The sequence below is a fragment of the Oncorhynchus mykiss genome, chromosome 13 (assembly GCF_057628025.1).
Source record: "Oncorhynchus mykiss isolate SJ-2025 chromosome 13, ASM5762802v1, whole genome shotgun sequence".
Lineage (NCBI taxonomy): Eukaryota > Metazoa > Chordata > Actinopteri > Salmoniformes > Salmonidae > Oncorhynchus > Oncorhynchus mykiss.
In genome coordinates, this window is record NC_143034.1 from 21744779 (window position 1) to 21868268 (window position 123490).

General features: G+C 43.5%; 7 protein-coding genes across 17 annotated transcripts in view; 3 read left to right on the forward strand and 4 right to left on the reverse strand.

Moving 5' to 3' along the window:
• The window catches only part of LOC118938213 (uncharacterized), a 10619-nt gene extending 3098 nt beyond the window's left edge, over positions 1 to 7521 (forward strand). For both annotated transcript variants that reach the window (XM_036940304.2, XM_036940303.2), the window contains exon 2: positions 3827 to 7521. In XM_036940304.2, coding sequence (XP_036796199.2) covers positions 4120 to 5775 — 1656 coding nt within the window. In that variant the 5' untranslated portion in view covers positions 3827 to 4119 and the 3' untranslated portion in view covers positions 5776 to 7521. The remainder of the gene's footprint in view (positions 1 to 3826) is intronic.
• Positions 7522 to 37550: 30029 nt separating this feature from the next.
• LOC110485678 (ral guanine nucleotide dissociation stimulator-like 1) lies at positions 37551 to 55987 on the reverse strand. 5 transcript variants are annotated; one of them, XM_090195719.1, is made up of 18 exons: positions 55911 to 55987; positions 53539 to 53749; positions 48348 to 48518; positions 48016 to 48164; positions 46719 to 46763; positions 46460 to 46629; positions 46094 to 46248; positions 45715 to 46002; positions 45446 to 45549; positions 45163 to 45247; positions 43708 to 43776; positions 42678 to 42764; positions 42447 to 42479; positions 42124 to 42341; positions 41386 to 41494; positions 40832 to 41104; positions 40517 to 40631; positions 37551 to 40286 (listed from the first exon to the last, which is right to left on the reverse strand). In XM_090195719.1, the coding sequence occupies exons 2-18, from the start codon at positions 53716 to 53718 to the stop codon at positions 40132 to 40134; spliced, it is 2406 nt and encodes an 801-aa protein (XP_090051845.1). In that variant the 5' UTR covers positions 53719 to 53749; positions 55911 to 55987; the 3' UTR covers positions 37551 to 40131. The 5 variants fall into 5 exon arrangements, with proteins under 5 accessions (XP_090051845.1, XP_090051846.1, XP_090051844.1 ...); XM_090195720.1 differs by lacking the exon at positions 55911 to 55987 and adding an exon at positions 55320 to 55466 and having other exon boundaries at positions 41386 to 41491; XM_090195718.1 differs by lacking the exon at positions 55911 to 55987 and adding an exon at positions 55320 to 55466.
• A 7405-nt stretch (positions 55988 to 63392) lies between these two features.
• On the reverse strand, positions 63393 to 72173 carry LOC110485679 (outer dynein arm-docking complex subunit 3). Of its 2 annotated transcripts, XM_090195726.1 has the most exons (14): positions 71887 to 72173; positions 71221 to 71342; positions 70939 to 71016; positions 70626 to 70805; positions 70410 to 70445; positions 70161 to 70262; positions 69758 to 69883; positions 67398 to 67520; positions 66534 to 66680; positions 65908 to 66068; positions 65460 to 65616; positions 65163 to 65312; positions 64069 to 64153; positions 63393 to 63974 (listed from the first exon to the last, which is right to left on the reverse strand). In XM_090195726.1, the coding sequence occupies exons 1-14, from the start codon at positions 71963 to 71965 to the stop codon at positions 63844 to 63846; spliced, it is 1677 nt and encodes a 558-aa protein (XP_090051852.1). In that variant the 5' UTR covers positions 71966 to 72173; the 3' UTR covers positions 63393 to 63843. The 2 variants fall into 2 exon arrangements, with proteins under 2 accessions (XP_090051852.1, XP_090051853.1); XM_090195727.1 differs by lacking the exon at positions 70410 to 70445 and having other exon boundaries at positions 71887 to 72131.
• Positions 72174 to 72269: 96 nt separating this feature from the next.
• On the reverse strand, positions 72270 to 96649 carry LOC110485676 (choline transporter-like protein 2). Of its 4 annotated transcripts, none has more exons than XM_090195725.1 (20): positions 96097 to 96649; positions 88033 to 88081; positions 87826 to 87899; positions 87349 to 87433; positions 85177 to 85378; positions 85026 to 85086; positions 84765 to 84891; positions 83026 to 83109; positions 80823 to 80935; positions 80288 to 80419; positions 79499 to 79691; positions 79067 to 79151; positions 78620 to 78882; positions 78308 to 78402; positions 78006 to 78109; positions 77489 to 77562; positions 77208 to 77278; positions 76993 to 77081; positions 76664 to 76748; positions 72270 to 74120 (listed from the first exon to the last, which is right to left on the reverse strand). In XM_090195725.1, the coding sequence occupies exons 1-20, from the start codon at positions 96137 to 96139 to the stop codon at positions 74008 to 74010; spliced, it is 2142 nt and encodes a 713-aa protein (XP_090051851.1). In that variant the 5' UTR covers positions 96140 to 96649; the 3' UTR covers positions 72270 to 74007. The 4 variants fall into 4 exon arrangements, with proteins under 4 accessions (XP_090051851.1, XP_090051849.1, XP_036805235.1 ...); XM_090195723.1 differs by having other exon boundaries at positions 72270 to 76414; XM_036949340.2 differs by lacking the exon at positions 96097 to 96649 and adding an exon at positions 89401 to 89661.
• On the forward strand, positions 95027 to 110157 carry LOC149978771 (glutaryl-CoA dehydrogenase, mitochondrial-like). Its single transcript, XM_090195728.1, has 13 exons — positions 95027 to 95216; positions 104406 to 104568; positions 105046 to 105164; positions 105297 to 105332; positions 105550 to 105690; positions 106084 to 106146; positions 106268 to 106438; positions 107051 to 107180; positions 107819 to 108035; positions 108264 to 108367; positions 108588 to 108713; positions 108918 to 109078; positions 109569 to 110157. Exons 3-13 carry the CDS (start codon positions 105056 to 105058, stop codon positions 109640 to 109642), a joined length of 1332 nt encoding a protein of 443 aa, XP_090051854.1. The 5' UTR covers positions 95027 to 95216; positions 104406 to 104568; positions 105046 to 105055; the 3' UTR covers positions 109643 to 110157.
• A 225-nt stretch (positions 110158 to 110382) lies between these two features.
• On the reverse strand, positions 110383 to 112860 carry LOC149978772 (synaptonemal complex central element protein 2-like). The gene is made up of 4 exons (XM_090195731.1): positions 112171 to 112860; positions 111936 to 112057; positions 111613 to 111727; positions 110383 to 110996 (listed from the first exon to the last, which is right to left on the reverse strand). Exons 1-4 carry the CDS (start codon positions 112243 to 112245, stop codon positions 110799 to 110801), a joined length of 510 nt encoding a protein of 169 aa, XP_090051857.1. The 5' UTR covers positions 112246 to 112860; the 3' UTR covers positions 110383 to 110798.
• Positions 112373 to 119020, forward strand: LOC149978773 (uncharacterized). Of its 2 annotated transcripts, XM_090195729.1 has the most exons (3): positions 115221 to 115567; positions 115755 to 116123; positions 117283 to 119020. In XM_090195729.1, exons 2-3 carry the CDS (start codon positions 115898 to 115900, stop codon positions 117573 to 117575), a joined length of 519 nt encoding a protein of 172 aa, XP_090051855.1. In that variant the 5' UTR covers positions 115221 to 115567; positions 115755 to 115897; the 3' UTR covers positions 117576 to 119020. The 2 variants fall into 2 exon arrangements, with proteins under 2 accessions (XP_090051856.1, XP_090051855.1); XM_090195730.1 differs by lacking the exons at positions 115221 to 115567; positions 115755 to 116123 and adding an exon at positions 112373 to 112527.
• Positions 119021 to 123490: the final 4470 nt, after the last annotated feature.

Here is a 123490-nt window from a genome sequence, read left to right on the forward strand (position 1 = left end):
GTGGTGAAATCCTAGCTGTGAGTGAGTCATTCTTACATCTTGATAATTGTGTGGGAAGCAAGGGAGATTCTGGCTTTTGAAAATCTTCAATGCTTTTTTCTTTGTATTATCCCTTTGGAATGATAATTTGGCTATAGCATCCAGTATTTACCTCAATATTACAGAGAGAATTCAACCTCTAAAATGTACTCACTCTGACCTCCAGTGTGTGACCTGTAGGTGTGGCTAATATTTCAGCATTAGGCAAGCTCTGCTTTGTAAACTTGTCACAGTGACATTCAGAACAGTAGCACATCAGCCCGGTCCTCACAGCTCTATGAAATATGTTATGTCTGATTTTGACATGGAACATGGGTGTGTGCCTTCTGACGTCAATGCTTTTTTTTAAAGTCTCTAATGCATGCTATTTATCGTCTGCATAGAGATAGAGTAGCATAGAGACCTCTCCCGGTGTCAAATAGAGTATCCAGGAATTCGTGTTGCGTATCAATCACCAGGGGTTTTATAATCCGATTTTGCGCTGCTGACGTAGGCTATTCAAGTTTTAAAAAAAATGTTTTTTACAACGTACCGCAGTGTCTGTAAAATTCCTTTAATGTCGTGTCCACCAATTGAATTCATCTAAGCCCTTCTCGTCAGCCTTCCTCCCCAATACCCCTTCTCTATCACTCTATTTTTAGAGCGCTCTGTAATCCCTCCCCCCTATCCATTTTCCTCCCTCTCCAGCTCTATTTACCTATTTTATGGCACGCAGTCAAAGGCAGAGAGCAAGCTCTTTTTAAATCAAATCACATTCATTTGTCACGTGCGCCGGATAGAACTTTACCATGAAATGCTTACTTATGAGCCATTTCCCAACGATGCAGAGTAATAAAAAAACACAAGGAATCAAATACACAAGAATGAAGCTATATACAGGGAGTACCAGTACCATATCAATGAGGTAGAGGAAAATGCGCAGCGCTCCGTTTTTAGGTCAGTGGGACACGCAATGGCGCTCTCTCTCTCTCTCCCTTCTTTTGATCGATGAGTGGAAACATTGTGACATTCCTGACATTCTAGTTTTCTGTTTTCCCGCGCTACTTTGTTTCTAAAACATACTACACCCTCTAGTATTGTGTCTGGGCGAAAACCAAAACCGAGACAGAGAAAGAGATGGCTCATGTGGTGGCTGTGGTGATTCTTTGGGGGAAAGAAAGACAGCAGAGCAAAATAGGAGGGAATTCCTATTTGGCTGTCTCCCACTGTGAAAAAAAGACAGAGAAAAGTGTCCTGGAAGGTGTAACCACAAAAAATATTATGCAAATGAAGAAAGGAGGAAGGGAGCTGCCACTGTGAGAAAGATATACTGTAAACTAGTATTATTATGTCATAAAATGGTCATACTCTAGATTGTTATGATGAGGTTGAAGCTAGGTCAAGTTGTTATGATGAGGTTGAGACTAGATCTATATTGTTATGAAGTTGAGACTAGGTCAGGTTGTTATGACAAGGTTGATACCAGGTCAGGTTGTTATGATGAGGTTGATACTAGGTCAGGTTGTTATGATGAGGTTGATACTAGGTCAGGTTGTTATGAGGAGGTTGACACTTGGTCTAGGTTGTTATGACGAGGTTGAGACTAGGTCAGGTTGTTATGATGAGGTTGATACTAGGTCAGGTTGTTATGACGAGGTTGATACTAGGTCAGGTTGTTATGATGAGGTTGATACTAGGTCAGGTTGTTATGACAAGGTTGAGACTAGGTCAGGTTGTGTAACAAAGACAAGCTCTATAGCCAAATGAAGTGGCTAGAAAGTACTCTACTTGGGCTGAGTTCAGTTAGTGTGTCAGTGACAGACGGAGTAGAGACAGCTTTAGATCAGATCCCAAAAATAAAACCAGACCTTATTTAGTCTTACTTGAGCTATTGTTAGATATAGTGGTGGTAGCCTGATAGTGGTAGCAAAGACCAGAAATTAACAGATTAAATACCTAACATTAGAAACAATTTTGAATCTATAGAAAAAGAGATAAGATAACAATATCTGACCAAAAGCTTCTGTTACTGATCTACAGGTTTTCCTGTTTGACTAAAATTTGAATCAATAAGACAGCAACCAATCAGAACAGGCCATCATGATTACCTCAGCGCTCTGTTTGATCTGTTATCAGAATCACAAACGGCAACGGACTCTGTCAATGTTTTGACTGATGCAGTCTTGTTGGCTCAGGGAGTTGCTTCAGAAAAAATAATGAACTAGTAATTGTAACACAGTAATGACCTGGATAGATTATTACGTTGAATCCTCGCAGATCTGTTTTTCTAGTGGAGAAATAGAACATCTAGATAGGACACACTGCCCTGTTAAGTGATGCATAATTAATGTCTCTGAATCGTCAGCGCAACAGATCTAGAATTAGCGCATTTACGTTATGTAACATCTCGATGAGTCAACTGAACTGCTTATTTAGCAACACCACCGACCGATGTTGGTGACTTGTGAGAAAAGGGGATGTTGAGCAATGTTTCCCGTCGGTAGGGGCACAGAATGCACTCGATACATACTAACTAACTGTGGTTGTGTAATACCTGGCAGGCTCTCTAGCTGGCATTTTATAAAGGAAAAGAGACCTTGGCTCTCTCCTCTGGTGCCGTTGGGGAATCACAGCCAGTTGAATAACAAGTCATATGTCAGCTTCAGGACATCAGCCCACTGTTATGACACAGCAATAAGTCACAAGTTAGTGATTCTTTGAGTTGACCTCTTTGATGGATTATTGTAGACAATTGTGCCATAAGAGACCAGTGTGACCTCATAGCTACATTTAAAAAATATCCCGCCTGGCAACTGATAAAGGTTATAGAGGGACATTATTAGAGGTTGATACATAGATGGTTTGCGCTCCTTCCCTTTCTCCCTCCCTGAATGCCCGTCGCTCAGTAACCGCAGCCCTGGCACTAGGTCAGACTGGCCCTCTTATGTGACTGTCTGGTGCAGCGCTGTTACACAACACTGTACAGAGAGCACTTTAGACACTGCAGCTCAGAACCTCCCTTACCCACACAACCCGCCTATTTGTTTTATTTTATTTAACCTTTATTTAACTTGGCAAGTCAGTTAAGAACAAATTCTTACTTGCAATGACGGTCTACCAGGTTAACAGTGGGTTCAGAGGCAGAACGACAGATTTTTACCTTGTTAGCTCTGGGATTCAATCCAGCAACCTTTCGGTTACTGGCCCAATGCTCTAACCACTAGGCTACCTGCCGCCTAGCAGCCTCTAAGCAGAGTTGACCTATATCCCTGTGAGTGGAGTGGAAAGGGTACCGGTCGTGCTGCTCCCTTACTCACCCTCCCTCTCTGTATACCCCCAGGCTGGCCCACCTCAATACCCCGCCTTCTCCTCCACAGAACTCCAATAAGGGTTACGTCTAGCAAAGGAAAGTCCTTTTGAGTATGAGGGATTGTGAAAGGTGATCAAAAGGAATGTTCAGATTCAAATCCAAGATGAAACATTTTCTTACATAATGTTATGATTATGTCATAGTAGCTCGTATACTTTCTGGGCACAAGCAAATGGTGACATGCCAGTGTATGAGTGATGGCAGATCCATTGCAGTTTGGATCAAGTGTCAGATTCGCAGTTATGAAGTCATGTGAACTCAAGAATACCCTGAACTAATCACATTATGAGTTTCTAGGACTGTATGTTCTGTCTCGATCATCACCACTGTACAGTAACATTGAAATACATTGAATGCCTAATGTATGTCACAGTGGGAAGGCATAGTATTTATGGTAACTAATGAATGTTCTCTCTCTTATTCTCTCTCTTTCTATAGTGTGTTTCCTCGTGAGCGATCCCAGCCTACAAGAAAAAGTCTTCCAGTAGACCAACTGACCTACTTCACTTCTGCATCCTAGAGACTTCAAGGATTACAGAAGAACCTACTTTGAAACTCACATTTCACAAAACTTTGTCACGTAATTTAACCAATGAGGTTCAGCCTTAGAGAAGCACAAATACCTCACCCTGAGTTTTTCACAGATCCTGCGACTTAAAAGAGAAAGTTAATACAAATAAGTTCTCTCTCCAGCGAACTTTCGTCCTCTCCCTTACCCCCATTTGGCCTTAATGCCAGATCACCAATCTGGTCAAAAGGACTCAACAATGGAAAGCCTGAATCTTCACTTTGCATCTCCCAACAACAACAACGACCTGGACATAGACACATACTCTAACTACAGCGAAAGCCTCCCGCCACTGTCTCCCAGACCCGGTGACGATGATGTCCCGCGCCGCCAGACCAAAGGCGGCTCAAAGAACAGCATGTCCAGCCGTCGCAAACGGGAGTTCATCTCCGACGAAAAGAAGGACGCCTCCTACTGGGAGAAGCGGCGCAAGAACAACGAGGCGGCCAAGCGTTCCAGAGAGAAGAGGAGGATGAACGACATGGTGCTGGAGAACCGTGTGATGGCGCTGAATGATGAGAACAGCCGTCTGAAGACGGAACTCCTGCAGCTGAAGCTTCGCTTCGGCCTCATCAGCACTGCTTCCTACATGGAGAAGAGCCAGCAGCTCTCCAACAGCGGAAACGGACAGTCCAGTGCTGGTAACCCCTACTTCTCCAGTAGCGGGTACTCCAGTGCCTGTGGTAACACTTTGCTGAACTCCGACTCGTCCGAAGCAGAACAGTCCACCAGAGGGGAACGCCACACCCCACTCCCAAAATACTCCCCAAGAGGATCCCTCTCCGACGGGTGCATGTCTGACGACTCTTCCAGCCCTGAGCCCATGGGCTATGAGATCAAGATGGAGTCCAACGACACTGACATGGATGCTGGTCTCCCCACTGGGATCTCCTTCAACGGTGGCCACCAACACAGGTCCCAAGAGGCCGACTGTGCCATGGACTTCCACCACAACCACCAGAACAACTACCGCCAGGAGTCTGCCAGCCCAGCACCCCAGCAGGTAGCGGCCCCAGCCCAGAGGAGTGTGATCCAGATGTACCGCTCCCCCAGCTCCTCCTATATGGAGAGCCAGAACCAGAGGCAAGCAGAGGACATGGAACAACAACAGTCCCAGGTCCAACAAAGCAGACAGTCCGAGAACACAGAGACCATCACAGAGGAAGTCCAAAGGTACCGAGCCCGTGAGGAGCAGCAAAGACATCAGGAGACACAGAGAAGCCAGTACAGCCCTTATCAGACCCAAGATGGCGGCCACAAGGAAGGAATCGCCCCAGAGCTCCTCCACCACAGTAGAGAAGAAGGCAACAAGTCAAGCCACTCCTCCAACCAGCACCACATCAACAACGCCTATCTCAGTACCCTGGATGAGGAGGAGCCCCCAGTGCTCACTTACGAGGGCGGCCCCAGGGCCGGAGAGGGCTTCTACACAGAGTCCCACTCTGGGAAAGACACTTCGTCCAGTGATGGTGATCAAAGGAGCTCAGACAAAGAAGGTGGTTCCACTAGCGATGACGAGTCACCGTCATCTTCCTCTTCCGAGGTCGGAAGCTACAACCAGAGGGCGACATCACAGATGTCGGTGCCACAGAGTCAGAGTGGAGGCGATCAGGCCACCTACCTGCCCCACAAGCTCCGCCTGAAATACAGAGCGCTGTCCAATCAGGGGGAGGTGCCAAACAGAAGCCCCGCCTCCTCCACATCCCCCCCGCCCTCTCATCCCCAGCATCCCTACCTGGCCCTGCCTAGCAACCACCAACATGGCGGCCATAGCAATGGGGAAAACAAAGAGGCAGGGAACGAGTCAGAATTCTGCTAGCAGAGGGAAGCAAGAGAAAGAGAGGAGGTGTGGAAGGAATGCAAAAAGGGATCCAGCGCAGGGAGGAAGAATAAGAGGTGTGAATAAGGGAGCACCAAAGACTCTTTGAGATACTGCGACCAACAAACAACCTCAGTTTTGCTTCATCATCAGGTGTCTCGCTCCTTTTCACCTACCACTATGCCAACAGACACTCCTCTTCGATGATGATGATAATAATAACAAGGACAGTCAAAGTGATGTTCACAATCACCACTGACAGATTCAAAAGACTTGGTTCACTGTGTCACCATGTTTTTATATGGACCCTTCCCTTACTCCATCCATTTATCCAATCCATGAACAATGATAATAATAGATAACTTATTGGTTCAGCAAATGTGGTGGAGTGAAAAGAATGAGGGGAATGGAATGGATGGAACTCACATTTTCTTTCCTTCGGGAAAAGACAAACATCACATCACAATGGAAGGTTAGAATGAACGTTAAAATGGAAGGCTGTTTTCAGGCTCTGGTTTGAACTCTCAAGTGGCCAATTGCTTTGTGGGTGGTAAGGCATTCTGGGAACATTCCCATGACCAAAGAAACACGTCCAACCCCCCTGACAATGAGTTCCATTCTTCCTCCCCCCCAACAAAACAGCTGTACCAGTTTCCGTTACTTCATAAACACCTATCCCTGCTTTATGCAGAATAGGAAACCCAATCATTTTTCAAGCACTTGGATTGTAAATAACTGTGATATAGAAAATGTACATATATTTAAATATATTTTACAAAGAAAAAAATGAAAAACAACAAAAAATAACAAGGAGAAATGGAAGTGGAAAAAGAAAAGCTATCAGTTTGTCCTTGTGAGAAAGTTTTTGTACAGTCCGTTCTCAATGTCAATGAAATGCCTCAAGTTGTTTTCTTAAAAAATGTCTGTATGAACCACCGCTGCAAGAAACTCTTTCTTTTAGATTCCATGTCACTAGGAAATGCCTGGAGCAACCTACCGTCAATTGACCTTTTACTGACCTCTTACACACACACACACGCACACACACACACACACACACACACACAGAAAGCCCCTGTTAAGGCCAGTTACGAACATATCACAAGACTACACACTACACTTTTTGAACGGTAAAACCATGAATACAAAAGCACATTGCAATCCAGAGCTCAACAAATTCTCAATTCATTAGACTTACTGATCATAGGAATCAAGTAGTAATTGCACTTGAGAAGCAATGGGGGAAACGACTCTCTTCTCACTCAAAGGTGCCTCTACTTTTCATAGGTCAAAAGAACCAATCCCCAATCTTGGCCTTTACATTGAGTTGCTTTATCAGCTGTGGATCATACAGGCTGTACTAGTTAAACGTCTCACATCCACGTGCCTGCCTACTGGCCGTTCTGTATAAATGTATAGTTCTCTATCTCTCTTGGATACTGTTATTATTATTATTTTATTATTATTTTCTATTTGATTCAGTTCTTTTGGGGGGTTATTGTGTGTTTTTTCCGTCCCCTTGTATCTTCCTGATTGTGATGCTGTAATGTATGTATTTTACCCATGTCCCGATCCCTTGACATTTGTACTCTGTGATATTGTTCAACGTTTGTGGTTTCCCGGATGGTTAAGGAAAATGATTTTCCAGAAATGGGTAATGCAATGGTTATAATGACAACAACTCATTCTGATTGTTGAAAGATTGAAAACGAAAAATAAAAGGATGTTGAAAAAAACATAAATTAACAGTATTGTTTCGTGTGATTTTCTTTAACTTTTGTTGCGCTCTTTCTGGTCTAATGGTGAAACATAATTCACACACATGATAAAATGGTCATAAATGGAACACCGGTGAAATTGAGGGGGAAAAATATATTTCAATCAAGTTGGCAGATGACTTATGCAGTTTAAAAGTAGACATACATTATATGACATATAAAACATAAACATGTAGAAAACTCCCCAAAATATGATCTATTACAGGACACATCTTAGCACAGAACACACTGATCATTACGACTCTGTCCTGTACTCCTATAAACACAGCTACAACTCTGCAACATAAATATCTTCAGTATTTTAGTGTTCCTCCCCTCTTCTCCTCTGTCCCTTCCTCCCTTCGTCCAGTACTGTACCGAACAAAACTTTTAAAACGAGGACGTCAAAATCTACACAGATACAAACACAAATAGCTCCAGTATTCTAGTGTTCCCCATCTCCTCTCCTTCTTTCCTCTCCTTCCTCCCTCCCAACTTTCCTGGCAAAGAGGATTAATAGTAATGTGAGGAGCATCAGTGTGACACACAAGCACACTGTGTCCCAACGGCCAGAAATACACAAACACACACACAAACACACACACACACGCACGCACGCACGCACGCACGCACGCACACACACACACACACACACACACACACACACACACACACACACACACACACACACACACACACACACACACACACACACACACACACACACACACACACATACACACACGCACACTGTGTCCCAACGGCCATGCCAGTTAGGGCACCGGAATCTAACATCCATGACGTAACCGTGGTGACCTACTTAATCATGTCATAAACTCTAAACTCCACCAACGGACACACACACACAAGCCGCCGGGCAGCAGAGTCCTGAGTACAACAAATAAACACACACAAAGCTACTACACACTCTCACACTCTAGTCAGTAATCACATAATGGGTGAGAGGCTTTTGCTCCTCAACATTTTGCGGAAAACTTTTGGGTTCAGTTTATATAATAGTGTGGCTACAGTGTGTCATCTGTCTCTTGATAAACTAATATGCCTAACACAGTTAGAATGTTATACACTATAGGCCCAGGCTTCCTGTTATGGAAATATCCATGTTAACTAATTTGGAAATAGTATAAATCTCGTCTCTAAATAGATGAACCTTTTACTGCAGTGGGTTAAATCAGGGTCACACATGGTGTTTCTTTTCTTGAAACAAAAGTACACACCTCACACACATGGTTATGGGCTCAAAAACAAGAAGACATCTGTACCATGTCAGACACACAGTTGAAATGTATTACATTTGGAGTTTGCATCCCAATATTACACATCACAGAAGACTGAAACATAACAAAAACCGTTTGACATAGAAACACCGGATTTTCGGCTGCGTTTAAAAAAGAATGTTTATGAATTATGAAAAATATTAATAACATTCCACCCATGACGCCATTAAGGTCATTTGACTGCAGGAAAGGGCTACTACATGTAATTCACACATCTTACAAAGTTACATAATATATATTTTTACAGTAGGTTTAGGCTGTTATGGAAATGTCCACACAATCAATCTCATGAGAGAATAAACTAATTTGTCACAGTTTATATTTATAATCACTGCATCAGCTATAATATAAAGCTGTGTCTCTTTGTAAAGAAATACATCTACAGAATGAGACTGTCCACAGAGCCCTGTAATCAGGAGTTATTACTGTAAACTCATTGGTCTCAGGTCAGGTTGTACAAGGTATGTCTCTTGATAAAAACTAATATGTCTAGTAAAGTCCTATATATCTACACCTACTTATACACATACACCCTATATAATGTACTGCATACATACATATGTGGTGTATGTGGTATATGTCGTGTATATACTGTACAGTATATAGGGTAGGTGTAGATTTTTTGCCCCCTGTTACATCATGATTAGATTTGTTGTATACGATCGTTAAGGGTCACTAGCTCTGAAACAGTAACGGCTTTTACGTGACCGACTGGGATCCGTCCCAGAATGCATCCCACCACGACGCGGATAACAAATTATATAACAGCTTGGAAGAAAAAAAATGCCTCTAGAGGAATTTGAGTCGGTTGGCACCTCAGTTGGAACATGCTGTCGATGTAAGAAATAGCACAAGCGCTTCCTTTCACTGGGATGTCAGGAACAAGATGATATTTCACAGCATGGTTACGTGATAATCGTTATAAATAGACTGTTAGCAATTATGAGTAAGTCATCAGTAAATGATGTACAATAATATCAATCAAACATTCTCAAAAGCCACAAGTCACTTTGTTGCGGTGGTAATATTTCAAAGTATTCTTACATGATGAGAATAACAGTGACCAGCTCGTATTTATAGGTTCTGTTGTTCATCATTCATTACCTGAAATAATATAAATGAAACAGTCCAAGTGCCATTCACAAGTCAATTTAGAATCAATCTATTGGGAATATGGTAATATATACCCTAAAAGGTGTATTACATATTACATTCTATAACAAGCCTTGAACATAATTACAATAATCAAATCATTACGTAATAAGCAAACATGTAAATGCAAGTCATTGACTAACCACCACAATCATTAACCATTCATTTCCTGTAATAAAAAGAATAACATCCCTCCGTCTTCCTCCATCTTCTATCAGTGAATCTATAGATATAGTAGAGAGATTAAGACATAATGGTGTTCTGTGCATCAGTTCAGGAACACAGACACCCTGTTGCTGGTGATTAGTTACCAGACAGCTATGGGCTCCATCCTAGCTTGTACATTTCCCCTCTGGCTGGGCTTATAGACGTTGCCACGGCAGCCAGTCAGTCATAGCAAGGCTTTGTCCCAAATGGTATCATATTCCATATATAGTCCATATATTTCTGGTCAAAAGGAGTGCACTATATAGGAAATAGAGTGCCGTTTGGGACGTGCTCATGGTGACATTCCGTAGAAAACCGCAGTGCTTTGTGTATGTAAGTATAGATAGACTCTACCGGTTCACTTCCCTTCTCTCTCCCTCTTTCCCCCCCATCGCTCCCCCTCTTTTTTTCAACCCTTTTTTTTCTAAAGCTGTAGTATGCAGAAGCTTGCGAAAGCAGCTCAATGGAAAAGTAGGTCATTAGGGAGGGGCAGAGAGGAGGATGAGGGTTGAGGGAAGAGAAGGGGAATTCAGAGGGAGTGGAGAGGGAGGGAGGGAGGTTACGTCACATGCCTCTGCAGTGTCAACTCGGACAAACTCATCAACGCACCCGCACGCGCACGCACGCGCGCACACGTACGCGCACATGCACGCACACGCACACGCACACACATCAGTGACTCAACCCCTATTAAACGCAGCCTCCTCACATTGTACATAGACAAATCACTATGGGTGAAACTACCTAATGCTAGAGGCCACAGACCTTGTTGACTTCCTGCTATTGTTACTGACGTAACTTCAGCTGAAGTAAAAGCAAAACAAAATGTCTTTGATGTTCACACTGATACCATCTGATAAGCTTGTGCATGTTTTGTGTGCACATTTTGATTAGGCTTGAAGGAAAGACATTTGAGCGGTTTGAGGCTAGGGGCAAAAGGTTGTAAGGAGTGCCACCATTTTGGTGCAAAGACATGTCATCATTGTAGAACAGGCAGGTTGACGTTTATTGTCGTGAGTCTTGTCCTGGAGTAAGAACCGAGCAATTTCCCATTAGATAGACAATTTTGACTTTGCAACTGATTATTTTTTGCTTTTTGGTCTTAATTTAAAGTTAGGGTTAGGCATTAGGGTTAACAGTGTGGTTACGGTTAGATTTAAAATCAGATTTTGTGGCTGTGCCAGCTAGTGACCACTCTGCAGAGCTGCCTCCAGAACAAGATTCATGGCAAAAAACAGTAACCTGTGTAGAACAGCCACAGGTGGGATTTGAAATGTTTGCCATGACCAGTAGCAGGAAATAAGGTAATAGGCCTACCAGTGTCCCGCCCTGTTACCCTGGGATACGCAGCACTAGAACACTGTTTTCTTTCATCAAGGAAGATTCTATTCTGCTATTCTCTTATACTCTCTCTCTCACACACACACACACACACACACACACACACACACACACACACACACACACACACACACACACACACACACACACACACACACACACACACACACACACAGGTGTACAATAGCCTATAATATAGCATTAGTGGCCCTGGTGTGGTTTCTGGGCTCCCGGTCTACCCAACTTCCTGTCTGGAAATACAGTTTAATACCGTAGAACACAGCGCAGCTGACTGTAGGTTGTGTGTGTGTGTGTGTGTGTGTGTGTGTGTGTGTGTGTGTGTGTGTGTGTGTGTGTGTGTGTGTGTGTGTGTGTGTGTGTGTGTGTGTGTGTGTGTGTGTGTGTGTGTGTGTGTGTGTGACTGCAGAGTGTATAGAGATCCACCCCTCGGCGAAGTGAAGCCAATGCAATGGGTCTGGGTCTGGGTCTGAGCCTGTGGTGAATAACACAACCCAGAGTTACATAACCACCACTCTGATGCTGGATGTAGGTCAGAGGGGAGGGAGGGATGGAATGAGGAGGGAGGGAGGGAGGCAGGGAGGAAAAACACAGTGTTAACACTTTATGTTGGTGAGTGAGTGAGTGAGTATGGAGGGGGTGAGGGAGTTCGTGAGTGCATATGCATTTTGGGTTTCTACATGTTGTCTGGGTGTGACTCAATGCAGTAAAGTAAATCAACCACAAGTAAATTCTGTACTCTGTTCTATCTCTCATATTTCCCTCCTTCTAATCTAAACCAAAGCGTGTTCTCTCAAATCAACAATCTTTGCCACTGCCTCATCTTACATGTGACGGGTGTATGTTACGCAATAGTTACTTCTTTCCACAAACAACCTTTTCCACTCTCATCTGGCTGTCAGGTCATTAGGCTGTCAGGTCATCAGGCTGTCAGGTCATCAATTAATCAATCAATCAATCAATCAATCAAATGTATTTATAAAGCCCTTTTTGCATCAGCAGATGTCACAAAGTGCTTATACAGAAACCCAGCCTAAAACCCCAAAGAGCAAGCAATGCAGATGTAGAAAACTCCCTAGAAATGCAGGAACCTAGGAAGAAACCTAGAGAGGAACCAGGCTCTGAGGGGTGACCAGTCCTCTTCTGGCTGTGCCGGGTGGAGATTATAAGAGTACAACCAGTAATAATCATAGTGGTTATAGAGGGTGCAACAGGTCAGCACCTCAGGAGGAAATGTCAGGTGGATTTTCATAGCCAAGCATTCAGAGGTCGAGACAGCAGGTGCGGTAGGGAGGGACAGAGGGGGTTCAAAAACAGCAGTTCCGGGACAAGGTAGCACGTCTGGTAAACAGGTCAGGGTTCCATAGCTGCAGGCAGAACAGCAGAAACTGGGTTAGCAGCACGACTACTAACTGGGGACGGTGACAGCCAAGAGGACTGGGGACGGGGACAGCCAAGAGGACTGGGGACGGGGACAGCCAAGAGTCGTCAGGCCAGGCATGGTCCTAGGGCTCAGGTCCTCCAGGAGGGGAGAGAGAGAGAGAGATGGGAGAAGTAGAGGGAGCATAATTAAATTCACACAGGACACCAGATAAGACAGGAGAATTACATCTGATAGGACAGACTGACCTTAGCCCCCCAGCACATAGACTATCGCAGCAGAGGCTGAGGCGGGGGACATGTTGCTAGTCATTTCCTCCTGGGTCCTAATGGTTCTACTGGTTAGAGAGAGGGACATGTCAACATGACTCAATTATTCAATCAAACGGATAGGAAACAAACTTTACAGTGATAGGAGAGGAACACTGTGGAACTGTTTTGTACACTGAGCCAGAATGAGTGAATTCATTTGTAGAACCATTCCTTGCTAGCAAACGTTCAACTTTTATAAATTGTATGATTTACAACAAGTTAAAACATCCCGAAACCCTTAGTTGCTTAGTTTCACATCCTGCTAATTTCCAATCTACTAACTTTTGTAAAAGCTTTATTTTCTAATTGTAGCACATACGCTTCAGTATTAAAACATCAGGTCCTGGTCAAAAGTAGTGTATTGGAAAGGGAATCGGGGGGCATTTGGGACAAACTCTTGGTGTAGTGTAGATGTGGGTCAGGGAGGGTTGGGGTTGTTGTTGTGTAGAAATAGAGACATGCCTCTCTAACATGCTTGGCTACATGCCTGACTGCTGAGCAGTTCAGCTTACCCCTGTCTGCTGCCTAGCACCACCCATCTCCCCAAACAGTTCTCTGTAACAGTTAGGTTAGATGGCTACACTCTTAGAAAGAAGGTGCTACCTAGAACCTAAAAATGGTTCTTAGGCTATCCCGTAGGATAACCCTTTGAAGAACCATTTTTGGTTCCATGTAGAAGCCTTTACACAGAGGGTTGGAACCAAAGCGGGTTCTAACTGGAACCAAAAAGGGTTCTCCTATTAGCTGACAAACCCTTTTGTAACCCTTTTTTCTAAGAGTGTAGGTGTGTGTCTGGGGGTGTTTGTGTAAGTAGATGTATGAAAACAGCCAGTATAAGCCTTACCACAACCAATACTGATAGAAAGGAGGAGAGAGAGAGAGAGACAGAGAAGGAGAAACAGAAAGAGAGAATGAAGGAAACTAAGGGAGAGAGGGAGATGGAAAGGGAGATAGAGAGAGGGAGAGAGAGGAAGAGAGAGGGGTAGAGAGGTACAGTAGAGGAAGAGAGAGAGAGAGAAAGAGAGGTAGCGGTAAGTCGAGGGACAGAGAGAGATAGGGAAAGAGAGAGGAAGCGGGAGAGAGAGAGAGGGAGAGAGAGGGAGAGAGAGGGGTAGAGAGATAGCGTCTCATAAAAGCATTAAGGAGGGTAAGGCCTTGGGGGAGGGAGGGGCAAGGGGATATGAAGGGAGAGGGAGGAGGAGGGGGGGATCGAAGTGCTCAGTGAAATGTAGGTCAATCTTGGCCCTTCACAAACAAACACTCCTTCAGATCCTAAATTGACCTTACAGTCGACAGATCTCCACGGATGTCTATTACATTAAGGGAAAGAAAGGGGGAAGAGGGGGAGAAAAGAGGGAGGAGTAGGGAGGGAAGAAAGACCTTAACCAGGCAACCCTCATCAGGCCTTACATTTTATCGGAGATGGAGAGGAAATAATTTGCTGTGACACTATGGACATAATGTGGAAACACTAAAAGCAGCACGCCAGACTAAAAAGCATTTTGACTCTAACACTTTCAACTTAATGTGGGAGTGGGATCAAAAAGGACAGCAGGTGGCAGAACCAGAGTCTGCAAAAATAGAACTAGGGGAATAGGAAGTAGGCCACTGGGCTAACTGCTGGGCTCTGTGTGTGTGTGTGTGTGTGTGTGTGTGTGTGTGTGTGTGTGTGTGTGTGTGTGTGTGTGTGTGTGTGTGTGTGTGTGTGTGTGTGTGTGTGTGTGTGGGTGTGTGTGTAGTATGTCATGGAGAGGCACTAACACCATCCTAGGTATGTTGGCATTTACAGATCCAACACATGATACTCACACTATGCCCATTCCATGCCTACTGCCTCTAGGACTGCCAATCAACTGTATGTTCTACTCTGTCACTACAGCAGGAAAGTGTATAGAGAATGACCCAGCTATCTCATTCCAAACATTGATCTGTGTTTTTACGTTTTTGGAACATATTACTATTATATGTTTGTACCATATCCGTTGGCCTATACCAGGTTCTCCAATCCTGTTCCTGGAGAGTTAACCTCCTGTAGGTTCTCTTCAACCCCAGTTGTAACTAACCTGATTCAGCTTTTCAACCAGCTAATTATTATAATCATGTGTGCTAGATTTGGGTTGGAGTGAAAACCTACAGGATGGTAGCTCTCCAGGAACAGGGTTGGAGAGCCCTGGCATATACACTGAGTGTACAAAACAGTAAGAACACCAGTCTCAACGTCAACAGTGAAGAGGCGACTCCGGGATCCTGGCCTTCTAGGCAGAGTTCCTCTGTCCAGTGTCTGTGTTCTTTTGCCCATCTAAGTATTTTCTTTTTATTGGCCAGTCTGAGATATGGCTTTTTCTTTGCATCTGCCTAGAAAGCCAGCATCCTGGAGTTTCCTCTTCACTGTTGACGGTGAGACTGGTGTTCTGCGGGTACTATTTAATGAAGCTGCCAGTTGAGGACTTGTGAAGCGTCTGTTTCTCAAATTAGACATTCTATTGTACTTGTCCCCTTGCTCAGTTGTGCACCGGGGCCTCCCACTCCCCTTTCTATTCTGGTTAGAGCCTGTTTGCGCTGTTCTGTGAAGGGAGTAGTACACAGCGTTGTACGAGATCTTCAGTTTCTTGGCAAATTCTCCTATGGAATAGCCTTCATTTCACAGAACAAGAATAGACTGACGAGTTTCAGAAGAAAGTTATTTGTTTTTGGCCATTTTGAGCCTGTAATCAAACCCACAAATGCTAATGCTTCAGATACTCAACTAGTCTAACGAAGGCCAGTTTTATTGCTTCTTTAATCAGAACAACAATTTTCAGCTGTGCTAACATAATTGCAAAAGGGTTTTCTAATGATCAATTAGCCTTTTAAAATGATAAACTTGGATCAGCTAACACAACGTACCATTGGAACACAGGAGTGATGGTTGCTGATAATGGCCGTCTGTACGCCTATGTAGATATTCCATTAATGTGCTTTTCTGTTAAAAACAAGGACATTTCTAAGTGACGCCAAACTTTTGAATGGTAGTGTATATGTTTACATTACTTATTTGATTGATTTCCCACCATTTTATAAGTCAGAACACAGCAATCCATACCTTCCAAGGACCATGTAAACGTCCCCTGTCTAATAAACTTGTATTTGCCTCCCTCTGGTGGCCGACTACATCATTACATCCATTTATATCACTTCACTGCAATGTTACTTCAAAGGGGTGATCCTTAGATAAACATTTATCCAGCTTGACAGCACAGACATGGCAGAGCAGTCTTTCATAGCTCTACGAGAAACAATGCCACCTGCGAACTTCCTTAAACTTAAAATAAGTAAATAAGTAATTTTGTGTGGAAGTCAAACAATTGCTTTATGTCGGCGGCAGAACGACAAAATCGAGACATTTACATAGCCCTTCTCCTCTTGTCTATAGGAGGAAAGAACGTTGTTTAAATGGCCCAAATGTTGATTTTCACAAATTTGATAGAATTTGACTATCACTAATGTGATATGTGTTTGGTAAAGTAATAAACAAGGTAGATGTAGATGTTTTAAAACAGATTAGAACTATATATGGACATATTATAAAGGATGAAAAGGCTTATTCATTCACAATGTTTTTCTAATATCATATCATCATATTTCTATGCTTTATGGTACTTTTATTGTGTACTAGATCATATGGGTTGAAAAGTGTTTTTTTTCTGAGACAAACAATCCCAGTTGAAAGCCAAGGGGGGACACTAATTCTTTAATAAAATATTGCCCTCTTGCTAGATTGATGACTAAAACCATAGCGAAACAGTGCAAAAGGGCTGGTTTCCCCCCCTTCATCTACACTGATTGAAGTGGATTTAACAAGTGACATCAATGAGCTTTCTCCTGGATTCACCTGGTCAGTCTATGTCATGCTCTTAATGTTTTGTACAGTCACTATATATGCCTATATGACTCAATCTGCTGTATATTGTCAATAATACCCCACATATCTGCTGTAGTTATGTATTACACAATTGTAATGTGTAGATATAAATATGTATTTAGGTCTGTAATGTATTGCATTTCCATTGGCCTATATACAGTATATTTGTATGTACAGTAACAGTACGACCCCATTCCAATATCTACACTAGCATATTCATTTGAATGAAGCAATGTATTGGGCATGCTGCTGCATGCATTTTAAGTGGCATGCTAGTGTGAAGACAGGAACATACTGTAACTTCTGAAATTGAAGCGTGTTAACCCTCACAACGTCGCCGGCCAGATGGCGTCCCAAGCCGCATCCTCAGAGCATGTGCAGACCAGCTCGCTGGAGTGTTGCGGACATATTCAATCTCTCCCTATCCCAATCAGTTGTCCCTACCTGCTTCAAGATGTCCACCATTGTTCCTGTATCCAAGAAAGCAAAAGTAACTGAACTAAATGACTATCGTCCCATAGTACTCACTTCGGTCATCATGAAGTGCTTTAAGAGGCTAGTTAAGGATCATATCACCTCCACATTACCCTACACCCTAGACCTACTACAATTTTCATGCCGCCCAAACAGATCCCAAGGATGATGCCATCGCACTGCCCTATTCAATAGGAATACCTACAGTGTGCAAGAATGCTGTTCAATGACTACAGCTCAGCGTTCAACACCATAGTCCCCTTCAAGCTCATCCCTAAGCTCAGGGCCCTGGGTCTGAACCCCGCCCTATCTCACTGGGACCTGGACTTCGAGGTGGTGAAGGTAGGAAACAACACCTCCGCTATGCTGATCCTCAACACGGGGGCCCCACAAGGGTGTGTGCTCAGCCCCCTCCTGTACTCCCTGTTCACCCATGACTGCGTGGCCATGCACGTCTCCAACTCAATCATCAAGTTTGCAGATGACATTACAGTGGTACGTCTGATTACCACAACGACAAGAAAGCCTACAGGGAGGAGGTGAGGGACAGGAAAATAACCTTTCCCTAAAAGTAAACACAACTAAAAGAGCTGAACATGGATTACAAGAGACAGCAGAGAAAGTACACCCTATCCACATTGACAGGGCCGCAGTGGAGGGTGAAAAGCTTCAAGTTCCTCAGTGTGCACATCACTGACAACCTGAAATTGTCCATCCACACAGGCAGTGTGGTAAGAGGAACTGTTGCGCCTTCTTTACCACACTGTCTAGGACCCCCTAGGAAACTCACAAACTTCTACAGATGCACCATTGAGAGCATCCTGTCGGGCTGTAGCACCGCCTGGTATGCCAATTTGGCAGTCCGCAACCGCAGAGCTCTCCAGAGGGAGGTGCGGTCAGCCCAACATGTAACCAGGGGAACACTAGCTTCAGGATATCTACAGCAGTGGTTCCCAAACTGTCAGCCATTGCATACCATAGAGAGCTATTTATAACTTGTCAGAAATGTCCAGATCAACTAGCCCAAGTCAGCTATCATGTTTTAGCTAGATTTTTTATCCCACAAATTTTGTTGTAATGTTTGAGTCACACAAACATGGCGAAATGTATAGAATTGCAAAAAAAATAGCTTATAAACGGCAAAAAAAATTGTGCGCCCCACAACAAAATGTGTAGAATTGCAGGAAATAAGCTATAAACCTGCAGAATGTTATTTCTACCAATGAGAGGGTTGTGAACAGTTTGTGTCATGAACAGTGCTTGTGCCGATAGAAATGCACGTGCGCAGAGGCGGGATGTTCCCCAATGCTGGAAGGGGGACCTGAGTGAAACAGTTTGGGAACCCCCAATCTACAGCACCTGTTGTCACAGGGAGGCCAAGAAGATCATCAAGGACCTCAGCCACCCAAACCACTGCCTGTTCACCCTGCACAACCTAGAAGGCGGAGACAGTACAGGTGCATCAAAGCTGGGAGAGAGAGACTGAAAAACAGCTTCTATCTCCAGGCCTGTTAAATAGTCACCACTAGCCGGCCTCTGCCCAGTAACCTGCCCTGAACTTACTCAGCAACCACCCAGTACTCCACCCTGCACCTTAGAGACATGCTGCCTCATGCTTGGCATTGCGCATTTCGATCTTAGGTTTGTGTGCGACTACTCGGCCATGGAAACCCATTTCATGAAGCTCCTGATGAACAGTTATTATGCCGATGTTGCTTCCAGGGCTGTTTGGAACTCTGTAGTTAGTGTTGCAAGCGAGGACCATTTCTAGACGCTACACGCTACACGCTTCAGCACTCAGCGGGCCCATTCTGCGAGCTTGTGTGGCCTACCATGTCGCGGCTGAGCTTTTGTTGCTCCTAGACATTTCCACTTCACATTAACAGCACTTACAGTTGACCGGGGCAGCTCTAGCAGGGCAGAAATGTGACGAACGGACTTGTTGGAAAAGGTGGCATCCTATGGCAGTGCCACATTGAAATTCGCTGAACTCTTCAGTAAGGCCATTCTACTACCAATGTTTGTCTTTGGAGATTGCATGGCTGTGTGCTTGATTTTATACACCTGTCAGCAATGGGAGTGGCTGAAATAGCCGAATCCACTAATTTGACGAGGCGCCCACATAATTTTGGTGATTTACTGTAGTTTCAAGCATAGTGTTGGCTGCATCATGTTATGAGTATGCTTGTAATCGTTAAGGACTGAGGAGTTTTTCTGGATTTTTTTTTTTAACAGAATGTTAGTAAGCACAGGCATAAACCTGGATCAGTCTGCTTTCCACCAGACACTGGGAGAATAATTCACCTTACAGCAGGGCAATCGCCTAAAACACAAGACCAAATCTTGACTGGAGTTGGTTACCAAGAAGACAGTGATTGTTCCTGAGTGGCCGAGATACAGTTTTGACTTAAATCTGCAATGAAAATCTATGGCAAGACCTGAAAATGGTTGTCTAGCAATGACCAACAACCACTTTGACAGAGTTTGAAGAATTTTGAAAATAATAAAAAGGCAAATGTTGCACAATCCAGGTGTGTAAAAATCTTAGAGACTTACCCGGAAAGACTCACAGCTGTAATCACTGCCAAAGGTGATTTTAACATGTATTGACACAGGGGGTTGAATACTTGTCTAACCAAGATACACTATATCAGTGTTTTATTGTTCACCTTTTATTTTACAAATGTTAGAATTTTACTTCGACTTTGACAGAGTATTGTGTGTAAATCGTTGACGAAAAAATGTAAATGAAATCCATTTTAATCCCACTTTGTAACACAACAAAATATGGAAAAAGAGTGTGAATACTTTCTGAAGGCACTGCAGTCATTAACACTGGTCACTTTAATAAGGTTTACCCACTGGCTTACACACTGATTTCTATACTGTATTCTAGTGAAGGCTCATCCTATATAACTAATGCTGTACACATATTTTCTATTCATATACTGTCCATACAGTATATACACACCGGCATTTATTCTGGACTCTGATATATTCTGGACTCTGATATATTCTGGACTCTGATATATTCTGGACTCTGATATATTCTGGACTCTGATATATTCTGGACTCTGATATATTGCTCATTCTGATATTTCTTCATTTTGATTTGGGTAATTTGTGTGTATTGTATTGTTTGGTATTTACTTCACTGTTGGAGCTAGAAACATAAGCATTTCGCTGCACTGGGGATAACATCTGCAAAATATGTTTAAGCGGCAAATCAAATTGGATTTGGCTCCATCTATTAGCCAACGGTAACCTACAGTAAGACCAGTCAGTGTAAGTGGGTGCTAATAGTCATGTGTCTAAGTAGTGTCAGCCTGTTGACAGTGATGGACTCCATGAGGTTATGCAATGTTATCTCCAAAAGCCTAAGTACATGTAGGCCTTCAGTATAAGTCAGCCTATTAGCCAGCAGAAGCTTATGTCTTATGTGTTGAAGTTCTAGTAGTAACCAGGGCTGGACTAACGTATTTGGGGCCCCGGGCATCTACCGCTAGAGGGCCCCCCAACTCCCAAAACTTCCTGCATTTCAACACATTTTGCCATTGGGCAGAGTGAGAAATTTGCGGTTATATACTGCTATTCTACAAATTTTTCCATGAAGCTGAGAGAAAATGGTGCTGTTTTACAGCCAATTTCCTGCAAATCTACACATTTTGTCAGGAGGCGGAGAGAAAAAGTTGCAGTTTTAAGCTAATTTCCTACAATTCTACACATTTTGGCATTATGCTTATGACGTGTTCATATGCTATCTGGGTGGCCCCCAACCATCAACTAAAAACCCTGCTTGGCCTTTCGGTAATCCAGCGCTGGTAGTAACCAGCCAGCGTGTTGACAGTCAGTGATGGAATCCATGATGTTCGCTGAATTCTCTATAAGCCTAAGTAGGCCTACAGTACATTTGTATGTACAGTATATGTCTCAACCTACTTGCCAGCAGTACACAGTATATTCCATGGTTAAGTAGTAGCCAGCCTGAACACAGTCAGTGATGGACTATATTTGTATGCACAGTACAAGTCAACTTAATAGCCCGCGGTAGCTTATGTGTTGAAGTAGTAACCAGCGTGTTGACAGTCAGTGATGGATACCATGGTGGGTCTATAACCAGATTATCTGTTTAGATTAGTCTCAGCCTTCTACTCCATCTGGCTGTTACACACACACACGTCATGAAAAGACACATCCACAGGCCCCAACCACCCGCTGTTACGGGACATAACAGGCGCTTACAACAGGCGTTTTGCTCTCGCCCCATATCTGCATCATGCAACTAAACAAGCACACACACACACCATCAGCAGACACGTGTATCCAGCCACACATGCACCCAGGCATACAAAGATGTACATGAAAGGGACACACACACACGTAAACGCACCACCCACTCGCACACACACACAGGCCTACAGACACACAGGCCTACAGACACACAGGCCTACAAACACACATGGACAGACACATAGACAGAAACACACACACGCACACAGGCCTACAGACACACACACACACAGGCCTACAGACACACACACACACACATAGACTGATCTCTGATTAAGACTGGTCCTGAGTTTTCAATCATGGTTGAATAAATTAGAGACATTATAAATACAGATCTACTTTAAATAAAGGTCAGCGCCCCAAACACCACTCTATTCCCTATATATACATATACAAAACATATATACAGTATACAAAACATTTAGAGTATAGAGTATACAAAACATTTAGGACACCTGCTCTTTCCATGACATACAGTGCATTCAGAACCCTTCCCTTTTTCCACATTTTGTTACATTACAGCCTTGCTTGTAGTGTCATACCCAAGAGGCTGTAATCGCTGCCAAAGCTGCTTCAACAAAATAAGTAAAAGGTCTGAAAACTCTTTTACTTGTAATGAACGTGCAAACATTTCTAAAAAAACTTTCCTTTGTCATTATGAGGTACTGTGTGTAATTGATGAGGGGAAAAAAACATGTTATACATTTTATAATAAGGCCGGTAACGTAACAAAATGTAGAGAAATTCAATGGGTCTGCATACTTTACGAATGCACGGTAGACTGACCAGGTGACAGCTATGACCCCTTATTGACATCACTTGTTAAATCCACTTCAATCAGTGTAGATGAAGGGGAGGAGACAAGTTAGAGAATGATTTTTAAACCTTGAGACATGGATTGTGTCTGTGTGCCGTTACAGAGGGTCAATGGGCAAGACAAGAGATTTAAGTGCTTTTGAACGGGGTACTGTATGGTAGTAGGTGCCAGGCGCACCGGTTTGTTTCAACAACTGCAACACGGCTGGGTTTTTCACACTCAACAGTTTCCTGTGTGTATCAAGAATGGTCCACCAGCCAAAGGACATCCAGTCAACTTGATACAACTGTGTGAAGGACTGGAGTCAACATGGGCCAGCATCCCTGTGGAACGCTTTCGACACCTTGTAGAGTCAACATGGGCCAGCATCCCTGTGGAACGCTTTCGACACCTTGTAGAGTCAACATGGGCCAGCATCCCTGTGGAACGCTTTCGACACCTTGTAGAGTACGTCTCGACGAATTGAGGCTGTTTTGAGGGCAAAAGGGGGTGCAACTCAATATTAGGAAAGTGTTCCTAATGTTTGGTATACTTTTGACAATGGCCCTGGTAAAAAAAAAAGTTGTGCACTATATTGGGAATAGGGTGCCATTTGGGACACAAGCATGATCAGTGTGTTAGGGTCCAACTGGCTGGAATAAGTGACGCACGACTCTGGACCACAGCTGTCAGTCTGTCTCTATGGACAGAAATAGAGCACTGGGGCACAAAGGCAGGCGCGCGTGTGTGTGTGATGGACACACACACTCTCTCTCCCAGTAATGGAAGCAGCCTAACTGGGTTAGAGCAGGCATGTTCACGTGGAGCGAGGAGGAGGCCAGTCAGTCATTATGTCAGTGGGGCAGCCTGACACGGATCCACGTACAGGTAATAAGGTAAAGTTACACAGTGGGAAGGATAAAGGAGGTTACATACACAGATTACACACACCAGTGGTGTAGCGGAGGGTAAATGCATGTATATGCCTCTTACGCACCTTTTGTATTGAGCATCACTGTTTACCCTCCAACCGTGGAAAAATGCTATGAAAACAGAAGGATGGTTACTTTATTCACCATGAAAACCGCAAACGGCCAGAAGCGCTTACCCACCTATTTTTATTTTTACTGATATACACACACACACTCACGACCACACACACACACACTAAAAGTCAGTCAGTGGGGCAGCCTGATACTGATCTGTAAAATGACACACTGGGAGCTCTAAAATAGGCTACATAAATACACACAGACTCCCACACAATCAGACGGAACAGAACTACTCCTACAAAGGCCCAGGTAGTCAGTCAGTCAGTGGGGCAGCCTGATACTGATCTGTAAAATGACACACTGGTAGCTTTAAAAGAGGCTACATAAACACACACAGACTCCCACACAATCAGACGGAACATAACTACTCCTACAAAGGCCCAGGTAGTCAGTCAGTCAGTGGGGCAGCCTGATACTGATCTGTAAAATGACACACTGGTAGCTTTAAAATAGGCTACATAAATACACACAGACTCCCACACAATCAGACGGAACAGAACTACTCCTACAAAGGCCCAGGTAGTCAGTCAGTCAGTGGGGCAGCCTGATACTGATCTGTAAAATGACACACTGTTAGCTTTAAAATAGGCTACATAAACACACACAGACTCCCACACAATCAGACGGAACATAACTACTCCTACAAAGGCCCAGGTAGTCAGTCAGTCAGTGGCTCAGTGTCAGTAGGGCAGCTTCACACCGATCCACAGGTAGTCATATAAAGTCACACTCTCCATAGAGGCTACATATGACCCACAAACTCTCTCTAACACACACGTTCAAACCTCACAGAAATACACAATACAAAAGCACAACACAAATACAAACCACATACAGAATATTATCCTATCAATTATCTTCCAATGTAATTTTTCCTTTTTTCCAAATCTTACCCAAACAAGCTTGAACACCTGCCTACAGACTGTTCATAAGCCCACACACCGAGTTTAAATAGAAAGATGAAGGTAGAAGGGGAGTGGGGATAGGGGAAAGGTTAGAGGGAGACAGAGAGCAGGTTGGGTTAGAGAGGGGGTAGAGAGAGGGATAGGGGAAAGGTTGGAGGGAGACAGAGAGCAGGCTGGGTTAGAGGGGGGTAGAGAGAGGGATAGGGGAAAGGTTGGAGGGAGACAGAGAGCAGGCTGGGTTAGAGGGGGGTAGAGAGAGGGATAGGGGAAAGGTTAGAGAGGGATAGAGAGAGGGATAGGGGAAAGGTTGAGGGGACAGAGAGCGGGCTGGGTTAGAGAGGGGTAGAGAGAGGGATAGGGGAAAGGTTGGAGGGAGACAGAGAGCGGGCTGGGTTAGAGGGGGATAGAGAGAGGGATAGGGGAAAGGTTGGAGGGAGACAGCGAGTGGGCTGGGTTAGAGGGGGATAGAGAGAGGGATAGGGGAAAGGTTAGAGAGGGATAGGGGAAAGGTTAGAGAGGGATAGAGAGCGGGCTGGGTTAGAGGGGGGTAGAGAGAGGGATAGGGGAAAGGTTAGAGGGGGACAGAGAGCGGGCTGGGTTAGAGGGGGATAGAGAGAGGGATAGGGGAAAGGTTAGAGAGGGATAGAGAGAGGGATAGGGGAAAGGTTGGAGGGAGACAGAGAGAGGGCAGGGTTAGAGAGGGGTAGAGAGAGGGATAGGGGAAAGGTTGGAGGGAGACAGAGAGCGGGCTGGGTTAGAGGGGGATAGAGAGAGGGATAGGGGAAAGGTTGGAGGGAGACAGAGAGCGGGCTGGGTTAGAGGGGGATAGAGAGAGGGATAGGGGAAAGGTTAGAGAGGAATAGGGGAAAGGTTAGAGAGGGATAGAGAGCGGGCTGGGTTAGAGGGGGGTAGAGAGAGGGATAGGGGAAAAGTTAGAGGGGGACAGAGAGCGGGCTGGGTTAGAGGGGGGTAGAGAGAGGGATAGGGGAAAGGTTAGAGGGGGACAGAGAGCGGGCTGGGTTAGAGGGGAATAGAGAGAGGGATAGGGGAAAGGTTAGAGAGGGATAGAGAGCGGGCTGGGTTAGAGGGGGGTAGAGAGAGGGATGGGGGAAAGGTTAGAGGGGGACAGGGAGCGGGCTGGGTTAGAGGGGGATAGAGAGAGGGATAGGGGAAAGGTTAGAGGGGGACAGAGAGCGGGCTGGGTTAGAGGGGGATAGAGAGAGGGATAGGGGAAAGGTTAGAGAGGGATAGGGGAAAGGTTAGACAGCGAAGGGGAAAGGTTAGAGGGGGACAGAGAGGGCTGGGTTAGAGGGGGGTAGAGAGAGGGATAGGGGAAAGGTTAGAGAGGGAAGGGGAAAGGTTAGAGAGGGATAGGGGAAAGGTTGGAGAGGGATAGGGGAAAGGTTAGAGGGGGACAGAGAGCGGGCTGGGTTAGAGGGGGGTAGAGAGAGGGATAGGGGAAAGGTTAGAGAGGGATAGGGGAAAGGTTGGAGAGGGATAGAGAGGGGGAAAGGTTTGAGGGGGATAGAGAGAGGGATAGGGGAAAGGTTAAAGAGGGATAGGGGAAAGGTTAGAGAGGGAAGGGGAAAGGTTAGAGAGGGATAGGGGAAAGGTTGGAGAGGGATAGGGGAAAGGTTAGAGAGGGACAGAGAGCGGGCTGGGTTAGAGGGGGGTAGAGAGAGGTATAGGGGAAAGGTTAGAGAGGGATAGGGGAAAGGTTGGAGAGGGATAGAGAGAGGGAAAGGTTTGAGGGGGATAGAGAGAAGGATAGGGGAAAGGTTAGAGAGGGATAGGGGAAAGGTTAGAGAGGGACAGAGAGCGGGCTGGGTTAGAGGGGGGTAGAGAGAGGGATAGGGGAAAGGTTAGAGAGGGATAGGGGAAAGGTTGGAGAGGGATAGAGAGAGGGAAAGGTTTGAGGGGGATAGAGAGAAGGATAGGGGAAAGGTTAGAGAGGGATAGGGGAAAGGTTAGAGAGGGATAGGGGAAAGGTTGGAGAGGGATAGAGAGAGGGATATGGGAAAGGTTGGAGAGGGATAGAGAGAGGGATAGGGGAAAGGTTTGAGAGGGATAGAGAGAGGGATAGGGGAAAGGTTGGAGAGGGATAGAGAGAGAGGGATAGGGGAAAGGTTAGAGGGGGGAGAAGAAACATGAGGTCAAAGTCTGTTTTAGGTGGGCGCCAATGTGCCGAGGGTGAGTGTGAGGCAAGTGTTTACAGTAAAGAGGCAAGTACTTTGCATCAGGGTTGTGTAAACCCCTCCCACTCACCCTCACAAACTGCACACATACTGCCTCCCTCCATTCACTCCAAAAAGTGAATTCAATTCCATTTTTATTTTTACAACTTCAAAATCAAACAGCATTCTTCACACTAATCTGCAACCCCAACCCTAACCCTGACCTAAACCCATGTTTTACATCCATACACAACCCAACCCTAAACCTGACCTAAAACCATGTTTTACATTCATACACAACCCAACCCTAACCCTGACCTAAACCAATGTTTTACATCCATACACAACCCAACCCTAAACCTGACCTAAACCCATGTTTTACATCCATACACAACCCAACCCCAACCCTAACCCTGACCTAAACCCAAGTTTTACATTCATACACAACCCAACCCTAACCCTGACCTAAACCAATGTTTTACATCCATACACACCCCAACCCTAAACCTGACCTAAACCCATGTTTTACATCCATACACAACCCCAACCCTAAACCTGACCTAAACCCATGTTTTACATCCATACACAACCCTAACCCTAAACCTGACCTAAAACCATTTTTTACATCCATACACAACCTTACCCTAACCCTAAACCTGACCTAAACCCATGTTTTACATCCATACACAACCTCAACCCTAAACCTGACCTAAACCCATGTTTTACATCCATACACAACCCAACCCTAACCCTGACCTAAACCCATGTTTTACATTCATACACAACCCAACCCTAACCCTGACCTAAACCAATGTTTTACATCCATAAACAACCCAACCCTAAACCTGACCTAAACCCATGTTTTACATCCATACACAACCCAACCCCAACCCTAACCCTGACCTAAACCCATGTTTTACATTCATACACAACCCAACCCTAACCCTGACCTAAACCAATGTTTTACATCCATACACACCCCAACCCTAAACCTGACCTAAACCCATGTTTTACATCCATACACAACCCCAACCCTAAACCTGACCTAAACCCATGTTTTACATCCATACACAACCCTAACCCTAAACCTGACCTAAAACCATTTTTTACATCCATACACAACCTTACCCTAACCCTAAACCTGACCTAAATTCATGTTTTACATCCATACACAACCTCAACCCTAAACCTGACCTAAACCCATGTTTTACATCCATACACAACCCAACCCTAAACCTGACCTAAAACCATGTTTTACATTCATACACAACCCCAACCCTAAACCTGACCTAAACCCATGTTTTACATTCATACACAACCCCAACCCTAAACCTGACCTAAACCAATGTTTTACATCCATACACAACCCCAACCCTAACCCTGACCTAAACCAATGTTTTACATCCATACACAACCCAACCCTAACCCTGACCTAAACCCATGTTTTACATCCATACACAACCCCAACCCTGACCTAAACCAATGTTTTACATCCATACACAACCCCAACCTCAACCCTAAACCTGACCTAAACCCATGTTTTACATCCATACACAACCCAACCCAACCCTGACCTAAACCAATGTTTTACATCCATACACAACCCAACCCTAACCCTGACCTAAACCCATGTTTTACAGCCATACACAACCCCAACCCTAACCCTGACCTAAACCCATGTTTTACATCCATACACAACCCAACCCTAAACCTGACCTAAACCAATGTTTTACATCCATACACAACCCCAACCTCAACCCTAAACCTGACCTAAACCCATGTTTTACATCCATACACAACCCAACCCAACCCTGACCTAAACCAATGTTTTACATCCATACACAACCCTAACCCTAAACCTGACCTAAACCCATGTTTTACATCCACACACAACCCCAACCCTAAACCTGACCTAAACCAATGTTTTACATCCATACACAACCCCAACCCTAAACCTGACCTAAACCCATGTTTTACATCCATACACAACCCCAACCCTAAACCTGACCTAAACCCATGTTTTACATCCATACACAACCCAACCCTAAACCCTGACCTAAACCAATGTTTTACATCCATACACAACCCAACCCTAAACCTGACCTAAACCCATGTTTTACATCCATACACAACCCCAACCCTAAACCTGACCTAAACCAATGTTTTACATCCAAACACAACCCTAACCCTAAACCTAGCTAACCTAAACCCATGTTTTACATCCATACACAACCCCAACCCTGACCTAAACCAATGTTTTACATCCATACACAACCCTAACCCTAAACCTGACCTAAACCCATGTTTTACATTCATACACAACCCCAACCCTAACCCTGACCTAAACCAATGTTTTACATCCATACACAACCCCAACCTCAACCCTAAACCTGACCTAAACCCATGTTTTACATCCATACACAACCCCAACCCTAAACCTGACCTAAACCCATGTTTTACATCCATACACAACCCTAACCCTAAACCTAGCTAACCTAAACCCATGTTTTACATCCATACACAACCCCAACCCTAACCCTGACCTAAACCCATGTTTTACATCCATACACAACCCAACCCTAAACCTGACCTAAAACCATGTTTTACATTCATACACAACCCCAACCCTAAACCTGACCTAAACCCATGTTTTACATTCATACACAACCCCAACCCTAAACCTGACCTAAACCAATGTTTTACATCCATACACAACCCCAACCCTAACCCTGACCTAAACCAATGTTTTACATCCATACACAACCCAACCCTAACCCTGACCTAAACCCATGTTTTACATCCATACACAACCCCAACCCTGACCTAAACCAATGTTTTACATCCATACACAACCCCAACCTCAAACCTAAACCTGACCTAAACCCATGTTTTACATCCATACACAACCCAACCCTAACCCTGACCTAAACCCATGTTTTACATCCATACACAACCCCAACCCTAACCCTGACCTAAACCCATGTTTTACATCCATACACAACCCAACCCTAAACCTGACCTAAACCAATGTTTTACATCCATACACAACCCCAACCTCAACCCTAAACCTGACCTAAACCCATGTTTTACATCCATACACAACCCAACCCTAAACCTGACCTAAACCCATGTTTTACATTCATACACAACCCCAACCCTAAACCTGACCTAAACCAATGTTTTACATCCATACACAACCCCAACCCTAACCCTGACCTAAACCAATGTTTTACATCCATACACAACCCAACCCTAACCCTGACCTAAACCCATGTTTTACATCCATACACAACCCCAACCCTGACCTAAACCAATGTTTTACATCCATACACAACCCCAACCTCAACCCTAAACCTGACCTAAACCCATGTTTTACATCCATACACAACCCAACCCAACCCTGACCTAAACCAATGTTTTACATCCATACACAACCCAACCCTAACCCTGACCTAAACCCATGTTTTACAGCCATACACAACCCCAACCCTAACCCTGACCTAAACCCATGTTTTACATCCATACACAACCCAACCCTAAACCTGACCTAAACCAATGTTTTACATCCATACACAACCCCAACCTCAACCCTAAACCTGACCTAAACCCATGTTTTACATCCATACACAACCCAAGCCAACCCTGACCTAAACCAATGTTTTACATCCATACACAACCCTAACCCTAAACCTGACCTAAACCCATGTTTTACATCCACACACAACCCCAACCCTAAACCTGACCTAAACCAATGTTTTACATCCATACACAACCCCAACCCTAAACCTGACCTAAACCCATGTTTTACATCCATACACAACCCAACCCTAAACCCTGACCTAAACCAATGTTTTACATCCATACAAAACCCAACCCTAAACCTGACCTAAACCCATGTTTTACATCCATACACAACCCAACCCTAAACCTGACCTAAACCCATGTTTTACATCCATACACAACCCTAACCCTAAACCTGATCTAAACCCATGTTTTACATCCATACACAACCCAACCCTAAACCTGACCTAAACCCATGTTTTACATCCATACACAACCCCAACCCTAAACCTGACCTAAACCAATGTTTTACATCCAAACACAACCCTAACCCTAAACCTAGCTAACCTAAACCCATGTTTTACATCCATACACAACCCCAACCCTGACCTAAACCAATGTTTTACATCCATACACAACCCAACCCTAAACCTGACCTAAACCCATGTTTTACATTCATACACAACCCCAACCCTAAACCTGACCTAAACCAATGTTTTACATCCATACACAACCCCAACCCTAACCCTGACCTAAACCAATGTTTTACATCCATACACAACCCAACCCTAACCCTGACCTAAACCCATGTTTTACATCCATACACAACCCCAACCCTGACCTAAACCAATGTTTTACATCCATACACAACCCCAACCTCAACCCTAAACCTGACCTAAACCCATGTTTTACATCCATACACAACCCAACCCTGACCTAAACCAATGTTTTACATCCATACACAACCCAACCCTAACCCTGACCTAAACCCATGTTTTACAGCCATACACAACCCCAACCCTAACCCTGACCTAAACCCATGTTTTACATCCATACACAACCCAACCCTAAACCTGACCTAAACCAATGTTTTACATCCATACACAACCCCAACCTCAACCCTAAACCTGACCTAAACCCATGTTTTACATCCATACACAACCCAACCCAACCCTGACCTAAACCAATGTTTTACATCCATACACAACCCTAACCCTAAACCTGACCTAAACCCATGTTTTACATCCACACACAACCCCAACCCTAAACCTGACCTAAACCAATGTTTTACATCCATACACAACCCCAACCCTAAACCTGACCTAAACCCATGTTTTACATCCATACACAACCCAACCCTAAACCCTGACCTAAACCAATGTTTTACATCCATACAAAACCCAACCCTAAACCTGACCTAAACCCATGTTTTACATCCATACACAACCCAACCCTAAACCTGACCTAAACCCATGTTTTACATCCATACAAAACCCAACCCTAAACCTGACCTAAACCCATGTTTTACATCCATACACAACCCAACCCTAAACCCTGACCTAAACCAATGTTTTACATCCATACAAAACCCAACCCTAAACCTGACCTAAACCCATGTTTTACATCCATACACAACCCAACCCTAAACCTGACCTAAACCCATGTTTTACATCCATACAAAACCCAACCCTAAACCTGACCTAAACCCATGTTTTACATCCATACACAACCCAACCCTAAACCTGACCTAAACCCATGTTTTATATCCATACACAACCCTAACCCTAAACCTGATCTAAACCCATGTTTTACATCCATACACAACCCAACCCTAAACCTGACCTAAACCCATGTTTTACATCCATACACAACCCCAACCCTAAACCTGACCTAAACCAATGTTTTACATCCAAACACAACCCTAACCCTAAACCTAGCTAACCTAAACCCATGTTTTACATCCATACACAACCCCAACCCTGACCTAAACCAATGTTTTACATCCATACACAACCCAACCCTAAACCTGACCTAAACCCATGTTTTACATTCATACACAACCCCAACCCTAAACCTGACCTAAACCAATGTTTTACATCCATACACAACCCCAACCCTAACCCTGACCTAAACCAATGTTTTACATCCATACACAACCCAACCCTAACCCTGACCTAAACCCATGTTTTACATCCATACACAACCCCAACCCTGACCTAAACCAATGTTTTACATCCATACACAACCCCAACCTCAACCCTAAACCTGACCTAAACCCATGTTTTACATCCATACACAACCCAACCCAACCCTGACCTAAACCAATGTTTTACATCCATACACAACCCAACCCTAACCCTGACCTAAACCCATGTTTTACAGCCATACACAACCCCAACCCTAACCCTGACCTAAACCCATGTTTTACATCCATACACAACCCAACCCTAAACCTGACCTAAACCAATGTTTTACATCCATACACAACCCCAACCTCAACCCTAAACCTGACCTAAACCCATGTTTTACATCCATACACAACCCAACCCAACCCTGACCTAAACCAATGTTTTACATCCATACACAACCCTAACCCTAAACCTGACCTAAACCCATGTTTTACATCCACACACAACCCCAACCCTAAACCTGACCTAAACCAATGTTTTACATCCATACACAACCCCAACCCTAAACCTGACCTAAACCCATGTTTTACATCCATACACAACCCAACCCTAAACCCTGACCTAAACCAATGTTTTACATCCATACAAAACCCAACCCTAAACCTGACCTAAACCCATGTTTTACATCCATACACAACCCAACCCTAAACCTGACCTAAACCCATGTTTTACATCCATACACAACCCTAACCCTAAACCTGATCTAAACCCATGTTTTACATCCATACACAACCCAACCCTAAACCTGACCTAAACCCATGTTTTACATCCATACACAACCCCAACCCTAAACCTGACCTAAACCAATGTTTTACATCCAAACACAACCCTAACCCTAAACCTAGCTAACCTAAACCCATGTTTTACATCCATACACAACCCCAACCCTGACCTAAACCAATGTTTTACATCCATACACAACCCTAACCCTAAACCTGACCTAAACCCATGTTTTACATTCATACACAACCCCAACCCTAACCCTGACCTAAACCAATGTTTTACATCCATACACAACCCCAACCTCAACCCTAAACCTGACCTAAACCCATGTTTTACATCCATACACAACCCCAACCCTAAACCTGACCTAAACCCATGTTTTACATCCATACACAACCCTAACCCTAAACCTAGCTAACCTAAACCCATGTTTTACATCCATACACAACCCCAACCCTAACCCTGACCTAAACCCATGTTTTACATCCATACACAACCCAACCCTAAACCTGACCTAAAACCATGTTTTACATTCATACACAACCCCAACCCTAAACCTGACCTAAACCCATGTTTTACATTCATACACAACCCCAACCCTAAACCTGACCTAAACCAATGTTTTACATCCATACACAACCCCAACCCTAACCCTGACCTAAACCAATGTTTTACATCCATACACAACCCAACCCTAACCCTGACCTAAACCCATGTTTTACATCCATACACAACCCCAACCCTGACCTAAACCAATGTTTTACATCCATACACAACCCCAACCTCAAACCTAAACCTGACCTAAACCCATGTTTTACATCCATACACAACCCAACCCTAACCCTGACCTAAACCCATGTTTTACATCCATACACAACCCCAACCCTAACCCTGACCTAAACCCATGTTTTACATCCATACACAACCCAACCCTAAACCTGACCTAAACCAATGTTTTACATCCATACACAACCCCAACCTCAACCCTAAACCTGACCTAAACCCATGTTTTACATCCATACACAACCCAACCCAACCCTGACCTAAACCAATGTTTTACATCCATACACAACCCTAACCCTAAACCTGACCTAAACCCATGTTTTACATCCACACACAACCCCAACCCTAAACCTGACCTAAACCAATGTTTTACATCCATACACAACCCCAACCCTAAACCTGACCTAAACCCATGTTTTACATCCATACACAACCCAACCCTAAACCTGACCTAAACCAATGTTTTACATCCATACAAAACCCAACCCTAAACCTGACCTAAACCCATGTTTTACATCCATACACAACCCAACCCTAAACCTGACCTAAACCCATGTTTTACATCCATACACAACCCTAACCCTAAACCTGACCTAAACCCATGTTTTACATCCATACACAACCCAACCCTAAACCTGACCTAAACCCATGTTTTACATCCATACACAACCCCAACCCTAAACCTGACCTAAACCAATGTTTTACATCCAAACACAACCCTAACCCTAAACCTAGCTAACCTAAACCCATGTTTTACATCCATACACAACCCCAACCCTAACCCTGACCTAAACCAATGTTTTACATCCATACACAACCCTAACCCTAAACCTGACCTAAACCCATGTTTTACATTCATACACAACCCCAACCCTAACCCTGACCTAAACCAATGTTTTACATCCATACACAACCCCAACCTCAACCCTAAACCTGACCTAAACCCATGTTTTACATCCACACACAACCCCAACCCTAAACCTGACCTACATCCACACACACACGATGAGCATTCAGAGGTTAAAATGGAGGCCTGGTTCATGGTAATGAGGACCTGTGAAGACCACAACATCGACCACCACCAAGAAGGACCACCACCACCCCCCCTCACACAAGGAATGTGCTAGACAGGATCATGACCTTTGGAATGCTGCGGTCGCCAGACAGCGGTCACAGGGGGAAGGGAGGCCCTTATTTCCTTATTTGGGGTGGATACTTAGAAGAGGCGTGTGATGTCTCGGCCCTGACGGACGGTCATTTGGTTTGTTTCTATCTATAAGGGGCTCACATGAGCATCTGTCACTTTGACCTCTGACCTCTGTTTGGTATCCATGATGAGAAGGTCAGAGTGGAGGAGGGGGAGGGAGAGTGGCTGAGACGGGTGTCGTTCTTTCTCCTTCCTCCATGGCCTTCAGCTTATCGTTGAGGATGTGTTATGTTATTTCAATTATGGAACATTGACGTCAACTGACTGACTAGGCTTTCGGCTTCTTTGTGAATATGGTATGAAAGTTAGTAGCCTTGTCGTTTTTGAACTTTTCTATGCTTTTTGAATTGTATTCAATGTGCAAAAACGTTGCGAAATAGACTTCGGTGGCAAAACTTCATAAAAGGCATCTGGCAGATGTAAATTCATCCAGCCACAAATATGTTTTTTATTAAATTACAGATTTGTCCTGAATTTGATATAATCATCAAAGCCATTCAAAAGATTAGGGGACAGCAACCGGAAGGATGATGTGGTAGGAAAATATCACTTTCACATCGTGTATTGGTCATTTTAATGCCAAGGCTGTGCTTGCCGTAGGCCATTTTAGAAAACATTAGTTAAATCCAGACTCGCCCTGTTTCAGTCTGTCCTCTGTCCTACAATTAAAAAGAACAGCCAGTGCTGTACAAAGTGGTTAGATCACAGTGCACTTCACATTCCCTCATGGGGTTGTGGTGTGCCTGTCTGTTGATGTTTGTTTAGGCAGCACAATAAGGCTGTGAATGGTGCACATTTCAAGATTTATAGTCTCATGTGTACAAAACATTAAAAACACCTGCTCTTTCCACGACAGACTGTCCAGGTAAAGGCTAAGATCCCATATTGATGTCACTTGTTAGATCCACTTCAAATCAGTGTAGGTGAAGGGGAGGATACAGGTTAAAGAAGGATTTTTAAGCCTCGAGACAGTTGAGAAATTGATTGTGTGTGTGTGTGCCATTCAGAAAGAGCAAGACAAAAGATGGACGTGCCTTTGAACGGGGTATGGTAGCAGGTGCCAGGCGCACTGGTTTGTGTCAAGAACTGCAACGCTGATGGATTTCACGCTCAACAGTTTCCCGTGTGTATTAAGAATGGTCCACCACCCAAAGGACCTCCAGCAAACTTGACAATGCGTTCAACACCTTGTAGAGTCCATGCCCCAATGAACCGCGGCTGTTCTGAGAGCAGGTTCTTAATGTTTTGTGAACTCAGTGTATGTACATTCCAGTGGTGTTGAAATGGATTTGGAACAGTCTTACATTCTCTTCATTGTTCTTTGTCTCCAATAGACTTCATAAAGCGCTTCTGCCCACTAGTGGTTGAAATACAGACTGGAGTCAGCAGATCGTCAGAACAGTCTCCTATCACCCCTCCCTACTCAACAACCGGACCCAGAACGGGGGAAATACTGGACGCGATTCAAGACTAAAAATACGAAAATGTGGGCGAACTCAGTCGGGCTTCGATCCCTAGTATCATATGAACATACATAAGACATGGACAACTGTGTGGAATTGCCAACAAAAGGTATGTAAACATGTTTGGATAGCATGGTTTGCGAGGGGTGGGTGTTTTACTACACCGATACTTTTCAATATCCATTTGGATCTTTGTCAAATACTTCACCCCGGCCGGCTCTATCGGTTTCATAGTTCCACTCAGACTGTAGTGCCACCATGTGGCGAGAAAGAGCATAGCCCATATTAAATGTCATACATTATTTATTCAATGCTCAAAGTCAGCCACCACATTTCAATGGAGGACAGGTTCAAAATCACATCTCTATAAAACAGAATAAACTTCAAAGATACTACTGCAGTGACAGTAAGGTATTTTAATTGATAAAGCAATAAATAATGCAATAGTCTGTCAAACTCAAACAAAAACACTAACAATCAAAGTAAACAGTGGAATTACCTTTCCACACCGAAGACATTTCTTCAAACAGCATGGTTCTCCAAATGGTTCTCAGACACAGCATAGCAACGACACCACACAGACTCTACAAACTTCAGGTACAGAAATGCTCACCTGCATAGGTCTAAGGGACGCTTTTGTTTTAACCAGTCCCTCCCTATTTATAGTCCCAGAACGGTGGCAATACGGACCTCAATCATGAAAAATAAAGCTACATTTTTTGCATGGACTAGGTGACAAATAGCATGGACTAGGTGACTAGTGCGTAAGATATAATGCAAAGTCAACATGAGTTGAGTATATTAAATCTTTATTAATTAATATCCCATAGTTTAAAACAAAGTGACATTGAAAGAAAAGTGCTTGAATTAAAACACCCAACTATGTCTTACTAAACTCGTGAGGACGTTTTGGGGACCAACAATGATTCCCATTCAAAATCCTATTTTCCCTAACCCTATTTTCCCTAACCCCAACCCTAAAATAGCCTTTTTATAAGTGAGGACCGGCCAAACGTCCTCACTTCTCTGAAGTTGGTGGTTTACTATTCTAGTAAGGACTTCTGGTCCTCACAAGTTTAGTAAAATGTACACAAATGACAAATGACTCTGAGTAAAACACTGATAGGGATTTCAGCTAAATCTTAAGCAGCACAAAAGGTCAATTCATGCTTGTTCTCTGTTGTCTCCCCATATGACTTGTAAACAGTTCTACACCTCACAACACTATCAGCAATACCCACATTCACCAACCACCCACTGCCCTCACACCGGCTAATGAATTCACCATAAATAAACACCATCACATTCTGTGTCTTTCAACATCCACATTCAATAGTCATTCTCATCCCCACTGAAATCAAATGGGCCTTTTTTAACCACGGGGGGGGGGGGGGGGTTAGGGGTTTGTTATCAGACATTGTTTGGGGGAAACCCTCTCCCTCCTCCTCTCTCTTTTTCTGCATTTCTTCAGAAAGCCTGTAGTCACGTATAGAAAAACACAGTGTACAAAACAGTAAGAACACCCTCCTAATATTGAGTTGCACCACCTCCTTTCCCCTCAAAACAGCCTAAATTTATTGGGGCATGGACTCTACAAGGGGCCAATAGCATTCCACAGGGATGCTGGCCCATGACTCCAATGCTTCCCACAGTTATGTCAAGTTGGTTGGTGGACAATTCTTGATACACACAAGAAACTGTTGAGCGTGAAAAACCCAGCAGTGTTGCAGTTCTTGACACACACAAACCGGTGTGCCTGCAATCTACTACCATATCCTGTTGAAAGGCATTTAAATCTTGTCTTGCCATTCACCCTGTGACACATAGAAAATCCAAGGCTTAAAAATCCATGAAGCTTCATCTCCATTGATTGAAGTGGATTTAAGAGGTGACATCAGGGATTATATCTTTCACCTGGTCAGTGTGAGTCATTAATGTTCTGTACACTGTTTATATCCTTCATTTGACATTCAAAACAAACGGTCTGATAAGAGACTTAAAGTGCCATCATCCCATTATAGTTAAGACATTAAACATACTGTACATTTACCAGGCACTGCCCCTCCCTCCATTGAACAATTCAAATTACAAACAAATATCACCTTATAATTTGTAAAAAAAAAAATCCCTCGCTCAAAGCTGAAACACTGAAATGCAACATAGCATTGAGAATCATTTCTGAAACGATCTGGTCTATATTCATATTGCTAATAACACTATCATATCTACCGTTGTTAATTATTTCTGTCTCGGTCTGTGTGTGTGTGTGTGTGTGTGTGTGTGTGTGTGTGTGTGTGTGTGTGTGTGTGTGTGTGTGTGTGTGTGTGTGTGTGTGTGTGTGTGTGTGTGTGTGTGTGTGTATATATATATATATATATATATATATATATATATATATATATATATATATATATATACATACACACGTATATCTAAAGCCTATGGAACACATCCTGCTTCAACACTTTAAATGTACCTTTCCTTCCTCACTTTCTGAAATGTTAGAACCGCGTACCCAGGGGTGTGGACCATGTGAATGGTCATCCCCTCAGCCCATAAGGACTGCATCATTATGTGAGACCTACACACCCCCCTCAATCATGTTGGACACTTCCATCGACCCAGGGTCAATGACCTGCATGCCCTTTATGTTGGAAGATAACACACCTATTTAGAGTAGAAAGGGAGATTTCCTGCCTCCAGGTTCCTTTTCTCCACAAATAAGTAGATGCATAGTCACTTGTGTTGATAATAGTCTTTGCTGTTCGGAGCTAAATTAATGACATGCAGTGCTGGTTCGATACACTGGTCTAAAGTGCCATAGCATATTTGTTGACATTAGCTGATGTTAGTCTTGTGTAGAAAATAAAAATGGTTGTGGTTGATTTCTCATTTCTTCCATTGACATCCAGATGGCTTCAATCCACCGAAGTGGATATAAGGCCACAAAATGTCTGCTTGCGTCACTTCAATTCACCTGTTCAGTTTCAATCTCTGAGTACTCCATCTTCCACATACTTATCCCCTCAAAACAGCACCTCTTGGCATATTTATCTCTCTTGGTTTTCCATCCTTCAATATGGAACCTCCTGGAATGCATCTATTCCCATCCTTGAATCCATGAGTATCAAAATAATCTCCTTTCCAATGATGAGTCAACCACGTCCTGGTGCAGAAGCTTCATAATGGTGTTCACAATGCAAGTTCTCAGGCTGTGGCCAATGAAAGGCTTAAATGCGCATTTCTACCAAGCATCAGCAGCTAGCTCAGTTACAGTGACTACGCCATGGTTCCAGTGGGGCACAATTCCACTTCCACCCTTTTCTATTGCTGTAGTTCTCCCTCCAGACTAGAGGTGGAGCTGTGGTGCCGTCTACTTGGTATGGCATCCCCTGGCCTGGGCCCCGGGGCTAGAAGAAGTGCCCAGGCGTCTGCTATGGCTCCTCCAGCGCTGGCGGAGGACAAAGTCATAGTTGGCTGAGGTGGCCATGGCGTAGAACACGTTGGCCTTGTCAGGGATCTGGAGTTCTGGTGGGAGAGGAAGGGAATATATAGATCAGTATGGGGATTATATTGAGTGCCATGCACATTTGGGGTGTATCTCCATTGTCTATGGTGGCTTCTTTTCCTCGTCTCCTCTCCTTTATCTGTACTGATCAACAACAGAGGTGAACACAATACAAAATGTAGTTTAAAAGTGCAGAGGAAGAAAGGAGACAAGGGAGAGTAAGCTTCTTTCCTACTCTGACTGCGCTCACCTTTGTCCTGGGACAGCAGCTGTGTGAGGCTGAAGTCTGTACAGCTCATGTTCTCCAGGTTGTGTTTGTCCAGGGCCCTCTGGATCACCTGAGGAGTGTGGTCCTGACTGGTCAGCTGGACAAGAGGAACAGAGAGACAAGGTTAGCAGAACACACTGGACTTATAAGCTGCTTCAAGTGTACACTCTTATAGGAGGTGGAAATCCCAATTATTATTATTACTACAATCTAGAAAATCAACTACCATCCCTAACCAGTGAAGAGAGAGATCTACATTGGGGCACTTTAAGGGAGTATTTGTTAGAGTTCACTCACCAGAATGCTCTTATAGACATTGCCGTTGTTGCCGCACTCCACGCTCACCCTCACGATGCAGGAGTCGGCTACCTGCTTGTTATAGACGGGCTTAGAGCACGGAGGAGAGGAGGAGGAGCAACAGGAGGAGGAGGAAGAGCAGTCAGGGCTCATGGCCATAGAGGAGTAGGAGAGGTCGGGCTGGGAGGAGCTGCAGGAGGCGTCGGAGGGAGTGGGGGAGGTGGTGTTGGAGGAGAGGCCTTCAGACACGTTGTGGAGGGAGCCTGACAGAGACTGGGAGAGAGGAGGCATAATAAATGCTCCATGCTAACTGGCTAATAGCTGTTATACGTAAACAAGGTCAACATAGAACTTCAGACCTGGATTCAAAGAGTACTTTAGCTGTGCTTTATTGAGCTTGCCTGGCACATTGGAACCACATTGGAATACTCCCCAAAGTGCAAACCCCACCCAAAAGGCTCTCCAGGCAGGCTCAATCAAAACGCAAAAAAATATTTGAAAGAAATCAAATATTTGAACCCAGATCTGATTGAATCCTGAACATGGTTATCTACCTTGAGTTTGACTCTGAGGGGCGAGGGCTGTGATGAGGACAGATCCTCCATCTCTGAACCACTGGAGCCTGATGACGACACACTGAGCTGGTCTGAATGGGTCTTTCTGCTGGAGACATCAGTGCCCGACAGCAACCGACACACACATGAAAAAGGAAAGAGTTAATTAAAGTGCTCACAAATACCTCAAACACTCACATGTTCAATAGAGATGAGGTATAGACAGACACCCCGATGAAGGCATTAGCCAAGACACGCTGGTGTGTTTTAATAATGCTGTAGCCCACACAAAGGCTTTTTAACTTTCAAACCCACATGAGTGCCTGGACTTTGATTTTCTTTACCAACACTTAACCATTTGTGGATATCATTTTTCCTTTAGCTTTTGAAATGACTATTCCCCTCCAAGAGCACCTGCTGTTGTTTGAGAATACCTGCAGGACTCTTGCTACTTCTTTTCCCTCAATAGATAAAGTATATTCCTAACATAGTCTTTGGCCAATGACAGGAGTGTATTCTGTATTTATTAGTATCCCCATTAAATCACTAAATATACTCCTGTCATTGGCTGAAGACAAAGAGATGACAGGAGTGGAATGTTAGCTAGAAAAAGACTGGTACCCAGCCTAGCTACAACACAGTAGAGTATTGTATTTGGGTAGAGAGTGGCACAGGGTAAATAATAAATTATGTGAGAAAGGATTCTTGACATTTTGGCCATAGGAAGGCCAGACTTACGAGGGGAGCTTCTTGTTGAGCAGGCGCTGGCTCCAGGAAGAGGGCGAGTTTGGACAAGGGTCGACCGGATGCTCCAGAGCACGGGACAGCTCATAACTCTCCTGGTCATTGAGCATGGTGTGGTTCTGCAGCCAGGCTGAGATGGTCTGGTCTACCGGGAGGCTGTAGCAGGAGCAGAACGCCTGCAGCTGGCCAATCTGAGACAGGATCTCAAACTCCTGATAGAGGGAGAGAATGTCATGATACAGCCCACACACACAGCACTGTATGGTTACTGAGATTGGTTGCATTTCTTTTAAAAACCACTAGGGGGTGACACTTACCCGTCTACGTTTCTCAAAGTTAATGAGGCGACCCTGTGAATTAAAATACAAATAGGATTGAAATGAGCTCACATACCAGACCGTTGTAAATGCAGACAAATAATAGACAAGGAAAGTGGGTCATAAATAGGAGTGAGAAGTTGGGATGTTCTGACCACCAAAAGGTCTAGGAAGGCCACATCACAAAGCCACACTCGTATTGAATACATTGGGTTAGAATTGTGATCTCACCTCTACTGTGTCTGTGAGTGCAGTATCCAGCATGGTGAGGACTGTCAGGTAGGTGCCCAGGTAGGGGACTACACCACTGTTAGGGCTCTGTTTGAGGGACGATAAGACACTACGTCATACAGCAGCCTATCCTGTATTATACATTTGTCCCAAATGGCACCCTATTCCTGCCTAGTGCACTCATTTTTCACCAGAGCCTTGGTCAAAAGAAGTGCACTAAATAAGGAGCCATTGGGGCACGTTCTAAACAATGTAAACAGTTTATATTGTGTGAACGACAATGGGATGGTACGTCATAAAACAGTTCACAGCGATCGTGTTTATACAGAAAGCATCACCTAACCTTTATATAACATTGACCTGATGATGATCCACAATGACTAAAAAGGGTCTAAGTTAAGTTAACTTTGTACAATGTAAATTCAAGTGTCATTAAAGTGTGCAAAAGGCAAGTGTTGTGATTTGAGCTGACTAAAAGTTTCCACTGGAAGAGAGGATGGAAATTAAAAGGAGGAAGGTTGGAACGGAGAGAGATCTATATTATGGAATTACTGTGGAACCCAAATGGCACCCTATTCCCTAAATAGTGCACTACTTTTGACCAGAAAGTATTGCACTATATAGAAAATAGGGTGCCATTCAGGAAGCATCCAGTATCACAGACAGAGGCTGCATGTAACTTGTTTCAGAGAAGTCGAAACTAGGACGGGTCAGGACCATTAAGGGGTATTCCTACCTCACTTCCTCTTTTCGCTCTAAAGCATTAGGAAGAGACTTGTTTGCTGAGCTAACAGTATTATTTTAGTCTTCTCCACGTATCTCGTGCTCTGTGGTCCAAAGTCAAAGAATAAGGAAGCTACATAATGTCGGCAGATTTGAATGGATTTGCACGATTGTTGTGGACAGTAACTGAATATTATCAGCATGCTAGCTGTTCATACAATATACTGTAGGTGCTCAGACAAAAGTTCTATCATTTTAGTACAAATCATGTTAGAACACCAAAAGCACGGGCAGGAAGTAGTCTTACCATCTGTTTAGATATGGGGCACAGCTGGGGTGACTTGGGGGTGACATTGTCATCCGGCTGGCTGCCATCCTAAAGAACAGCAAAAACAACAGTCACATTAGGCTTGGTATAAAATGGGCACGGAAAAGCATTCATTCAATTGCCAACCATTAGCCAAGAATCAATAAAGTCCTCTAAAGGTTCCTACACATGAGAGTGCTTGAAATAGTGTGCATTATTCACGGTCACACTACCTGCATCTACTTGTTTTGGGCTTAAACAAGTACATAGAGTTTGAGATGGGTGGGGAAATCATAGCCAGTGCATAGTTAAGTTAATTAAATTAGAACTACTTAGTTCTTGTTATTATTGGGTGTGGTGTCTGATTGGTTGTCCCCCGTCATGATAAGGCTGAGATTGAGCATTGAATCACCTATAAAACCCAAGCACACACCCTTCTTTAGATAAGCAGCCAGTGGTGGCTGGTGGTACTTGAAATGGGAGGACGGGCTCATAGTAATGGCTGGAACGGAATTAATGGAATTGTATCAAACACCTGGTTTTCCATGTGCTTAATACCATTCCATTAAATCCATTCCATCCATTATGAGCCATCCTCCCCTCACCAGCCTCCTCTGGAATCAACACATACCAAGTCACCTCCGCCTGGTAATCGGTGTTGCTAGCTTTACCCGGAGGCATGTGTGGGTTCAGTCAAAGCAGTGTGACTCAATGTGCCCAGCCCGACACTGGCAGTCATATTGAATACGCCACCTTAGATGTGGGCCGTTTACAAAGCCAACAAGTAAAAGTGAATATAATATGATAGACAGTGCTATCGGATATGACTGACCCTATTTGATTGTGTGGCCAAAGTATAAAGTACAATGGCTCTTTTGTGCTGAAGTGTACACTTCCGATATGATAACAGCCCTATCATTATACTGTATTAACACCCATATCAGTCTTTTAGTTGGTGGCAGGTAGCCTAGAAGTTAAGAGGGTTGGGCCAATAACTGGAAGGTCGCTGGTTCGGATCCCTGAGCGGACTAGGTGAAAAATCTGTCAATATGCCCTTGAGGATGTCACTTAACCCTAATTGCTCCGGATAAGTGCATCTGCTAAATTACTAAAATGTAAATTAAAAAAAAATGCTTATGGAACAGAACAGTAAATGTTGCTACTCAGGTGGAAAATGTATTTTTAAGTGGTGTTCTTACTGTTGAACTCTACAGTTGTGGTGCCCTTCTGTGTTTATTTTTTTTTCAATTGAACCTTCATTTAACTAGGCAAGTCAGTTAACAACAAATTCTTATTTACAATGACGGCCTACCCGGGAACAGTGGATTAACTGCCATGTTCAGAACAGATTTTTTTTTTACCTTGTCAGCTCGGGGATTCGATCCAGCGACCTTTCGGTAACTGGCCCAACGCTCTAACCACTACCATTCTTTGGTTCTATACTGTGGTTCTTACCTCCACCAGGATCTCTCTGCTGGTCAGAAAACAGTTCTCATCTGGGAACGTCTCACACAGCTGGTCAAAACAGGCCATACAATCCCTAAAATAAAATGTATTGTCAGTTTTCAGAAATGTGCAGTATGCATCTCAGCCACCATATTCAGGGTTGCTTTCCGCTCAAAGAAGAATATCCAAGTGGTTCAGTTCAGAAGTAGAGTAAATCTGGGTCTGAGAACTTACCCTCAGAATCACTGGCTGAGAAAATATAAACCTGCTACCGTGCCTCTGCATATCTTACCTGTTGACGGCAGCCCAGGTCTTCTTGAGGCGGTACACAGCGTTGGACTGCAGGGCTGACAGGATGGCTCTCAGAGAGGAGAAGTTCTTCAGCGTTCTGCACTCCTACAGAGGACAGGACCGAACACAATGCCTACATTTAGCCACTTAAGAAACAGTTTGTTGCTTTCCTAAATATCTACATTAAAAAAAAAAAAGCTAAACATGTCTCTAAAGATCTTAAAATGTAGATATGTATATGTTCTATGTATACCATCTGGGCTTGCTGACCTGTGCTATGGCGATCCACCGCTCTAGCACCCTGGCCCTGAGGGTAGGGCTGGTGTGGGGGAGTAGAGGGGAGCTAGGGGCCGTAGATGGACTCAGGGTTGAGGAGGAGACAGAGATCGGAGACGTTGACGAGGAGCACAGCAGGGAGGTGATGACCCGGTTGGTGACAGCGTTGAACTGGGCGATGGTGGCACGGACGGTGGGCGCCACGTTGCGGTTCTCCTTCTTGTCCCGCTGAGACCAGACACAGCCCAGGCACTGGAACGGGACCACCTTGATGAAGAGGTCCTATAGAAAGGAGGGAAATACACTAAGATTTGTCATTCATGCAGAGTGATTGAACAGAAAGGGTTGGGTCATAAAGATGATTAACACTTACAGCGTCCAATCGTGTCAGCTGCTTTGCCACTTCAATGACAGGGAAGTCCATAAAGTCTCCAGTCGCCTCCTTCGGTACTTCCTCTCCTGACCCCTCCTCTTTCTGCTGACAATCACCATTATCTATTGGTGCAGACTGATGCAGACTAATGCGATCTAGGAAGAAAATAAGCAAAAAATAAGCATAATCACAACTTGTAAGACTTCTGCTGGTGAGGTAGGATGAAGTTTTTTGCTTGTGAGAGAAAGGGGCAAGGATAAAAACTTGAAACAGCGTGTTCTACCTACATTTGTCCAATAAAAACCCAGAGTTTGATTTCTGTTGAAAAACATTTTTCTACGGTTTGCCTTACTGAATGCTACCAACCTTCTTCCTGGAGCTTCTTGAGCAGCGTCTCAGCTGTTTGTGCGAGGCGACGGAAGGCGAGGCGGTGGCGGAGGTGGAAACAGAGCAGCCTCAGGGAGGGGTGCCGAGGGGGTTCCCTGAAGTCCTCCCTGTGTTCCTCTAGCCAGGTTCTGATCAGGGGCACCAGGGTGCTGGAGGAGGGGGGGGGTGATTAATATCAAGGGCGTTTTATGGTAAGAAGACATTGTAGAAGTAGTTGAGAGAGTGAAGTTCCTCATACCTCCTTGGGCAGACTGTGTTGTCCAGGTTGGCAATCATATCATCCCTATGGAAAGAGAGACATGCAGTACTTAGAAAAAACCTGAATGTTTGCTCAATGGTTACTGCTCCTACAAGGGATTTAGGGGTACAAAGCAATGTTTTGACCAACATGGTCTTTGTCAAAGAAATAGTTGGCCCTCTGCTACTCTCCTCCCACACCATGAATCTGACAAGCAAGAGTAGCCCTTTACTAACATATAAACTACAGAGACCTGACCTTTCGGCGGAAAGCCCATTGCTGTCAATTACAATCCATGTGCCCTGGGGCTAGCATATGGTGACATCAGTTTCATAAGGTAGCCTGTTGCTACCAGCGCTGCAGAAATTATGATGACAGCTTAACAACCAATTAATCATTATCTCTAGGGTTCTAAATGTCATAGGTCAAAGCAGATAGCATTAAACTCCAGTAAAAAGCTAACTACTGTACTGGTTAAGGGTCTTACTAGTCGATAACATAGTATTTAACTTTTCTGAGCTATCACAGAATAAGGTTCCCAGATTTTCCAGAAATTCCAGTTAGAGAATTCCTGGATATCATGAGGGAATAAGCAGGAGTTCCAGGAAAACTCAAACTATGATATCTGGAAAACCTTTTTATTTATTTTGCATAAAATATTATTAATAACCTATGAGGCAGCATTTTTAAAAAGGAGTCTTTAGACATTCTTGTTGGACCCGTCATGTGGTAGGTAATTAGGAACCGGTTAGGCAAACTCATAACTGAGTGACTGTCGCCTCCCACGACGTCACGCAAATATGTATGGGGTGAAACTGAATTATTCAAACTAGGAAAGCATTACAACATTAGACTGGTAGTCCTACATCATGCCAGATGCCTTCCAAATATTGTTGAAAGAGGTGCAACCAAAGTGCAGCCTCAGAGATTAGTCAGAGGTTATTAGTCTGATAAGAATTCAGGTCATTTTGTATGGGTCCTATCTAGGCCAAGGACTCCAGGCAAGACTCAAGGGTTTACTTCACAAGATGACTTTAGTCAACTGCTTTCAATGACTTTTCCCACTTACAAAAAACACATGCATTTAAAAGTTATCTTAACAGTAAGTGTCTGCTAAATACACTATCATATCACAAAACATTCAGAAGTAACATAGCATCATATAATCTCTGTAACCATCTCACCTCTGGAAGAGCAACAGCACAGTGCCACATACTGAATTACATTTGTGTTAAATGTATGTTGCTCTGAATAACAAAAAACAAGAACCACCATGAAATTCTATTCTGTGTCTCACCTCTGGAAGAGCAGTTCTATGAGTGTGTTGGAGGTGGTGAAGGTTCTGTAGGTGGACAGAAACACTCTGACGTAGTCAGATTCCTGGTGTTCTGAGTCCAGCAGGTGGGTTATCAGGCGCTCCAGGGTCCCCGCTTTCAACCGACGCACCTTCAATCAAATACAAATCCACTTTATTCATAATGAACTTTTTACATTAGCAGTTGTCACAAAGTGCTTGTCTCCCTCTCCCTAGATCTTTCCCTTTCTCCGCCTCTCTTGTCCTTTGTCTATCCCCAGTCTTTCCTTCTCCACATCTCTCTCTGATCATTCATTCTCTCAAAGTGCTTTTACCTTCACTGTGTGGTACTGGATGAAGTTGAAAGCTGATGGAGTCGACGGGGACATAGTGAGAGGCTCTGAGGGGACCTGGGTGGAGGGGCTGGGGAGCACAGGCTCCCTACATAGCGTTATGCCGAACACGGCCCCCTCTTCCACCTCCTCCCCCCACTCCTGCACTGGGTCCTGGTGGGAGACAAAGGGAGTGGAGGTGAGACTTCAATAGACTAGAATAGTAATTGCACATTAAGGGTTGTTGGCATTAGCCAAAAGTGCCATAACACACAGAATTAATCAAAATGGGTTTGCCAGTTCTACTAAATTCACAGGCGTTCAACTTCAACTGCAGTGAAGCGGCCTACATTTTCCTCATGCTTTGTGACACAAACACCACCAGCCACATTCAAAGCATTCAGGAAATGAGCAGTTTAAGTGAGAAGGTTAAGCACAGCTACGTCAATAGCACCGTTCCACAGACGCTGCTTTCAAACATAGAATTCTCAGTTCAATCTACGCAGGCACTGCAGAGGCATCAATTAGTCTGTCTAGCAGTTGGTATGAGAGCTTTTTAAACATTGATTGTGAGCTGTGCAATGTTAAGGGACCAAATGTAAAACGTGTTGCACATTTTTAGCTAGACATCCATCTATGCAAATGTAAATGCTGCAGAGGTACCTGCTATTAGACTGAATGCCTGTACAGCAACAGGTATGTGACATCATTAAATAGATATTATACATTCACAATGTATAGGGACATAAATGTCAATGTGTTGCATGTTTTCAGCTAGACATGTTTTTACTATACTGTATGATTATATCCCATCTGACTGGTATGAGAGCACATTATACATTTTGAAATGTATAATTGCTAGTTATAGACCTGTATGTCTAAAATGTGGAACGTTTTCAGCAAGACATATGCAACATCGTTGCACCCTCCACTCAAGCTATACTACATCAACTCACATTCCATCACCCAGAGCAAAGTAAAGATAATATTCTCCATCAAAGAGAACCACAATGGAAATACGTTTAAGTTCTCAACGTTTCTTAAATGCATTGCATTCATGTGTTGTTCAATTGTGCTATTAAAATGGTCAAAAAAATACAATTGCAAAAAAACAATATGGCATTTCCTTCACTTTTGAAGAAGTCGCCAATGTATGGTGTAAAAACCAACCAAACACCATTTCACACAGCGGGTACATGCCAAATGGCAGCCTATTCCCTATGGGCCTTGGTCAAAAGTAGTGTACTATATAGTGAATAGGGTGCCATTTGACACACAGCCAGACACTTCCTGACATACAGAAGGAGACCCACATAGACCATATTAGCCCAAGATCCCATAGACTAGACAGAGGTTATACCCTCACAATGTAACCAGAGGATGAAGTTTCAGTTTCACTGATAGGGCAGAGTGTAGAGTGGGTAGGGTGTGGCGCTACCAGCTCTGTAGGCCCTAGACTTTGACCCGACTGGGTGGGTAGACAGAAGACCCTACCTAGACCTGTAGCTTTTAGGCAAAGCAGAACTCACTGTATCCATGAGGCCTGCCTACCCATGCACTGGAGAGCACTACAGTACCTCTCAGTATCGCTGTGTTCTGTTCACATCGGTAACAAAAAACGGAGTAACACATTTCAGTAACATCTAGATGTTCTCAGTCACTGGAGATCCCATGAATTCCATATAATAACTTCTAGGGTGAAGATTCTAGCTAGTATCCTACTGACACACAAAGGAGAATCAAGCCATAAATAGAGGATGAGGAAACAAGGAAGTTTCCACACGGTCAGACATATTGGATGTGAGTCATATAGATGGCAACGTCCAAACTCTCCCTATCTCTGTCTCTGGTTGATGCTATTCACAGCCACTAAAAGCCTGTCGATATCCATAGTCTGTCGTAAAGAACATTGACAGGTTCCAAATGACTGTTTGTTGTCATTATACAACACCTAATGGAGTCTGGCTGGCTGCAGAGGGAATGAGAACAAGAGCCACTATTTACTGTGCCCTCCATATCTGTGTCCTCCATATGCCAGACATGCAAGTTTTGTTGATAACTCTCCATGGTACACTGATCTGGACCAATAGGCACCCTCAATGTTCTGTCCCTGTCTGGTGGGTGAACACACACACACAAATGCACCTTCAAAAGAATAAAAAAATGACAACCAAAATATTAAATCTTGAAGACAATATTGAGTTAAAGTTGTGATTACACTATATGGAAAACAAAATGATATTAGCAAGAAAAATCACAATATGGTCCTATAATAATACGTGTTACTCTTTGCTGTGTCAGTAAAGGTATTCATTATTTGAAATATTATGGTTTCATTATTTTAGGCTATTATTTTTTTTAAATATTAAAATCTCACAGGATAAAAGGCTGTGTAATTAATTGATTGCATGCGACAAAAGTAGACCAAGTAGCCTAAAAAGAACAGAGACATTTCAGAAGAAGTACAGTAAGCAATGAATAAAGGTAAAAACTAATACCATTGACAAACGCCATTTCCCCATATTCCCAGTCGTTTTAGTTGATGAAAGAAGTTAAAGTTTCCAGTAGTTTAGGGAGCCATTTCTTCTGTTTGCTGCTGGTAGATACCGATATTCCAATGAAGTAATCCGTGAGTAACCGAAATAAGTATTGGATGGCCAGTAGCCCAGTTCCGCAAATTACATGGGATGTCGCTGATCCGACCAAAAGAACAATTCTGAATTGCGTATAATAATATAGAGTATATTTTATATACTGTATCAACTCAAACGACATTGATAGATTAATATACTTCTAAGCAGGCGTCAAACTCGATAGCCTAACCGCTACACAGCCTGTCTGTGTGAGCTTCGCTGTGAGCTGTGCGACAGCCGGTTTCTGTTCAAAGTCGCAGTGACTAATTGCACCTGAGCGCGAGAGCAGAGGCTGTACTAGCAGGTGAGGGCAGGGCGGGAATCTTGTTACCACGCGCTTTTACGTGAACATATTTGGTGATCGCAGTGTCACAAACTGACGGTAACAGGTCATGTCCTTCACAACTTTCACACTTGTAATGTTTTTTTCTGATTATTTAGATAAATTAAAATAATTTAAAACAATGTAATAAACAAACATTTGCACCATCTTAGTAGGTATAGACGATGTCTGATTACTGTAGGCCTACTATTGCCATAAAGGGAACATTAGCATTTTTTCCTTAAATGCATTAATCCACTTTCTATTATCTAGGCACAGTATGAGCTTTTTGCTATTAGTGTTTTGGGAATTCTTAAACCATCACAAGTCTGAGAATTCTTCAGGCAAGAACCATGGGCATGTAATGTGCTTCTCAGGTGACTGCTCCTGGTATCTCCTTCATACCTTACTGCCACTATTCTAAAATCCAGTCGGGACAGTTCTCAGGACTGCTCTCAACCCATGGTGTCTGTAAGAGGTATGGCATGGTTGGAAATTCCACAGGAAAACTAGTCTGTTTTGTTCCTATTGAGTGTTCCAAGCCAGTGTCACCTGTTGCTGTCCTGTTCTACTGGCTGGCTGAAAGTTCCAAAATGACTTAGAAGCAGACCATATTTATCACATGTAGAAACATGTAGGGTTTCTGTTGAGCTGAACAGTAGCTCTTTAGTCCCAATGTTCTTATAGCCTTGGCTTGTGCAAGCCAGAGCTAACAGCTCATATAGCAGGATCCTATCGCCTGTTTCTGTAGCGTGAGGCAGCTTAATGTACAAGTCCCCCCCCCGGGCAGGACACTAGTCTATCGCAGGGCCTTACCCCCAGCATATCTCCTTAATTCTGAGTACCACTCGAGACGCATCGGGTCCCGTTTTTACAGTCTTTGGTATGACTCGGCCAGGGATCGACTTCCCAACCTTTCACTACTCACATTTGATTATAAAATTGTCACTGTAGTCTAATCTACTTTTATCCCTAAATTGTCCCAATGAGAAAGCGCCTTGACCGCCCAATGATAAAGTGTCAACCATCTCTAGCTCAGCAGATGGCGTTTGATCAATGGCGGTTTCTATTATAAACCCCCCTCATTAGCAAACATTGGGTTTCAAAAGGGGAGAATGGGTAACTGTTGCTTAATGAGTTCCCCCCTCTCCTCTGAATATCTGAACCATGGCCATCCAATGCCACACTCTGCCAGTCCAGAGGCACAAAGAGAAAGAGAGGGGGTAGCCGAGGGGGCAGGGTGAATAATTAACGTTAATGAGACACAGTGAATTCACAACAACGCACAACAATTGTCAGATTAGATGACTTCAAAACAAATTAATCTCGATTTTGTATAATCGACGACATGAGTAAACTGTCTTTTTGGAACAATATTTTTGTTGGTATGAAATACGGTTTACAACTGTGGGACATGTCCAAATGATAGCCCTTATCAGAAGAGGCGTGTTAAAACCAGCACGCTTCAGAAGTGACAGACACACTTCCTGGTGGACTTCCTTCCTCCTCAGGGTCAAAATAGCTACTGTGTTCAACAACACAAACTACTGAAGAAAAAGGAAACAAAAGCAGCAGCATACATGAGAACCACATCTGCTCTGACGTAAAACCACCTCACACCAAGGTACAACATGACAGCTGTTATACAGCACAGTGATGACCCCTCCCTCTTACCATTTACGCAGTAACCGAACCTAGACAGTAAAGCTGGCACCTATAAATCTCAACCCTAGCTCTGCAACTGACGTCACTGGAGATGTCAGGCTCTTATAAATCAATCCTGGTAAGCGGAAGCTTCCAAAAGTAAGGCAACTGGATATTCTGACACAAGAAAAGTGTTTTCATGTCATATTCAGGAGGCTCCCACTCACTGGTTTCACTTGCCAATTCCCTGTAGGTCTAATACCTGACATTTATATGGTTTTAACGGAGCTACCAAGCTAACTGACTGCTCAAATGTGTATGCACAATAACTATATAGGGTATCAGTCAGACAAAACCCTTCAGCCTCTACACATTCAGACTCAAGCAACTCTTTACCTAACTGGAAGGGGGAAAACACCATGCCACCAAATCTAACCGCCTAAATTAATACATTACCATTTGATAGGTACTTTACACAATACTGAGTCAGACAGACGTTTATTCCTCTACGCATTGACACGCAATGCAACCCACTCCACTCTCTTTGGCCCTTAGCTATAACGAAAGGTCAAACATCACCTTTCCACCAACTCACCTCAGTGACCTCTGTGTCCAGCAGCTGGAAGCGCCTCAGCCAGAGCCCCGGCTCCATGTCCGTCAGGACATCCACACGGTGGGTGTGTCGAAGGCACAGCAGTCTCTTCATCCTGCCTACCCGGGCTCTCAGGCCCCTGCCCTCCCCTCCACAGAGAGATAGTGTAGAACGCATCCTCATCCACAGGTAGTAGAGTCATCAAGGTTCTCACCTGACAAGGGGAGAGTAGAGAGAGCCCTTAACCACCACACTATAGTACAGCTATGTAGGACAAGGGACAACGAATGAATGATAGGTCTACAGGACAGAATGAAAGTCATCCTTTGTTATATGTTACAGTCCGATACTTTATTGCCAATTGTCTAGGAAATTCAGTAATCTTATGTTGCAAGGAAGAGGTTCAATAAAGAAGACAAAGGAGTCATTCAACATGGGAATTTCTTAGTGGTATTTAGAGGTCTGGATAGCAATTCCTGTACATTACCCTAACATATTCATTGGTTCATAGACGCACAATGACATCCATTTTCTGACCCAATTCCATGAAAAGGGAAAGTTGTGTACTTTTAGGGAAGAGGAAAAATACCAAAATTAATTTTAGAAAACTCCTCCAGTCAATCTATGAAACCATGACCAAGTCAATCAAGAAGTCACCGTCCGTCCGCTTTGTTAATTCTAAACCCATATAATCCTTTGTTGACTCCACACCTTTGAGGCATTAACATAAGTGACAAAATATTATGGTTACAGTTTTGTCGTCACTTAAGTTGATCTAAATAATGGTCCACAATAGTGTACTGTGTGAACATGAGTGAGGCTGGTCATACACACCAATCTGATTCACTATAGTCTTTCACATGTATCTCAACCCGTCCCTTCACCCAAACGTGTAGACAACACATAGCCTGGTGCTAGACTATGTTCTGTAGCCAACAACATGGCAATGAACACACAGAGGAGTTGACTGAAGAACAAACAGACTATATTACCAGGCTAGGAAACACAAATAGAAAGTACAGTAACTTAATGCATTTGATTGGTGAGCTTTTCCTTAACCACAGTTTAACAGATCCGCCCAGATTCCTCTTTGGAGCCATAATGGCTGTACAGTTTCTCTCCGAGTCATGAAAATAACATTCCATATAGGGAAACTGTGTTGAGATGCCATATGATTTGGCAAGACTACAAACAGATCTGAGAACCACCCAACCTTTTCTTGCTAAGACAGATGAAGTAAATACAAACAGTACAGGAGATATATGTTGTGCCAACAAGAAGATGCCAGACAACATGTGTTGTCACAACATGCCCTTTTATAAATGGGGCTTCTTTTACCAGCTTTACGGAGAAATAGGGACAGGAGGCATAGCATGACTTAGGCTACCTATAACAATAATACCACAGCCATTTTTACCCATATAATCCTTTGACTCCACGCCTCCATCTTTGAGTCATTAACATAAGTGGTGCCAAAAATAAACACAATCAAATATTTAGAAGACAAAATGGAATGCTTCACAATAATAATGCTTCACAATAATGTATGAACATGAATGACACTATTGGTCATACCAATCTGATTGACCATAATATTTCACATGCATCTCAACCTGTCCCTTCCCCCTAAAGGTCTAGACAACACATCGCCTGGACCTAGGACTTTAAGAGTTCCTTAGCCAACTCTTCATGGCAATGAATGAACACAAGAGAGGAGTTGGCTAAAGCAAAAACAGACAAGCTTCCCAAGCTAGGAAACACAAATAGACAGTATAGTAACTTACTGCGTTCGATTGGCGAGTGTTTCCTAAACCGCAGTTTGACAGATCAGCTCAGATTAATCTCTGGAGCCATGATGGTTGTACAGTTTCTCTCAGAGTGATGACAAGAGCATTCCAGACAGGGAAACTGTGTTGATGGGGAGCTTGGAGCTGGAGAGAGTGGCATTGAATGGTCACTCAGTGATTGTTGATTGTACTGGTTGGAGCTTTAACAGCTGAACTATGGAGAGAGAGAGGGAAAGAGAGCAAGAAGGGCGGGTGGTCCCCTTTTTCCTCTTTCCCTGCTCCCCTCTTCTCCATTGTGTAATACGGTCCTGTATAAGTAATCTGTTGATTACAGATCTGTCAGGTCCAATATCTTTCCGCTTAACTTATCTCTTCATTAAAAGTGAGCGAGCCCCCAACTCCCTTTTGTTTTCTTGTTGGCAAACCATCACCACTGGAGAGATGAGCCATGCTACTGGCTCTCGGTGTGCATTCGGCCTGTATTTCTGACAATTAATATATAAGGAAATTCTAGGCCTAAGGCCTACAACTATTAAGATTAAACCGTTTTTTGACCGTCAACTATATAGACAATAGTTTGTTTCTTACCTGCGAATTTCCCCACATTACACGTTTGCATTGATTTCTAACCAGGGCTGATAGCATGTTTCATTATCATTTCATATGATGGTCATTTCATAAACATTGTTTTGATTAGAAGTCCATCCATACACACTGGCCTAATTGACAGAGTGTGTGGAGTGGAAAGGGTAGTTCAATTTAGGAAAACACAGGTGTACAATGACTAATTGATTGCCTAGCTAATTATCTTAAAGAGGGAGGGTACCTGTTGGTCTCCCTCTCGCTCTCTCTCAAGTCATCAGGTTGAATAAGGGCATGAGGTAGCGTGCCTTGAATGATGTTTAGACAGGTTGTTAGACCGTTCTCTTCAAGAGAATGAAGGAATTTGGGAGGTGTGTCTCATTGGCTACGTTCACACAGGCAGCCTAATTCACAAAAGATCTGAATTAGGCTGCCTGTGTGAACCTATGAGTTTTATATCCAAAACTAAGATTCAAAGCACACAAATCATGAATATTTTAAAGCTTAGATTAACGGTATAAGCCTATACATGAAAAGTGAAAATGCTTCCAAATCTTATTCCTTATGATGTATTTGTTTACAGGTATTTTTTTTTTGCCATTTATGAAAGTCATTCAATGAGTTTATATTGGCTATAGCAGTAAAGGCCAAATTCAATATATTTTTTTATACAGTTACACTTTTAAGAATGAAAAGCCTGTTGTATTAGATGAAGTGCCCTTTAACCTCTATAGACCACATGGAGAATTCAATAAAACTGCAAAAATGTATGTCACATTCGATCTATACATTTCATGTGTAGGCTAATGGGTGTGTCTGTGTGTATGGTGTGAGAGCAACCAATGGAAATCTAGCCCAAGCTTTTTATTAGGCCCTTTGAAATGAAGTCAATATTGTTTCCTGTTAGGAGAAAAAATATCAAGAATAACAAATATACACACCCATTATGCCCTGGCCTTTGTTCTGTCTCTCTGCTTGACATTCAGCTCTTACCCTCTGTAACTGCGTCATAACTTCAGAAACGTCAAACGCCCAATCTAAAGCTAGCACATCCTTCTTTCTTGTTGCGTCTTTCTTGTACCGCTTAAACATTGGTTGCTAAGGCCTGTTACAGCCCTTTGAGTATCAATAATGAAATATCAGATAGATTTGCCGGTGCTACAAAACTACAAAAACTAATAATTGAAGCCTGTTCTCATTAACCAAGCAGGACTAAAGCGATTTCCAAGTACGTTTCTCCTCTGTACTCTTACAGTACACTGTCTGAAACATGTTGTGCACCATGCATGCCAGACACTCATACTGTCATACTGTCAAACTCACACAAACACACACAACAAAGAATGCTTAATCCCAATGACTCATTGTGCTGGTTTGAAAAAGCTTTTGTCCCTCTGCATGTCCCTCACCCCCAGCTGTCTGTCTGTCTGTTTCGTTACATAAGTCACACAGCCAGCATCATGTGAGCGAGCATGGAGAGAAGAAGGAAGAGAGAGAGGGACGGAGGGGAAGAGAGAGAGGGAAGGAGGGGAAGAGATAGGGAAGGAGGGGAAGAGAGAGAGAGAGAGGGAAGGAGGGGAAGAGAGATAGAGCACAACTCAAGCACAAACAACTGGGTTGTTACACCAAATGAGTGCCTTTGCATCCCTTTGATATTTTAAGTAGACATTGTGCATCAATATTGAATTTTAAAAGCCTGTTATATTAAATGAAGTGCCCTTTAGTATAGACCACATGTAGAATTCAATAAATCTGACTCACTAGTGCCAAAATGTCTCTCCGTGCATCCTCTGTGACATCTAGGAAGATTTTAACTCACTTAACCCCAACATTTCTCCAAGTTTCTCTTGTTTTAATATGGTGAAACTTTAAATAAAAATATATATAAATACAATTCTCAAAAGAAACATTGAACATCTAATAGTCAAATCATAGTGTATAAGTGGAGGCCTCCCGAGTGGAGCACTAGTGCCACTAGAGATCCTGGTTTGAGTCCAGGCTCAGTCACAGCCATCCGCAAACGGGAGACCCATGTGCTGTACACAATTGGCCCAGTGTCATCTGGGTTAGGGGATGGTCTGTCCTGCAGGGATGCTCTTGTCCCATTGTGCACTAGAGACTCCTGTGGCGGGCTGGGTGCAATGCACCCAATGCCAGGTGTACAGTGTTTCCTCTGACACATTGGTGCGGCTGGCTTCCGGGTTAAGCGGGTAATGTGTCAAGAAGCAATGTGGCTTGGCTGGGTTGTGTTTCTGAGGACACACACCTCCCCAAGTCTGTACGGGAGTTGCAGCGATGGGACGAGACTGTAACTACCAATTGGATACCACAAAAAAGGGGTAAAAATAAACGAAAGTAGAAGAGCTTTGTAGTAACCTGGTATATTTATGTTTACCAATAGATGGCAGTATTGACTCAAGACAGGTTTCTTTCCGCATCAGTAGCCGTTTTCTGTCTGTCATATATACCCATGCTTGAGAAAGCCTCAGGTAGCTTACGCCAGGTGCATTAGGGAATGTTATTCTAAGTTACAATTAAATACTAAATGTACTTATGTGTCCGGTGTCATCAATCTAAGAAGCATTTTAAGATACTGTTATACTCTTTTTGGCCAATTTTTGGGTGTTTTGTGGTGGAAAACTGAGTGGCTCAAGCAATAACACATCAACCCTCTTACCCAACTTGCATTCAATTGCACCTCCCTGTGGTTCACAACAAGCTTCCATTCCCCCTGCCACAAGGGAATATATGGCTGATTTAAGATGAAATTGTCAACCCTGTCACGGTCGACCCTGTTACTTTATTTGGCACTTAATAGGCATTTAGTATAGTATTCTCATGTATTTAACCTCTTCAGGTGGGAAAATGTGTTTTTATGAAGTTGAAAATGTTCAAATTAGGTGACCAAGTTACACTTCTCAAAAGGCAACGGATTGGTGGAACGACCCGCTTTAGATCAGTAGCGCGAGGTTCCCTGTAGTTCCTCAGAGGTGAGGTGTGTCTTTCCCGTAAGCCCACTGATGTTATACAGGATCTCATGTCAAACATGGACAACGGCACTCGTTTGTTAAGTAGTGTAGTGCATTGGATCGTAAGGTGACCCCTTTATTCACAATAGATGTGTTTAGACCATAAAGAGAGAAAAAGTCAAGAACAGAAAGAGGTGACCTGTTCTTATGAAACCAAGTGATGCTTTCATACTATTCACAATACCTTAGGTATATAGTGGATGTGTCAATATACTTGGTACCGGTAGTTTCATTCAAATACACTATATTGTCAGGGTAAACACTTATTCAATTATTTTCAGTTTCAGAGTGTGTACAGTACACTAATTAAAGTTGGTGTTTGGTTTCATATTGTAAAGACATACAGTACAGAATGGCGTGATTGATGTGTAAAGACAGTGGGTCCAACATTCTAATGAAGCCAGAATATTATTTATATGTTTTATTTATTTAACCAGGCAAGTCAGTTAAGAACAAATGATTATTTACAATGACGGCCTACCCCGCCCAAACTCGGACAATTGTACGCCGCCCTATGGGACTCCCTATCACGGCCGGATGTGATTTGAACGAGGGACTCGCTGTGACGCCTCTTGCACTGAGATGCAGTGCCTTAGACCGCTGGGCCACTCCAGAGACCCAAGTGTGAGTAATAGTGAAGGAAATGTTTTCGTGGGTAGGCTACCATGTTTGGCATGACAATGACCATATGATTTGGCAAGACAGTACAAACAGATCTGAGAACAGCCTAGCTTTTCTTGCTAAAACAGAGGAAGTAAATACAAGCAGTACAAAATAGAGAGAATATCTGTTGTGCCAACAAGATGCCGTATAACATTTCTGTTGTAACAACATGGCCTGTTATAAATGGAGTTTCTTTTACCAACTTTACGGAGAAATAGGGAAATGAACAGTGGTGGGCCGTCAGGGCCAGCAAGGCCTTCTCTGCTGGCCTAAACATCATCAGAATATATATATTTTTTTAAATATATTTTCCCACAAATATGTATTAAATTATTCCCCAGAGTAAGAGCTATACTCTTCATTTCATAGCTTTCCTCTTGGTTGCACTGCTTCCAGCCCCAGGTTGAGATTTGGAGGGCTGGTCTTTATGTTAGATCTTTTATCCAATCATATTCAGCCATCATGTGTTGCCAGGGGTCTAAAATCTACCCTCAGGCCTTCAGAATCAACAGTGCGGGCGCTTGTGGCTTAAAGTGAATGGAAATGAAAATTTAGTGTCAACCAATCAGCTTTAGAGTTGGCTATTGTACGCCTGCTGGCTGGCTCCAGTGTTACACAGGAGCCAGCTAGCAGGCGTAGTGCGTTGATTGGATTACCAATATTGAGAGGCAGGTCCTATATGGGCAGGTCTATGCAGAACCTCAGAACTAGGAAACTGAATTTGATAAACAAATTCATTTGCGTACTACTAAACTGTTTTTTCAACCCACAATGGCGGAAGGAGGAGAAGATATCGATTTGGTCGAGGATATAATTATAACGCCATTCTCAAGACAAACTTTTCAAGAAAAGTTAGACATTGTCAGGAGAGGTCGCCCGACGCCGACGCTACAAAGCCTGTCACAGGCGGGAAAGGGGTTTGTTCGCCACTTTCAAAGTTCCAACTACGAGCGCTATCAATGGCTTGCAGGCTCCGAGAAGCACTGCAAACTGTACTGCTGGGAATGCCTGTTATTTGCAAGTGATTGATTTGGTGTTTGGAGCCACACTGGCTTTGCAAACTTGAGTTGTCTAACCAAGGCAGCAACGAGACACCAAAGTACGGCTGGGCACTTACAAGCAATGGTGCTTTTGAAAACTTTTGGGGACACCCGAGTGGATCTACAGCTCAACGAACAAGCGCGCAGGGCAACGGAGCTGCACAATGAAAAGGTATTGTACTCTTCCCCTGCAATTCTCTGAATAAAAATGTCAATTTCAAGGTGACGCAACGCCTGGTTATACTGTGTTTCTGTCTAAATGTATAGTTTCTAGAGCCATGGCATCATAATGATGGTAATAAGAGGTGGATTAATTCGGGTGGGACTGTGTAGGACCTCACTGAAGGCCCAGGCCCCTGGCCCACGGCACGCCACTGGAAATTAAGCATAGCATGACTAATTCAACCGTTTTTTCTATTGTATATTCTACTAAATCAGGGATCATCAAGTAGATTCAGCCGCAGGAAGATTTTTTTCCTGAGTGGATGGTCAGGAGATCGGAACATAATTACAAATAAATTGAGGACCCGCAGTTGGGAAACCCTGTACAAAATTAGAGCAGGAGTGCCGCATTCAGTCTTCCCCGAGGTCAAGAGGGCCTCACTTTAAATTGATTATGTTTCCTCGCAGTCAAATTAGCAAAAATCTCTATCCATTGCTTTTGGAATTTTCCCATGCTCCCTGACTGTCTAGCTTTCGTTCCGATGACGGTTATGAATCTGGGCAGAGTGAAGAGACTGTAGATGTAGGGCCATTATCATTTCCAAGGCTCAACCTTAAGGTTTGTCCACTTGCATGGTGCAAGTTTTTAAAAATCGGACAACCAGAATATATAGATTTCAGTAAAAAAATCACAATATCAAACCATTACTCCGATCAGAATTGGATCAGACAGCAGGGTATTTGCTATAGCCTATTTCAATAAATGTTATATTTACAAAAAGCAAGAGGACAATGTAGACAGCTAAGAGTCAGAATCTTTTTTTTAATCTTTATTGAATATCGGATGACCTGGGCCAATAGTCAAAGTCTTTTTTTTATAGCGGACACTCCGGTGTTTTATTGTTACAGAATCCCAAATGTTCTATTTCCTCTCCATTTTATATGAATATGACTTGGCCTAGTACACCATTCTTTCAGCTAAATGCATGCTAGGTTTCTCCTGCCGCGCAATTTCATGATCAAACATTGAATTAATCTAACGGAGTTCTAGGCTATCTCAGAAAGTTTGAAGTTGTTTTTGAATAACCCAAACACGTGGAAGGCCAAAGGTAATAATGAGAGAGATATAAGATACAATAGAAAGATATAAAAATCGAATGAGAATTTCGAACAAACCTTGACAGTTGACCAACGCATTATAAGACAGAAATGATGCATGCATTCTAGGAATGCGAACCCGAACGACCAAAAGCCTAATCCTACTAAGTGAAATATCATAAAAGCATGGACAAATTAAAGTTATGAAGAGCATTTTCCAAACGATTCTAATGAAGTGTCTAATGTCCTAAAGTTGCAGCTTTCAAATGGGAATAACTATGAAAGTCGGAGTCTATGCTATTTTCATTCTTAGCTTTATTTTGAATTACATATATTTTAGGCCACAAGAACAGAAATTGAGCAATACCAAGATGGACAAATATAATGAGTCAAAAGAAAACTTAGGCTTCCGATGAGGAAAGCTTATGAAAGAAATGATGCATAGTTGGCCTAGACCTATTTCCATGTTATCCTAGCAATGTGAAACCTACCTACAACACATACTGGCATATAGTAAGTAGCCTAGATGTGAATCAGTGTATAGTTATCCAGTTGTGAGGAGAGCAGAGTTGCTCTGCAGTCCATGATGATTTACAACCCATCACAAGACCCACAGCCAGCGATCCTTGACTGTGTCACTGCTCCATCTGCACACTTCCGCACACACAGGGTCATACAGCAGTAATCATACAGGAGTAATCATACAGCAGTATTCATACAGCATTAATCATACAGCAGTAATCATACAGGAGTAATCATACAGCAGTAATCATACAGGAGTAATCATACAGCAGTAATCATACAGCAGTAATCATACAGGAGTAATCATACAGCAGTAATCATACAGGAGTAATCATACAGCAGTAATCATACAGCAGTAATCATACAGCAGTAATCATACAGGAGTAATCATACAGCAGTAATCATACAGCAGTAATCATACAGCAGTAATCATACAGGAGTAATCATACAGCAGTAATCATACAGGAGTAATCATACAGCAGTAATCATACAGCAGTAATCATACAGGAGTAATCATACAGCAGTAATCATACAGCAGTAATCATACAGCAGTAATCATACAGCAGTAATCATACAGGAGTAATCAAAGAGGAGTAATAAAGGCCTAGTGCACTAATTTAATCACTCATTTATTAATAAAGTGATTTATTAGGGGGTGCTGCTGCACCCTCAGCACCCCTAATTCCCACGGATATGTGTACTTCACTCATTTTCACTCACCCTTTTGGCCTGTGATAAAGGGCTTTTTTGGGGGGGGACAAGTAACTTCAGTAAACAAGTAAAAAAATCTGTCCTACTTGTCCAAAGGCTAAAAAGGTTCATGTCAAGCCCTGATTCCTACAGTTTCAATATTTAAGTCATTTCAATGCAGATTAAAAAATATATATATATTATACAAAAAAAACATCCCACGGGCTGTGTGTATGACACCCCTGCATTAGAGCGGTCTTACCTATCCAAAGATTGAGTCATTCTTCAAATCAAGCTTTTTATTGATTTTCATTCCTATTTTGATTACAATTTTATAATCTACAAATCAGTGGTGCAAGTGGGAAATTATTTTGTGTTGAACTGCTGTGTGATAAAATCAAATCTTGCTTCCATAAAGTAGGTAATGTGATGACTGCAAGGTACTATATGATCTGCCACAACGTTCCCCTAGCTACAGTATCATCCCAAATATACAATATACATTTACTGTGCATTCCATTAGTTAATAAGGAATATAATTATTTAGCTAACTGAATAATTATATGTGAGGAGTAAGATTTCACTCAAGTCCCCTATGCCATCTAAGCAAAAGTATTTTCACTCAATCCAGGGCACAAATATGACCTATGACCTTACACTAAACACAAACTCCCCATTCTAGCAATTATATTTCTATGGCTCTTGTGGCCTCTAGCCAGCCTAACTGATCTAGGATCAGAGCTTGCCCTTTTTCTTCTTGGTCCTGGTCTTCCTCTTAGTCTTGGAGTCGATGATGAGCTGAGACTGGTGCTTCAGTATCGCCCTGGTGATAATGTCACCCTCATCGTCCCCGCTCTCCTCCTCTTCTGAAAGAGAGGGAAAAGGGAGAGGGATCGCGAGATAAAGTGTGTCTGTGTATCTGTGGGTGTGTATGCAATTATGCGTCTGATCCCATCTCACCATCATATGGGTCCTGTCTCTGAGCCTCAGGCAGCTTGATGCGGGTGTTGCAATGGGGCAGCTTCCCCTCGATGCTGGCATGGAACTGACAGACACAAAACCACAGACACAGAGAGACAGTTGTTCTCATCATAATAAGATGTCAAAGGGAACATGTTAGTCAAGAAGATCTGTTTATTCAACCATAGGAGTTGGCTATAAAGCACAAAGATCTGGGACCAGGGCTTATGCCTTAAAAATGTAAAGGCATACAACTTGAGACCAGTCAAAGCCAACGTCATTAGAGAATCCCAGACAGACATTGCTACATCACAAGAGCTAATGGTGTACCACTACCCGCACCCTCTGACTCCTGAACAACCCGTACCCTCTGACTCCTGAACAACCCGTACCCTCTGACTCCTGAACAATCTGTACCCTCTGACTCCTGAACAACCCGCACCCTCTGACTCCTGAACAACCCGCACCCTCTGACTACTGAACAACCCGCACCCTCTGACTCCTGAACAACCCGTACCCTCTGACTCCTGAACACAGTGTTCTCAAACACACACCAGGGGGTGACTTCAAGGTGGCCGGCTGGCTGTGACTCGTTAATAATCAAGATCAAACACCTAATGGCCGTATTTCCATCCAGGAACAGATAAGCTATTCAAGCACCAGTGCACAGATTAAAGAACATGGTCTGTATGTAGCATCTAGTCTGCCTGGCGTGGCTGGCAAAAACCTTGGAGTACAGTAGAGAATGGACGGAAAATAAGAAGATGGTTTCAGGTCACAAAGCTTTACCCTGGCAGGACCTATTTGAGTAGATGCTCCATGTACTGTCTGAAACACCTGTCTGTCTCTACAATACCACATTCACTGTTGGGAGCAGCAACCACCGAAAAAATAATGAGTTTACACATGTGTACTGTCAAATTGCCCTGGTCTAAGGGGCTTTTCCATTCATTCAATTTCTATGGCAACAACAGTCAATGTTTAACGAATAAGGAAGAGTCCTATCTCTGATCCTCTCCTCCATCATGGCAGCCATGTCCTTCCCTTCTCCCTCCCCTTACCCCCACCTCTCCTCCTCTCCCCCTCCTCCTCACCTCCTCTTCCTCCATCTCCTTCATGATGGCGGCCAGGTCCTTCCCCTGGAGCTCCTCCTGCAATAACAGCAGCTTCTGCTCTGACTGGGACAGCAGTTCCACCACGTACTCCTCTGAGCCGGGGGGCAGCTGGGGCTCCGGTCGCTCACCCTGGAGGAGGGGAGGTGTTTGAGGACACAATTGACGTAATGTTTCTGAGCACCTTCACATTTATTTACGAGGTTTCAACTTGATCTAAAGAATCTGACAGGTCTCAGGTCAGTGTACATTATATTGTTAATGGGGTCTTCTCTGTACCAGCTTGATGTGCTGCAGTTTGTCAGATAGGTGTTCCACCCCGGCTCGGACCGTGTTCAGGGTACGGGTCAGCAAGTCCAGACGCTCCTTGGTGGTGTCGCGTCTCCCCTGCTCTGCCTGCAGGTGGCGCTTACAGTCCTCCAGCATCTGCTGACCACTGTAGAAGACAGTAAGAAATATCCATCAGAATGACTTTACAGACACACTCAACTCAACACTAGGAGAGGAACCTTTCAGACCAACTTCTGTACCACAAGTTGCTTGATTGGTCTTCTCCCACAAGTTCTCCCACAATTTACAATCTTCAATTTACAATCTGTTCTGAGGGTCACTGTTTTAATAAATAATACCTTCCATTGAAGGTGTCAGCATCCGCTTACAACTTCTCTGGTCTGCTACGTTTGCTGTGTAATCCCTAACCCTTGACCTCTAACCCCTGCCCACTGACCTGGAGAGCTTAGTCTCCCCGGAGTACTTGATGTCCTGGAAGTGTTCCTGCAGACGGTCCCTGTCCTCCTTCAGCTGTACCAGGGTTCTCTGGTTCTCCTTCTTCAGATCCTCCAGGTGCTGCTGGGTGTCTCCTTGGGAGATGAACCTCTCCACCACCTCCTGCATTGGGACACGGAGATGGATCAGCACACACACACACACACACACACACACACACACATATATAGATTAATACACACACACACACACACAAACATACATACATACATACATACATACATACATACACACACACACACACACACACACACACACACACACACACACACACACACACACACACACACACACACACACACACACACACAGATATAGATTAATACACACACACACACACACAGATATAGATTAATACACACACACACACACATAGATTAATACACACACACACAGATATAGATTAATACACACACACACACAGAAATAGCTGAAAAACACACAACACTTGCATACACACACACACAGTAGGTGCATAGACAAACTAACACACATGCACCACGCACACACTTGCATACAAAGACACACAAAATGAAAGAATCATATAAAATGACCTCCTCTCCGTACCCGTGTGTCAGTAACCCCCGTTGCCTCCTTGATGCGTCTGAAGGCCTCTTCGAAGGTGGAGATGGCCCTCTCCTCCTCCCCTAGCCCGGTGGCACTGCGCTGGGCGTCGCTACTCAGCTCGTCAGGCTGCATGGCTGCCCGTTGGGCCTGGAGGGAAGGGGGCAGACGTCAGGACATTTACTCTGTAGACTAAGTGATATGTAAGAAGTGTAGATATATAGCTAAATAGAATGGACACAGCACCTCATGTTATATTCCTTGATATGGGTACACCCAGTGCCGCGTCTCTATCCATAACACAACATTTATTTAGATTTGTTTTAGGAAGTCAGTCGGGGTCTTAACTTACTGTTAGTTACAATAGTAGAACACACAAGGTGCAATTTTGATATGTGGTTGTGTATCAGCAGTTTTTCTCTTGTTATGTCAGTCACTGACAGTCACTCAATTATCCATGTCAGCTAACATGTTAAGATTGTTAGGTCAGTTGTTATCTAAACCTTGTAGTATTCCTGGCTGAATTACTGACCGGGCACGCAAGGCACCTGCCCAGGGGCCAAAATTAGTAGAATCACATAAGTTTTAAAACGGCTAAATATTCTCTCTGCCCCATGGAAAAACATGTAGAATTGCAGGTCATTAACTTGACAATTTTCCAAGAGGGTGGCCACTGAAATGTTTTGCCCGCTAGGTGGGGAAGCCCCCAACCAAATCTCGCATAGGGCCCCCGAAATGCTAGAAACGGCCCTGGGTACACCGTATATGGCAGCCGGTCCAGACATCATGGAACGTTGACTTGAATAGGAAAATCCCTTCTTGTCATTGTTATTCTATGGATGTAAGTGTAAAGTGGTGGGGACCAACCCTTCTCTCCACTCTCTCAGCCTGAGCCTTACGGTCCTCTGCCTCTTTCTTGTAACGGGTGAGGATACACTCTCTGTCCTTCCTCTCCCTATACATCTGTTCTTCTTGACGCTGCAGCTCTGCCTGAGAGAGAGAGAAAGAGAGAGACCGAGAGAGTCAATTAACTACTGTCTATCGTACAAACAGCAAAGAAAAGCATTCAACTCACAACAAATAGCCGTAAACTCAGGCAGCTGGACTTTACACGATGGACACATCAATGACTGTACGGTGATGCATGAGGGGGAGAGGTACGGGACAGTCCTCAGTTACAATAATAATACCCATGCTGGTCACCTTGGCAGTGTCTTTGGAGAGGAGTGTGTATGTGTGCTGGTCACCTTGGCAGTGTCTTTGGAGAGGAGTGTGTATGTGTGCTGGTCACCTTGGCAGTGTCTTTGGAGAGGAGTGTGTATGTGTGCTGGTCACCTTGGCAGTGTCTTTGGAGAGGAGTGTGTATGTGTGCTGGTCACCTTGGCAGTGTCTTTGGAGAGGAGTGTGTATGTGTGCTGGTCACCTTGGCAGTGTCTTTGGAGAGGAGTGTGTATGTGTGCTGGTCACCTTGGCAGTGTCTTTTGAGAGGAGTGTGTATGTGTGCTGGTCACCTTGGCAGTGTCTTTAGAGAGGAGTGTGTATGTGTGCTGGTCACCTTGGCAGTGTCTTTAGAGAGGAGTGTGTATGTGTGCTGGTCACCTTGGCAGTGTCTTTGGAGAGGAGTGTGTATGTGTGCTGGTCACCTTGGCAGTGTCCTTAGAGAGGAGTGTGTATGTGTGCTGGTCACCTTGGCAGTGTCTTTGGAGAGGCGTGTGTATGTGTGCTGGTCACCTTGGCAGTGTCTTTGGAGAGGAGTGTGTATGTGTGCTGGTCACCTTGGCAGTGTCTTTGGCGAGGAGTGTGTATGTGTGCTGGTCACCTTGGCAGTGTCTTTGGAGAGGAGTGTGTATGTGTGCTGGTCACCTTGGCAGTGTCTTTGGAGAGGAGTGTGTATGTGTGCTGGTCACCTTGGCAGTGTCTTTGGAGAGGAGTGTGTATGTGTGCTGGTCACCTTGGCAGTGTCTTTGGAGAGGAGTGTGTATGTGTGCTGGTCACCTTGGCAGTGTCTTTTGAGAGGAGTGTGTATGTGTGCTGGTCACCTTGGCAGTGTCTTTAGAGAGGAGTGTGTATGTGTGCTGGTCACCTTGGCAGTGTCTTTAGAGAGGAGTGTGTATGTGTGCTGGTCACCTTGGCAGTGTCTTTGGAGAGGAGTGTGTATGTGTGCTGGTCACCTTGGCAGTGTCCTTAGAGAGGAGTGTGTATGTGTGCTGGTCACCTTGGCAGTGTCTTTGGAGAGGAGTGTGTATGTGTGCTGGTCACCTTGGCAGTGTCTTTGGAGAGGAGTGTGTATGTGTGCTGGTCACCTTGGCAGTGTCTTTGGAGAGGAGTGTGTATGTGTGCTGGTCACCTTGCCAGTGTCTTTAGAGAGGAGTGTGGATGTGTGCTGGTCACCTTGGCAGTGTCTTTGGCGAGGAGTGTGTATGTGTGCTGGTCACCTTGGCAGTGTCCTTAGAGAGGAGTGTGTATGTGTGCTGGTCACCTTGGCAGTGTCTTTGGAGAGGAGTGTGTATGTGTGCTGGTCACCTTGGCAGTGTCTTTAGAGAGGAGTGTGTATGTGTGCTGGTCACCTTGGCAGTGTCTTTAGAGAGGAGTGTGTATGTGTGCTGGTCACCTTGGCAGTGTCTTTAGAGAGGAGTGTGTATGTGTGCTGGTCACCTTGGCAGTGTCTTTAGAGAGGAGTGTGTATGTGTGCTGGTCACCTTGGCAGTGTCTTTGGAGAGGAGTGTGTATGTGTGCTGGTCACCTTGGCAGTGTCTTTAGAGAGGAGTGTGTATGTGTGCTGGTCACCTTGGCAGTGTCTTTGGAGAGGAGTGTGTATGTGTGCTGGTCACCTTGGCAGTGTCCTTAGAGAGGAGTGTGTATGTGTGCTGGTCACCTTGGCAGTGTCCTTAGAGAGGAGTGTGTATGTGTGCTGGTCACCTTGGCAGTGTCTTTGGAGAGGAGTGTGTATGTGTGCTGGTCACCTTGGCAGTGTCCTTAGAGAGGAGTGTGTATGTGTGCTGGTCACCTTGGCAGTGTCTTTGGAGAGGAGTGTGCATGTGTGCTGGTCACCTTGGCAGTGTCTTTGGAGAGGAGTGTGTATGTGTGCTGGTCACCTTGGCAGTGTCTTTAGAGAGGAGTGTGTATGTGTGCTGGTCACCTTGGCAGTGTCTTTGGAGAGGAGTGTGTATGTGTGCTGGTCACCTTGGCAGTGTCTTTAGAGAGGAGTGTGTATGTGTGCTGGTCACCTTGGCAGTGTCTTTGGAGAGCAGTGCGTCACTGTTCAGGACCTGCAGGTCCTTCAGCTCCTGTCTCTGTCTCAGGATCTCAGCCTCTAGTTTATCCAGCTGGGACTGGAAGGTCAGGCTCTCCTCCTAATTATAATATATGCCAATTAGCACACGCCTTTCTCCAAAGCTACTTACGTAAGTGAGTGCATACGTTTCCGTATGGGTAGCCCCAGCGGGAATTGAACCCACGACTTAGCCACTGAGCCACACAGGTCGTGGAAGAGTAGGTCGTGGAAAAGGATTCAACTACCCAAAGAGCACATTGGAGACGATGTGTAGGCATGGCTTGGTTGCATAAAGTTAAATGTGGGGCGAGCTGGCGAAACAGCACAAAGAGATCTGGGACCAGGCTAGGACTAACCTGTAGGTGGGCCTTTAGTTTCAGATAGCCTCTCATGATGTGTTCAGCCTCCTGGCACTTCAGCTGGGCTTTCTCCAGACGATTCTCCAGCACCCGCAAGTTCTGGAAGACGACACACACACACACACACACTTATAGACGGTTGATTGATCCTGAGCTGGGCATGCTAAGTGTTTGAAAAGTTTCTGATTGTAGATAAGACTGGCTAGAATCAGAGGGGTGAGGCAGCGTGGAAGGAAAGAGCGTAACCTTTTGGGGATGCTCCTCAGCCGCCTCTCCTTCACTCTGTGGACCAAGGGCAACACATCAGTCACCTCCACTATATTTACTATTTTGTGTGTGTGTGTGTCTGTCAGTCAGTCTGTCAGTTAATCAATCAGTCAGTCAGTCGGTCCTGCACTACATAGAGAATAGGGTTCCATTCCAGTCGCACCCTCTGCTGCACTGTTTGTCTCTAAATAGTACCTTGGCCTCCTCGCTGCGTCTCTCCGTGTCTCTCTCTGGTCCCCTGTTCTCTAGCTTCATACTCTGGTACAGTGTCTGTAGGTCCTCCAGGCGACGACGGTGCGTCTGGGTGGTGTGCTTTAGAGCGTTCAGCTTCTTCATCTTGTCACACACCTTCTGGTCCAGCACCTTGAGAGCAGCCTGCTCACCAGGATGTAAAGTAGATCATCTTGATTATCCCCAATGGGCAATTTGCATTACAGATGATAGTCAATAATACATAAAAATACACATACATCAAACTAACACAGCTATGTGTTTGCGATGTCCCCACCTTCCCTGACATGTTTCTGAAGGCAGCTTTCTCCATGCCTCGGCTTTGGAAGGCCTCCTTTATCACCTGCTCGTCCCCCTGGAAGAGAGAAAGAAAACGGTCTGTAACAGGGAAGGACTACCTCTTTTCCAATAATAAAGGCTCCTTTTCATTTTCAGTTCCAAAATGTTTTGTTACGATGTGCACTATTGAATATGACCATGCACTCCAAAATTCTAACAGGGAAAAACAGCTGGGCATTGAAACCAAAACATTTTTGATAGAATAACCGGTTTTACTTACAGCAAGAGCGTTAGCCAACTTCTTATGTAGTCTCTTGTTCTCCTGCCTCAGCTGAAGGATAGAATTCCTGTTTTTCTTGATGCTTGACTGAGACATTTCATAGTATGCACTTCTGTCGCCCTCTGTTGGGCGAATTCACAAATTCGTTATTTCAGCATCCTCTGACTGATTTTTGGCCTTCTCTTAGCCTTATTCAAAGAAACAGGGAACTAACTAGCTGTTACATAAAAAGTTGAATGCCATTTATATTTTTGTGTCCCAAACTGTTCTCCATTACTCAGGGGGTGTTAATGGCTAGAAAGGTAGGCTAAATATCTCAACAGGCATTTTACTATTTCTAGCTAAGCCCATTTTGCTGGCAACATAGCCTACACATCACCTGACCTTGCAAAATGATTGCAACAAAGTAGCTAGTAGTTAACGTTCTATCGTTCATCATAGCTTCATGTGGCCATACATTTCTCAGCGAGAGTAAATGAACCTGTAAGTAACCTCACAGATGGAGGTAACGTTGGCGAAGAATCTTTAGTATAATGTTAGCAAGATAGCGCTAATGCAAAGTCTGAATTTGCTATTCAACATGGCGTTTACACACACAACTAGGCCTAGCTAGTTAACAAGCATAAGTTACCGGTCCTAGCTAGCCTGCTGCAAGTCTTAACCTACCAAGAAGTTGAATTTTCCTCTGCAGTTCTGTTATTTGGTCATGAAGGGGCGGCTTAATGGCCTCGGCGCTGAACGGCATTGTCAGTGTGCACTAGTCACAAACTAATAGTCGACTTTAGAAGTAGCTAGCTAGCATTAGATGCAAACTGACGCACTTTTAGGTAGTTTTGTCCTTGTATGAGCGGAATTCGCGTGAAAACACCGTCGTTCGGATGGCCTCTCGTTGCCTAGCAACATGTACACTGACTTTCCTATCAGGTCGAGGCTGGAGACCGAGCACAAACCTGGAGAGCAAACCACAAAGCAGCACCGACTTGACTTCAGCTCACTTTAATGATGTATTTTTCTAGATACAATAACTTTAAATAATAACTTAGTATGTCGCAGTAAAAAAAAAACAACTTTATTATTTACAACACATCCTGCTCCAAAAACACACGTTAACACAATCCTTCTCTTGAAAATGAAATGTACAAAAGCTTGCATTTGAGGTTAAGTAAATAGTCCATGGGCCAGCAGGCCAAATTTCACATATTTGTCTACTTTGGGGTGGCAAAGTCTAATGAGGATTTTCATTTAGGTTACATGTTGGTATGATACCCATGATTCTGAGGTAGGTAAATGTGTGCATTTTATGTTTTGACTTCTATGTGGTTAGTTGGTGCCACAGGATTGATGGTATGAAATAATGTTGTATTATCGGAGAACAATCTTTTCAAACAAATGGAATTTTCTATGTTATTCACTTCATAATACAACATATTAAGGTATGAAAAAACTGGAATGGTAATGACATCTCTATGGTCCAATCTTTCGGGGGTCAAAGGTCATAAATGTATGCATTTTGGGGTATATCAAGACAGAATGGGAAGTATAGAAATATCTAGAGTATAGAAATATCTAGTTCCGCCATTTGTAACAGTGTTGTTTCAACGATGAGTCAGTCTAGGTAAATAATTTCGAAGAGATGGCAAAAATGTACCAAATACCATGTTTTTACGATGAGATCCACCCAATGGAATGTTCTATTGTTGTTTGGTAGAGTCATTTTCAATGAGCATGTGAACATTCCAACTTGCCTTAAAATGTATTTATCAGCCTGCAAACATTCTATTGCATAGATTCCCAAACAACAAGACATATAAAGGTGTGAAAAGCTTGGAAAGCTACTCTTTTGGAGTGGGCATCATATCTATTTGTTCATAGGAATGGGGGGAATAAGATGAGACTATTAAACCTTTACCACCCCAAAGTGGACTACATTTTTCACTGGCCCATGGACTCCTTAACAAACCTTCAGTCCCAAAACTAATACTGCATTAGAACATGTTTTCTTTACTTTGGTAAGTTACAGTAAATCTACACTGCAATATGCAGCCATTATACAAAGATCAACAGCAGCAATAGTGACAAATAATATTATTAACAAACCTGATGCAAAAATTATTTAGCATTTAAGCAAAACATTTTTGTAAATTAAACGTGAGAAAATCTATGTAATTCATTATACATTTGAGAAAACTGACAAAAACTTGGAGAATTCTCATGTAAAACGTGTGCTCAAATTGAACACATTATACAGAGTCAGCCACAAAACCCCAAAAAGGTAGCAAAGTTTTGTATGTTCAAAGAGAGTTTCAAGAGGACTGCAGAAAGTAAAACAGTCAAGCCAAAGTAAAACAGCCTAGCCAAAGTAAAACGGCCTAGCCAAAGTAAAACGGCCTAGCCAAAGTAAAACGGCCTAGCCAAAGTAAAACAGCCTAGCCAAAGTAAAACGGCCTAGCCAAAGTAAAACGGCCTAGCCAAAGTAAAACAGCCTAGCCAAACAAAAGGCACAACAAAAAGCAACAACAAAAATGATAATAAAACAAGAACAGATTTACATCTTTTTAAAAAACCAAATACTATAAGCTCTGTCATAGACACCTTCTGTGGGAAACACAACGGATTATGTTGGCTACTCATTCAGACCTCTCCGTTTGTGACGATGGCATCCTTCTGTAGCCGTACAGTATCATGATCTTAAGGCACATTCGACACACACAGCACACTGCGCAGGCAAGGCGGCTTGACCGCATCTTTCTCTGTTCTCCTCACACGTACGCACGCACACACCAACAGCTAGTCTACAGTCTTGGCCTGATCCTCGTTGGACTTCTTCAGAATGGTGAGAAGGTTCTGAGACATGAAGTAGGGTCTCTCTGCAGTTCCGTCATTGCGTTCCAGGTCTTCCACTGGAAAATCAATGGATTGATGAGACAACAATAAGAGAAGCAACCATTGTCAAACTCAACATCTCTTCAGGTAAAACAGCATCCTATTCCTAACAACATAAAGGTTACCCAGACACCGTCTAAGCTTAATCCTGTACTGAAAAGCATACGTTGATGAAAGTGCTTGTGTAGTCCAGGACTAAATTTATTAAGTCTGTATCTGGGAAACTGTCCCAAAGTGAATAGAAACTCACCATTGTGTCATTCTCCCACTGTCCTATCGTCATTCAATATGATTACATTTGTCATTTACATGCAAAAAAAAAAAGTTATATATTGATCCATACAACAAACTTTAATCAACAGCTGCACCCAACAGAAGCAAACTGAGTGGAATGTATCATTTATAAGTGAAATACTACATCAGCTAACATGGTTACAATGTGACACACACTGACAGAAACAGGTAGAAAACATTGACAGAAGGTTGCAAGGTTAGTTTTGATAAAGCACTCAAAGGCAATGTTACTGAAACACCATGCAGCACAGAGATAGGAAGAAGAGAGAGAGAAAGAGAGAAGGAGAGACAGATCGAGAGAAAGAAGAAAACAAAGGCAAATAGGGTCAGTAAACATTGAACAGGGCTTGCAGGGTCGTATTCATTAGGCCATGCAGCGGAAAACGTTTAAAAACATTTTGCAACGGGAAACAAAAACAAGTTCAGGTACGCCTCATAATGAGGCCGGAATGGAGTAAATGGAATGGCATCAAACACATGGAAACCATGTTTTTGATGTATTTGATACCATTCCACTGATTCCGCTCCAGCTATTACCAAGAGCCTGTCCTCCCCAATTAAGATGCCACCAACCTCCTGTGGTTAATACGACCTAGATCTGAGAGGTTAAAACGATTGCGTCACAGCAACACAATCACAGCAGTTAAGCCAGTCTGAAATTCCAAGGCAAGTCGTTTGTGGAATTTCCCTACAATACATTGAGTCCAAAAACGTGTTCTTAGCTGGAGGGATCATCTATATAATTGATACAGAACTTAATAAGCGAAATAAATAATTACACACAGATGTAATAAGACATAATAAGCATACCTATTATAAATACATACTATACATACACATTGATTCCATTGGAAATCACATTTTCATATCAAAGGATATCAAAGGATTTACCATTTGGTGTCAGCTGGTATCAATGTAAACATTGCTCATTTTCACCGTTAGTTGAAGTTTTGTTTTGATTGACTGTAAACATTGTAATAGTGAATTCATAGTGCATTCATTACTCATTACTTCATGATATTAAGACAATTAAATATTCATAATAACAATTGTAGTAGTCAGGCACAGGTTCAGCACTCACAGATCTACAGATCCTCACGATAAAAAAAACATCACTGTCTAAAACCAAACCAACACAATAAATGAATAATCAATAAATAAACATAATATTTTCAAGCTACAGAGATGCACTGGGTTTTTGATCAGCCTTTTACAACCACAGGACCTTGTTAAAACCATCTACCTTTACGTTAAAACAACCCTATGTGTGAATACAATACATTAGCACTGTGAAAAGTCTTGCATTTAAAAGCTGGTCACACATTTAACTGGTTCAAATCACACAGTCGTTAGCATAGAATTACATATTAGCATAGAATTACATATTACGTCGTTAGTAACAGGTAGTGTATACTGGCTCCATACGGCACATGTTATATGAGGAGGGCCAGGAGCATTTCCTGACCTAGTTATGAGGTTTACCAAGCTTCACGTCTCCATGACAACGTAAACCACTACTCCTGGGGTGTAGAAGGATGGTCTTTAGGCTCCGCCTCTTGAGGTTTCTTTTCCTCTATCTCTTCCTTTTTAGGTTCTGTCGGCTGGTGATCCTTCTCTCCAGGCTTGCCCTCCTTTGATCCCTTTTCTTCCACTTCTTCCTCCTCTTCTGGTCCCTTCTCTTCCTCCTCCTCCTTCACTTCAGATTTCTCCTCTTGTGTTTCTTCCACTTCCGCCTCTTCGGTCTTCTCCTTCAGAGGTTGCTCCTCTTCGTTGGCCTGCATGAACACATCTTGGTGTTTCAGTTGTATCTCTCCATCTTGTTCTTTCAGCGGTACTTCCTCCTCCAGGCGAACTTCGTCCATCAGTGTAGGTTCACTTGGGTCAGCGTCTGGCTGTTCCGTACCATCTTTGTTGTCCTCTTCCTCCGCCATTTTGGTTTTGGAGAGAATCTCATGAAGCTCCGGAGACATGAAGTACGGCCTTTCTGGAGAGCCGTCGTTTCTCTCCAGGTCTTCACCTTCGTTGTGTGTGTGTTTGATGAGTATTATGGGGTTATGTTTGTTCGGGTTAGTGGAGAAAAATAACAGAAGAAAAAAGTGTGGAATAAGAAATAGTGAAGTGTGGAATAAGGAGGGAAGAGACAAAGAGAAGGAAAAGTCAGAAACATGGCAGGCAAAAGAGGAATCTCAGGTAAAAAGAGCATTTCAGATTTGGAAAGTTGTGTGAGTGACTAAAGAGTATACCAATAAAATAGGATATTACTTACAGAAGCAGAGGAAGAGTGTGTCCACACACATAGCGTACACACTGAAGAATCCATGGGCAATCAGGTAGGATCCCACCACCACCGTCTAGGAAGAGAGAAACAGGCACACACACAGTGTTGGAATCAATACAAACAACACTTAGACACTCTAAGGCAGTATTTCTCAACCTTGAGTCAGTAGACCGGCCCTGGGATAATGTTGACCAGTTTTAATGTAAGGATCCTATAAATAAGTATGACATTTAGCTTACCAATCCCTAGCACAAAAAAACATTGAGAAACATGGATTGAAGTAACAGTTTAAGAGTTCATTCAGGCCTGTCTCTCACCAGAATGGGAACCCAGTAGTAGTTGAGAGAGGGGGCAGTCTGCTCCACAGCCTTAATCCTCCCAGAGAAGAAGAAGAAAGAACAGATTCCTAGCAAGAGAAGAACAGATGCATATTATTAGGATATGAGGGTTCACTGAAAAGTATCACAGATGGTGGGAAACTGTACAAGGTGTCAATCAAGTCTCTCTGCTTGTGTTTCTGAGGATCACTTACCCACAATTCCAACGATGAGGAGCTTCCCCAAAAACAATAGGAAGTCAGTCACCTTGTCCAAGACAGCCACCCTGAGAAGCCAACAGAGAAATGAATCAAAAGAGACAGAAACCCAAAGAGATACATGAATACTGTCTATATGAATAGAGACGTGGAGTTAAAGATGCTATTGCTCTTCAGAAAAGGTCCCAGAGACTTTGGTTTGAGAAGGAGATGTGAAGGGTTTATGGAGGGTTTATGTAGGGTTTATGAAGGGCGTCTCAGTAGTCAACAACACTCACCTGATTATATTTCTCATGAGGAGGAAGAAGGCATCTCTGGCTGAGGTACAGAAGCTTTTACCATATATTGCCACCTAGGGGAAACATGTGGTGTTACATACAGTGTCAATTCACACAGTCTTCAATTCACACAGTTCACAGTATCTTCAATTCACACAGTCTTCAATTCACACAGTCTTCAATTCACACAGTTCACACTGTCTTCAATTCACACAGTTCACACAGTCTTCAATTCACACAGTTCACAGTATCTTCAATTCACACAGTCTTCAATTCACACAGTTCACACAGTCTTCAATTCACACAGTTCACACAGTCTTCAATTCACACAGCTCACACTGCCTTCAATTCACACAGTTCACACTGCCTTTAATTCACACAGTTCACATTGCCTTCAATTCACACAGTTCACACTGTATTCAATTCACACAGTTCACATTGCCTTCAATTCACACAGTTCACACTGCCTTTAACACACAAATAACTTACATTCACACAGTTAGGTTGATGAACTCACCATGATGTAGGCGTTTCTGTTGAGGAACTTGATGAATTTCTCCAGGCACCAGAAGCAGCACTTCAGGCAGCTGAGCAGGAACTTGGCAAAGCGATTCTGGGCAGCTAGCGTGGTACATAACAACAAACAGGAGATCATGACATCTGTTCCTGTTCATTTAGATAACAACCACCTATTACAATGTAATAATTAGTAGTGACATTTTTTTTGTTGTCCATTTCCCACTGTATGATGTCAATGAGGAAGTATCCCAGTCATTCACATCTGAGAATGGAACAGGATATGTGAGAACACCACCTTACCTTTCAGCTTCTGGTCCAGGTACTCCAGCAGAACCCTGATGACCTGAACCAGAGACAGGATGAGGGAACCGAAGGCAAGGGAGCCTGTATGGTATCTAGACAGGGGGAAGAAGGTAAAATATTGTGTCCAAATGATTGGTCTCTCACTAACTCTCCATGCAACCCTTCTTTCTTTCTTTCTATCTTTCTTTCTTTCACCCTATCACTCACTCACGCCCCCCCCGCCCCCCACCCCACCCACGTGCACTGCTTACACACACACACACATGCATCCAAACCCCCACCCCCCATCCCACACACTACCCCTCCTACCTGAGGGCTCGACCAAGTGAGGAGCAGATGGGGTTGGCTGGGATGTCGTCGGGCTTCTTGAAGGCCCAGTAGTAGGATGCGAAGGCCCCAGCCAGGGTCACCTGACCCAGCGCCGTCACAAAGTTAGCACACCAGAAGAAGAGGAACACGTTGTAGAACTGGAACAGGATGAGGTATTTATGGTAGTAGGTCTCGCCTCCGTAGAAGGCAAACAGGCACTCGGCGTCCGGGCACTGGGCTGTGATGTTGGTGGTGTTGAACGTCTGAGGAAAGAGAGGGGAAATCTCTGTGATATTAGCACTTCTGCTGGTATCAATAAATTAGAAAAAAGGCTGTTTTTGAACACTATATACAGATAGAATAGAAGGAACATATAAAAGTTTACAAAAAATAAGCCTGATGTGTAAACAGGCAGATATGGAAGAACAGAGACATCTTGTGGCTCACCTCGGGATTGCAGGTGTTTCTGGAGTAATCGCACTCAGTGGTGTTGAACACTTTGTACACCTGCTCATTGGAGGTGGACAGGAAGCTGGGAAAGGTGGTCAAGGAGGTTCCATCACTAAGGAAGTAGATACTGAGACATGTCATACAGACGTGACCATCTGCATGGAAACTTTATGGCTACATTTAGATTCCGCAGTGATGACTTGTGGAGGAGTCGTCCTAGTTATTTTCCTTGACGGTCTCAGTCTGTCCACATTTCAATCTGCACGGTTCCCTTCACCATCTACAGCTATCTAGGCTAGCGCTACAACAAAACCTATAACTAAAAGTAATCTAGCACATTTCACACCATTACAAGGACCAATACAGGAACATTTCTTTCCCTTGACAGACATGTAAACATGAATAACATGATTGACAGCTGAAGGATACACAGCGGTGATGGCCCAGTAGGCTATGACCAGGGCCAGCAGGGCAAAGGTCAACAGTGGGTAGAACAGTGATGACATCACATGGCCAACAGCCCTGCTGGCCTCCTTGATGAGGGCGATGGCGATGAGGACTCTCTTCCTGAGGAAGATGAGCAGCAGGATGACAACCACCTCCACGATGGACAGGATGATCACTGACGAAGGAGCGGAGTGCAGTTAGAGTGTTGGTGTGTGTGTGTGTCTCAACTTGAGTTGAATGAGTTGATGTGAGAGAGTGAGGGAGAAAGAGTATAGAGAGGGAGAGATAGGGAGAGAGAGAGAGTGTGTCATTTCCCCAAATTTGACATCCTTATTCAAGGTTACAAAGACCTCTCTGATGAGAGTAGGCTGCCCGTCCTGTTGGGGGAGGATGCAGAGAGCTGTGGGTTGGCAGCGCACTACATTGCTGCCTGCCATAACATGAGGGACAGTGTCTGACAGACCAACCAACCTGCACATGTCCTCTATGCTTATTGTTATTGTTCAATGTATAGTTATTTTGACCCTTGACTATGGTTGTTACTGTTGTCCTGTTGACTACATTGATTATTATTATTTTAATTATGTTTATATTGTAAATCTCCAAAGTAAGCTTTGGCAATATGTACATTGTCACATCATGCCAATGAAGCAAATTCAAATGAATTGAGAGAGAAAGAGAAAGTGAGAGAGCAGAAGAGAGAGAAAAATAAATAGAGAGGGAAAGAGAAAGAGGGAGAGAGAAAGAGGGGGAATGAGTGCATGTACTCACTGAAAGCCAGCCAGGTCTGTCTGATCTGCAGGTAAACAGAGAAGTCTGTCTGCAGTCCCAGATCACGGATAGTGACGTCAGAACCCGGCTCTCCCTTCAGGCTGCGGTACTCCATGGCACAATGGAAGATCCCTAAACGTTTTAAAGGTAAGAGTCAGTGAAATGACGTTGCACAAGCAGCACCGCAGATATTGCGATGAGCAAGATTAAATACTTGGCTCTCACACAGTGACACAGTATCTGTACACGTGTACGGGGTTTTCTTCACACCGTTACAGCCTGGTAGCCATGGGACCAAATCAGCCGAGAAGTTTAGCCTTGCACTTCAACGCTCTTAGTTGTTTTGCGGAAATTGACCCACTCTGATGTTTACTTAGTGCACCTACGTCATATCACTGAGCCTACCTCTAACATTTCTTAATGGTTAACTTGATAAAGCACAATGTTGATTTTATTATTTTTAATGGTACTTTAAATAGGTAAAACAACAGTATGTTTTCAGTTAGATAGGTTTCGGGAAAGGGGAATATAATACCATATCCGATGACCAGTATCACCATGACGATCATGACCCAGATCATGATCCCAGCCAGGTAGCGCAGGAGGATTATGAAGATGAGACTGACCACCATGGCTATCACCAGACCACTGGAGGAGAGACAGGAAACCACATTCACATTCACAGAACCTTATTAAGATGAGACTGACCCCCCTCCCACACACTGTCACCAGACCACTGGAGGAGAGACAGGAAATAACATTCACAGAACCTTATTAAGATGAGACTGACCCCCCTCCCACACACTGTCACCAGACCACTGGAGGAGAGACAGGAAATCACATTCACAGAATCTTATTAAGATGAGACTGACCCCCCTCCCACACACTGTCACCAGACCACTGGAGGAGAGACAGGAAATCCCATTCACATTCACAGAACCTTATTAAGATGAGACTGACCCCCCTCCCACACACTGTCACCAGACCACTGGAGGAGAGACAGGAAATCCCATTCACATTCACAGAACCTTATTAAGATGAGACTGACCCCCCTCCCACACACTGTCACCAGACCACTGGAGGAGAGACAGGAAATAACATTCACAGAACCTTATTAAGATGAGACTGACCCCCCTCCCACACACTGTCACCAGACCACTGGAGGAGAGACAGGAAATAACATTCACAGAACCTTATTAAGATGAGACTGACCCCCCTCCCACACACTGTCACCAGACCACTGGAGGAGAGACAGGAAATAACATTCACAGAACCTTATTAAGATGAGACTGACCCCCTCCCACACACTGTCACCAGACCACTGGAGGAGAGACAGGAAATAACATTCACAGAACCTTATTAAGATGAGACTGACCCCCTCCCACACACTGTCACCAGACCACTGGAGGAGAGACAGGAAATAACATTCACAGAATCTTATTAAGATGAGACTGACCCCCCTCCCACACACTGTCACCAGACCACTGGAGGAGAGACAGGAAATAACATTCACAGAACCTTATTAAGATGAGACTGACCCCCTCCCACACACTGTCACCAGACCACTGGAGGAGAGACAGGAAATAACATTCACAGAACCTTATTAAGATGAGACTGACCCCCTCCCACACACTGTCACCAGACCACTGGAGGAGAGACAGGAAATAACATTCACAGAACCTTATTAAGATGAGACTGACCCCCTCCCACACACTGTCACCAGACCACTGGAGGAGAGACAGGAAATCACATTCACAGAACCTTATTAAGATGAGACTGACCCCCCTCCCACACACTGTCACCAGACCACTGGAGGAGAGACAGGAAATAACATTCACAGAACCTTATTAAGATGAGACTGACCCCACTCCCACACACTGTCACCAGACCACTGGAGGAGAGACAGGAAATAACATTCACAGAACCTTATTAAGATGAGACTGACCCCCTCCCACACACTGTCACCAGACCACTGGAGGAGAGACAGGAAATAACATTCACAGAACCTTATTAAGATGAGACTGACCCCCTCCCACACACTGTCACCAGACCACTGGAGGAGAGACAGGAAATCACATTCACAGAACCTTATTAAGATGAGACTGACCCCCCTCCCACACACTGTCACCAGACCACTGGAGGAGAGACAGGAAATAACATTCACAGAACCTTATTAAGATGAGACTGACCCCCCTCCCACACACTGTCACCAGACCACTGGAGGAATACAGATAATATTCAAATTCACAGAACCTTATTAAGATGAGACTGACCCCCCTCCCACACACTGTCACCAGACCACTGGAGGAGAGACAGGAAATAACATTCACAGAACCTTATTAAGATGAGACTGACCCCCCTCCCACACACTGTCACCAGACCACTGGAGGAATACAGATAATATTCAAATTCACAGAACCTTATTAAGATGAGACTGACCCCCCTCCCACACACTGTCACCAGACCACTGGAGGAGAGACAGGAAATCCCATTCACATTCACAGAACCTTATTAAGATGAGACTGACCCCCCTCCCACACACTGTCACCAGACCACTGGAGGAATACAGATAATATTCAAATTCACAGAACTTTGTTATTCCTGTGAGGGAACATTTATCTCTATGGGGAAATGTTGGCTCAGCAATACATTATTGGGATAATACAGGTAACTATAGAGTGTGCAACTTTCTTTATTGTCTTGTGTCATGAGTGTGTTTACCACGGAGAGACACTCACATCAGTATCCAGTACCAGGACACAGTGTAGTCCTCAAAGATCCTCATGGCTACCTGGCGAGCCTCAACAACCACATTGGACTTCCTGTAAGAACAACAAGTCCACTTAACACTTTGCTAACAATTGACAGACAGACAGGCGGGCGGACAGACAGACAGATTGATAGGTTGGTTGGTGGGTAGGTTGATTGATTGATTAATTCATACAGTACCAGTCAAAAGTTTGGACACACCTACTCATTCAAGGGTTTTTCTTTATTTTTACTATTTTCGACATTGTAGAATAATAGTGAAGACATCAAAACTATGAAATAACACATATGGAATCATGTAGTAACCAAATAAGTGTTTTCAAAGTAGACACACTTTGCCTTGATGACAGCATTGCACACTCTTGGCATTCTCTCAACCAGCTTCATGAGGTAGTCACCTGGAATGTATTTCAATGAACAGGTGTGGAAAGTTAAATTGTGGAATTTCTTTCCTTCTTAATGCATTTGAACCAATCAGTTGTGTTGTGACAAGATAGGGGTGGTATACAGAAGACCAAATCCATATCATGGCAAGAACAGCTTAAATAAGCAAAGTGAAACGACAGTCCATCATTACTTTAAGGCATGAAGGTCAGTCAATCAGGAACATTTCAAGAACTTTGAAAGTTTCTTCAAGTGTAGTTGCAAAAACAATCAAGCGTTATGATGAAACTGGCTCTCATGATGACAGCCACAGGAAAGGAAGACTCAGAGGATAAAGTCATTAGAGTTAACTGCACGTCAGAATGCAGCCCAAATAAATGCTTCATAGAGTTCAAGTAACAGACACGTCTCAACATCAGCTGTTCAGAGGAGACTGCGTGAATCAGGCCTTCATGGTCAAATTGCTGCAAAGAAACCACTACTAAAATACACCAATAATAAGAAAAAACTTGCTTAGGCCAAGAAACACAAGCAATGGGCATTAGACCAGTGGAAATCTCTCCTTTGGTCTGATGAGTCCAATTTTTAGGTTTTTGGTTCCAACCTCCATGTCTTTGTGAGACGCAGCGTGGGTGAACGAATGATCTCCACATGTGTGGTTCCCACCGTGAAGCATGGAGGAGGAGGTGTGATGTTGTGGGGGTGCTTTGCTGTTGACACTGTCAGTGATTTATTTAGAATTCAAGGCACACTTATCCAGCATGGCTACCATAGCATTCGGCAGCGATTCACCATCCCATCTGGTTTGCACTTAGTGGGACTATCGTTTGTTTTTCAACAGAACAATGACCCAATACACCTCCAGGCTGCGTAAGGGCTATTTGACCAAGGAGAGTGATGGAGTGATACATTAGATGACCTGGCCTCCACAATCCCCCGACCTCAACCCAATTGAGATGGTTTGGGATGAGTTGGACCGCAGAGTGAAGGAAAAGCAGCCAACAAATGCTCAGCATATGTGGGAACTCCTTCAAGACTGTTGGAAAAGCATTGCAGGTGAAGCTGGTTAAGAGAATGCCAAGAGTGTGCAAAGCTGTCCTCAAGGCAAAGGGTGGCTACTTTGAAGAATCTAATTTGTTTTTTTTTTTAAATGTTTACTACATGATTCCTTATGTGTTATTTCATAGTTTTGATGTCTTCACTATTACACTACAATGTAGAAAACAGTCAAAATAAAGAAAAACCCTTGAATGAGTAGGTGTGTCCAAACTTTTGACTGGTACTGTACATTGACGGTGTTTCAGGTTGAGGCATGAGGACTCACTTTGAAGCGTCCAGAAAATCAGTGGCGTTCACCTTCTCTCCCTCCCCGTTGTCAAAAATAGTCTCGTTGCCAACGACAACCACACCACCTTTCATGGTACTGAGAGCTGGAAGGCACCGACGAGTGACTGGAGGGAGAGGAGAGAGAGTGGAGATCAAGAATCACTAACTGTGTGGCCACTATACATTTACTAAGTCTTTATAAAAACACACACACACACATACACATACAGTGCACGCTATGGCTCCTGAGAAGACTTACATGGTTTGCTGGACATGAGCATGGAAGGACACAGGCCATCCCTCAGGATCTCGGGAGCACTCTGCGAAACAAAACAAAGTCACCCTTAGTTACACATTATTTCCCTAACTACATACTTTGCCACTGCAAATGTATCTCCTCTGTCACCCACCATTTTGGAGAAGTCCACTCCTTCCTTGCAGAACTGCTTGTAGTACTCCTGCTCTCCTTTGTTCAGGTAGGCTTTCAGCAACGTCATGTGTTTGGTAGGACAGCTTTCCACACATAACTGAGTGGTGGGGCACTGGAACTCCAGCAGGGTCAGGGGACTGGCACACTTCAGGATGTTGAAGTAGAACAGGAGAGGTTTCTTCCTGTTAGAGACAGTTACAGTTGCAGTTGGAAGTTTACATACACCTTAACCAAATACATTTCAACTCAGTTTTCACAATTCCTGACATTTAATCCCAATAAAAATTCCCTGTCTTAGGTCAGTTAGGATCACCACTTTATTTTAAGAATGTGAAATTTCAGAATAGTAGTAGAGATAATTATTTATTTCAGCTTTTATTTCTGTCATCACATTCCCAGTGGGTCAGAAGTTCACATACACTCAATTAGTATTCAGTAGCATTGCCTTTAAATTGTTTAACTGGGTCAAACATTTCGGGTAGCCTTCCACAAGCTTCCCACAATATTGTCCATTTGGAAGACCCATTTGCGACCAAGCAAATGATGTCATGGCTTTAGAAGCTTTTGATAGGCTAATTGACATCATTTGAGTGTACCTTCAGACTCAGTGCCTCTTTGCTTGACATCATGGGAAAATCAAAAGAAATCAGCCAAGACCTCAGAAAAAAAAGTTGTAGACCTCCACAAGTCCGGTTCATCCTTGGGAGCAATTTCCAAACATCTGAATGTACCACGTTCATCTGTACAAACAATAGTACGCAAGTATAAACACCATGGGACCACGCAGCCGTCATACCGCTCAGGAAGGAGATGCGTTCTGTCTCCTAGAGATTAATGTACTTTGGTGCGAAAACTGCAAATCAATCCATGATCAACAGCAAAGGACCTTGTGAAGATGCTGGAGGAAACAGGTACAAAAGTATCTATATGCACAGTAAAACAAGTCCTATATCGACATGACCTGAAAGGCCGCTCAGCAAGGAAGAAGCCACTTCTCCAAATCCGCCATAAAAAAGCCAGACGGCAGTTTGCAACGACACATGGGGACAAAGATCGTACTTTTTGGAGAAATGTCCTCTGGTCTGATGAAACAAAAATAGAACTGTTTGGTCATAATGACCATTGTTATGTTTGGAGGAAAAAGGGGGAGGCTTGCAAGCTGAAAAACACCATCCCAACCGTGAAGCACGGGGGTGGCATCATCATGTTGTGGGGATGCTTTGCCGCAGGAGGGACTGGTGCACTTCACAAAATAGATGGCTCCATGAGGAACGAAAATTATGTGGATATATTGAAGCAACATCTGAAGACATCAGTCAGGAAGTTAAAGCTTGGTCGCAAATGGGTCTTCCAAATGGACAATGACACCAAGAATACTTCCAAAGTTGTGGCAAAATGGCTTAAGGACAACAAAGTCAAGGTATTTCTGTGGCCATCACAAAGCCCTGACCTCAATCCTATAGACAATTTGTGGGCAGAACTGAAAAATCGTGTGCGAGCAAGGAGGCCTACAATCCTGACTCAGTTACACCAGCTCTGTCTGGAGGAATGAGCCAAAATTCCCCTAACTTATTGTGGGAAGCTTGTGGAAGGCTACCCGAAACGTTTGACTCAAGTTAAACAATTTTAAGGCAATGCTACCAAAAACGAATTGAGTGTATGTAAACTTCTGATCCACTGGGAATGTGATGAAAGAAATAAAAGCTGAAATAAATCATTCTCTCTACTATTATTCTGACATTTCACATTCTTAAAATAAAGTGGTGATCCTAACTGACCTAAGACAGGGAATTTTTACTAGGATTAAACGTCATGAATTGTGAAAAACTGAGTTTAAATGTATTTGGCTAAGGTGTATGTAAACTTCCGACTTCAACTGTAGTAGTTCATATGTAGAGACAGTTATATAGTAGTTCATATTTACAGGAAGTACATATACAGCGGTTATAACACATCCTTCAGGATGTTCTTTTTTATCTTCACACAACAGGCTCCCCACAGAGCATCAGGATGATACCACAAAAGTCATATTAACACAAAGAGACAGATAATATCTTGACATGTGAATGGACAAGAGGAATTCTAAAGGATCAGTATTGAAGAGAGATGTTCAAAGGCAGAATAAATAGGGGGGGTAACGGAAGGTGCTTACTCAAGGGGGGTCCCGGCCTGGCCACAGAACTGTCCTCTGCTGTCAGTCGGGTAGATAACCTTCCTGGGGTCCCCCTGAGACCAGGCTGAAGTAGGAGGAAGTATAACAACACTGTAGTTCAGATACTGTCCAGTTATCATAACGACACACGATGGAATAGAATAGAATCACTTCAAATAGAATAGAATATCACTTTACTGTGTCTTGTTTGGGCCTTGTGTTTTGGTTAACCATGTCACATGACCTGGAATTGAAACTTTATTTAAAGCTTTTTCATCAAACTGCCCCCTTTTCTTTTTATGTCCGACGGCCCAGCACCATCCTCAGACAATTTCTTACATTTTTGGTCCAATTATCATTTCTGGAAAAGGCTTACAATAAAAGTGCAAATCCAGGTCATGTGACATGATTAACCAAAACACAGGGCCCTAGAACTGATGTAATGGCCAGTAATAGTGTAGTTGTGGAGACACTGACCCAGGATCCCCACAGCAAAGTATCCCAGGATGGCCAAGATGAAGAGAATACAGCAGAACACATCTGTGCAGCCCCTGGCAACCAGAGAGGGACGGAGAGAGAGATGGTTCGACTGCTATTTTTTGACGTTGAGCTTTATTAAGCTTTGCTATGTGGGTAATTGATAGAGTGAGGTTTGGCTGTCAAAGCTGATAATGAGATGATTACCTGTTGTGGATGGGTCCTTTGAAGGTAGGGTCAAACTTCCGTGCTTCACCTGTGAACAAGCAAAGAGAGAGACTTTATTATTTGTCTTTATATTTATACACAGGTGTGTGTGTGTGTGTGTGTGTTTATATGTGTGTATCAGTATATCTGTAAGTGTGTGTACACATTAACAACGCTGAGACATATTTTCCATAACAAAAGGATTCTCCCGCAAGACTGACATGCCTAGCAACCCACAAAATGGCTCCCTGGTGACTCAGAGCTCCCGGTGGACATTCTTAGGCGCCATAGTAACGCTATGGTAACACTTCAGAGACTAGGCAGGCGCCACATCAGACAGCGCATCTACTCAATTCACCATAGTCTGGTAGCAGAGCAAGACAATTACAATGTTGTAATACAGTCTGAATGGTCCTGATACAATGTATTCTACATAACATCTAGAAACCAACACAAAAAGCTCAATCACCCAAGAACATTTTTAGTTCTTACCAAGAGTGACTTACAGTACTGAGTGCGTACAGTGTCATTCTCCCCCCCCCCCCCCCCCCGTGGGAATTAAACCCACAACCCTGGCATTGCCAACGCCATGCTCTACTAACTGAGCTACACAGTTCCACAATACGCAAATGATGTGGGGCAACATTGTATTTCCTGTTTTGCATCTAAGATCTTGACCCTTATCCTGTTATGACATATGGCCATGTGTCTTGTTAACGAACGTGTCACATTATTTTCTGAACATAGAGCACAGTGTGACTGAGAACATTGTTGCAGCTTCTTGTGGACATGATATACTGTTCTGTCAACGTGTGATATAACAGTGAGTCAGGCTTTCCATCCTGCTCAACAAAAAAATAGGAAACACCCCTTTTCTTCAGATGGCAGAACAGTTAGTTTGACTGTACAGTATTTAAGAACATTATTGTATGAGTGTTGGAAATCCCATTGTACACAACGGCTGCAATGTGATGACACACTGTAGCCTACACTCCTTGAAAAAAGGGTTCCAAAATAGTTATTCGGCTGTCCCCATAGGAGAACCCTTTTTGGTTCCAGGTAGAACCCTTTTTGGTTCTAAGAGTGTACACTATTTCACTGTGTCATCAGATCACACACGTTGCAACCATTGAACACCCAGTGTCCCATAGAATAAACCATATTGGTTTGTAAACAAAAGTGAGTTGCCTCAATCTCATTCATTTACTGTCTTTAATTACAGCCCATAATGTTCAGTTCAAAACATAAACAACGTCACAGACAACAACTGCAAAGGCTACTCCCATCATGCCCTCAATCAGTGAGAAGTGAAAGAAACAACAGGCACAAAGAAAACCGTTACACCGCCCTCCTGAATATTTACAATACCTTTATTCTTTGTCATTCTCACTCCTCAGTCACTCCTTTTCTGTCTTTTTCATCAACAGGTTGGCTGTATTCATGTGTTGTGCTGTGTTGCCTATATTTATTTCAGTACACTTTTAATGCGTTAAGTGTGTCTCGACTCCAGACCACCACCTCAGACCTCACTTCCTTCTTCCTGTGTATTGCAAAATAAAGAACGAGTCAAATCTTGTATCTCGCAGAGATACGCTCCCTCCATTCCCTCGCTCTCTTCATTTCTCCCTCTCTTTGCCTATTTTACTGGGCTGTTATCATGGGAATGGGTGGCACACAGGAGGGTTGGAGAGGTGAGAGAGAGAGAGAGAGGTAACAGTGTTTTTCTTTTCCCTCGACCAGGCATAACTTAACCTTTTTCACTCCTAAAATGACTTTGGTGAGTTCACCCTAATAGAGGGGATTTTAAAAGCTTTACAGGACTTGCATCTATCCTAAAATAGATGGGTGTGGATGCAAAAGTCTAGAAGACTAGAAAACGAAGCTAAACATCTATCACTCTCATGTAGGTCAAGTATGTAGACACTGATATAATATGATAATTCGTAAAACTCAACTGAAGTTCCTTCCTATTCAGGGGATAGCAACAGGCTATGCACCTAACTGGGTCGACTGCAAACACACAGTGTGTGGTGCACTGTGCATGACTTAGTTAGGTCTAGTGGTTCATCCAGAATGTTCCTTCAAATAACACATGCAACCTTATATCTGTAAAAAGCCTACAGGAAGAGGATCCTTCATATGAGTCGGCAGTTCTCTCGCTAGCCAGCGATGATGGGACTTCTCTGAACTTTCTAACTTCTTGTTTCAAAGTTAAGATGTATTTTTTTAACTTTTCACTCCTGATTGCCTTCACAACCGTGCTGAAAGTATCTATAACTAGACTACATATGATTTACAAACAATTGATTAACTATCAAATATATGATCTATAAGTCTATAGTCTATAAATTAGTTTTCAACAAAACACTGGCAATGTTTGTAGTCTACCCAGCATTTTATTTTGTACTGTATTGTATTTGAATGTCTATTTTAATGTGTATTTTATATTGCATTAGACAGGGCGCATTTGGAAAAGAGAGCTCTCAATATGTCTTCCCAGTCAAAATAAAGGTTCAATCAAAAATGAAAATGCAGCCTGCATAGACCACCATACATATCTGTGTCTGTTCTAGAAGGACATATGCCCTCCTACATGCTCTCCCTGGTCTGGCCATGACACCTTCCCGCCTTCCAACCTCCAAGGCCATGTGATAGACACACAGCTGATAGACACACACAATACTGACTAGTGTGTATTGACAGACTTCAGTCTGACAATGGGACCTAGAGTGGGAGAAGCCTGGAAGCAGATCTGTGCTGTCTTGTCAATTGTCACATGACATAAGCAATAAAGTTCAAACAGATCTGAGGCCAGCCTAGAAGAAAGCTTTTATCCAAAACGCTCAGTTCAGTGAGTCCTTTCACTATGTGACCGCAGCGGGAATTGAACCCACAACCCTGACATTGCTGGCATAACGCCCTTACCAGCTGAGCCACACAGTGCTGTCATGATGGACATGTTCCAGTTAAAGACCCAGTGGGACTATTGAATGTCCACTACCTAGACACTCTTAATGGGGTTGTGGTCTTAGTGATCTAATGGTTTAGTGTCTGCTGGTCTGTTGTGGTCTTAGTGATCTAATGGTTTAGTGTCTGCTGGTCTGTTGTGGTCTTAGTGATCTAATGGTTTAGTGTCTGCTGGTCTGTTGTGGTCTTAGTGATCTAATGGTTTAGTGTCTGCTGGTCTGTTGTGGTCTAGTGATCTAATGGTTTAGTGTCTGCTGGTCTGTTGTGGTCTAGTGATCTAATGGTTTAGTGTCTGCTGGTCTGTTGTGGTCTAGTGATCTAATGGTTTAGTGTCTGCTGGTCTGTTGTGGTCTAGTGATCTAATGGTTTAGTGTCTGCTGGTCTGTTGTGGTCTAGTGATCTAATGGTTTAGTGTCTGCTGGTCTGTTGTGGTCTAGTGATCTAATGGTTTAGTGTCTGCTGGTCTGTTGTGGTCTAGTGATCTAATGGTTTAGTGTCTGCTGGTCTGTTGTGGTCTAGCACACAGAGACAGGGCATTACTGCCATGGCTGGATGGCCATCATAACAGTAGCAGCAGATAGAAAGCCTCTCGTTCCAATTTTACTCAAAAACATGGCATTTGAGTGTCGATATGAATCTTGTATATTGATGAGTTATTACTAATTCCATGTGTCTGTACAGGAATAGTTTGGAAGGACTTCGCTAATAACACAGGCTACTATAGTGGCAGGTAGCCTAGTGGTTAAATTGTTGGGTCAGTATCAAAAGGTCACTGGTTCTAATACCTGAGCAGACAAGATGAAAAATATGTTGATGTGCCCTTGAGCAATGCACTTACACCTAACTTGCTCCAGGGGTGCTGTACTACTATGGCTGACCCTGTAAAACAACCCATTTCCTTGCACCTATCTGGTGTAGGTGACAATTCAACAACAGTACATCATATTGATGTGTATATGGAATAGGTCATGGTGTAGTTTATACTGCACAACTCAACTGCTTCCAGAGTAAACTCTTCTTTGGCAGTAGCCTGAGAGAAGCCATCAGATATTCCTGAGACTGAAGGGGGGGGGGGGGGGGGGGGGCGTGTCCAATTCCCTTTTCTGAAGTGTCTATACTTGCCGCTGGTTGCCAAATAAATCCAGCCCAAATCCTGCCTGCCGCTCCCCTCTCATTCCCCTACATGGCTCACTACGATCACACTAAGCAACTCTGTCTAACAGTTTTGCTGTGACCTGACAGCCAGAAACAGCATGACAAAGGATCATTGTGAAACAACACACTCACTCATATGCTGTGTGTGTGTGTGTGCCACTTGAGTTCATGAGTTGACTCAGTGCCCCTAGACTCAGTGTGATAAGTGGGTACATCAGACACTCAGCAACAGGCCTGTGCATGCTGCTACCGGCGGGTGCTTTAGACTAGACAAGACATCCAGCCGGCACACTGGCCCACTCATACACAGTCAGAGGATATTCATATAGACAAACAACATGGCAGGAAACTAGCCTGGTCCCTGGGCTGTTTGGTCTGTTTTGCTGTCTCCAGGTTGTTGGCAAAACAGCACAATGAGACATGATACCAGGGCCTGTATGTGTGCTGATCTAGGATCAGTTTCAATACTCCTACTCCAAGATAAACACTTCTAACTCCTAAATCAACACTCCTACCTCCTAGATCAGCACTCCTCCTCCTAGATCAGCACTCCTACCTCATAGATCAGTACTCCTTCCCCTAGACCAGCACTCCTTCCCTAGATCAGCACTCCTACCTCCTAGATCAGCACTCCTACCTCCTAGATCAGTACTCCTTCGCCTAGATCAGCACTCCTACCTCCTAGATCAGCACTCCTACCTCCTAGATCAGCACTCCTACCTCCTAGATCAGCATTCTACCTCCTAGATCAGCACTCTACCTCCTAGATCAGCACTCCTACCTCCTAGATCAGCACTCCTACCTCCTAGATCAGCACTCCTTCGCCTAGATCAGCACTCCTACCTCCTAGATCAGCACTCCTACCTCCTAGATCAGCACTCTACCTCCTAGATCAGCACTCTACCTCCTAGATCAGCACTCTACCTCCTAGATCAGCACTCTTACCTCCTAGATCAGCACTCCTACCTCCTAGATCAGCACTCTGACCTCCTAGATCAGCACTCCTCCTCCTAGATCAGCACTACTACCTCCTAGATCAGCACTCCTAGCTCCTAGATCAGCACTCCTCCTCCTAGATCAGCACTCCTCCTCCTAGATCAGCACTCCTACCTCCTAGATCAGCACTCCTCCTCCTAGATCAGCACTCCTCCTCCTATATCTGCACTCCTCCTCCTAGATCAGCACTCCTCTTTCTAGATCAGCACTCCTACCTTCTAGATCAGCACTCCTACCTTCTAGATCAGCACTCCTACCTCCTAGATCAGCACTCCTACCTCCTAGATCAGCACTCCTACCTCCTAGATCAGCACTCCTCCTCCTATATCAGCACTCCTCCTCCTATATCAGCACTCCTCCTCCTATATCAGCACTCCTCCTCCTAGATCAGCACTCCTCCTCTTAGATCAGCACTCCTCCTCTTAGATCAGCACTCCTACCTCCTAGATCAGCACTCCTACCTCCTAGATCAGCACTCCTCCTCCTAGATCAGCACTCCTACCTCATAGATCAGCACTCCTCCTCCTAGAGCAGCACTCCTACCTCCTAGATCAGCACTCCTCCTCCTAGATCAGCACTCCTCCTCCTATATCTGCACTCCTCCTCCTAGATCAGCACTCCTCTTTCTAGATCAGCACTCCTACCTTCTAGATCAGCACTCCTACCTTCTAGATCAGCACTCCTACCTCCTAGATCAGCACTCCTACCTCCTAGATCAGCACTCCTACCTCCTAGATCAGCACTCCTCCTCCTATATCAGCACTCCTCCTCCTATATCAGCACTCCTCCTCCTATATCAGCACTCCTCCTCTTAGATCAGCACTCCTCCTCTTAGATCAGCACTCCTACCTCCTAGATCAGCACTCCTACCTCCTAGATCAGCACTCCTCCTCCTAGATCAGCACTCCTACCTCATAGATCAGCACTCCTCCTCCTAGAGCAGCACTCCTACCTCCTAGATCAGCACTTCTACTCTGAGACACTTTATGGATACAGGCCCAGGCTAGCAGAAAACTGGGATCCAGGCTTTGACTCTCTATAGGTACCTGAAACATTGGTTTAAAGGCCTTCTGTTCAGTTTATGACATTTCTGGCTGATGTGTGATGTGGGGGCAGGGAGCTGGCTGAGGACAAGGCCTGTTTACATGGCAACAGGAAAGTCACAAGGATACTGTACTGACATCAGTGGCTCCTTAGATAAACCATAGAGCAGGGATCATCAACTAGATTCAGGACAATGTTTTCTTGAGCGGATGGTCGGTGGGCCGGAACATAGATACAAATCCTTTGTAGACTGCAAATTGACTGCAAGAAGCCCAAACAGATAATAGCATAATAATTTCAAACCTTGCTTACATTTGTATACGATCATGTCTCTCTATTATGCGTGGGAATACTTTGTAACAGATTTCCCAAATTAAAATCACTTGGAGCTGATTTTCTGGTGTTTTTACAGTCTTATGTCCACCAATGAAAATTCCAACAAAAAATGATGATTATTCAAATACATTTTTGTTTGGCTCAGATAACTTGGGTGGCCAAATAAAATCACCTGCCAGTTGGGGAACCCTGCCATAGAGAATGTGCCTAAAAGGCAACTATTGTCTGTCTCTCACTCCCTTTCTTACAAACTAGTCATACTGAATGGATATCAGTGAATCCAATTTAACATGACTTAGATTACATTGGAATTAATGACTGTAAGTCGCTTTGGATAAAAGTGTCTGTTAAATGGCATATATATATTATATATATTATTACAAACCTAGGCCTCTATCTTCATCATAATATGACTAGGGTGGGGCCTAAATGCTGAATTACCGACAACGTATTGTAAGCCTGCTATGTTGGTAATCAGTTGAGGTTTGAAGTGCAGGTCTATTCCAACATGTGATGACATTGACTGGAGGGATTAAGGCTAAACAGGATGGAGGACCTCGATGACTCAACAAATCTTCTGAACAACAACTCAACCCAAAGTCCAACCACCATTTGGAAGTGCAACTGCAGCGAAGGACAGGCTGACTATCTGTCTACCTCTTGAGAGACATGTGACATGCCACGCAGTGAGTGACATTTTAGAAAGTCATTATGGCAAAACTTAAATAAATCAGTGTTAATGATGCACTATAGCTGAGGGCCAATTGTTTCCGCTGCGGTGGTGTGTGTGTGTGTGTGTGTGTGTGTGTGAGTGTAAGTGTGTGAGTGTGAGTGTGTGAGTGTGTGAGTGTGAGTGTGTGTGTGTGTGTGAGTAATAACCATATGGCATTCTAGATATCACCACATGGGTGTTGTCACACAAACAACTTCTGCTTCTGTGAGAGAGCAGACTGAGCAAACCTCACCGTTATAAGCTGTCAATACACATCCACTCTATTGATTATTCTGTTATAGAAATGAATTGGCAATGAATTAATCATTGCCCGCAAAGCAACATTTGACTAATAGCTTTGTCCTATATACGTGTTCAAGTCAAATGGGCAAAGGCTGTAGAATAGACTATCCGACTTTGCTTTCTGATTCTTCTGATTCCATTTAGTGGGAACAATGGACCATGTGGGAGACATACTGGCCTAGGCTATAGGGGGTTATTCATTTCCATATGATCAGTGTACATTATAGGGCAACAATGAATATCACTTAGTCCTTAAATTGAACATAAACAGCGCATCTCTTGATAGATGTAGGCTGAAGCAGCACAGCTGCAAGCCTTTGATAAATGCAGGATTGATTATTTGTAAAGGGTATTTTTAATGGGAAACGTAAAATATTTTTCTGCACGCTGATTATGATGATGTTGCGATATAAATCTGTTTGGGAGTGGGACACACGCGGCCGGTCCCCACCCATCATTCACGAGTCATTGTTTCCATTTTTTTCCACCCACACCCCTTTTTTCAAAAATAACGGTGCGAAGAGAATGCGAAGAAAGGGAACATTTCTTACCATATTTCGAGTCCGGAGTCGGGTTCTTCTCGTTTAGCTCCATGGTTGAATACTTGGGTGTTCTCGCTGCTGCCTGCGGATCAAATTTTGGACAGTTACCATGGAAATCTCGAAGAAAAAAAACATCAATAACACAGTGAGCGATTCCCTATTCGCCGTCAAAACCGAACGTACTGTGTGTGGCAAGACCCATCCCAAATCATGATACATTCCATACCACGAGAGAGAGAGACAGTGGCCAATCAGCTATAAAAACTAACAACTGACAACTTGCTCGGCCAATTAAATAATCCTGAAGGCCGGACCAAAACTATTTATTTCTTGCTGCCACTTCAAAGGAATGTGAAGAAGGGTTGTGCTGTCAGACACTGTGAATAGCCTATTTTAATGTACAAATCATTAGGCAAAAGTATTCTTTACAACATGCAAATAAAATATAGAGACTGTAAGTTGTTAAAACTTAAAGAAAATCTCTCACAGCTTTGAGTGGAAAAATTCACTTGATAGCAAACAAAATCGAAAAGAATGCAAACAGTAAAAAGGTGCATGCAGTGAAGAGAGGAAGAAAGAGAGCACTTAACAGAGAGAGAGAAAGAGAGAGAGAGAGAGAGAGTGAGAGAGAGAGAGGAAGAGAGAGAGCACTTGTGTTAAAATAACAGAGAGAGAGAGAGAGAGAGAGAGAGACAGGACAACAGCACAATTAGACCCAACCAAATCATGAGAAAACAAAAAGATAATTACTTGACACATTGGAAAGAATTAACAAAAAAACAGAGCAAACTAGAATGCTATTTGGCCCTAAACAGAGAGTACACAGCGGCAGAATACCTGACCACTGTGACTGACCCAAAATTAAGGAAAGCTTTGACTATGTACAGACTCAGTGAGCATAGCCTTGCTATTGAGAAAGGCCGCCGTAGGCAGACATGGCTCTCAAGAGAAGACAGGCTATGTGCTCACTGCCCACAAAATGAGGTGGAAACTGAGCTGCACTTCCTAACCTCCTGCCCAATGTATGACCATATTAGAGAGACATATTTCCCTCAGATTACAGTGCCTTGCGAAAGTATTCGGCCCCCTTGAACTTTGCGACCTTTTGCAACATTTCAGGCTTCAAACATAAAGATATAAAACTGTATTTTTTTGTGAAGAATCAACAACAAGTGGGACACAATCATGAAGTGGAACGACATTTATTGGATATTTCAAACTTTTTTAACAAATCAAAAACTGAAAAATTGGGCGTGCAAGAAAATCCTTGACTATGTACAGGCAATGAGCATAGCCTTGCTATTGATAGAGATAGTAGGCAGGCAGACATCTCTCTCTCTCTCTCTCTCTCTCCCTCTCTCTCTCTCTCTCTCTCTCGTTAAAATAACAGGCTATGTGCCCACTGCTATGTGCCCACTGCCCACAAAATGAGGTGGAAACTAAGCTGCACTTCCTAACCTTCCAAATGAATGACCACATTAGACATACATATTTCCCACAGATCACACAGACCCACAAAGAATTTGAAAACAATCAAACATTGATAAACTCCCATATTTGGTAGGTGAAATACTGCAGTGTGCATTCATAGCAACACGATTTGTGGCCCATTGCCTTGAGAAAAGGGCAACCAGTGGAGCACAAACAACATTGTAAATACCACCAACTTCATATTTATTTTCCCCTACTATTCGTGCTACAATTATTTTGCACATTGCTAAAACACTGTACATAGCTGATAATATAACACTTGAAATGTCTTTATCTTTTTTAAAACCTTTTTCAGTGCAATATTTACTGTTAAATTCAAATCGTTTTTTGTTGATGCTGTTTTGTATCTTCTCACTTTTGTTTGTTGTTTATTTCATGTGTTTTGGCAATGTAAACACATGTTTCCCATGCCAATAAAGCCCCTTTCAATTGATTTAAGAGAGAGAGAGATCCTACCTCGGCAACCGTGTAGGCCGGGTGACATAGCAATTAGAGGCTATTGTGGTCAGCCCTAACAACCCTATCCTTGCTTTCAGGGGTGTCATGTGGATGAACTATGCCAAGATTCGTCTAACATAACATACCATGAATAATGAATGAGGTTACACTTCTTATATTTAGTTTCCTGGCCTTTGAATGCTTGGAAGTAATCATGTTTGCCTAATTAATCATTTCTGCATAATGCAGTTTGTTGTTGTTAATTTGCATTGACAACTGTAATCATTATACATGTCAGGTGCGTGAATGAGGACCCAAAAGCGAATTAACAAACAGAGTTTCTTTAATGACGAAACACATGTAGGCTCAGATGGACAGGCAGATTCCGACAGGACAGGACAAGGTTAGATGAACTGGCAGATTCCGACAGGACAGGACAAGGTTGCAGCAAACACGACGATAGTCTGGTTCAGGCATGAGAAACACAAACGAGAATCCGACAAAGACAGAAGCAGAAACAGAGAGAGATATAGAGACCTAATCAGAGGGAAAAAGGGAACAGGTGGGAAAAGGGGTGAACGAGGTAGTTAGAGAAGACAAGGAACAGCTGGGGGAAAGAGGGGAAGAAAAGGTAACCTAATACGACCAGCAGAGGGAGACAGGGTGAAGAGAAAGAACAGGAACAGGACACAACATGACAATACATGACAGTACCCCCCCACTCACCGAGCGCCTCCTGGCGCACTCGAGGAGGAAACCTGGCGGCAACGGAGGAAATCATCGATCAGCGAACGGTCCAGCACGTCCCGAGAGGGAACCCAACTCCTCTCCTCAGGACCGTACCCCTCCCAATCCACTAGGTACTGATGACCACGGCCCCGAGGACGCATGTCCAAAATCTTACGGACCCTGTAGGTAGGTGCGCCCTCGACAAGGATGGGGGGGGGGGGGGGGGAAGACGAGCGGGGGCGCGAAGAACGGGCTTAACACAGGAGACATGGAAGACCGGGTGGACGCGACGAAGATATCGCGGAAGAAGAAGTCGCACTGCGACAGGATTAATGATCTGAGAAATACGGAACGGACCAATGAACCGCGGGGTCAACTTGCGAGAAGCCGTCTTAAGGGGAAGGTTCTGAGTGGAGAGCCAAACTCTCTGACCGCGACAATATCTAGGACTCTTAGTTCTACGCTTATTAGCAGCTCTCACAGTCTGCGCCCTATAACGGCAAAGTGCAGACCTGACCCTCTTCCAGGTGCGCTCGCAATGTTGGACAAAAGCCTGAGCGGAGGGGACGCTGGACTCGGCGAACTGAGATGAGAACAGCGGAGGCTGGTACCCGAGGCTACTCTGAAAAGGAGATAGCCCGGTCGCAGACGAAGGAAGCGAGTTGTGGGCGTATTCTGCCCAGGGGAGCTGTTCTGACCAAGACGCAGGGTTACGAAAAGAAAGCTCCTAGGACAAGCGCGCGGCGACGGAGTGTGAGTGAGTGCTTGCTTTACCTGCCTCTCAATTCCCCAGACAGTCAACCCGACAACACGCCCCTCAGGGAGAATCCCCTCGGGGTCAGTGGAGGCTACTGAAGAACTGAAGAGACGAGATAAAGCATCAGGCTTGGTGTTCTTAGAGCCCGGACGATAAGAAATCACGAACTCGAAACGAGCGAAAAACAGCGCCCAACGAGCCTGACGCGCATTAAGTCGTTTGGCAGAACGGATGTACTCAAGGTTCCTATGGTCAGTCCAAACGACAAAAGGAACGGTCGCCCCCTCCAACCACTGTCGCCATTCGCCTAGGGCTAAGCGGATGGCGAGCAGCTCGCGGTTTCCCACATCATAGTTACGTTCCGACGGCGACAGGCGATGAGAAAAATACGCGCAAGGGTGGACCTTGTCGTCAGAGGGGGAGCGCTGAGAAAGAATGGCTCCCACGCCCACCTCTGACGCGTCAACCTCGACAACGAACTGTCTAGAGACGTCAGGTGTAACAAGGATAGGTGCGGATGTAAAACGATTCTTGAGGAGATCAAAAGCTCCCTGGGCGGAAACGGACCACTTAAAGCACGTCTTGACAGAAGTAAGGGCTGTGAGAGGAGCTGCCACCTGACCGAAATTACGGATGAAACGACGATAGAAATTCGCGAAACCGAGAAAGCGCTGCAACTCGACGCGTGACTTAGGGACGGGCCAATCAATGACAGCTTGGACCTTAGCGGGATCCATCTTAATGCCTTCAGCGGAAATAACAGAACCGAGAAATGTGACGGAGGAGGCATGAAAAGTGCACTTCTCAGCCTTCACAAAAAGACAATTCTCTAAAAGGCGCTGGAGGACACGTCGAACGTGCTGAACATGAATCTGGAGTGACGGTGAAAAAAATCAGGATATCGTCAAGGTAAACGAAGACAAAGATGTTCAGCATGTCTCTCAGGACATCATTGACTAATGCCTGAAAAACAGCTGGAGCGTTAGCGAGGCCGAAAGGAAGAACCCGGTATTCAAAGTGCCCTAACGGAGTGTTAAACGCCGTCTTCCACTCGTCCCCCTCCCTGATGCGCACGAGATGGTAAGCGTTACGAAGGTCCAACTTAGTGAAAAACCTGGCTCCCTGCAGGATCTCGAAGGCTGAAGACATAAGAGGAAGCGGATAACGATTCTTCACTGTTATGTCATTCAGCCCTCGATAATCTATGCAGGGGCGCAGAGACCCGTCCTTCTTCTTGACAAAAAAAAACCCCGCTCCGGCGGGAGAGGAGGAGGGGACTATGGTACCGGCGTCAAGAGCTACAGACAAATAATCTTCGAGAGCCTTACGTTCGGGAGCCGACAGAGAGTATAGTCTACCCCGGGGGGGAGTGGTTCCCGGAAGGAGATCAATACTACAATCATACGACCGGTGTGGAGGAAGAGAGGTGGCCCTGGACCGACTGAACACCGTGCGCAGATCGTGATATTCCTCCGGCACCCCTGTCAAATCAACAGGCTCCTCCTGTGAAGAAGAGACAGAGGAAACAGGAGGGATAGCAGACATTAAACATTTCACATGACAAGAGACGTTCCAGGAGAGGATAGAATTACTAGACCAATTAATAGAAGGATTATGACAAACTAGCCAGGGATGGCCCAAAACAACAGGTGTAAAAGGTGAACGAAAAATTAAGAAAGAAATGGTTTCGCTATGATTACCAGAGACAGTGAGGGTTAAAGGTAGCGTCTCACGCTGAATCCTGGGGAGAGGACTACCATCCAAAGCGAACAAGGCCGTGGGCTCCCTTAACTGTCTGAGAGGAATGTCATGTTCCCGAGCCCAGGTCTCGTCCATAAAACAGCCCTCCGCCCCAGAGTCTATTAAGGCACTGCAGGAAGCTGACGAACCGGTCCAGCGTAGATGGACCGACAAGGTAGTGCAGGATCTTGAAGGAGAGACAGGAGTAGTAGCGCTCACCAGTAGCCCTCCGCTTACTGATGAGCTCTGGCTTTTACTGGACATGAAGTGACAAAATGACCAGCGGAACCGCAGTAGAGACAGAGGCGGTTGGTGATTCTCCGTTCCCTCTCCTTAGTCGAGATGCGGATACCTCCCAGCTGCATAGGCTCAGCACCCGAGCCGGCAGAGGAAGATGGTAGTGATGCGGAGAGGGGGGCAACGGAGAACGTGAGCTCCTTTCCACGAGCTCGGTGACGAAGATCAACCCGTCGCTCTATGCGAATAGCGAGTTCAATCAAGGAATCCACGCTGGAAGGAACCTCCCGGGAGAGAATCTCATCCTTTACCTCCGCGCGGAGACCCTCCAGAAAACGAGCGAGCAAAGCCGGCTCGTTCCAGTCACTGGAGGCAGCAAGAGTGCGAAACTCAATAGAGTAGTCTGTTATGGATCGATTACCTTGACATAGGGAAGACAGGACCCTGGAAGCTTCCTCCCCAAAAACAGAACGATCAAAAACCCGTATCATCTCCTCCTTAAAGTCCTGATACTGGTTAGTACACTCAGCCCTTGCCTCCCAGATTGCCGTGCCCCACTCACGAGCCCGTCCAGTAAGGAGAGATATGACGTAGGCGATACGAGCTGTGCTCCTGGAGTAAGTGTTGGGCTGGAGAGAAAACACAATATCACACTGGGTGAGGAACGAGCGGCATTCAGTGGGCTCCCCAGAGTAACACGGCGGGTTATTGATTCTGGGCTCCGGAGATTCGAAAGCCCTGGAAGTGGCCGGTGGATCGAGGCGGAGATGGTGAACCTGTTCTGTGAGGTTGGAGACTTGGGCGGCCAGGGTCTCAACGGCATGTCGAGCAGCAGACAATTCCTGCTCGTGTCTGCCTAGCATCGCTCCCTGGATCTCGACGGCAGAGTGGAGAGGATCCGAAGTCGCTGGGTCCATTCTTGGTCGGATTCTTCTGTCAGGTGCGTGAATGAGGACCCAAAAGCGAATTAACAAACAGAGTTTCTTTAATGACGAAACACATGTAGGCTCAGATGGACAGGCAGATTCCGACAGGACAGGACAAGGTTAGATGAACTGGCAGATTCCGACAGGACAGGACAAGGTTGCAGCAAACACGACGATAGTCTGGTTCAGGCATGAGAAACACAAACGAGAATCCGACAAAGACAGAAGCAGAAACAGAGAGAGATATAGAGACCTAATCAGAGGGAAAAAGGGAACAGGTGGGAAAAGGGGTGAACGAGGTAGTTAGAGAAGACAAGGAACAGCTGGGGGAAAGAGGGGAAGAAAAGGTAACCTAATACGACCAGCAGAGGGAGACAGGGTGAAGAGAAAGAACAGGAACAGGACACAACATGACAATACATGACAATACACGCATTTCATTCAGCAAACCGATCTATTCAAAGTATCGTGTTGAGCTATTTACTTTTTCTATATGAAAATATCCCAACCACACATGTTGTTCACCAAACAAACACATTTAGTCTTATGTCATTAAATTCTGATTAATGCCACATAGCCTAATATCAGTGGCGTAAAGTACTTCAGTAAAAATACTTTAAAGTACTACTTAAGTAGTTTTTGTGGGTATCTGTACTTTACTATTTATATTTTGGACAACTTTTACTTTTACTTCACTACATTCCTAAAGAAAAGTATATCATTTTTACTCCATACATTTTCCCTGACACCCAAAAGTACTCATTACATTAGCAGGACAGGAAAATTGTTATCAAGAGAACATCCCAGGTCATCCCTACTGCCTCTTATCTGGAGGACTCCTTAACACAAATGCTTTGTTTGTAAACTATTGCCTAAGTGTTCGAGTGTTCCCCTGGCTATCCATAAATTTAATAAACAAGAACATCGTGCTGTCTGGTTGCTTACTGTAGGGAATTTGAAACGATTTATACTTTTACTTTTGATACGTATATGTTTGCAATTACATGTACTTTTGATACTTAAGTATATTTATAACCAAATACTTTTAGACTTTACTCAAGTAGTATTTTACTGGGTGACTTTCACTTTTACTTGAGTAATGTTCTATTAAAGATATCATTACTTTTACTCAAGTATGACAATTGTGTACTTTTTCCACCACTGCCTAATATAAAGCCTACATTTCACTTCTCAATATGTTTAATTAAAAACGTTCAACAAATATGTTTTTTGTTTTGTTTTTTAACAAATATGTGTATGATTATGGTAAATAAACCCTATAATTGCATAATACTTTTAATATTACACTCCTATACAGTTGTGGTCTCTTCGGGCTTGGTTTAAGATACAGTATTTTGAACCTAGTCTTCAGAAGCACATGGCCATTTGGCCATTTGTCACCTGTACCTATTTTTTTTTAAATAATCTAGTGGTGCATTCACGACAACTGGGAACTCTGAAATATACGAGGTCAAATAATGACGTCAGTGATCTTCAAGTCGGCCCTCTAGGCCGAGTTGGAATTCCGAGTTGGATGACCGTTCAAAATAATATTTCCCAGTCGGAGATCGTTTTTTCCGAGTTTCCAGTTTTCTTGACCCCACTGAAGTCGGAGATTTACGAATTCCCAGTTGCCAGTTGTTTTGAAGGCGGCATATGACGAACATATTTAACGAATTGGCAAATCAAAAAATTCCGAGTAGCATTTGAACGCGGCATTTATAAACTCACAGCCAATGAGATAGGAAGGAAGTGTGCCAACGCCCCTCGGTCAGATGGCTATACATTAGCGCCATTTTGAGTGTGGCATTCTTCACTTTTGGAAAAAAGTCAAAAAAGAAAAATCAATGACAAAAAGTATTTAACCCACACATAACTTTATAAATCATTACACTCTAAATAGTTTTATAATGAAAATATATATGCATTTGTTTTTATGCTTTAATTCAAGGTTAACAAAATCAAAGTTTCATAACGCACTCTGTTGCATAATCTTCTAGGTGTCGTGTCTATTGGCTTGACTCGCTTATGATGAAAAGCTGTCTTCACGCAGCCATTTGACGTCACATTGCCGCGATTACAAAACAACCAGCATTGCATGAGATAAGGCCATCATCATTCGACGTTATCAGATCCTCGGAAATAATTATCAGACAAGAACAGGTACAGTAATGATACTATGTTGTGCATGAAGTTGCTCACTGCAATGTTACATTGTTGCGGAGGAAGACTTGTTTTTACTGCTACTGTTTAGACCCTGGTGTTCAACATGTGTTATACAATGTTTTGTAACAGGCTTGTGTAATGAAGGACAGCTACCATAACACATGACATTTCTTATCTTATTCGTTCAAATAGAGCTATGGGAGGAACACCAGGAAATTGATATTAAAACAAGAATCTGTACCATAGGATTTTCCCTTTTGATTATAACTGCCATTATTGGTACAGTATCTTACAGTATTGTCACTAAAATGCTTCAAATGTGATTGTTGACCATCACATTGTTTTAAATGTCATACATTTTTCTCAAAATAAATAATTCACTTGATAATATGATAATATCATGTTTTGTAAATGTATAATCTTTACTCTCCTTAGTGTACCATTAAATGTGTCCTGTGTTGTGATTTCTTTCAGACTGTGTACCATGGCTCTCAGAGGTGCTGTGACTCGTTTGCTCTCCAACGCTAGGAAACGTGCTGCAGTCTCAGCCTCCCGGGCACAGGGCACAGCAGCAACTTCACCAGCCCAAAACGGTGAGTTTACATGTGAGCAACAAATAACATAGAATGGGATTGTATTAAAGTGACATTTTTAAGTTTTTAGAATGTATTGCTGCTTTTGTGTTGGTCTCGGTTGATGACTTATTGTGCCGTTGACTCTTTCAGAAGCCGAAGTGGTCGCCAAGAAGCCAGTAAAAGCACGTAAGTCATTTATACAAGTTAAACTCGTAAAGCTACAGTATTGGACAAACCGCATCTTGTGTACATTACCAATGTATTACATATGTAAACTTAACCGCTAGATGCCACTGGCTACACATACAGACATGGTGTATTATATTATGAAACGTGGTGGTGGACAGTATGACATCACCATGTTTGTGTCACCTCATGTTCTAATTCCCATGGCCCTCTACAGCCAAGGTGCAGTTTAACTGGCGTGACGCCCTGGAGCTGGACGGCCTGCTGACAGAGGAGGAGGTGATGATCAGAGACTCTTTCAGGACCTACTGCCAGGAGAAACTAATGCCACGCATCATCATGGCCAACAGACACGAACGTAAGCACTGGCACAGTGTGTATGCACAGACACAGGCTGAGGCATGGTCATGGCCAACAGACACGAACGTAAGCACTGGCACAGTGTGTAAGCACAGACATAGGCTGAGGCATGGTCATGGCCAACAGCGAAAAAGCTGAGGCACTGACAAATGGCCAGCGAACACGAACGTCAGCACTGACACAAAGCCAAAGGAGATAAATGTCAGCACTGACACATGGCCAACAGAGACACACGTAAACATTGACATTTGGCCAACAGACACAAATGTAAACACAGGCTGAGGTGCTATTCCTGGAGAGAAGACTTCTCATGTCACACAATGAACTTCTCTATAAACTATTTATTCATGCTCACTTTTTGTTTGTTTATTCCCCCCCCCCCCACACACAGATTTCCACCGTGAGATTGTCTCAGAGATGGGAGAGCTGGGTGTCTTGGGGCCAACCATCCAAGGTAAATAACACATGAAACATGCATCATCCTGTTATTGATGTGTTCATACTCAATCTTCATGCTCAACTCGATTAGTCCACTATCTGTCCATCTTCCTCAACTTTGTCTCTTCCTCACCCAGGTTATGGTTGTGCCGGAACCAGCTACGTGGCCTACGGGCTCATTGCCAGGGAGGTGGAGAGGGTGGACAGTGGCTACCGCTCAGTCATGAGTGTCCAGTCCTCACTGGTCATGCACCCCATCAACGCCTACGGCACAGAGGAACAGAAGGAGAAGTGGCTACCCAGGCTAGGTAAGCAATAACTACTATATATTCCATAGTAAAATGACACATAGTATAGAAACTAGATCTGGGCGATATGGAAAAAAATCCATATCCTGATAAATTGACTGAAGTATCACAATAACAATAAATTCATAACATTAATGTGCGCCAGTTACTTTTTTACATTACCCTTAAAACTACTACTACTTTAGATGTTGTAGCTATCGATTGAAGAAAGGAAAAACCCGCACTCGCTCAACTATCAATTGTTCCATTAGCAATAGCGCATATTAGCAGACTTACTTCATTTCCAACTTCACATTCCTCTAGTAAAGGATTCTTATCGTTATTATCGATATCAATGTCCTCAATAAATGGTTGGTTCGGTCAGTATCAATAATTTTCGGTTTAGAAACGGTGTTGCGTTTCAGTTCATAAGTATGTAGAAAAATAACGTAGATGAACAAACAACAAGTGTTTATACATAGTTAATATTGGCACATAGACAAAAGTCTAAGTTGTTGTACAAAGTAAATGTGGTGTGAAAGTGAGAATGAAACTAATGCAGACTGAAGCAGAGCTCATATTCCAGTTAGATAAGGCCTCTTCGTAATCCCATCTCTCTCTGTAATGCTGCAGCTCGTGGGGAGATCTTGGGCTGTTTCGGCCTGACTGAGCCCAACCACGGCAGTGACCCCGCGGGCATGGAGACCAAGGCCAAGTACAACCCCTCCAGTAGCACCTTCACCATCAGCGGAGCCAAGACATGGTAAGGTTCTTCTAACCTGGGTACCAGTCCATCTATCTGACCCGTCGGCATGTATGTCTGACTGGGGAGGTTCTAGTCTGGGTTAACATACGTTTCTGCTTTAGTTCACTTCTTTGAAAGGCCAGGCTAGGTAGGTAGAGTAGTTATGAGTCAACTATAAAATGTCCCAATGGGGAGACATATCCCTTCAGTTATATGTAACAAACAGTACTTCCACAATGTTTGTTGTCTCCACTGTGGGAACCTTAGGTGGCATGACATGAAGGTTAGATGTACGTGTGACCGTCTCATTATGGAAAGAACGTTATGAGAGGGACCTCATGCACAGCTTCATGCATAGCCATCCATATATAGATGCAGTAACCTTACACCAGTTGTTGGCAAAGCCCACGCCAGACTGTTGGCACTGTTACGTCTCTATATATGTTTCGTAATGCAAGCAGTAACCCCATTGCCCTTGTATTAAAACTCAGGGCCATAATTATGAGCTCTTCTAGTTGGCCCTTTAGCTTTTCCCTGCCTGTCCCCCTCCACCATATTATATACGCTTACCCTCACATATGCTGTAGTTGAACCTATAATACCCTAACTCTCACTATGGGTAACTGACTTAGCGTACTCTCTCCCCTATTCCCCAGGATCACCAACTCACCCGTGGCAGACATTGCGGTGGTCTGGGCCAAGTGTGAGGATGGCAGGATCAGAGGCTTCATCCTGGAGCGTGGCATGAAGGGCCTGGCAACGCCTAAGATCGAGGGCAAGTTCTCTCTGCGGGCGTCGGCCACGGGCATGATCCTGATGGACGAGGTGGAGGTGCCCCAAGAGAATATGTTGCCCAACGTCTCTGGACTGGCTGTGAGTAAGCCTAACTGTTGGACTCAAACACATAATGCTGTTTAGAAATACTGTAAATAAAATGATGTACTATCGGAACAATTCTGACTCAATCAAAGTTACTGGCTGAGATACTGTATGTTTAGAGAACTCTTGAGATGTGATCTAGAAAACAAAGTCAGTTCTCTAAAGATGAACAAAAGGTGCTCTGTTAAAATATAATACTGTATATGTCTCATTTCTGGTCAGGGTCCCTTCGGCTGCCTGAATAACGCCCGCTACGGTATCGCCTGGGGAGCTCTAGGTGCTGCCGAGTTCTGCTTCCACGCTGCCCGCCAGTACACACTGGACAGGTAAACACCTCTCTCCCTACTCATTATGTCATCAACTCTATTCATTCAGAGCACTTTTTGGTATGAACGGATGAAGTAGCTTGTTCAGGAAGACGTTAGCTCAGTAGTAAAGAGTATTGATGGGAGTCAAGATGCCATCCTGACTCTTCTTACAGCATTTTAGGACCCTATTCTATGTTGCTGACATCTGATTCGTTCTCTTTTGTTTTGGTCCATTCAGGATCCAGTTTGGCGTGCCCCTGGCCAGGAACCAGCTGATGCAGAAGAAGATGGCTGACATGCTGACAGAGATCACCATCGGCCTGCAGTCCTGTCTGGCCCTAGGCAGACTCATCGACGACAAGAAGTGAGTGGAGTCCCCACTGAGTGAGCGAAATGTTTGCTTTTGGATGTGAGGAGAGACTGCAGTGTGTGTTTATGCATTGGTCTGTGTACTAGTTTCATTTTGAATATGTGAAGAGAGACTATCTCTGTGTGTGTACTGTATGTGTCCATCTTTCTTCATTATATTAAACACCGACCTCTATCCTGTGTGTCTTCCCTCCCTCAGAGCGGCCCCTGAGATGATCTCCATGCTGAAGAGGAACAGCTGTGGGAAGTCCCTGGACATCGCCAGGCAGGCCCGAGACATGTTGGGAGGCAACGGCATCGCAGACGAGTACCACATTATCAGACACGTCATGAACCTGGAGGCCGTCAACACATACGAAGGTGAGGAGAAGATTGATTGAATATGGTATTTAAAGGATGGAAAGGTTGGATAGGAGAACAGGTGATTGGAACATGAGCAGAAAGTAGTCTGGATTGGAGAGGGACAATGAGACTGGATGACCAACAGAGGTCAGTAGTGTACAAATTAAGTGTTACAGTTACTTGTTGGTTTTGTGGTATAATTCTCAGTCAGTGGAGGCTGCTGAGGGAAGGACGGGTCATAATAATGTCTGGAATGGAGTCAATGGAATGGTATCAACCACATGGAAACCATGTCTTTGATACCATTCCACTTATTCAGATCCAGCCATTACCACGAGCCTGTCCTCCTCAATTAAGATGCCACCAACCTCCTGTGCTCTCAGTATGTATGTATAATATAGCCCTACAATATCTAATGTAATTTAAATTAAAAAGTTTAGCCTCACTTGCACATTTCTCTTATCAAATAATCTACCCACAATGCCGTTGCGTTTGCTTGTTCTTCTAGGTACCCATGACATCCATGCCTTGATCCTGGGCCGAGCCATCACTGGACTGCAGTCATTCACTGTTGAGAAGTAAACTCTCCTCCTTGTCCTCCTATTACAACGGACTGAATAACGGACTTAAAGTAGACTGGGAAAGCCTTGAGCTGGCCATCTATCTGCCTTCTGAGAAGTAATCACTGAGGGTGTTGTGCCTGACTGCTGATGGACTTCCATCCCCAAGTGCCTCTGTTTGGTGAGAGAATATTAAAGTAAAAGTCAACCTGAAAGAAACACTGGGTCCATTTATGAGACGGTTTGGTTTTGCTTATGTACCTGTACTCAATCAATCTACGATTGAAATACAATGTCAGCTTGAATGTTGATACAGTAGCTTCAGTCTCCTACTACGAAGGGATGTCACAATGGCATGTAGCATGTTGATAAGGGATCTGTATCGATTAGAAAGATATGTTATGGAATAAGTTCACTTAATGGGTGAGAGGTTGTACAGTATGTATGTGTATCTTTAGAGATTTGTTCACAACTGGTCTATTTGATTTATTTCTAGGTGAAAGAAATAAACTGTACATAAAGCATATTTTGAAATTATGAATTGTATAATTTCGTAATTGTGATACCGACGGCTGACTTAAATCAGTGCCCTGTTTGAGGACAGAGAATATCCCAATTCAATGATCTGCCATATCGAAATAGTCATAGGATTAGGGACTCATTTGCAAATGATTTTTTTTCTCATTATTTCACATTATCTGGTCAAAAAAGCCATTGACACACAATCACACTAACTGAAATGACAAAGAAGCGAGCCTTGGCTTTGTAACAACACACTCAGGTTTATTAACCAAAACAGCACTTACAAAAGCACCAGACTTAAAACTACAGAGCAGGTATATTTAATCAGCTAGTTAACCCTTGAACCAGCACCGTTATACTATAACCAACCACTGCACGGGGCTGGCACAGTACAGTGGGGTCATCAATGGCTTTCCAAAGGCTGTCAAACTACATTTAGAAAAAAGGGTTCCAAAAGGGTTCTTCGGCTGTCCCCACAGGAGAACCCTTTTTGGTTTCCATGTAGAACCCTCTGTGTAAAGGGTTCTTTATGGAACCCAAAAGGGTACTACATGGAACTAAAAGAAAATGGAACCATGGAACCTGGAACCAAGAAGGGTTCTCCTATGGGGACAGACAAAGAACCCCTTTGGAACCCTTTATTTCTAAGAGTGTAGTCACTCAGTACTCCGGTGCAGAGTCAGGCCCCTGTTGAGTCCTGCCAGGGCCTGGGAGACGGTGTGGAGTTCAGTGTTGAGCTTACTGCAGCTCTCCAGCACCAGAGTCAGCTCCTGGAGCGTGGCCTGCATGGCATGGCTGTTTTCCTCATAGACAGTATACATGTGCTCCTTCATCTGCCCGCAGATCTCACCCACCTGATGGAGAGCATTGACATGGAATAGTATGTAGAGTACGCTATAATGAAACTGTTGGACAGTCTATGACAATGTAGTACAACACAACGGCCTACAAATATAACATAATATAACACTCATTTATACATATGTGCATTTAGTTACTTGAAGTAAATACACATTGGGAAAGTACATTTTGAATTGTTGAGCAACTGGTGTGATAACTATGCTCTATGTACATAGTCCTTGAACACTGGTCACTTTAATGATGTTTACATACTGTTTTACCCACTTCATATGTATATACTGTATTCTAGTCAAGGCTTTTACTATATAATTACTGCTGTACACACCTTTTCTATTCATATACTGTCCATAATGCCTATACACACCAACACATACATATATATTTATATTCTGGACTCTGACATTGCTCGTTCTAATATTTTTATATTTCTTAATTCCTTTTTTATTTTTGAGATTTGCGTGTATTGTTTTGTATTGTTAGGTATTACTACACTGTTGGAGCTAGGAACATAAGCATTTTGCTACACCCGCAATAACATCTGCTAAATATGTGTACACGACCAATAAAATGTGGTTTGATAAACCGTGATGTTGGCAGTTAGCTACATACCTTTTCCACTAGCTTGTCCTGAAAGTTGTCCATAATCGTCTGGTCCATGGTGCGGCTGTCGTTTATCTTCCCAACCAGGTCCTGGACCTTCTTGCCAATGTCATCTATCCTGGAACTTAAAGCAAAAAAGAACATTTAGTTCATTCATCTTAAATCAACATTAACGCATTGGTTGACTTTCCACAGATGACGTGCTTTGAGTTTCTTCCTTTACTATATGTCCCCAAACCGCGCAATAAATGAGCTGAAACGGAGACCGGAGTAGGACTTGAACTATTCATAAACAAATAAAGAGTCTTGACTAAAGAGTCTTGACTAAATGCCTTATCTGGTGTTCCTGACTCTCATCCGTGCTCATGGTCATGGATGAAGATCTCTCACTGGTTGAGTCGTGGTCAGTGCCAAGACCTTCATCAGGGTCCACCTGGGAGCAGGAGACATTCATCTGCAATCACAAGAACATACAGCGGAACTATTAGAATCAACGATGTAAATCCGATTTAACTATCTACTGTAACTAGATATATAATGTCAGAAAAGGTCAATCAATAGCTGTACCTGGGTAGTCTCATGTCTGGGTTTAGGAGTTGATTGTGAGGTGGAAGGCAGCTTGTCAAAGAAAAAGGCATCCATTTGCAGATCTTCAGATTACATATGAGAAGTAAATGTGAATGTTCAGACTTTCGCCTTATATCTGGAGGAACAATGGCAATGCACTTCGCTTGACAGAACAGTGGGGGTCGCTGTTTCAGCTAACGTTAACTAACTGTTAGGTAGGTAACGTTAGTGGGTGGATAAGAAATGAACTAGCCAGCTGTGACAGTAGGTTGGACAGGAAACATTTTACTAAATGCACTGCAATGAAAAACGACGAACCCTATAGAAGACAGCTATTTGAAAAGTCTGCTTCTACAGGTAACATTACCTAGTTGGCTAGCTTACGTTATTGCATTTTGTCTTGTACTGCCGTTACATGAATTAAAACCTGTAGCTCGATGCGGTTTGTTTACAAGCTAACGTTAGCTGGCTAGTTTTGGTACTATATCCTGGCTTGCAAGCTAGTTAATAATGGTACGACCTTGTTACAATTCTCTGAGTATAATGTTTCAAAAATAGCTAGCTACTTACTACAAGCGTCGTGTAAGAAAAATTAGCCTTTGATTTTGAGATGGAATGTCAAATTGCGCGCCTGTTAGTTTCCCGGGAAAATAGCTACCTAACATTAGCCTCGAGCGCTAGTGGGGCAATATTGAGAGCCTTTCAGGATCAGCTTTTTATTGAGGGAATAACGTTTAATTTTAGTTAACACAACCACAGTCGGACATTATACAATTCTGCTGATTGTTAATCTAGGTTACCTATAAGTAAAATTCTCTAGTGAATTAATTTCCTGTTCACTCTTATTTACTTCTGAATAGAGTACCATATTATGAGACCTAATTCCCATAAAACCTGGCAGAAATTGTTTTTCCACCATACATTTTTTCCATAGGGGATTTTAGAAACACTTAAAATAAGGGCTGTGTTTTGTGTAGGCTTAAATATTTTTGTTATTTGTTTAAGTTTAACCTCTGTTTAACTAGGCAAGTCAGTTTAGAACATATTCTTATTTAAAATGACGATCTATCCCGGACAACACTGGGCAAATTGTGTACCACCCTATGGGACTATAGAATGTATCACATCTATATGTGATACAGCCTGGATTCGAACCAGGGACTATAGTGAAACCTCTTGCACTGAGATGCAGTGCCTTAATCTGCTGCGCCACTCAGGTTTACTCAGGCATGATGTTTTCATAAGCATGTATATCTCTCTAGGACAAGGTGACTACTATTACAACTTTCCAGAGTAAGTTGAAAGCTGGACTGAGCCCAAGCCCGCTCCCCACAGTTTGGGAACCGCTGGTCTAGTGGACTCCACTCCATAGTGAAGGAAGTTTATGTTGATTCCACCAACGGAGTGGTGCAGAGACCAGGCTTTGTGGAATCTAGCTCAGACTACATTGATATGCCCCAAGGTCAATAAAAAAAAATATATAATATTATGAAACGCCTACCTTATACTTATGTTTGTCCTCTGTAGTTGCATGCCTATCTTTGTTTGGTGAAATAGTCATTGTTTGGTGAAATCCATATTTTTTCAATAAATGTTAATCAAGTAAATACTGACTGTTTGCTCATTGCTGCTAAGATGACAACTCAGCAAAAATGCACGTGCCAATTGAATCTCTACAAGGAAACAAATCGGTGGTGGTATTTGATTAACGTTTATTGGAAAAAGTATGGATTTCAGCAAACAAAGAAATACACACAACTACAGAGGACAAACAGGTACAAGGTAGTCATTTCATATTATATATATATTTTTTAAGTATTCACCTTGGGGGAATCAATGTAGTCGCAGCTAGATTCCACAAAGCTTGGTTTCTGCTCCACTCCGTGGGTGGAGTCATCAGAAACTTTTTTCACAATGGAGTGGAGTTTAGTCTTCTATCCGTTGTCATGTGTTGCTGATAACTCAGAGGGTGACTTCCAGAGAGTGACGAGGGGATGAGTAAACTCATCAACTTCGAGACAGAATCGTGACTTGAATGATGCAATTCATGTTCAACTTATAAATAATGAAATGAGCATGAAACTCAATTGAATAAATCCCCCCTGTCGTTTTACAAGATATAACCCTTGGAAATAGTTAATCATTTAATTTGGGAGGTATTTCATCTTTTACATGTGAAATATAGAAATATGACAGTCAAATGCACAAGGCATATAATTAGGCACACCTCTCAATTTTTGTGTGAAATTACACAAACTCTAAAATACTGCGGTGCCTTATGGAATTCCACTTCGTTCTGGTCGAAGTGGTTGTTGGAGGGTCTAATTTAGAGCTGGGCGAAATATGGATAAAAATCCATATCGCAAAAAATTGCCTAAATTGATTCGATAACAATACATAGAACAATAAGTTTATAATGATGTGCAGCACAGTTTTTAAAAAAAAAATCCTTTAAACTACTACTAGTTTGATGGTTGTAGCCATTGTCCCATTTACAATCACACATTAACAAACATATTTAATTTCAAACTTCACATTTTAGTATAGGCTACTTATCATAATGAACGTTATCAGCAAAATAGCTGCGATAAGTTATCGGTATGGTCGGTGTTCGGTTTATCGTCCCAGCTCTAGTCTAATTAGTCCCTTCCGTACTCCCTACATCATTTTCACTCCCTCAGCTTTGAGGGACACTTGTGCATATGGTGGAGGCGTGTGTGAACGCAAATGGAGGCCCGAGGGGCATGGGGAAGGGGGTGATTTGGGATTCGATCATTACCTTTGTGCTAAGGAAGGAAGCAAATTTAGCCAATTCTGACTTTGTAGCTGTGGAATCTAGTGGAAATCACCGCACCATCTTAAGCACCGCCTTCAGTGAATAATAAATGATGAAAACCCAAAACCAGGAACTACTGCTGCTCGTAATCACAATTCTACGTGATACTTGACAGATTCTCACCGTTTCATTTGTCCACGAGAGATTATCTGATTGTCAACCGACACTACCTTCTTTTGCATTGACTTCTGTTCTGATCCCCTGGTTTGATCATGGGGGAGTGGATTAGGGGGCGGGACTACCCGAGGTTTCTTGTTCTCTCACAGTAATCCGCCAATCCTGTCTCGGTGAGCTATTCTCTCATCACTGTTACCAGAGGGTACTGCCAGAGCGCCTTCAGCACCCTGGAGAGTGACCTACGCTAGATCAAGCTCTCCTGCTAAGGAACCTCCCCTGCTTGCTCACCTAGGCAACACTGGAACACTTTTTCAAAGGGTTATATGTGATCACATATCCCAATATGATCGAACATAAAAGAACAGGTGGTTGTGAAGACATGATCAAAGTTGAGGATTTTGGTGGACAGCATTCACTTTACAATTGAATAACTGGAATTCCAAGGTGAGCGTTTGATGTTTTTCCCCCAGCCTATTTGTGTTTAGAGGTGGTACTTGAAATCAGTCTCTATCAATGACTCATTTTCTTTTCATGATATTGAGTGAATAATATGCCACACATTTGCTTTTGTGTCCATTTGTTGAAATTAATACACAGTCAGTTAATGTACTTCTTATTCTGTGAATTTAAGTCTGCATGCAGCATTGACTCATTGAAAGGCTTGGATAAGAGAATCCTACAACCTCGGGACATTGTGGAGTAACTTTGTGGACGTTGTGAAGGAACTCATCGCAGAAAACATCCAGCATTACAAAGCAGCGGATCACCGCCAACATGGACGTCGTGAAAAGTTTGAACTTAACAGACAAAGCAGGACATTTGATCAAAATCCTTATTAATGATGAGGATATTCTCTATAAGGAATATAAGCCTCCTCCTAGGGACATTATCCAGCTGCCTAAATCCATGCTATATCTGCTGATGGCAGCTGTCGTGGTGGTGGCTGTGGCTTACGCTATTGTCGGTCACCTCATCAAGGACCTGGCCCTGGACATAGCAGGTAGTTGGGGGGGGTTGGGGGACTTTAAGGACAAGGGATGTTACTTGAGATTGGGATTAACCTAACGGGTTACCTGCGCTCAGTACTATATTGATCAGAGTTTTAAAGAAAATCAAGGACCTGGCCCTGCAAATAGCTGACAGTTAATCTCTTGGGGGGGAATTTAAGGACAAGGAATGTTACTCGAGATTGTGATTAGCTTAACAGGTAACCCGCACATACTGTGATAGTGTTCTAGTTTAAAGTTCCAGTACTATATTGATCAGAGTTTTAAGTAGAAAGAACATACTGTATGTAGTGTACACTGGAGTGTATCAATCTATTGATGGATAATTGTACATTTGAGATATGTTTTAGCCTATTAGGTTTCTGACTGTACAGCAGTTGAAAGGGGGTTACCTAGAGGATAAGGAATGAGATTCAGACTAACATGTTGACTGCACACATCAGCACTGTAGGTTAGAGTGGAGTATTAATAGATCATTGCAATTGCAGAATTTCTTAGAGAAGATACTTTAGCCTAGTGATACTTAGCCTAGTGGTTAGAGCGTTGGACTAGTAACCGGAAGGTTGTGAGTTCAAACCCCCGAGCTGACAAGGTACAAATCTGTCGTTCTGCCCCTGAACAGGCAGTTAACCCACTGTTCCCAGGCCGTCATTGAAAATAAGAATTTGTTCTTAACTGACTTGCCTGGTTAAAATAAAGGTAAAATAAATAAAAAAACTTTGGACCCATTGACTTTATGTTAGCAGGTCTCTGGGAAACGATTTTGACTTAAAGCAAATGTAATGCTTTTGTGGGAGAATCTACTGTATAGGAGGGATTGTGTAATACCGGCCCCCATTCGTTTCTATCCTACTAATCACAGAGAGCCGCGGATAGCCTATGCTCCTTGAGGCATGATCGGCCTAAGTAGGTTCAAAGTAGGCCCTAAATCACACCATCCACCTCTCTCTATCCAAAGACTGCCTGCTGAAGACAATTTGTACCCATTGAGTTTCTATTGTTTATCAGGCCTCTGTGAAAGATTTGGATGTGATAATAGCCTACATTTTATGAACTGCAGAAACCTAGGAGAAAGGAGTCATATCTCTAACCCCCATTCATTTATATGCTACTAATCACACTATCTATCCCCACTTCTCTCTCTCCACACAGACTGCCTTCTGGGTCCCGTGGAGCCTGATCCCCTGAAGGATGGTGACCTGAAGCCCTGTGGTCCTTCCCACATGCCCCCCATCATGACCAACTCCCACCACAACGCCTTCCACGTCTGGGACACAGACAACATCATCATCCCCATGACCCCCATCGAGGGGAGCCCTCTGGCCAGCCCGCTGCTGAATGTCATAACCCACATACCCTCCTTCTTCCCGCACTCGCTCAGCGTCAACAGCCCTGCGTTGAGCCATTCCCTACATGGCCGAGAGATGAGAGAGTCGGACGCCTAAGGCCGACCACTGGAGGCAGGTAGCCAAGCGGTATGAGCTTTGGGCCAGTAACCGAAATGTCGCTAGTAATGGCCAACTCTGGCCTTGACCCCATTCTCCGAGGGTGTCTCAGGGAAAGTGGGATATGCAAAATCACATTTTCCAATTCACACACTTGTACATGTGCGAATTAGGACAAATATTAGCACCCACCCACAAGATATGGTGAAATAGCCACAGAGAGAGCAAGAGGCCTAGGGACCACCCATGGGATGATGCAATAAGTACTTTATCAAAGGTGACCCACCTGCTCTAAAGATGGAGGATTGTTTAGCATGAGTGTCTTGTCTAAAATCATCTGAAGCCATTCAAGGCACGGTGCAATAACACTCATTTTAATGGTTATTTTGAGGACAGTAGGATTACAGTCAGAAAGGTACATTTTAATCCAGTAAACCATATTTAGTTAGCTATTCCATTAGCGGTTATTCTGGTGTTCATCTTAATTTGATTCATATGGCTCATGTCATTTCCAGTACCAAACCTGTAGCATTCTAGCAGATCTCTATGCTGTACAAATCCTGTAGCATGCTAGCAGATCCCCATAGACTTCCAGTCATTGCGCTAACGCTTGTTAGCATTGGCTTGTGAAACTACCTCTAACTTCCTTCATACTCTTACTGGACACAGACATAAAAGTGGTATCCACAAGTTCATCTAACTCGGGGGAAGTAGATAAAGGGCCTCATTTCCAAAATCCCGAAGTATAACCGTACCAAACTTCCTTGTTTAGCCTCAACACATTCCATCCCAAAATGTCAGAGGAACAAAAGAAAGACTTTTGAATGTTTTGGGCACATCATTGTGTATTCACCAGGTGAAAAGAAAATCACGGGACATCGTAGGACTGCACACAATCGATTGACGGTTTCATGACCCTTTTGTAATTTCACCAACTTGGTTGGAGAATTACAGATATCGGCCAAGCTTAATGTATATGGATGGACCTTTTCTGGAGTTGGCCCAAGTGGACATATTCTTCACATCTTTCCTATCAAGGAAACCCCAGTTGAACAGGCAGGGATACTGCCTCACTTGGCCAGGTTTCCCTTGGCAAAGAGGTCTTCTGATCTCAATGGAACAATCTGGTTAACAAAAGGTGAAACTAAAGGGGGTTCTGATTTAAAACCAAAGTTGGTGGGAGCAGTGCAATGATGGAAACGGAGTGATGGAAGCGTTACCTATCATCCCTCTTTAAAGCCTGAAGGGATAGCTTCAGATTGACTGGCTGTTGTGTATTAATGGCCATGGGACAAGGAGAGGGATGCCAGACTTCCCCTGTGAACTGTCCATCGGATTTGTGCCAAGTCACCACACTTCCTTCCTCTCTTTGACACCAACAGACTAGTGACTTCCTCCTCGAGCATTTAAACATTAAAACTACCAATAAACACAGAAAAATAGCCACATCTGAGTATTTTATAATGAATCTGTTCAGTAGGCCTATATATCTATTATCTATATCTATCTATATCTGTTATTTCTTTACCCGTTCTTTACCCGTGTCAAAGGCAGATGGTGGCATCTTCTTTGGGGAGAACGGTCTCATAACTATGTCTAGAACAGAATGAATGGAATGGTATCAACCACATGGTTTCCATGTGTTTGTTACCATTACATTGACTCCATTGCAGCCATTATTATGAGCACTCCTCCCCTCACCAGCCTCCTGTAGTCAAACGTTATGGTAAAGTGAGTGTGGGTTAGCCATTCAAAACTTTCAACTTAAAGAGGACTTTGTGTAAATATATGTTCGTGCGAATATGGTATTAGATTTGTTCTGTTTGATAACACCTGATACTAAGGTTATTTCCAGGCTTCAGCAGGATTAGATTAGTTGATTTACTAATTAACTAGTAGGGTTGAATTAATTCAGTTAGTAGGGGTGAGGTTAGGTTAAGGTGAGTCTGTGTGATTCCCATACAGGTGGCCTGGGAAGATGTTCGTGATAGGCCTATCTAAACAGTATTTTAAGTGGAAACACACTACCTTAAGCAAACAAATATTAGAGGGTAATCACACAGTAGTAGAATTAAAGTACAGTGTAGTATATTTCAATCCTGTTGCTTCCTGTGGCTAGTTATGTTCCATAATTTATGTAGTTCTCCAGAAAGGCATAGTGTTACACAACTTAAAACAAACAATTATTATTTAAGCTGGATGTTACCTGATATTGCATGTAGGATTTGATACTGTTATGCTATTTTATAGCTTTTATCGTCAAGCATGATGCCGACTGCGCTCATCCATCTGTGCGGGTCTTTCAAGTGCCTGTCTTCCTTTATTGAGAGAGCAGAAGAGGGGGATTAAAGAGTAAAGATTACACACACAGCTTAGCCCTCTATAATACAGACTCCTTTTATTACTTTTCAGCCAGGGAATTAGAGGCTCAGAGAGCAGTTTAATCTGAGGCAGAAGCTCAGAACCTCACAGACAGCTGTTATAGAATGATCTTATCAGGACTGCAGCTTAGTGTACCAACGGGAAATGAGATGTATTGTCACGTTAGTCTTGATGAATCCATACACAGTGTTCTCCCATCTCAACTATTGACTGAACTCTGGCATAGTCTGCCATCCTAACTGAGCTTCTGGAGAGGAAGGTAACTAACTGTTCAGGGATGTGACCATGAGACCAATGGTGATTAAAACGGCTGTTTCCTTCCTCTCTGGCAGCTCAGTTAGGATGGCAGAACGTCACACTATTACTATGGAGACAGAACAGAAGTTCATCTGAGTTCATTTCATCCCCAGTTTTGGAGGACAAAGCTCAATCTCATATAGGTTAAACCTATCAAACTATTAGTGTTACTGTCAATTGGATTATAAGCCTTGACTCAGCTGTTTGACCATGACCAGATGATATGAACCAACTACTCTGTGCACATTTTAATAGGAAACTATATATGAGAGAATGTGTGTAAATTGACAAGAAATATCAAAGACGACACCTGCAGGACCTCTTGGGGTGGTGAGGTATATCACATTGTCTTGGGCAGTCAGCACATGCCTGAAGCTACCTGCAGTATTAAGAGCAGATCAAGGCCTAATAAAAATCAAAAGCCCAGCAGTGACACTGTTTAGACACGTTGGTGTTGGGAATAGGTATCGCCCCACACCGCTAAAGAGGGCTTAATGCAGGACTAATGAGGACTCCGCAAAGGTCGTTCTGACTCAGACTAACTGGGACACCGCTGGAGTCCCACTTGAATGTTCTAGAACTTATTCTAGAATTTTTATGTCAAATTTCTAGAATGTCAATGTGCGAGAGACAGTCTTACTGGATTTTTAACCACTCATAAACGTGTTTATACAAGGAAAATTAATGTTAAACTTGGTTATCCAGTAAAGATCAGGCCCGGATGTCAGTCCACAGTGGGAGAATAGGCCTGCTAGGTAGAGATACAGTATAACCAAGTGCGGCAGAGGACATTTTGGGATAATCCTAAAACGGATTGGAGATTGGAACATGTGACGAGTGGATTACCGATCCCTGCAGTTTGGGACATTGTAGTGACTGGCAGGTTTGGCCAAACTGGAGGATTCACATTTTTCTACACCTGTGATGGTGCATGGAAAGTCGTGCTGTGATTTAACTATTGTAGTGACTGCCAAATTATAGAAAAAGCACAGCTGGTTTGGGGGAACATTGTGTTTAAACAAGTGGTCTTTGACATCCTCAGCTATATGAGTAATGAAAAGTCTTCATAATGTTGCAGTTAACATAATACTGGAAGAGATAAAGTTTCATGGCGTTGCAGTAAACATGCTACAGTATCTAATAATGTAAACATGCTACAGTATCTAATAATGTAAACATGCTATAGTACCTAATAATGTAAATGTTACAGTACCTAATGTAAACATTCTACAGTATCTAATAATGTAAACATGCTACTGTATCTAATGTAAACGTGCTATAGTACCTAATAATGTAAACATGCTACAGTACCTAAATAATGTAAACTTGCTAAAGTACCTAATAATGTAGACATGCTACAGTACCTAAATAATGTAAACTTGCTAAAGTACCTAATAATGTAAACATGCTACAGTGTTTAACAATATAAGGGGCGTCAGGTAACCTAGTGGTTAGAGCGTTGGACTAGTAACCGAAAGGTTGCAAGACGGAATTCCACGAGCTGACAAGGTAAAAATCAGTTGTTCTGCACCTGAACAAGACAGTTAACCCACTGTTCCTAACCTGAACAAGACAGTTAACCCACTGTTCCTAACCTGAACAAGACAGTTAACCCACTGTTCCTAACCTGAACAAGACAGTTAACCCACTGTTCCTAACCCATCATTGAAAATAATTTGTTCTGAACTGACTTGCCTAGTTAAACATGCTACAGTATCTAATAGTGTTTCACAAGGGCTACAAAGTCAGGTTGAAAAACATTAATTAAATGTATCTATTCATTAATTACATTAACAATTCAGACATCTCGATATCGTCTCAGATTAGTCGAAACAGAATGTTGTAACAAACCCTACCCATGACCCTCAAAGGGTCATCACTCAACTCTTGTTTGGTATTTAAACTTGACTGCTGATATGCAAAACATTTTGGGACTGAATCAACAGTGGACTAATGAAAAACATACCAAAATATCATTTTGGAGTGGAATTCCACTTTAAGGTTTTGACCCCATGCTATGAGGACCTGGTTCCATGGTGTGACTGACTCAGCCATCTGGCTACATGACCTGTTCTCGGTAAGTCTCTGGCCCTATCCCGTTCTGTCCCTGTCCTGCTCTCAGGTCCACTAAGCTCAGCTCCCTACTGTACCTGCCAATACCGTGACGTGACGATTGCAACCGGATGATCCAGGCCTGCCTGGCTACTCCACAATTGGCTTATATTTAACCTCTAACCATTTTTATTTTCAAGTGTACTTCATGATTTGCATGCATACATTGGTAAACAAATGGATTGTGCAATGTGGCCAAGGATAAGACGTTAAGGTATTGTAGGCTACCTCACACTAACCCACTCAACATGCATTGACATCAACCTAGGACAATACACACTATAATACTGGTACGGTGTGTTTGAGTTCAATCCTATTGGTGGGTCTTGACGGTGCCAACACCATTCAGCCCTGATCCCTATTGTTCTTCTATTGGCAGCAGAGCAGAGGCTCGCTTCATCAATGGACAAAAGTGCATGGTCAGCAGCACAACCAGACACATCCTACTCCCTCATTTTATCTGGTTCATATGCAGTCAATGAACTAAAGCAGACCAGACCCAGACGCTAAAGCATTGGTGCCTACAGTATGGGAGTGCCACCCCTTAAGAGGACAGTAACTGACCATTTTGTGCCATATTAAGACTGTGAGCGGGACATCAGTTAGCCACCATCTTTAAAAAGAGCATGGTCAGCAGCACTCACCCACCTCTGCTCCCTACAGCCAGGGGGTTCAGGGAGAGACTGAGGCATGTATTTTAGATCTAAATAGAGCAAATGTTGTTTGAAAAGAAGTGGAGCAACCGTCAATCTGTCCAACGATCTAAGACCAATTTGATCACGACGTTTGGACTTACATGAACACCCTTCAGTTGAGTTATTACAGTCATCAACCCTTGTCAGAGCCTGGCCTTTTTGAGTCAATTAATTTAGGACACTGGCAAACGCGTTCTCCCTGATTCTTAACTGCAGTGCAGTGAAATAGCCTAGTCACCAGAGGGCAGCATGTACAAGGATAAATAGATGATTTGGTCCTTCAATGCCAATGTAATGGGCTAATCCTGAGACCCAATGATCAATATAGCAAAAGCCTTGAAAGATTTAACAGATTGGCATCAATATGTACAAACTACAGGAAAACAAATCCAAAAGGTCATTTATTCTTTAAGTGAACATAAATAAAAA

What these genes read in the sequence shown, in the direction of transcription:
- LOC149978771 (XM_090195728.1), top strand. Translation starts at nt 105,056, where the DNA reads ATGGCTCTCAGAGGTGCTGTGACTCGTTTGCTCTCCAACGCTAGGAAA. An exon ending in ATCAGCGGAGCCAAGACATG is followed by an intron (nt 107,181 to 107,818) that starts GTAAGGTTCTTC and finishes CCTATTCCCCAG; the next exon opens with GATCACCAACTCACCCGTGG. An exon ending in GGCCGTCAACACATACGAAG is followed by an intron (nt 109,079 to 109,568) that starts GTGAGGAGAAGA and finishes TTGTTCTTCTAG; the next exon opens with GTACCCATGACATCCATGCC.
- LOC110485676 (XM_090195723.1), bottom strand. Translation starts at nt 96,139, where the DNA reads ATGGAGCTAAACGAGAAGAACCCGACTCCGGACTCGAAATATG. An exon ending in GATACTGGTCATCGGATATG is followed by an intron (nt 80,420 to 80,822) that starts GTATTATATTCC and finishes TAAAACGTTTAG; the next exon opens with GGATCTTCCATTGTGCCATG. An exon ending in CCTGGACCAGAAGCTGAAAG is followed by an intron (nt 78,110 to 78,307) that starts GTAAGGTGGTGT and finishes GTACCACGCTAG; the next exon opens with CTGCCCAGAATCGCTTTGCC.
- LOC149978773 (XM_090195729.1), top strand. Translation starts at nt 115,898, where the DNA reads ATGGACGTCGTGAAAAGTTTGAACTTAACAGACAAAGCAGGACATTTG. An exon ending in CCTGGCCCTGGACATAGCAG is followed by an intron (nt 116,124 to 117,282) that starts GTAGTTGGGGGG and finishes CTCTCCACACAG; the next exon opens with ACTGCCTTCTGGGTCCCGTG.
- LOC110485679 (XM_090195726.1), bottom strand. Translation starts at nt 71,965, where the DNA reads ATGCCGTTCAGCGCCGAGGCCATTAAGCCGCCCCTTCATGACCAAATA. An exon ending in GACGCAGCGAGGAGGCCAAG is followed by an intron (nt 70,446 to 70,625) that starts GTACTATTTAGA and finishes CTTGGTCCACAG; the next exon opens with AGTGAAGGAGAGGCGGCTGA. An exon ending in CGGGGGTTACTGACACACGG is followed by an intron (nt 66,069 to 66,533) that starts GTACGGAGAGGA and finishes GTCCCAATGCAG; the next exon opens with GAGGTGGTGGAGAGGTTCAT.
- LOC149978772 (XM_090195731.1), bottom strand. Translation starts at nt 112,245, where the DNA reads ATGGATGCCTTTTTCTTTGACAAGCTGCCTTCCACCTCACAATCAACT. An exon ending in AGTCAGGAACACCAGATAAG is followed by an intron (nt 111,728 to 111,935) that starts GCATTTAGTCAA and finishes TTTTGCTTTAAG; the next exon opens with TTCCAGGATAGATGACATTG. An exon ending in AGGACAAGCTAGTGGAAAAG is followed by an intron (nt 110,997 to 111,612) that starts GTATGTAGCTAA and finishes GCTCTCCATCAG; the next exon opens with GTGGGTGAGATCTGCGGGCA.
- LOC110485678 (XM_090195719.1), bottom strand. Translation starts at nt 53,718, where the DNA reads ATGAGGATGCGTTCTACACTATCTCTCTGTGGAGGGGAGGGCAGGGGC. An exon ending in AACACAGTCTGCCCAAGGAG is followed by an intron (nt 46,630 to 46,718) that starts GTATGAGGAACT and finishes CCCCTCCTCCAG; the next exon opens with CACCCTGGTGCCCCTGATCA. An exon ending in CACTCACAGACACAGTAGAG is followed by an intron (nt 42,480 to 42,677) that starts GTGAGATCACAA and finishes TTTAATTCACAG; the next exon opens with GGTCGCCTCATTAACTTTGA.